A 144,179-nucleotide genomic window follows, 5' to 3' on the forward strand; every position below is an offset into this window, starting at 1 on the left:
CTGCCGGTCTGATAAGTTTGCTGAGGAGGCTGATTCACATTAGAATTTGGCTGACATCAAACCATTACTGCCTGTAGAGAGACAATTCGTTTTTGTTCAACTGTAGCTAGAAACCTGTAGCAGCGCAGACTGTGGCAAGAACCCTTTTGTTTGTGTAGGTAAAAGCCACATCAGCTGCAGCCACTTAGCTCGATTTATTCTGGTTTACGAAACGTATTTAGCCAGCTATCTGTTAGATTATGTGGCATGCAGCTCAGTAAATTAAACCTGATAGAGAGACCAAGGCCTCAGTGCCAACCTGAACCAGCAGCAGCTCTCTGCCGAAGGTCCTCACTTAGTTTTGTTTTGTAACCTGGTGACTCACAGAAATGAATCCCAATTTTTTGTCAGTGTCATTTAATAAGTATAATCAGTCATTCCTAAGTGCATGATGTGTGTGCGCTCGGTGATTACTGAATGACAGTCAGAGAGTTCAAACAGTGGCCTTTAACTGAGACGTATTGTGTGTAAAAACGGATTGCTCATGGTTTTCTATGGGGGGATTTAATGATTATAACTTAATATTAATTAAGCTACGACTATTACTGGGGTTATGGTGACGATTTTTAAAGGGGACATATCATTATAATCTCATTTTGTCAGCGTTTGTGCACATACAGTACCAGTCAAAAGTGTGGACACACCTTCTCATTCAACTACTTTGAAGAATCAAAAATATAAAACATATTCTGGTTTGTTGAGCATTTGTGTGTTAATGTGTTCCTTCATAGTTTGGATGTCTTCAATATTAATCTACAATGTAGAAAAAAAAATTAAGAAAAACCATTGACTGAGAAGGTGTGTCTAAACTTTTGACTGGTACTGTACGTTTGGCTATCTGGAGCGCCTATCAACCCACAAAATGATATAAGACAGATTTTGTGTTTTTGCATAGATCAGAAAAATATGTGATCCAAAAATCCATACAGATTTAGCTCCCCTTATGTCACACACAGGTTCATTATACCACCCACAGCTTGAGAGTTACCTTTGCAAACCAATCAGAGCAGACTGTTTTTTTGTTGTTGTGCTTTTGGGCTTAAAGTGACAGGCACTAAAACGGAGCGTTTCGGACAGAGGGTGAACACAGGCATATTCAGACGGACTGTGTGAGAAGAATAAAGTGTTTTTTTTTAACATTAACGCAGGTAAACCTGTTCTAGTAGAAACCAGAAATAAAAGTATGAACCTGAAAATGAGCATGATATGTCCTCTTTAAAATGTGTATAGTATAATATAGTATAAACATGGTGTGAAAGCGGTTACTGCCGGTAAGCTGGCTCCGTTTTACAGCACAACACACTTTAGTGATTGCTAGCAAGTAGATGTTTGCATGAAGATAACTACCCAATCAATACTCCATTGAAATGCAAATGTGTAGGTGCATTTTTGAAAAATAGTTTTGACTGAAAGCATAAAGGGAGGTATGTTTTGTAAGGGGGTAGGCCTGATCGACATGAGTGTTTGTCAATCATACAAATGTGGTTGCTGCCCACTCGCTCTCTGTGTGAGGAGACGGCTTACAGAAAAAAAATCTATATTGCTTTGTTGTCGATGGGCTGTCTGTTAGTCACCAGGAAAAAGGTTGCCATGTTCAAGTGCTTCCATAGCGTGTTTCTTTATATTAAGGGCTTTAAAATGCATTTTATTCTTGGTGGAAAATGTATATTTATATATTTAATATATATCTCAACAATATAAGACTGAACCCACACACACTGAAAAGAATATGCTTATTGACAGTTTACTATATTCAAGAAACCAACATAAGAATGTAATGTATCCTGGTGACTCGATAGGACTAAGGACACTACCAAAAAAAAATACAATAACTGCAATGTTCTGCAGTTTTCTGACACTGTCTTGTTAGAACTATCTAATGAAGGCAAAATGTCAAAAAAGGACAGAATGTCAGAAAGGAGCGGAATAAGAATGTGAAAATGCAAAAGTGATCTTTTAAATGTTCACCCTGCGATACGTTGGTGAGCTTCAAGGTTTTTTGTTTTTTTGAGAGGATGTGTGACTGCTGGATGAATGGCTCACACACATAAGCGTACCGCGCTTGTGTCTGAACATCAATAATATTAATTTATATCACCATTTGGCCTGTCACAAGGCTTTTACTGAAGCTAAAAATCATAAACACATTTACACTTTAATCAATATCGTAAAAAATATGGTGCAGCAATGAGTGTTCCTTTTCTCCTGAGACATGGGTGCCAAACACGTTAATACAACTTGAACATAATTTACGGGTTGAGAGGCGCCACTACAGCACTTGAACAGTTATACATCCCCCAATTGATTGAAAAGGCTGGAGAAAATAACAGTATTTCTTTTTTTTTTTGCAATGCTCATAATGAGATGCCCTGCACAGCAACTGATAACGTGTCCAAGAAAAGACAGCTAATGGCTGTAGTGATGAAGGAGAAGAGCATCAAAAACAGTGATGTGTTTTCATGTCTGCACAAGCAATATTCTGTGAATAGCATTTAAATATGCATGAACAAACAAGAATTAAAACTGAAATTCAAAGAGGGAGCAAAAGTGTGAAGAAGGCTGTGGAAATGCTTAGCGTCTGTCATGGAGGGTTGTTTGAGTGTTTCATTCATTTTGGATGATATGAAAGTTACTTGTACTGGTCAGTAAACAGTGCATTATGGTATTTTTTTTAACTGTTAGACAAACTGCTCCATCTGTGGCTGTTCACTCCCTCCAGCAACACAATTAGGGATTATTTTGTCTTTGTTTTAATAGATCGTCATCAGTGTTAGATAGATTCTGGAGAACATTGGAAAATGCAGTAACTTCAAATTGTAACTTCACCCTGAGGTTTGAGCCTAAATCCACCATGCATCATTTTAAAAAATGCAAAAGGGGCTGAGAGATGAATCCACACTCACTTCCGTATGACAAAAGACAAATATGACTAAAAAAAACAACCTGAAATGTTGATTAATGTGCACTGTCCCTGGTAAATAAATAAATAGAGCTGATAACAGCTAGCTACACATAAATATAAAGATAAGAGAGAACTTTATCTATTCCAAAGTTTATTTTTGTGCTGATTGTTTGATGATCAAAAAAATACAATAGAATAAAAATATAAACATATATGAACAATAGAGTAATAATTGTGATGTGTAAAATAAGTAATGCTGAAACCAGTGCAAAATAGAGTAAGTAAGTAAAAAAAAAAAAATCAACTGAAATAGAAAATAATAAAAACATTTATTTAGCTACAGTAATTTTAATTTAATTTTTTAATTTAATTTTAATTTAATTTAGTTTAGAAAATAGCGACGTGTCATAGGACACAGAAGTGAATGGATTTAACGGTTATTGTGTATTATTAGACAACAAATGTTCTTTTTCTGTAGCCTGTGTGTAACGTTAGCATGATAACATGGTCGGATTATCAAGCTAACGATAGATAGCTAACTAGCCAGGTGCTAAATGAGCTGTGCTGAAGGGGTCAGAGAGAAACCATATGGAGATGGTGGAGAGGGGAGGGGGTCAGATTTGACGTAGATTAGTCCCAAACGGTGGACTCTGTATTAGGGCTGATTTAAAACAGTAGATGAACCATGAAATTCAGATTTTTATAAATTTGGTAAAACATGTCAACATTAGATTAGATTAGATTAGATTCAACTTTATTGTCATTGCACAGAGTACAAGTACTAGGACAACGAAATGCAGTTTTAGCATCTAACCAGAAGTGCAAAAAGAAGCAGTAAAGGTGCAGTGCAACACGAGCATTAATGTGGTTCACCGAAGGACGGTCATATCATTTATTTCTACCTTAATAACACAGTGTGCAGTTTTTAAATGTGCCCTGTATGATTTTCTAAACACAAAATATTACATTCAGTTCACCAGAATGCATTGCGTGTACCCTCAAGGTCCTATAAACGCATCTCCATACTCGTACTGCAAATTTCCCCGCTGCGGGACTAATAAAGGATTATCTTATCTTATCTTAAAACATTTCCAAAGCTTATTTTTGAAACATTTTAAAATCCATAGCTCAACTCTAAGGGGAACCTACAGTATAATACATCTGCTCCATTTCATGCCACTTTATACTTCTAATCCTCTACATTTCAAAGGCGAATAGCGTACTTTATTTCACTCCACGTATCTGGAAGATTACCAATTATATTTTACATTAAGTTTTAACATAAAAAAACACAAGTTTACCATGTGATTGCTATACATTTAAACAACACAACAGTGTATATATGAAGTGTAGCGGAAGTTCCGTTCTCTGTACACTCCTGTAATTCACAAATCTCTCTCTCTCTCTCTCTATCAGCTGACTATGATAGGTCACTCTAAGGTAAAGCAACCAGATTTTGCAACAATCTCCCTAAACCAATAAAATCGTTGCTGTCAAACCTAAAACTGCTCTCCTCTCTCTGCTGCTGTCAGTCGTCATTTCAGTGGGAACCAAAGCGACCCTCCTCCACCCCCTTCACATCCAGTATTCATCACATCTACTGGGGGGGGGGGGGGGGGGGGATTCCATCACAAGCCCCTTTAATATTCTACGTCACCATCAGGTTTCATCGCCAGAGACTCTTCACTATTAATCTTATTGCGAAACATGTAATAAATTATTGTTCCGGTTTAATAAAGTCTCTCCTAAATGAAATATAATTAGCAGTAATTTGATATATATATATTTATATATATATTTTTTTGCAATACTGTTGCTATTGACGCAACAGCAAAAACATCTAATATATATAACTCAAATGCACAATTTTTTTGCAGAACAATTACTTTTATTTTGATACTTTCAGAACATTTTGCTGACACTACTTCTGTACTTTTAGTTAAGTAGGATTTAGAAGGCTTTTTAGTTTAGTAATATTTTCACAATGTGATACTGGTACTTTTACTCAAGTAAAGTATCTGAATTCTTTTAACAACACTGGGAGGATTTTGTTTAATATATTTGTTTGTTACTCACACACAACTATATATATATATATATTATGCAATCCATGGGTTTTTGCATTTTGTTTCATTCATCATTTTAATACATTTTCATAAATCTGAAACCCCATTGTTTTTTCTATTGAGGTATAAAATGGTACAGCAGTGGGAATGTGAACCTTTGTTCCTTTGCTCTTTTCAAAGTGAACGACTGCACATTACAGCTCTGAGTTCCTCTCACTCAGTCACTTGGTATTTGTAGAAAAGAGTCGTCTTTGACTTCATATTCTATTCCTAATTCGTCCGTTTCTGAACTTTGCTAGCTGACAGGTAATACATATTAATATAAATGCATGATGGCATGAATATTGGAATATATAATGTGCATTAAAGCATTTGGTGTCTGGTGCTGGGGTTTAGTCTGACTTTGACAATGCCTAATACTTTAGGAACAGTTTTTCTTTTTGTCATTTGTTACCTTTTTACCAATCATTCCTCAACAAAAAAAAAAATCAACTAGACCAAAACCTGGGAACTATTGTTGATGTGTTCATGAGGGGAGACAGTGACACTGACATTGTGAAGCTCAGCTTCACGTCATTTTTATGCTATGGGCTGGTTTTCAATTTCTTTTGCAAATGGGTTTACCAGGATTCCTCATTAATCAGAGGATGGGGAATCTTGGCAGCGTTAGCGCAGCTGGAAGGAGTTCTTTTTTTTTTTTTTTTTTTAGATTCAAATAAGCCTGCAGCATATTTGACAGCACACTGTTTTGAAAGAGTACAGTGGTGGAGGCAGGGGATGGTGGCAGCAGAGGGAGCTTGTTAACCGAACAACAATCCTGGCTTTCATGAGAAACGAGAATGCAGACGACTTGAGGCATGCTGTGTTAGGATGTGAGATCCCTGCACCAAATGTTCTCTCCTGGTGAGCCCAGGATGTGCATGACCACGGTCACTGGGGTGCAAAATGTTTATTAAAAGTCAAAAACATAATTTGTTTGTTTTTTGATGTTTATTTGCATGCAAAACATGGCTTTAAAAAAATTCAGAAATTATTTGTAGTTTAAAGAAACATTAGACATCACCCTGTGAGAAAAAGAAATACATGTCCGTTTGTATTTTTATGTTTGTTTGAATGCAAAACATGGCTTTAAAAAAATTCAGAAATGATTTGGAGCTTAAAGAAACATTAGATATCACCCTGTGAGAAAGAAAAGTACATGTTTGTTCTTTAAAATGAAACATTGTTGTACTTTTAAAACTTTATTTTTTGATTTTTTTTTTTAAAAGAAGCTGGTAAACATTGTCATGGAGAGGGGACGTCTGGACTACATTGCTTAGCCTGCTGCCAGAAAATGAGGAAAAGAAACACAAATAATTTATGCGATTTACGATTTGCATTCCATCGTTTTTATATTGATTGAAGCAAAGGCATTTCATCATCATTGCATTCAATTGAGATGCACAAGACCTTGAAAAGGAAAGCGTTTGATCCCGAGGACCTTGATTTGCCAAGCTGCTCATTCAAGACTCGTCCCACTGTGTGGTTTTTTTTTTTTTGTGCGACTTGTCTCCAGATGCTTCTGGATCACAGCCATTCAATCTCCTCCAACCCTGGATCTGCCCTTACCTTCAAATTTCATCAAATTTGAAGCAGGCCGGCGTGAAAGACAAAATGATTACAACACGCTCTCCTGATCGAACGCCACTGACCTTTCTGCAACACATGTCTCTTTTACAAAAAAAAAACCAAACAACCGGTGAATGTCAAACTATTCCGTTTTCTTCTGTTGGGAGGGCAGAAGGGTCCAGTCCGCACTGCTTCATCTGCACAGCCATGTCAAACAGGTAGTCGTAGCATTCACACCTACAAAATGACGCAGAACGTTTTAGTGTTTGGAGGAGAAAAAGACCACATGCCCTCAATACAAATACACCTATCTGTTCTTTGTCATAAACAAGGTAAAAGAGGTCGATAGTGATGAGAGGTAAATGCTCACATGGTCTTGGCTTTTTCCCACGACTCGCCCCAGACATAGACCCCATGTCGGCGGACGAGGACGGCACATGAATCTGGGTATTCCTCCATAGCCCGAGCCATCCGGTCTCTCAAGTTCATCTCCTCTGGTGTGTTTTCAACAATAGGCACCACCAGGCATTCGTCGTATCTGTGTACATTAAATGAGATTTAACTTCTGCCGTCAGAGTTCAGTCAGAACGAGGATGATCGTGCCCTTTCTCAAAGCTTGAATACTGTATCATTTATCATATAATGAATCAAGCACAATGCTGAAACTGGGTCAGTAGTTTATCGAGGCAAAAACAACAAACATTTCCCGAATCCAGCTTCTCAAAATGAGAAGATCTGCTGTTTTTCCCTGCTTTATATCATCAGAGACCTTTTTAACCGTTTCATTAACTGAACGATTATCAAAATAATGACTATAGAAAAAAAAGGATTTGTTACTGCTGTAATCCAACAGGTTACTCACTGCCTCCTTCTTAGCTGGAACCAAAGAAGAAGCATGTAAAACCTTCTGATAAAATATTCCCCTTTTTAAGCCGCCTGCATGGGAGCGAGCACACACTCAAATCCTTGATTTGTTAAAATGTTATTCATACCTGGCTTTTACCAAGTGCTGCAGAGAAAAAGATTCCAGCAACAAGGCTCTTTGATGTGAAAAAAAAAAACTTTGTGGTTGGGACCCACATGTTTCAGCATGTTTTGGTGAAAAGTGAGTCAAGACGGGGCACTTTTCTCCACAAACAGATCCTGGCCAAGAAAGAGGACTTCCAAATTGTACTATTCATGTATCTGACTTAATGTGCAATGGTTATGCTTCCTCAAGCATGTACAAGCATGTATTTTCTAATCATTTGAATTGCGTGTTTTCTATCCAAATAACCACTATAGATAATAATAATAATAATAATAATAATAATAATAATAATAATAATAATAATCAATCCTTTATTAGTCCCACAATGGGGAAATTATTGACAATGACAGCATAAAAGGATGACATTTTGACAGTTTACACTGACTTTGGGATGGTTGAAATTATTTTTCGCATTGGGGTCCAGGACAGTAGTGAAAAAAAAAAGTTAGTCTAAAGACTTGCATTCAATAATAGCATTAGTAAGAAAATCAGAATGGAATTTCAAAATGGCGGATTTGGCCGACACGTGACAGGTTTTGCAGCTGTGATTTCTACCACGAGTGCCAAGACAAATTATAAAGTTCTACTTCAGAGAGAAAAAAAATGCTTCTGGAACTTTCTTTGGACTTCACTAATCCTTGCATCTTGATTACGTACCGATAGTTGGTGCCTGAGGTGCCTTTACGAATCCCCTTGATCATCTCCTGGTGTGTTATCCTGAACTCTTTGCCAGGATACAGCAGTGTTGCCATGACAGCAGCCTTGGAGTGGGTGTGTATAACTGCCTGTGCCCCTGTATTTTAGCAAAAGGAAAAGGCAGATTCTGATATTTTAAGTGTTGCGTACTGGTATTGTACCTCTCGCTCAAAATGATGATTGTAACCAGACAAGACAAAGCATGCAACCACCCACAGACAATGAGACATCAAGGTGCGCTACGCTTTGAAATTATTTGATACAATTGACATTGCTTAAGTATTGGGTCCAAGTTGTGGAGGCCTCACAAGCTGTGACAGATGCAAACTGAATACATTTTCACAATTGCATGATAGAGATGAGATGAGTTTTTTGATACATGAAGTATAATAGTAAAATCAAATTGACCTTTAAATTACAATGTCTTTATTGAACAACTGTATCTTATGAGTGGAAACTCAACTGACTGCCTCTTTATGAAATCAAAAGGTTTTACAGAATTTGGTCAAAAAGCAATCTTTCTAGAAACCACAGCCTTCACATTGACAACCTTCATTTTGTAGAAATAATTGAAACTTATGCCAATGGTAAAAATATTTCAAAAACTACATGTTTATAGAATGAAATGTGTGGAATATAAAGTGGAATCAAAAAAGACCAGGAGGGAAATATTTGGAGTCTATTACTGATTTTTTTTAAATGTATTCTTACATGGCCACTTTCTAATGACGGGCATTTCTTATTCCATTCAGCCTCTCAAATCAGAAACATTTATATTTCATTCAAATCATTTTTAGTTCTCCTATTTACTCCTTTGTGCTGCAGTAAACGATGGATTGATCTCTGACACAGACAAAAAAAAAGGTATATATCAGTGACTTAATTAAAAGGACAATTTCTTGTATGCAGGTTTCTGATTATTTTACTGACTGACTGTAAACTGTGGTTAGCATTGGTGGTAATGACCATGAATATGTTAGTGGCTCACCTCTCATAGTATAGGCGTTCATAAAAAGCGGTGTACACTGGCTCTTCCTCAAGTTCTTCCAGGCAGGTGGACAGCTGATGTCCCTCTCTTCCACGTCACACACAAACATGTCTTCTGGCTGTGTAACAAAAACATCAAAAAATGTATTAAAAACACACAAATCCAATACCGCTAAATGAGATTATATGTGCCGAGGACAACAATATTACGCAATGTGGTTAGAACCTGCTTACCTGTATTCTCTCTTTCTGAACACCGGATGGGGCAATGAAGATCTGCTCCCTGTGAGTCAGACAACAAAACAACAACGGGGGGAAGAACGAGGACAATAAAGTTATTCTTGAAATGGCATTGGTTTGTCGATAACAAAATACTGGCCTACAAATACCAGTACTCTTCTCAGTTTATTGTGTCTTTTCCTGAAGAAAAGCGACATATAAAAGGAACTGAAACTCAACGACTACTACTACATGTTTGAGAAACATTCACAAAAGCTTTTCCAGCCATCCATGAAGAACCCATTTTTCCTTGGAAGTATTTCTTCAGTTTTTATCTAAAAACATTTCGCTCAGTGCCCATTGTTCGAATTACTTGGAATGCCCTTTGAACTGGTGTGTAATTTCATTCCAAGTAACATTCCACACCCTGGACCAAAAAACAAACGAATGAATAACAAAAAGCCTGAGACAAAAAGTTAAATAATCATCATTCATCCCCACTAAATCTTCCATGCTCATATTTCTGCTTAACTGGCGAGAGCCTTGACACTTCCTCATAGAATGTGGAGGAAAAAGCTATTGTGCTCTTCTTTGCCAAGCAACAAACGGCAAATAAAGGAGTATCCCATTGATTTTCTTTGTGTGTGTGTGCAAGGTTTGGCGAGGCCGCCTTAGGCTCCGAGTCTTTTCTGAGTCAATCCAAAAGCAACTGTGAAAAAAAGAAAAAGCTTCAAACCTTAAAAGTTCTGTGTGACCGGCACTCACGGTAAATATAAATACACAGAGTTCTGTAAAATGACACTACTGCCTGTTTAGATTGCATAACTTATTTCCATTTATCCACTCTCTTTTATCCAGAGTCAGTGAATATGTGTTAGAGGCTTTTAGCTGAACAATTAAAGCACCAATTTAGAATCAGTGTTCACATGGCCACATAATGGGTACATCTGAACAGTTCTCATTTAGTCTACCACCTAGACAATGTAAGGGCCGCACATCTTTATAAAAAAAAAGGTGAGGTATGATATTCTGCACAAGTTCAGTTTTGCAGCAGAGCGCATAACTGCTTATTATCTATCGAAATCTAAAAGGTATAATCATTTAGCAATGAAAAGAAATTCTCCTGTCGATCATTTAAGAGTTACGCTGTTTTTCTATCTGAGCGAAACACCGGCATACATGCAGTGGCAGTCAGTAAATCTAATTTGGTTTCCTCTGAGGTTTCATCAAGTTCCCCTGTTGGCTTAAATAAATGACTGCCGTTTCAAACAGGGATTTGCTGATGGGTGGCGCCTCCTTTGTAGCCGCCATCGAAAACAACACAGTTCAAAGATGTTTGTAATAGCCTGTCAAAGCCTTCAGTTTGAATTCTGTCCCTTTATGGTAAAACCGTGGCCTTCTCTCTTCACCCTAGATTTGCACACATATTCAAAACTGATCTCACATCAGCCTCGCAGCACTTTTTAAAAAAGATTACATTTTCTTTTGGGCATGATTGTCACAGAAATGCAAAGAGACAAAACTTTTTTACTTTTTAAGCTAAATGAGGGTGTTACTTTTCTGATCATTCACATATATTCTGTAGAAAGTTTTTATGACGAACCCTCGTCTCAGACTGATCCCTCCGCCGGTCCCGGTCACCCATCCCAGCTGGTAGAAGAGTCGGCACAACTCCGGGATGAGGACACGAGGATGCTCCTTCTCCTGTAACAGACACACAGCTGTCAACTGAGCTCAGGTTTAACAGTATGAATGGACCCTTTTTACAGCAGACGTCATGATTACTTTATGGTGTAAGCTGGCGGCAAAACAAAGGAAAGACAAGAGGAGAAACCACAAAAACAGGCTAACGTTACACAGCAATAATGTCACGTTGCTGTGTTGTTGGGTGCCAGAATCAATATTGCATACATTTGAGATGAAAAGCCGTGATTAGAGTCCCTTGCGAGTTACAATATCGGTGAAGCGATGATGGGCGAAAGCGTTGCTAAAAGTTTAGCTTAGCCTTATGCTAAGCTATCAGAGGTATGGAGAGGAAATTTTGCTAATAGTTTAGCCTTCTGCTAGCCTTCAGCCGTCTGCATGAAGCATGTTGTTCAATTCTACTCATTCAGCAGCTAGCTAGCAAAATCGCTTATTCCACCATGCTTTTATGCTACACTTTTTACAGAAAATGAGGCAGCAACTTCAGGCTGGTGGCCGAAATGAAGGCCCCTCTGCCTCACTCCTCGCTGCTAGGAGGCTTCCTTCACTGAGAGAAGAGCTCTGGGGAAAGACAAGCTAGCTGGCCAACTAGCAAGCTTTAGAGATGTATAAGCTAGCTAGCTAATAAGCAAGCGTTAGAGATGTACAAGCTAGCTAGCTGACTAGCCAGACGTCCTCTTTGGAGCTCCCTTCTGCTCTCCTCCTAGCTTAGTTTGCTAGCAAAGGGGTTCTGCTAATCTGGTCCCGTTGGTTAATGTAAGCTTTCGCAAGTAACATACTGCAACCCGGAGAGTGAGTGACTGTACATTTTGATAGAAACTTGTATTTCCTTTGACATACATTGACAGACAAAAAAACGTCATGTTTACTAACAGAAAAGGGGTCTAAAAAGCTAATTCAACTTAAAATGCAAATGTCTAAATGTAAAAGCACTGTGCTTTTAATGTTGAAGGCATTGCCGTAGCAGTACTGTGTCACTGTAATGAAAACAGCAAGCTGTTATTCAGTTTAACCAATGCAAACATTGTCACTGCTGTTGAACCCAACTGTGAAGTTTGTACAGTACAAGTATGGTGGTATTCAATGGGTTACTTATTGTCAACAAATTCCATGGAAAAGATCATAACCAACAATAAATCCAACCCTTTATTGCCTTTACAGTGTGAGTCGGATTATTCCTCTGTGCCATAAATCCTCATGATTGTCCAAATATAATGGCTACATTGTTCTGGGTGTCAGAACAATCTGGTCATGCTATTCCTTAAATAGCATGAACAAACAGGCTGTAGTAGTTTTGACTCAATCCCACCCTCATGCTGTAAATACTAACTAGAGGACCATATGTGTATTAATCCACAGCTGAATATAGTCCCTTACAAAAATGCATTAGTTACTTATTAATTTGCTTGATGCTGTGTGCCAGAAACAGGGTTAGGAAGTCAGATGTGTGATGGACTAACGCATTGTTGGTGTCGGTCTTTATTGACAATAACAAAAAAATAGAATAACACAAGCCATATACTTAAAACGTGTATTTGGACTGTGCTTTTGAGACTGAAGAGAGTCCACCTGTCTCTTCAGATTGCACCAGATGAGAGCCTTCTTACCAACTGCATCACAGTATGGTATGGCAACTGCTCTGTGTCGGACCAGAGGCTTGTCGAGCACTAGCAATGTCTGCGGAGGACAAACGACATCGTCGGGGACATTTGCCCGTCTCCCCCTCTGGGAGGTGCAACAGGACTCTCTGTTCCCGAAACCAGCAGGCTCAGGAACAGCTTCTTCCCACTCGTCTGTCACCTTTCTGAACTATACATCAATCACAGTGATACTTCTTACTGCCACTCTAGTGTACATACACTTACCTATACTATAAAAGCACTCACATACCAATACATACTTCTACTACTGTCTATACTGTATTATCTAATATGTATAACATATTCATATTATACTTCCCTCTTCTAATTCCGTATATATTTACTCGCCACTTATCTGCACTATATATTTTGCCTACTCTATATATCTTGGCGTATTCATCTCACACTGATCATACTGTATTAGCATAGGCTGTATATATATCGTAGCGTATTCTTATATACTCCCTACTGTGTATTCTACATGTATTCTATATATTACTGTTTATTCTGTATATTCCTATTTACATTACTCTCCCCTTTTACTGCTTTTTGCACTTCTGGTTAGATGCTTATGTGTATTTTGTTGTCTCAGTACTTGTACTCTGTGCCATGACAATAAAGTTGAATCTAATCTACTGTTGTTATTCAATTTAACCAATGCATGTATACGATTACTGCTCCTGAAAACGTGTCTCACTTTGGTAGTTCAGGTGTGTTTCCAAAGCGTCATTTCATACAAATGCATTTTTCAAAGTCATGTCACGGTCACCTGTCTCTCTGCGGCCTCTTGATCTGCATCATGGTAGCTGTTGCTGGGGCCGCACAAAGAGGACATCTCCTGTGAGACAAAAAAAAAAGAAGCATCGACCACATTAACAGACAGATCACAATGTCAAGAGGAGATGTGTGCGAAACGGTTGCATAACATTGATTTTCGAGTCATGTGAGACACACTTGTAGCGGTTAGGACACAATGACAGCATTCTGTCAGCGTCTTACTTCCTCGTTTGGATTAATTCCCCATTGGAATCAAATACCATTGAGATAACTAAGAGAGAACTGATTTACTAATTCCTCCCTCCTTCTCCTCTCACACGTCTGTGAGATCTAAAGGGCAGATATAGGCAGGGCCGCTCAGAAATCTAAGAGGCCACTATTGATTTGAATTTCTAGTTAATGCAAAACATTACACAATGCAAAACCCTTAAAGCTTTTTATTTAAAAAGTTTTATTTAAATACAAGTCTGGATTTGTAAAATGCAAATGAGTTAAAGTCAATGTTCATTCTGTTTTGATTAGGTTGTCACTTTAAACAAGATAGGTACAATTGACAAAGTCAGATTTAAAATGCCTGAATAAAAAAAAAAAAGTAAAGTGAAAATATAAATTTGAAATATAAATACACAATACACTTTTCTTTCTCTGTATGCATAAACCATCATAAATATGGCATTTATTTTTTGTCTCTCGTTTAGTGTTTTTTTTTTGTGACATGAATTATCCATGAGCTTAAATATGCGGACGGCAATGACAGAAAGCGTTTCACATTATGAACAGTTTCCTGTGGGCTAAGTGGCTTCACTGGTAATGTAGAGAGCAGTTATTTTGTTATCATTTCAATGCCATAATTTTGATTATTTGACAGTAATCAGTTTTTTACAGTACAGCAGGTACTGAGAGGCTTCCACACTTCCACCATTGATGCTTCCAGGGGAAGCACCCTAACGTCATTTTACTTTCTTTTCTAAATTCTACTTAAAAACTACTACTACTACTACTACTACTTAAAAACTTATATCAGATTCATTGATAATAAAAATAATTATTTTTTGCCCTAAAAATCTAAGAAAGATAAACTGTTTGATAATAACTCACTTCTCACTTCTGTAGAGAAAAGTTGGCAATTCACCACGAGTATATAATATATAACATTATAGGATACATACAGACCCAGATAACTAGATTTTGGGAGCAAAGTTCTAATGAAAAGTCACTTGTACTTTTGGTCATGACTTGTTGAGGATGTTTATTACCACTGAAGTCTGTTTCCTGCTACACAATATAGTACATGTCGGCACACAAACTGAGATGAGCAATACTGAGTCATTGAACTATGAGAATGCAAATTTTATTGCAACATAACACAATAGGTAATTATATTTAATTAAGTTGCTCTCTGGTTCAAGTTATGCGTTTATCAGTGATCGTACCTGCTGTAGTCTTGCTGATGGGTTAGAATTAAAACGTATCATTTTATAAAAGACTTAGGCCAATAAACTATTCAATAACAGCTACTACATTCACCTCGGTAAACAGGCCACTTCCTGCAACTTTGTCACATTAAAAACCTTTAAAACCAAGAAGTTATTGCTTGTTTGTCTTATGTATTTGTAGAGAAACGCCATAGGGGTCATGTGGCATTCACAATGAGAGAATTGTTTAAGGTTTAAACCAAAAAACTTAAAATTACAGGTGCTCAAGATCTTAACTGGCATGGTACCTTTAAACAAATGGACCCTCACTGTACTGAAATATAGCCAAACCTGTGTAGCGGTCATTGACTTAAGGACAACATATGGCTAGATGCTTTAGTTAGTGATGTTACATTTCAAGCTTGGTTTGTGACTCAAGTCATTAGTTGCAGCCCTTGCTTTAGGGGATTTTACCGTGTCTTGTTGAATACACTACAACCTCTGTTGTGGCTTTTCTGAAATTGTGTACATGTCAACACACATGGTATTGGATGAGCAATGCTGTGACAATAAAGACTGAATTGTGGAAATATGTATTGAAGCAAAAGACAACATCATCAGGTCATGATGTGTCTTTCTGTGGGTTTATCAGTGAAATCAATAGCTGTAGTCTTGGGTGCTGGGTTGGAATGGAAAGTACATAACAATAAACTGGACTGGACTAATCATACAAATGCACTTTATAAAAAGGGTCAGAGAGCACAGAGACTGTGTCTGCTGAGGAGACTGAGGTCCTTTGGAGTGCAGGGAGCACTCCTGAAGACCTTCTTTGACTCTGTGGTGGCATCAGCCATTTTTTATGCAGTGGTCTGCTGGAGCAGCAGCATCTCGACAGCCGACAGGAAGAGACTAAATAAACTTGTCAAGAAAGCCAGCAGTGTGCTGGGGTGTCCACTGGATACGGTGGAGGTGGTGGGAGACAGGAGGATGATGGCCAAGCTGTCATCCCTGATGAACAACACCTCTCACCCCATGCGGGACACCCTGGCAGCTCCTTCACCCCCGGTGTGTGAAGGAGAGGTACCGCAGGTCCATTTAGCAGACGCTTTTATCCAAAGCGACTTACAATTAGTAGTATATTACATATCATTCACCCAGTCACACACTGATGACAGGCTACCATGCAAGGTGCCAGACCTTAACTAACATTCACGCAACATCCAGTCCACACCGATGGCAAGCCTTCGGGAGCAACTTGGGGTTAAGTGTCTTGCCCAAGGACACATCGACTGCCACGACACCACATGACACTAATACACTGTGCAATACAATAGTTATAATAGTTTCTGTCTGTTTATATAATATTTCAGTTACTGTGGATTATTTACTGTTTTTTAATTGCTCATTTGCTTATTTATAATACTTGTTTTTTTCTTTTACTATGTCTCTTGTTTGCACTATCCTCTCTGCTCCTGTAAATTTCCCCACTGCGGGACTAATAAAGGATTATCTTATTTTATCTTATCTTATCTTAACAAAAAACTTACTGTAACAGTACGACCTATATGATGTATGTTTGTTATCCAGCTACTGCCTGTTATAATATCTGTATATGTTTTATTAATTAAACTGTTATAATATCTGTATATGTTTTATTAATTAAACATTTTAAGTCTGTATATGTGTGTATTCAGAGCTACTGACAACAAAAGCATTTTTTGATTACACAGATGTTCATGGTGCAGTCACACCCCACTGTGCAATACAATAGTTATAATAGTTTCTGTCTGCATATATAATATTTCAGTTTATTGCTCATTTGCTTATCTATAACACTTGTTTTTGATCTTGTTTTTTTCTTTTACTATGTCTCTTGTTTGCACTATCCTCTCTGCTCCTGTAACAAAAAAACACCCCACCATAAGACACACTAGGAAAACTCTTGAGTGCATTGATTTAGATGCAACATAAAAAAAAACATGTCTGACTTTCAGTGCATCCTACAATACATATAACCATGTAAGCATTGTCTAGGATGACACTGTTCAGATGTTGCCTCATTAAAGACCATAAAACTAAAACACATGTTGAGTTCTGGTGCTAATGTCTGTAGCATCTTGTGCTAACCTGCCTTTAGCCATCTGACTCACTTTACAAAGAGTTACATCACGTCTGCAAACAGACTGTTACGTGTGCAATAAAGATCATGACTTATTAGCTTACTTACGTTGTGAAATCAGTCCGTGGTTAAAACACTACGATGTCCCAAAAAACAAAAACAGCAGCTAACGTCACAGCTGCTGCTATGATTGCGTCATCAAGGTGCGACAGCCGAACGGGGAAACAGAACCCGGATGTGATGTTTGGTCAAGAAAACTACCTTTTTTTCCCTCAGGATGATATTATTTTATATTATATATATACAGTACCAGTCAAAAGTTTGGACACACCTTCTCATTCAATGGTTTATTTTTATTTTTATTTTATAGATTATTTTTTATTTTATATTTACCAGTCAAAAGTTTGGACACACCTTCTCATTCATCTTTTTTCTTTATTTTTATTTTTATTTTATATATATACAGTACCAGTCAAAAGTTTGGACACACCTTCTCATTCAATCATTTTTCAATTTTATTTATTTTTATTTTACATTATACACTAACAGTTTTGGACACACCTTCTCATTCAATTTTTTTCTTTATTTTTATTTTATATATATACAGTACCAGTCAAAAGTTTGGACACACCTTCTCATTCAATGTTTTTCTTTATTTTTATTTTATATATTTTTTTATTTTACATATATACAGTAACAGTCAAAAGTTTGGACACACCTTCTCATTCAATGGTTTTTCTTTATTTTTATTTTTATTTTATTTTATATATATACAGTACCAGTCAAAAGTTTGGACACACCTTCTCATTCAATGGATTTTTATTTTATATTTTTTTATTTTATATTTAACAGTCAAAAGTTTGGACACACCTTCTCATTCAATTTTTTTTTATTTTTATTTTTATATATATATATACAGTACCAGTCAAAAGTTTGGACACACCTTCTCATTCAATGTTTTTCTTTATTTTTTATTTTATATATATTTTTATTTTATATATATACAGTAACAGTCAAAAGTTTGGACACACCTTCTCATTCAATGTTTTTTCTTTTTTTTTATTTTTATTTTATTTTTTATTTTTATTTTTATTTTATATATTTTATATATATATATACAGTACCAGTCAAAAGTTTGGACACACCTTCTCATTCAATGGTTTTTCTTTATTTTTATTTTTATTTTTTATATATATATATACAGTACCAGTCAAAAGTTTGGACACACCTTCTCATTCAATGGTTTTTTATTTTATTTTTATTTTATATTTATTTTTATTTTATATATATATCTATATACAGTACCAGTCAAAAGTTTGGACACACCTTCTCATTCAATGTTTTTTCTTTATTTTTATTTTTATTTTATTTTATATATATACAGGTTTTTTCTTTATTTTATTATAAATTATTTTCTACATTGTAGATTAATATTGAAGACATCCAAACTATGAAGGAACACATATGGAATTATGTGGTAAACCAACAAATGCTCAACAAACCAGAATATGTTTTATATTTTAGATTCTTCAAAGTAGTTGAATGAGAAGGTGTGTCCAAACTTTTGACTGGTACTGTATATAAAAACTATTTCAAAAAAAAGTTCCACTATTCAAAATAGTAAATAGTCAAATGTTAGCTACTTTAAGAGGACTATTAAAAGTATTGTAGCCCTATAGCCTCATTATGCAGAATGGCCATTGTCAGTGTTACTGTAATATTTGGAATGTAGTACTTAAATGTTGTAGTTTTACATACTTTTGTGTAGTTTAATCTACAACAGACATCATATTTTGTTGTAATGTTTATATTTAAAATTGGAACGTAACAGTATCTATTAAATAAAGAGCCTGGTGGAATAAAAAGTTAACTACAATGTTTTCTTCTAAAATGTAGTGCAGAGTACTGCATAGGCCAATGTAGCACAACATAAAATTCCTCAAGTAGAATACCTCGACATTGTCAAATAAGCTACAGTAGGACTGCTTGTAAATTGTACTTGTGTTTTCCATCACAGCATTTTATGTGTGTGTATATAACATTCCATCATGCTTCGCTACCCCACTGGTTAATTGCTCATTCAGGACATTCATACATCTTTAAACTTGCACTTTGCTACTTTTTACACCATCTGGTTTGATGCTAAACTGCATTTTTGTTGCACTGGTTCTCACTGTATGCACCAGCAATAGCTCTGAATCACTCTTATCTTTTATCTTTAATCATCCTGTGAAAATTTCTCCTGCAGCCCCACCCATGTCATCAAACATGACCCATCGTCTCTCTCTCTGCATATCGAAAGTGTCTTCTGGAAACTGTCCATAGCCTCCTCTGTGTTCCCCATTTAAGCCCTGTTCAAGGCTGTGTTATGACCTATTAAGCCTCCACTGCTCGGTTTGATGGCATGCTGTTTGGGCCTTTTCACATCACCCCCTGCCAGCTGTTTACTTTAAAATCCCAGTTTAAAAACTGGGATCACAGTAATGCTGTCATGTCTAACATAATTTATAATTCTCCTTTCCAAACAACATCACAAGTTTTACCAACATACTGCCTCTATTTCTTCATTGATACTATCATATCTAACTGACTCTTTCCAGTTTACATCACACTGTATTTTTTAGGCCACCTTTCATCATTAAACTTTATGGTAAAAAAAACAACTTACTTTTTGTTCAATTATGTTGACACAAATAAGGACTTTTACTTTTGTTGTCAGTAGCTCTGAATACACACATATACAGACTTAAAATGTTTAATTAATAAAACATATACAGATATTATAACAGGCAGTAGCTGGATAACAAACATACATCATACAGGTCGTACTGTTACGGTAAACTGCATATACAGAGCCAAGAAACAAGTAGTGCGAGAGTGCATTGGAGGGCAAAAAGATAATGGAATTAACATTCATGTGTTTTTTTTATTAGAATGTGTTTATTAAAGAGATCTCTGAATCCAAGTACTTTAAATGACAGAGCCCACGTGTCCCCCTTCTTCTCCTAAGTCCACGTCGATGTTGAACCCGTACAGAAATCAAAAAAATAATCATATGAACATGTACTGCATATCTAACCCAAAAATGCAAATTGAAGAGGTTGATTTCAAAAGAACGTGTGCATCTAGTCTGAACATGCTATCTGTTGTTTGGTTCACAATTGCATCATTCAACCACTCCTCCTCATGGTTTGGCTTTGTTTCCGCTTGAAGAAACTTTCACAAGTCCTTTTGCGTATGGGAACGGGGAACTGTTAGTACTCTTTGGAAATTCCATTCTGGCAGATGTCGGTGAGGATATGCCTCTCGTCAGAGTGCTCGTCAGAGTAAGATTGAAGTGTCATTCTCCATCTGCACCAGCGGCACAAACCCAGACTGAATAAGGGTGATAGAAAAGCAGTTGAAACAGGCCTTCAATCTTTAGTACTACTACTGTATATTTGATCACCTCGCTGAGCTGTTCTGTGTGTACATTTGCTTTTTTTAATGCTTTCTGAGCTTCAGTTTGACTTGAATTGTAAAGCTCTTTTCTATTGGTGTTTTGGTACACAGAGTTAGTACAGCTATTCATTATAATGCCATGAAATGTTGTACACACATGAATTACAAAAGAGTAAATATAAATGCAACAAAAGACACTTTCAAAATGAACAGCAGACATAAAAACAGATGGTCTGCGAAGAATATTAGAACAGAATAAATAAATGGAAAAATCCAGCAAACAAATAATCAAGCATATTAGAATGAAAAATGAAGATGATACGGTATCTGATTGATTTTGCATTTTGTCAACCAGGAGAAGAAAATTACAACTTAATCAACCAGGGAAAGAAAGCTGGAATTACAGTAATCTACATTTCAAAATAAGGTATATTGTACCTTTGTCATATTTCTGATAGAGTAAAACCATTGTGTGTCGGATTGTTTTTGAAGAAGATAAAACCATAACTAGATTTCCCCAAATGCAGTAATTTACATGCATGGTACACAATTTGTAATTCATAATTTTAACCTGTCATGTCTGCAAGTTTCCAGATGTTTAGTGGTTCAATCTGCAACAAATTTGTCATGCTAAATCATATTAAATAGGCCTTGCCCAAGTATCATATTTCCTCAAACCTGTGGGGCATAATTCATCAAAAACTAAAAGGAGTGGCTCCTTTGAAATTAGCTGCCTGTCATGGTTTTCTTTAATGTTTTGCCATGGTGATATCATAAACTGTTGTAAATAAAAAAAGACATAAAATCAAACTCATTTCCAGTAAAGAAGGTGAATTGAATGAATGAATAAGCACAAGATGTCAGCTAGTGTATTTTCTTTACTAAACTTGGTGATCTGTTTAAATTCAGGAAGTTGGGAATTAAGAAAACAAAGTACCACACCGTAGCCTTCAAACATGATTGTAAACAATGGCAGACATATGTGACATGGCTGAACTCAAATTAAAAGAAATCAGTTTTTATGACGAACTGAAACCTTGGTCTTTATGGCTGCACATTGTAATAAAGTGATTGACATTTTACGGTACAAACACTTTCCCTTCTCTGGAACACTAAACTCTTTCCTTTCCCTTGCTGCCATGCAAGATGGGGCAAGCTGGCGGGGTAAAGCGCCATGCATGAAGGCCATCTTACACAATTACTAACAGTTTACTTTGATTTAAGTGACAGTTTGCAAGCCCTGACAGTATTTTCTTCAGGGCTAAAGTACACATGTGCAATGGTTTATTCATTATTTTTCATGATTTTTTACAGTACATTTATATCTAAATTTGTTTAATGTGAAATTATTATTGTGTGCATCCCTGAAATTGTTTTGCAGGTCCTTGACTCACCATTTTCCCAGTGTCCTTTTAATATAAATCTTAATCATTGCCCCAACATTCAATTCATTGTACAACGATTCATAGATGTTGGTTCCTGAATAAAGGTGGCGGGGGGGAGAGGAGAAGCTCTATTTGTGTCACTGATATGAAACTTTCACTCTCATGTTACAATTAAATTGATTTTCTAAGTGTTACGGAGGACTTTGTATCAGCCCTTTGGCTTTTCTACTCCCGTGAACATATCCATTAAGCTCCTTGATTGTATGTTTTCTACCATGATGCTTTAACTGTGTGAATAAATAAAAGTGGATCACTTCATTGACTTGAATTAAAAATATGATTTTATGGTTTTTATTTTGATAATGTGACGCATGAACCTTCCAATCTGTGTCCAAAATGTAATATTTTCCCTGTCAGTTAAAAAAAATGACCTTATCTTCCTCCCTGTTTTATAAATCCTTTTCACACTTCACATAAATGGTCAAAATTGGAAAGTCGACAAACAATACTGTTTTGAGGACGCAGTGAGGTCCGCCATGATGTGATTTTTTTTTAACCTGATGGAAGAATGTGCAGACTGAAGCGGATATTTGTCTGTGGTAGAATAGAGGTGATAAAGGCTGACGAGCTTCTCTTGATTATTCATGGTGGAGATAGTCAGAGAGCTGCAGAGAGACAGAGAGAGAGAGAGAGAGAGAGAGAGAGAGAGAGCTGGGACTTTGGAGACAGGAACAATGGTTGCTGCCATGAAACACGAGATAACAGCGAGGTGGAGGGAGTGAGGGAGGGAGTCTTTTACAATGGCTGCTAATTGGCCTGCACATGCCCAGAGGACCTGCCCTTAAAAGACCATGTGTTCTGCTGCTCTGCAAGTGTTTATCCATTCATGCTTCCCATTGAACACGAACACAGTTATGTTTTAGAGTTTGAAAATCTGCTAATGCTGAGATGGGTTGGTGTGTGTGTGTGTGTGTTTTTTTTTAATCACTTGGGGAAAATATGAACACCAAAATTGATCCCCCTTTGATTTCCCTCAGGTATGAGGCATTTGGCCAGAGTTTTTAGTCAAAGAATCTGTGTTTGTCCATTGGTATGTCCTTTTGCTGTAATTTGAGAACCACTCATTCGATCTACTAAACACTTGGCGGGTGAAGCCTATTGTTAGGCTCAAGTGGGAGCTTTTGTCAGGTTTGTTGCAGGCTCCCGACCCGTTCAATATCAAACTTTGAATAAACCAAAGAACAGCTCTCTGTTCAGCTGAGGGGGCGGGGCTTCAGGGGAGTCCAGCATGTCATATACAGGGGGTAAACGGCCGCTCGATGACTGCGGTTCACATTACAAGTGAACTCTTTTTCACTTTCCTGGATGTCAACATGAAGAGATAGGCAACTGGAAGCAGGACTTTATTTCACAGCTGTATGACTTATATTATCATGATATTTTACTTATAGCAATAACTTTACAGCCTAAAAATAAAAGCCTCTACTAATAAAATCCATGGTCTTATGCATAACTGAGGTGGGTATGTCAAAACAGTGTATTTCACCGATGTTTCTGATTGCTAGTTAACACGACTTTGGTGGGGGGGTTTTCAGGGGTGCATTTGGTGATTTGGGGCCCCAAGAACTCCATCTTGCTTTACTTTTCACCTTTTCTCTAACTGTTAATGTTATTGGCAGTAGTAAATAGAGAAAGCAGGCCTACTCAAAACTTTTTTTCTGAGGTAAAACTAACAACTACTGTTAGTAAAACTATGAATAGTGCACAATAAAAGTGCTTTATTCAACTTTTCTACTTCCAGTGCCGAGTGAAAGAGAGGCATTATTAGCATAATGTGCTTACATTTGCTTAACATCTGTTCAGGGTGGAGCTTTCAATTCTAATTAAATGCTAAATAGTTTAATGAATAATAGTGCATTGTATTTTAATCGTTATATTGTTTGTGAGTCAAAGCTGGAACTTCAACATAATCAGTAACATCTCTCTGTCAAGTGAATGAAGTACTCCAACTGCTTTTTGGGCCTTTTTTAAGGCATAACATAATTCAATATTTTTCGTATCTTAACATCATAATAAATCTATAGCTGTGTGGGGCCCTTTTAGTTGGGGGCCCGAGGAATCACAGCGTCGAGTGTGAAGTTTGTTTGAACAGGTGATTTTCAAGGAAGCTGCAAGCAGCACCACCACAGGCTAAGCAATCAGCCTGTTCTGAAACGGAATACATTGAACAGGCACCACACTAGTGTTTTTTGAAATTCAGGCTGTTTCACTTTTTCAAACATTTAAATGCCCTTGTATTTATGAAGAAAAAAAAAAAAAAAACTTACACCAGGGGCCAAATGTTCACAGCTTCATATGTACGCTTGCTTTTGAAAAATGAAAAAAATGTTCAACCAAAGTGAAATACCGCTCCAAGTCCAAATATCTCAAAAGGTAAAGGAATATTTTTTAAATGAGAATCCAGTCATTATTGAATAACCCTCATGTTGAGTTGAAAAGCCACTGAAGTTTGCAGGATGATGAAACACAGAGCCAGTTACACTTCATAAACCTCAGACCTTTCCCCAAACTACTGTAGTTATTTCACTACCTCATAATCCTGGCTACTTTTTTTACATCAAGAAACACACGTTTAGTTATAACTCAAGTATTCAAAGGGCTATAGTCAATAATAAATAATAATATTACATTACATTACATTACATTACATTACAGTCATTTAGCAGACGCTTTTATCCAAAGCGACTTACAGGAAGTGTATTCAACATAGGTATTCAAGAGAACTACTAGTCACCAGAAGTCATAAGTGCATCTCCTTTCTTAAACAAGCATCTAAAAGCATAAACCAGAGTAAAAGTATAGTGCAGAAGCAGATTACTACGAAAACAATAATTGCAACAGACTAATACGAATACAATAAGTGCTACAAACTACTACGAATAGGATAAGTGCAGTAAACAAATACGAATTCAATAAGTGCTACGAGGATAATATAAAGCTTTGTCTCTCTGGACCTATATTAAAAACATTTGATTACAAACTATTATCAATTAACTATTATGCCAATGAGGGCAGATTATCGTACGCTCGTGGAGTCCCGACTTGTGTTTGAAGCCTCATGATGATCATCATCGCTTCCATATTGTAAAAGTTCAATCGTTACAGTCACAGCAATGAGCAGTGTCTGGGTGTGGAGTGCAAGAATGGACAAGTGCTCGCCCACGCACGCTGAGTGACTCATGACGTCTGTCTCAGATTCATGAACGTACCAGATAGCCCGGGGTGGAAGCTCCGCCGTGACGCATCAACTTCCTTCCAATACCAGCAAATAGCAACAGTCATTATATACTGTATACACACTGCCTGCAGGGGTATGAACAGAGCGTGTGACGGATACTCTCTGGTGGAGTCTGAATTTGCATGCGAAAAGCTTTGAAACAAGGCCAGAAAAATGAAGATCTCATCGAAAACCCATCTCCTTGTACATCGGAATGATGGACGATAGAATGACAAGAAAGAAGTGATAAGACTAAAAAAAGAAAAGGGATGTGTTGTTCTCCAGAACGGAATCATTTATCATCTACTGTTATTGAGGACTTTTCACCAAATGTCAGCCATGCGATGTTAAAGTTCAGTGAATGCTGTATCACAAGTTGTGCTGAGTGGTTTCCCTGCGTTTTCCATAATTAAGCCACTAGTTGAGCTTCATTCATTCACTCCACAATGTGGTGATTGATTGTTTTAAACCCAATGTAAGTCAAGTCCATGTCAATGTGTCCTCGGGAGAGACACTTAACCCCTAACGGCTCCAGAAGGCTGAGCCATCGGCGTGTGAATGGGTGTGAATGGTTAACTGGAACCTGATGGATGGTGGCACCTTTCGTGCCCTCAGTGTATGAATGGCCGTCAATGGGTGAATGACATGTCGTGTTAAAGCGCTTTGAGTGGTCGGAAGACTAGAAAGGCATCAGACAAGTACAAGTCCATTATCATTCATTACCAGTGCCTGGACCTGATTGGGTAATTAGATCTGTTAACATTTAACTTAATTATATTTTAAATAATAACTCAAATTCTGCTTATTAATATATAGTATTAATATATATATAGTTAATATAGGTCATCTTTGTGCATACATCAATTGGGAGGAATGTGTAGTGTTCCTTTTCCTTTTTTTATATTTGACATTTTCTAGTGAGGAACAAAAAATACTGTTTCATAAAAGTTCTGGCTTTATTTTTTCTTAAATTGAATATCCCATTCTTCTGAAATTGTATAAGTTTTCTCCTTTAGGGTGTTTTGTTTATATTCCTTTGTTTATCTGTTTCTTATGTTATGTCTCATATGTATATGTCTCATATATGTCTATGTATGTATATATATATATATATATATGTATGTATGTATGTATTTATATACGTATGTATGTATGTATGTTTGTATGTATGTATGTATGTATGTATGTATGTATGTATGTATGTATGAGTATGTATTTATGTGTGTCATTTTTTGTTTTATTTCTTTATTATACCTGGCTGCCCTGTATTGTTTTATGGTGTCTGTAAAGATTAAGTTGCAGTAAATGTAAGACTATAGTCATTTTATTTTTGATCATTCTGTCTTATTTCTTGAGAAACCAATGTTATCTTTCTGTTGTTCCTCCTCATCGAGCATAAACATCTAAAAACTGAATTTACTTCCCGAACAACTGGATTTCTTTTTTAAATGTCATACCTGTGTTGTGTTTGAGGAAGATAGGGAAAATAAAAGCGTGAGAAAGTGAGGAAGAGGGTGTGTCCACAGGTGTGCCAGCCCTCCTGTGTTTGTGTGTGTTTGTGTGTTGCCAGCCATTGTTGTAGTGACGTGACACAGACCTGCTGCTGCTGTATAAAAAGCGAACGCATGATTCATCTGCTTCATTATTAGTTCAGTGTGGAAAATAGTTCAGACCCGCCAACAGTCAACTTCAGTTCCATGGCTGCGTCCCAAGTTTCGGTTTTGAAGATGAGGACTCTTCTTTTTGGGGTTATTCTTGGACTTCTTGCTGTTGTCCACTCAACACCTCTCAATAGTAAGTAAAAGTCTCTATTTTATATTTGTTTAAAGCAGTGAACCTTTCTTAAACACTTAAATTAACACTTTCTATTTTAGCTGAGTATGTGTGATATTATTAGCCATGTGGTTTTGTTTTATAGGAATAAACTGTAAAAGGAAAAAGATCTAAATCCGGGTAGATTTTTTGATCTACTTATATCCTTATGTAAGATATTTACCGATCATCAATAGGATATTCGTTCTAGATGACACTCTTTCACCTCAGGACAAGGGAGGCCATAGTCAAAATAAAAAAAAGCAGTTGTCAGATAAAAAAATCTTCTATACAGAACCTCTGAAATTTCAATAATTCCCATGGTGTCCTTATTCTAACCCCGTGAGTCAGCATTCTCCTCCCTACCTAAGATGCCCTTTATGTTTCAGGTCTTACTCTTTATGTAAGAATTCCAGAGTAGTGTTTCATTGTTGGTGCACAGGTTTCACTGGCAGCTCCAGATTACACACAGAGATCTTTGTAATAATGTTCCGAGCTGCTCCAGGAGGTGCATTAATGCGAGAGTCTTAAGTAAGGTGAAACCAAAGATCAGCGAAAAGCTGTTACACAAGTTTGGGCGAACGGGTAACCTCATAGGGAACAGCGGAGCGGAACGTGACTGGACAGAAATGGAGAGTGGAGGATGTGTCATTTGATTCTCGGACCTTTTTTAAAAAAAATTAATCTTTCAATTTTCTTTACTTTAATGGGATTTTTCAAGTTTCAAGTTTCAAGTTTGTTGCTAATATGGCCAGAAGTCGGACACGTAACAAGTAACAGTAGCAATAACAAAATGTAAAATACTCCATTGCAAGTAAAAGTTATTAAAGAACAGAAGTACAATCAGCAAAATCAAAAGTACTTGTTCTGCAGAAATGATCCCTGTGACTAATAATATTGAACATTATACAATTAGATAGTTAATATTGTTGTATCGATGAGTAAGTAGCATGTTACTGTCGTAGCTGGTAAAGGTGTAGCTAGTATTATCTACTTTACATATATAATTAGCTTAAGCCAGTGGTTCTGAGGCTTTGTGGAGTCAGGCCCCTTTAAGAGGTCACAAGATTAATCTGAGGTGTCATGGAGTGATTGATGGAGCATTAAGAAAACAAGTACTGCCAAACACAAAAAAACAAAAAAAAAGATAACAGGGTAGTAAATAAAAAATGAATGCAACATTTTTTATTTACTACCCTACTACCCATTTTCCTCTTTTCGGCCCCGAAGAGTTATTCAAATATTTCCATCTGAGAAGTTTTTGAATCTCATAGACACTTGGAAACCACTGGTTTATTCTGTATTGTATTTTGCAAGATGATAAAATATTTTTTACATAAAATTATATTCTGAAAAGCAGGTCTAAGATATAGCTGTCAGGCAAGTGTAGTGCAATAATAATATTTCCTACTTATATGTTGTGTATAAACTAAAGTAGAACCTCAAGACATACATTTCTGGTTATGGTATGGTATGAAGTATAAATAAATGATATTTGCATTAATAATACAGAACATTTCCTATTAAGTCCTCTCGCTTTTGCCTCCCTATTTGCATAATAACCCTGAGATTGGCTTCCTTCCGACGAAAACAGAAAAAAAACAGTCATGATTTACTCAGTTGTTCTGGGTGTGTCACAAGAGTGGTATGATCTTATTAAACCGATGCTTTGATGAGGCTTCCTATCTTTTGTTAGCCCACTCACAGTCGATTAGTCACCCAGGTTAATCATTACTGTTTCCCACCACACCTCATGAAAGAAGAGCGCGACACAAGTTTATACAAGAATTTGGGGCGAAGCACTTAAGCCCTTGTAACTTTCCTTTCCTCCGCTCATGTCGAGGCTGGTACGCAAACACTCAACGTGACCTGTGGATTTTTTTTCTTCTGTCTGTCTCTCCTCTTCCTATAGCTGTGACTCAGATCCCCTCCAAAGCTGAGGATGAAGTCATCAGAGAGGCCGCGACTGAAGGATTCCTCATCGAAAACTTTTTGCTCCCTAAAACGTACACAACCGTTCAGGTGTCCGAGCAGCCGACCTCTGAGAGTGGCATGATTGAGGGCAGCGGAGAGGAGCCCAGCGACCAGTCCACGACCTCCGTGACCCTCCAGTTTGGAACCACAACTGTTTCTCCTGCTCTGAGCTCTGCCTCCACAGCCTTGCCAAGTTACACTGACGACTCCAGTTCAGGTTCATTCACCACCCAAATGCCCGACCTCGGCTCGACCTCGGCGCCAAACAAAGCCCAGTCAAGCGTCACCCCGGACCACATCTTGGCCTCTCAAACCACTGACCAGGGTTCTGGAGAAGGGTCTGGATATGGAGTCTCCACTACTACTACAAGCTCCAGTATGACCTCCAGCTCCAACTCAGAAACTAGCGCCCCATCGTCATCCACAGCGGTGTTTGGAATCAGCAAAGGCTCAAGCGTAGGTGTGGGATCAGGACGGGACCCCAGTGAAGAGCCAACATCTATTAGAAACAAAAAATTGTTTTCTATTGTTTATGGTAAATATCAAATACAGTGCCTGCCCCAATAGTGATGCCAACAATCCACTTTCATTACATCTTTGTTGATTGCCTATGGACAATTTTAAATCTTTTTTTTTTATGTTCTTCGATCCAGAAAAAAACAGACAAGATATTACACCGGCAGCTTCCATAGGAGGCAGTACACCAGGTGAGCCCAGAAATAAATGCATAAATAAACCATATTTTCTGGCTTTTTTGGAGTCCATCTTACTAACTCCTTCTCCCCAATATCTCCAGGCTGGATGATCATCGTTGGTTTTATTGTTGGTCTTGCATCACTGGTAATGCTCTTCGTCGCCATCGCCACAAGAGACAAGTAAGAATTTACAATCAGACAGACATTTTTTGGGGGGGATTTTAACTGTTTTGAACGTAGAATTAAATTCTCACTGTTCTGTTTTTTTTTTTCTGCCCAGGTGGAATGGACCGAGCCAGGTTTCCAAGCTCGTGGCTCAAACTAACAACGTAAACCAGCAGAAGGAGGTGGAGATGGAGACGTTCCTGCCCAAAGACAATCCCAAGGAGAACGGACACACGGCAGAGTACACAGTCATCCCCCTGGAAGAGCTTCCGGAGAATCATTCATCACACTGAAGTTTTGGAAACATGACCCTCTGGAGGTTTTAGACTCATCACAGAACCACAAGACTGAGATTTGATCAGGACAAACCTGTTGGGGCTGTTGAGCAAAAAGGTTTCTGTGGACTTTCGCAAGTCTGAGCCAAGTCCCCAAAACTCTCCAAAAATCATATCTTTGCTTTAAAACAAACATTTCCTGGTTGTTGCTTTTATTTTATTCTTTTAACTGTAAAATACAAAACCGGTCGGGTATGTTGCTCAAATGCCCTTTATTTCAAGTCTTAACTGTGTCTTTTTCTTTTGTAAATATTGTCTTAAACTTAGAGGTCTGTTAATGGATGGACACGAGGAAAAATATGTGTCCATTATGGTGAATTTTTTTATAAAGTATTCTTATTATTAATATTATTTTAAATCCTTTTGCAAAAACGTGATTGACGACTGTGTTGTGGATTGTAACTTATATTAAGCTGTTCTGTTGTTTTCCCTTCATCCATTAAAGAAGCTCTGTGTATTGAACAGTCCTCAGATAACTAACTCGTTAGCTTCTCTCTGACGACCTACACGGCACTTCACATGCACATATTGTACCGTATATCCATAATGCCGCGTGACAAACACCCTCATCTGAGAAATAAACACAACGGCAGCTCATCAATAAACATTTATTTGTTTCCATTAATATTTACACACAAGTATTAAAACATTTACACACGTTCAGTCCTCCTGCCTGACAAATACTGTTTGTGCTCCGTTGTAGTTTATTTAGCGCGAGTGCTTTCAATCCGGCATGCGTTTAGTCAGTCAAAGACGTTTTGCATCACAATGAACGTCAGACACGAGGGAAATGTTGAATACATTCTTGGACCAATATGTGCATAGAATCAAAAAAGAAAGATAGAAAATAAATGTTTATTATCTAACGATTGTACAATTTCACATAGAAAACACTTGCTACACGAGGCCAGTCAAATAAGAAAAACATTCTTATTTGGATCAAGGCCCAATAAGAAATGCAGTAGATGGGAAAATGATGTGATGAATTAATAGATAACAGGGTTGTTGAAATGAATCAGGGTGTGCCGGTAATTACTGAGGACGGCTGTCACAGCGTGTTGACATACTGTAGCAGCCAACGTCAATATTCCAAGCACACAAACCAACCCTAATGTGTTCAGAACCCTTAAATAATCAATAACAACAATCACTAATTAAAGAAGTAAGAAATATTGGGCTTTTCTTTCTCCCTGACAAACATTTGGAGCTCAGTAGTTTCTTTAAAGAACAGATTAATTGAATGCATTGTTTGTAAATAAATAATCCTAAATTCACAACCTATCGGGGCAACTAGTGGCCCATAAAAGAAAAAATTACATACTAACATTGTTGCATATATATATATTTTTAAAGAATCTTTTAGCATAGCAAAAAAACAATCCTGATAGATGACATAAAATGTCAAATTCTATACATTTGATTTATACACTTTATCTAAAGAGAGTATATACACAAAGTGCAGGGAGGCACTTTAAACATGAACATATAAGCTGTCGCTTATATAAAAAAAAAAAAAAAAAAATGGAGAAATAAATAATCCCGTTTTCACCTTGGTTTGAACAGAGTTGCTACACTGAGTTTAACTCAAAAACATGTACATATTCAGCCAACATCCACTGACCTTGTTGTTACGGCCTCGGATTTATGCAAGTGCTGGAGGCAGAATTTAGTGTGCACTTGCTTAACTTGACCACAGCCATTCCTAGCTTGATGTTTGTATTCATATCTGCTGTGTAGAAACTACACTGTGCTCTAAGTGAGATTTAAGGGATACATCTTGAGAGTGAAGCCTAACCGTCTTCGCTCTGAGTGCAGTGAAGCTGGGAGCTGGAGGAACTTGTCTTCTTTTACAACACGCTCTCACTCCCAACTTCTCTGAAAACAGTCTAAAACTCTGGGTCCCAATATTCTATTGAAATGAATAGTTCTGACGTTTATCCAGAAATGTGTTAGTCATCACACTGACTGCACTCTGCAGTTGACATCGTCAAGGCAAGTTTGTCATGTAGCAAAGAAATAAACAAGTTTGACATAAAACACCGAGCAATGCACCGGCCTGCCGAGAGATTGAGAGACGCCATCTTTGTTTCCTCTTGTTAAACCCTCCAACTTTCTTTCCTTGTTAATCCTCCTCTTGCTCTCAGAAACACACATGAATACACGGCACATTGCAGCACAAAGGCATTCCTTTTTGACTACAAACAGAAACCTAGTGCATTGCTCATACAGAACATATATACAAAAACAAGTAATAAATCAATGGATAAATAGCTGTGAGGGCACCCTTCACATACTCTATTTTCTGCTTTAAAGCTCCCTGCGACACATCCTGTGCTGTTTTGTTGCCACTTTTAGAGGTCACCCCCTCTGCTCTTATGGTCTTAGCCCTAAGCTCTGCTTCTTAGGCTTGGCCATGTGTGTGACATCACGGTGTAATCCCATAAGTCAAACAGTCAAAGGTAATGGAGTGTTTAACCATCACATACATCACAATGCCACACAAAGAAACTATATCATTCTGTTCCATCTGTCAGATTCTGATCTGCTGATTTGTAAAAGTAACAGTCATTTACACCAACTTTTACATTTTCTCTCGGTCCTTGCATTAAATGTACCAAGGACATCATCCATGTATCATCCCTGCCCTTTGAGCTACAAAGAAAATGCTTCAATATAAAAGAGAGAAATGAGATGTTGCACGAGGTCGAAGAAGTCTTTTGTTGACAGAACAAGAAGCTTGCAGCAGCACCAAGTAAGGCCCTGAGTGTAGTCAACCGCATGATGTATTCTTCTGTACAAAGCGCTCGAAATGCACCAAGTTCATTACAGTTTGTGTCTAGTGCAAATGCAAGATCTAACACAAGTTCGGTGAGTCATCTGTAGTATGCTCCAGTAGCTCCCCGGATGGGTAACTGAATGAAAAAAAGACCGGCCGACTGTTCGTTCTCGTGGTTCACTCTGTACTGCTCCTTCTTTTCTATGTGATTTTTTTTTTTTTTTTTTTTCTTTTTTTGTTGATTTTTATAGTTGTGTCGGCAGAAAGTTAAAGCTGTCGGAACTCAGGGGTAAGGCGCAGCAGCATCTGGATCTGCTTTACTCGCATTTCCATGGTCCCTCCTCAACAAGGGAGAACCCTGCAGCGTTGCCATTTTGGCCATTGGTGACCTGTAAGCAATTATCAAGAACATCTAACTGTGGGGCCAAGGCACCGTCATTTAGAAAACCGTCAACGGTTGGGAGCAGAGAAGCCATTGCGTCTTTACAATCAGGCCATTGATCTTGGGGCTGAATTATTGTGCAAATCCCCCAGCATTGAAACACATGTCATCTCATACACTGATACAATGATACAGTGATGCTGTTTACATGTCAGTGGGGTTTGTCAGATACAATATTATATGAAAATATGGATAATCAGTGTTTTTTCTAGTTTTGGCCATGTATTTTATGGATTCTCTGCCCAACCGAATTACAATAATCAGTCATCGAGGTAATCAGCATGCAAAAGTTGCATCATACAGACAATGAAAAATCACAAAATTCTACTGTATGAGAGAAATTCTCTAAAAATAACTCATATAGGCATTTCATAAATGTATGCATCACTTTGGATGTAACATGGTGAAACAGCAGTCTTTATGTATACCACTGGCTACAAAAAAAAACTCTTTCAAAAAGATGGCTAATGATTGAAAAATGTAATTTGGTCAGGGCTGCCATAAATACATGTCCAATTAGGTAGACAAAAGAAAAAATAAATAACAGTCTCTTAATAAAATCAAAACATGCAACAACAAAATACAAGTCAAATATAGTTGTGTACAAGACAACGCATTAGGAATGGTTGATGCTTAAAATGAAACACTTACATTTAGGTTTCATGAGAGTCAAACAGAGTTTTTGAAGATGATAAAAAAACAAAACTGTAATATAAAAAAATAATGTACTTTTCTTTTGTTGAACCCAGTACCACAAAAACTGCTTTTTCATATGAGTAACAGGTGAATAAATAAATATAGAAATATTTATTTAGCGTTTTCACCCCTTTTTTAAAACCATTTTTTTAGAAAAAAATAGGACATTTACTATTCACACACACAAATACACCGATACAAGAAGTCACATAGAAAAAGAAACACAAACACAGAGCTGGGGAGGATTCTCTACATACACGTCTCTATGTCCGTTAACGTGAAATGTACCTTGCAGTCGTCTATCAAGATTGAGTTGTGGTGACCGTATACATTCTGGTTGGTGTTGTTTTCAAAGAAGGACTGTGTCTTTGCCATTTCGAACTCCTCCATCCGGGCCTGTTGGTCGAAGGAGTCGAGCTCGTGCTTGGAAAGGTGGTACACGATACCGGCTCCATAGGAGTCCCCAACCACATTGACGGAGGTTCGGAAACGATCCCTAAATGTTGAAGAGGAAAGTGGTTTGAAAGATACAGGAGTATAATTAATGAAACCAAAAAGGAAAAACAATACTGAGCATGAAAAGTGTCTTTTTTCTGTTTTATTTTTGGTTTCAAGCTATGTTATTAGTAATCTTCTGAATTAACATGGAGATGTAAGCAAGTGAATGAGTGGGCATATAGAGAGTAATAGTCTGCAGAAAAGTTATCAAAGCTTGAGTTTCTCTTACACCCGCAACACATATGTTTGAGACTGGTAGAAAATGATCACTTTGCAGTGAGACACATCAGCGAAAACCTGTACATTCAAATCAAAGTCAAGCAGTTGTTTTGATGATACTTTGGCTGCGACGAGGGTTCATCACTGCCAGCCCACTCGCCAGGAAAAAGTAATATCATCGTGCGATTATGCAAACTAGAGATAGGTTGAATGTCAATGTTTTTGCATTTGGTATATAGAGCAACAGTTATTGAAAGTGACGTGAATATAAAGTTAGGTAGTATAATAACGAGGAGCAAGAAAGGATGGTTAGTGGATGGTTTGAACATCCCTGGGTGTCCTGTGAGAAGCCAACGAAAACAAGGGCTCTTTAATTTATTTGTGATAAAATATAGACAATGAAAAATTACTAAAAAAAAAATCAGAATCTGTTTAATTTACAAAATATAATTTTAAAGGGCAAACATTTCCAAAATAATTCAATATTCAGGCGAAGGTTATTTAATTAATGATATTATTATTTAAGCTAGTTTTACTATTTAAGCTTAAAGGCACAAAAACCTTTAGTTTGGTCTTATTCAGGGATTTTTTGAGGGGTAAACAGTCTGAAGATTTGTAAACATGCATATTAAAAGTATTACAAAAATATGGTGATTGGAAATGTCTTTATGTTTCCAACAATAGCATTAGTGTTGATGGGGAACTCACAGCAGCCAGTCGACAGCGACCAGGAGGCTGATGTCCTGGGTGGGCAGCCCCACCGCCGTGAGGATCAGAAGCATGGTCACGAGTCCAGCACTGGGGATACTGGCTGCTCCAACACTGGCCAGGGTGGCTGTCATACTAAAGAGGAAGCAAATTCAACTCTCAGCAGGAGGACAGAAGGTACTGCAGACTGAACCATTTTAACATGCAGACACTGTATTTCACTAGGAAGGGTATGAGTAATACAGTGCCTGACCATTATCAAGAGAATAATCTTAAAAATGAATTTGATTGTGTGGCTGATTGTAAGAAATATATCCACAATGGTACAAAAACCCTAAAACTATAGTTTTATTCAAGTTATGTGAAATAAACAGAAATATCCACTGTTTTTTGTATTTAAAAAACATTTCATTTTGCTGGAGGTTTGACCTCTTTTCTGCACAAATGCTTCACCTGTATCCAGGAGGAAGACTTTCATTTGAAATATTATGTTCATTCTTTGGCTCAGGTGGATTTGGAACGAAGAATTTGGCTAATATACTGCTGAAATGTGACCTTGCAAATCTGTCGTGATGTCCTCATCTGGAGCCGCTTTCTCACCTGACAGTAATAATCTGGCCCCAGTCGAGGTTAATCCCGTTCATCTGAGCAATGAAGATGGCGGCCACGGCCTCATAAAGCGCCGTGCCGTCCATGTTGATGGTGGCGCCGACCGGGAGGACGAAGCGGGTGACCCTCTTGTCGATGCCCAGGTTCTCCTCCAAGCATCGGAAAGTGACGGGCAAGGTACCGGCACTGTGGCAAATGAAACAGGAAGAAATGTTGGTTGTGTTAGTCACGAACAGCATGCAGTCCGTTTATGTTTGCAAACTCTGCACCCAATTTGGCACAAAAAAAAACCTTGCAGAAATAAAGAACTTTACTACAAATCATAGAATGTCTGTTGAGAATTAATCAGACTGGGTCGCACTTGATGTTGCTGCAGTTTTTAAACTTAATTACACTATTATTCTATTCATATGAACATAAATCCCTCTGAACTATGGACTATGATAATGTATTCATTGTTAATTAGTTAAATAAAACAGACTAATATAGGCTAAAAAGTTTCACTTCACCAAAGAAGTAAAAAAAGTTATTTAAGTTTGAGTTCACTTTGAGGCTGAATCTCTTAGAGAAAACAACAGTTGTGGCTCTGCAGTTGTTGTGTATGTTTTCGTCTGTTAATTAACAAGTGACAGGAGCGAGCTCACCTCAGGAGGGGAAAGAGTGCATCTACCCCTTTAATAAAACATCTGGTACAGGGGAAGTTCTCCCACACGGAGGCAAAGTGAGAAGCAAGACTACTTCTTAGTTACCATTTGAAATAAAGCTAACGCGTTGCCATGGAGGAAAAAGAGAAATGTGAGTATTTCTAAAAAACATGCAGCACTCCAGTGTGCTGCATGAGATTCTGAGCTCACTAGGGTCAAGAATAAGAATTCTCAACAGAAACAGAAATTCTTCATACCTGGATGCCGTTCCAAGTGCCGTGACCCAAGCTTGGAATATCCCCATGAAGAACTTGAAGGGGTTTTCTTTTACTATCACAAAATATATCAGTGGTAGGAAGATGCCTCCGTGGATGATGAGGCCCACTATCACAGTGACCATGTACATCCCCAGCTGCCTCGCGACCACCTCCAAGTCCGCAATGGAGATGATCTTTCCACAGATGAGGCAGGCAATACCAAAAGGGGAGTACCTAAAGATGGACACAAGATGTTTGTCATTAGGATTACTCTTTTTATGTTTTATATCTGCAAGTATATTATTAGTATTTTTAATATATGGCTTGCACTTACCACATAATTGCGCCAACAAGCCTCATAACAATCTCATTCAAGACGTTGAAAAACTCCAACATCATCTTGGCCTTTTCTCCCATTTTGCCCATAATTACTCCAAAAGCGACAAAGAATCCAATCAAACCTGTACAAACACAGTAATGTTGTAATAAGGGCATTAATCATTGATGGAGATGTACATTGTTTGGTCTGTGTATGCAGTAATGCAAAAAAATCAAGTTAATATTCTGAAAAGTAATAGAATTTCTGCGCTACAGGTGTTGAAAAGGACAATTCAATTTATTGTTATACCCAAAATAATTAGTTTTTCGATCTGTTTAGGTTGAGGTGGGTCTTATTGTTTTCTTTAGTATTATGTACTTGAAAATAAAAAAAGGACTTGTGGTTTTCTTCAAAAACTTCAGCTCTGCAGTGGGTGTTCTTTCCAACTTTTCACCTACCTAGGACGTTCATCCCACCCTTGAACTGGAGCGACCTTTTAACTGTGAACTGTGGGGGTGCTTTGGTTCTGTTTGTGGGCACTTGTACTTTTGTGATTACTGTTTGGATCTGTTTCGACAAAGAAGCAGAGGAAAGAACAAAGAGTTGGAGCAAGTGACGCATGAATCAGACGTTATGTTGTGGGTGAAATCTTTCTGCGAGACTCCTACCTGCTGAAAGCAGGCCTGCACCAAGTTCTCTGGGAAAAGGTTTCGGATGAGATCGAAGAAAGCGTCCACGCTCGACACCTCGTCGTTCTTCTTTCCCTGCCCGAGATTAGCCTTCAGTTTGGGGTTACCGGGATGGATGACCAGCACCAGGATCACTCCCAGGACGGCCGCGATCACCGTCGTAGACATGTAGTACACCATGGCCCTGGTTCCTAAGCGGCCACTGGATTTGGCATCCAAACCCGCAAGACCTGTTGGCATAGTATGTTTTTACAGGAAAATCAAGTAAGTGTCCAATATTGAAAATGTTTATTTCTTTATCAGATAGTAGAGTAGAGTAAGATTTTGTTTGAGTCTGTCAATTTTCATGTAGTACATATGACCTCTTCTCTAGGTAGCTATGAATGAAATCTGATCAAAACATCATGATTTTTGTACTTTTGTCCCAAAATGGAAAGCAGAAAAATTCAGCATTATTTCTAGATTAAAAACTGATTATATTGAGAATATTGGATGCGACAGGTTTTATTCCCCATTTTCTGTTTACTTTTCCCTTTCTCTCTCTCTGTTTTTTCCTATTTCATTTTGTAAAGAATGTAAAGTAGTTCCTTATTATATACAAATGCCAAATGTATAGCACAAATGCTTAAAAAAATATATTTAAAACTTAACATCACCATTAAATTGATGAGCTGCCTTCGCCCACCAGCTGCTGATGGCCTTCCAGTCAGACCGGCTTGCAGCATTTGAACTGTGAAACCTCCACACATAAGGCTAACCTCATTTAAATAAGTGTTGGTTTTCTGACTGTTCTCGCTGTGAGAACATATTGTGCAAATATATTGGAAAAACTAATTGTGTACCCAAAACATTTCCCATGGCTTGCTTCCAAAGTGAGATGACTCAGTCAGAGACTCTGCTAGAGTACAGAAAAAGAACATGTCTACACTTTAATTTCACATTTGTATGAACAATAAGATTTATCTATTGAATTTCTTTCCCAGTGTGACAGCAACCGATTGTAACACTGTTTCTCGACTTTGTCATTTGTCTCAACTTCTGGAACAGCTCATAATGACTAACTGCAGTTTTTAACACATTCGTTGATTACTGAGGGGAAGGAAATTGAGTTTGTAAGAAAGGCTTTGCTAGAAGTCGTGTGAACTGTCAAGGTTGTGGAGGGGTAATGTTGATAAATGTGTCTGCATACTGTAGATCATTTCTTTTGAATTATCACATGTGCATCATGATTACAAAAAGTAAAAGATTTATATCAAAGTTGTAATTTGACATGTGATTGCAAGGTATTGAAAAAAACATGCAGATGAGTTGGAGAACATAATCAAAAGAACATAAAAATATAATAAACTAAATGTTCAAATGAAGGACAACCATGTGCTCTATAATTTCCATAGATGTGTATTTCAAAGGGAATGTTGCCAAAAAAGTATCTTTATACTGTGTATCAATAGATTTTGTCCACCCAGTCGCCGGAAAATATATTGGCATTGTTAATTCATGCAAACCACGGATATGTTGAATGTCTAAGTTTCTTAAGAAAAAAACAAAAAAACGTTCCATAGTGAACGCACAATGCCATGGGTTTAACATTGTGAAACGACTTGGTTAAGGATAGAATAAAGATCGTGGTTTGTGTTAAAATAATAACATGATAATATAACGAATACAAAAACATAGACATTCAATGTATCCATTTGTACTTTTGTAGAAACATACAATGCCAACATTTTTTCCTGGCGACCGGATTCATTTGGTCCTAGTTTTATATTTTGTAGTACATGTTCCCACTAAATATAGTTTTTAAGTATGGAAATACAAAAGAAAAAACATAGGTATGCCTCTCGACCTCCAAACAGGTCTCGTTTATACACAAAATGCCTGAAGGAAAAAACCCCTGCCTACTCTCTCATCACTCCTGTTGCAGCTCAGCTGTCAGGCAGCAACAAGTTACCCCAATGCAATCCCCATTTCAGCAAATTGAGCAGAACATTTGCAGCAGCGTCTGTAGCACCTCACCCACCTGTGACCAGACTGGAAACAACAAGAGGCAAAATAAGCATCTTCAGCATCCTCATTAGGATCTCCCCAGGGAAGGAGATGATCATAATGACATCAGGAGGGAGAGGCGATATGTGCCGCAGCAGCATTCCAGAGATGGAGCCCAGAAACACACCTGAGCCGGCGAGAAAAACAAAAAATCAATCACTAAGCGTGGTGACTCTGAGCCATGAGATATGTGATACCAAGTCTGGATGCCGAACACAAACATCTGCGTGATAATTACAATCTCACCTTTTGCTAATTAGAGTTTTAAAATAAGAACCCAATCCGTCTTCTGAGAGCCACGTTGCCATGGCGTTACCTCATTAATTACAGCATAATTGTTTACTTGTGTGACGAATAAAACTTTTAACTACATGAGGTCGATTGTGTTTAACTTTATAAAATAATGCCACAAGGAAATATAACATCAATATAAATGTTTTCTATCAACACATGTAGGATTAAAAATTGTTCAAAACAGTAAAGAAATAACAACAAAGACAACACCTTTAACTTGTTTTTATTTAATTCAACTGAAATATTAAAACAGAGTATCAAAGAACAATTTAAATGCAACTCCTTTCCTTTTGAATGCATTTAACAAGAAGCTGTGAGCAATTTTCATATTGGAATGGTATTTAGAAAAATGTGACGGTGGATTGTCTGCTGATCCACAGTTAATTTCCAATAAAACATAGAAATAAAACAGGAGTAGAACGGACATTCTCATTCAAACTGACTTAGCAGGATTGTCACAGCGGCGGCCATTTTATGTGTACTGTTGCCATTGCGACTGTTGTAATGGGATAACTTTTAAGCTGAGGTTTTGCAGTAACGACTAAAACAAGCCGTGGAGTATTAACTTTACAAAGCACAGAGAGAGACAGAGTAAACGAGTACGATTTAACAACGTAATGCTTCATCCACAGTGTAGGAAAGCACATTGCTATCACCAGACGAGTGACAACTTTGTATTGCTTATTTGTTGTAACAAGATTAGCACTGAAGCACGGTGGAATTTACAAGCCAGCTAGCTAACTAGTGGACAGCTGGTTGCTTTGCTAGCTTGATATTTCCACCATGATTTTAATGCTACACTGGTTACGGAAAATACATAAAACAAAATAAGCTGACTAGCTAACTAGCTAGCCAGAGCTACATGCCAATGAGCTGTGACGACACTTTACATGTTGTCACCATAACAACTATCTTTTTGTCAAATAACCATAAAAATATGTTCAAAGTCTGTCCTGCTCTAATTCTATCTCTATTGGTGTTTGTTTTTTGTGTCTAAGTGCAGCGATGGACTGAACAATCTACGTTTTGTTCAATGCATGCTGGGAAAAGGCTCCGGCCCCCATCAGCGGTAGTTGAATATCGATGTATTGTGGGTGGAAGTAGCAGGAACAAAACAACTTACCCAAGATTGTGAGAGTGAGAACCATGTTATTCATGATTTTATCGCACAGACTGCTACATATGCCGGCGGGAGTTTCCACTATGGGCTCAAGGTGGCTCCCGTCCATCTTGACCTCCACTTGCTTCTGCATTTTGTTGGCACTGAAAGAAGCAAAGACGGAAGAAGAGCTGGTATTAATTACAAACAGAATTGTATGCTTAGAGAAGACATAAAGAATATGAAGGAGGCTGAAATAGAGATGGGGTTACATCATAATTATGTAAAGGATCTATCTACTAGTAGAGATTTTCCATTATTGCCGAGTATGGAACAAATAGAAAGATTTATGCACAGCCAGTTGTTGCTGAGACAACCTTTATCATTCACATATATTATTTAGAAAATGCTACAGACTTCCAGCCTGGTTGTGCATTCTGACAATGTTTGTTAGCGGGAAGCCAGTGAGGGATCATATTCTCGTCACTGCAATATCAACTCCTACTGGTTGGTCAGGGCGCCTGTGCAGTTAAGGGTGGGGTCTAGGGGGATAACGTGAATCTCCCACGCATGATACCCTCCTAGTGGTGAGATCATGTGCACTGGTAGAGTTAGCAGTGACAAATCGGCAAAACACAGGGTATTGATGATGGTATTGATGTGCAATATTTCTATAACCAAAGTGTTTACTTGTGTCATTAACTAATCAATTAGGGCACATGCACACATGATTACATTTTGCATATACTCTACATTCTGATTGCATGCAAAGTATGTAAAAAGTTTACAGATGGCCTTTTATAATTAGTGACTGACATTCCCAAACAATTAGCACAGAATCAATAAAGAGCCTGTTTATAATCTGCATTTTAAACAAATTATTCCAGTTTTACTCGATTTGGAATAAACAGAACACCAGCTGTTACTCATATCCCCCTCCTCTGCTTCTGCTGTCTATTGCTGTTTCTGCTGGATTTCTATGCATAGTTATTTATGATAATATGACACATTATGTCCGCGTTAAAGTGTTTTTCCATCACAAGCACATAAAATATATGTGTTTTTTACATGATCAGTGATTTGGCTTCATGCTTTTTGTTTCATTACTCAAAGATGTTCATTTCAGACAGTGAACCCGTCCATCCTTCGATCTTGCTGCTTCATCATCTCACAGAAGCAACAAGTGTCTAAGGTTTGTTATGGTCCGCCGCAAAGCCTCTTTGACTTAAAGATCAGCTTTCCCCTGGGCAGCCGATAAATCCTTTGCACAGACATGCACACTTATGCAACGGCAAATGGCGGGTCATTTGGACACTCGACTTTCGTGACTTTAACACCTGGAATATTAATGCTGGCTGCAAACATTATAGAATAAAAGTTTATCTCAGCGGAGGTGGTGGAGTGAGTGAAAAGTTTCCAACTAGAAAAAAGTAATTCACTTCAGGCCAACACACAGTACAGAAGGGCAAAAAAGCTTTAATTTTAGGCACTAAAGAAACATCATGTACTCTTCTTCCCACATTCAATAACATTCTTGATAATTCAACAAACCCTTGGATAACATTTTGCAGAAGAGAAATGGAACAGAGAACATATGAGGTGAGGGCAAAGCAATTGGCAAGTGAATCACACCTGTCTGATACACTGTGCTCTAGCATTAATGAGACCTAAGCCTTCTAAAGAGGATATAATTAGCACCTCCAGCACCAGTTATGCAACTGAAAAGGGGCTTCCTAGGAAAAGTCAAGGTGTCACCACCACTCAGCCTGACCACTGTTAAGCAGGAGATTACTGATTTGAATAACAAACTTTACTGTTCTTTGTTTAGTTTTACCAAAAGCATTGAACAAATCCTTTAAGACTAACAACAAAGAAATGAAATCGTGAATCAGCAATGTAAGGCAGTTTAGTACCAAACGAAAGGAAATGTTTACGATTTCAACGCAAACTGGTAATTTTACGCGATTCACACAAAATACATTCTATCAACATCTCTGCAATATGGAATGCATGTGCTGTAATGACAAAGAAATCTGAAAAACATCATACTTCAACATATCACTAGCAGGGTTGGACGGATGTTTTCCATTACATCGGCTACTTCTGCACACAAAAGGCCGCAGCTATTATTGCATACATCTTTCAGCTCTCAAGATAAAACTTCACAGGAGTGGCTGAATGCTATTTTGATGCCCCCCTCTTCAGAACCAATGTTTTCATGACTCATAGCATAAACTACTACCACATCACTATGTGCTACCAATAATGCTTACCAGTTGTTTTGTATGTTGTTTTGGATTGAAATTGTATTTTTGGAGAGCTACTGCACAGCCATCCTCGTCAGTGGAAAAAATAACAAAGTCATGTCTCAGTGCATTAGTAAATCCAGTCAGAACCTCCCAAAAAAGTATTATATCACTTCAGAAGGGGATCGTCTCTCCTTTGAAATATCTACAAATCACTTCTTTCTGAGAGTTGGATTTCTATTCCCAAAGCACAGATCATTCAGCCCTCAGGGAGGTGCGTAAAGGTAAACTGACTCCTGGAGGTATGACAGGAGTGTCCCAGACCGGGAGGGTGGAGTCGACCTGCTGAGATTAGCACGGGGGAGAAAATCCTTGTTGATGCCTTTCTTATTTTGCTTGGGTTTATTTGTTTACTTCTGCTTCCAGCGAGAATGATTTACATTTGCTTTGGACTTCCAATGAAATGAAGTCACAGAAGGTCCTGAATAAGTGAAAATAAGTGCTGAGAGTTGTGTTAGGTTCTGACTTTACTGAAAACACAAATCGTGTTGGGATATTTCAGAAAGCTTATTTACTTAGATTTCATAAATTAGAGTCATAAAACAAAACAATGCATATTCATCGGGTCAATCCTTTAAGCATCTACACGCTGCACTTGCAGAACCTAAGTACAGATATTATTAAGTTCATGGCTTGCAGATCTTTTTTTTTTGTAAAGCCCTTTCAAAAAAGGTTGCCAGGAGATTTAAGACCGTGTTTTCCTCGAATGCTGTTATTAACCGGAGTCAGGTAACGCACTTAAAAATGGCTGATCAAATGATTACTGTACGTCTGTGCTGCCTTGTGGAGAACTTAAAATGATTTACTGCGATTTATGGGCAAACAACACGACTAAGCTTCTCGCAAACCAAGTGATTATTTTGTGATCTCATGCTTCATTGATATGTGAGCCATGGAAAACATGGGCACACATTTGTCAGGTTCTCAATTAAAGATCACAGCAATATTGTAACTCATTGGCTACCGGTGTGACAAGGGACTATATTTCTTGGGTTGTGGTGCAGCCAGCTGATATCCAGGTCTGGACTTCCTTTTCCGTGAGCTGCTCGTTGTTTACAGTCCAATTAGCATCTTACGAGACAACAGATGGAATTGTGAGATGATATGTGCGACCAGATTGTTTCTCAAGTAGCCAGTTTAGAAGCTTATTTTAAATAAATAAAAAGTTAAATCATTGTCAGATGAGGTTGCATATTTATCCAAGATTGCATATTGGCCGATGCGTCCTCCATCTTTTGTTCCGACTGTTTACCTGCAGTCAACTCAAACCGGTTAGAACGTGACTGGTCAATACTACTCCGACTGCAGACGGAAAACAGAACGCTTCCGATACCACAATGTGGTTCTGTTCAGATTATGAATATAAATGCAGAATCTGTTCATCGAGATTAAGTTCACTGTAAACAATAACCTACAAATTAAACCGCAAAAAGCCTCAAGGAGAACTCATTGAGCGGAATAAGAGTTGATAATGAGAGCAAAACAGAAAGAACGAACTGATTGCAGCTTTTTCACTCAACGCGTTTTTACGAGTATTTAATCAGACATCGATTACGGCTTATATTTGGGTACGTTTTTGTATTACCGACTGATTTAATGGTTTCGGCATGCGTGTGGCTTGTCAGTTCTATCCCTCGGGCTTAGACCAACATCGGGATGCTTGAGATGAATTGATAATTTGGATAAAGGCAAATAAAAGGGAACTCCAGCCAAATGTATACTTTTCATGATTTTATGAATTGGCTGTTTGTACTCTTCCAATAATATGTTTCGCCAAGCTGCCTGCACTAAATCGTGATTTGATTCGAGGTATTTTAAGTGTTGCTGCTTATTCTTTGAGTGGCCTCAGTATGATTCTGCTCCTCCTGGCTCCTTTTAGTTTCACAGTGTGACACACGGCCATTGGACATGAAGTCATTGTGGTGGTGTTGCCATGGCAGCGTTTAGTCTTTAATGTTACGCTGGGACTCTTTATGTGGACAAGATGATTACTAAAGTGCGTGTGGTCATTGGAGCCATTTTAACATTTTGACAGTTGTCATGCTCCTGTTTGGTCTCTTATTATAGGTCAGTCATGATGACGCGCAGCCTCTTATGAAGGCATTAAGCCTTATAATTCAATCAATTGAAATGGCAGCTTCACCGTGTTACTGCTTTATAGTTTGACGGGGGAATCAACTAATTGCTGTGCGGGAATTGAATGCCAGCTGTCTGATTGCAGAGTGAAAGACTATAAAAAAAATAAAACAAGCTGCTGAGGGAAAGAGACGTAGCATCTCTGCAGTTTTGCTGGGTGAAAGTGTGTAAAAGTACTTCACACTTTCTACCCGTTGTGTTGATATTCCCATTGCTGAGCCGCCCTCAGTGCTTGGACATGGAGTAAAAGAAACATACTAAGAGCACACGGCCGAGCTTTTGTCCATGCAATAATACCAAACCATGTCCGCCTTTTTCCTATCCACAGCGCCGAGCAGACCTCATGCTGCAACACCTGACAACGCACGCCATGCTTAGACAGCAGGTGTCTATAATTAACTAATCTGTCCTGAGCCACCCTAATCCAGCACACATACACACTGAGATGGATCAGACGCACACAGAGAACAAGTGCACAAGCGTGGAACACATTTCCGCAAATCATAAAACAAAGGTCTCAACCTTTATGTGGTGATATTGATAGTGGATTACTTTATGGCAATCAAGGAATACATTGATTTAACGGTGAAAAACAGAAACAAGTCAGCAATAGTTGACTTATTTGTTGCACACATCTTCACTAGAGTAGAGTTTAACTGATACAGTGACACAATGTGGAACAACGTAAGTCAAGGTTTAGTAACAAACAAAACTAAATACAACAACACATATTATTGTTGGTTAAATATTTAAAATGGAGTGTAAAAAGAAACTAAGCTTTTTAATTTTCCTTTAATCAGTTGGTAAACAAAAAAAAAAGAATACAAAGCTGATATATAATCAATAACTTTATAAAGATGTATTACTTATTTAGACATTTTACTACATTTTGCCAGTTCCAGGCCTACATACACTAATAGCCAAGGAGACTGCTCTGATTATCACACAGCTAATGTCAATTAAGTGGAGGGTCAATGCTTTCTTGCTCTATTTAGCAATAATTAGTATATGAGTAAAGGTAAATTAATAAGTTATCGTGATGTGTTCAAGTGTTATTTGTAAAATGTAGTTTTTGTCGAGAAACTCGAATGAATACAGTTGTTTGAAGATGTTTTCATGGCAATATTAAATAAGAATTGAGATGGAACTATGATGTTAAACTTCCCTAAACTAGCTCATAGTAGCCTATGATATATTATTAAAACTTATTAAAAAAAAAAAGTCAATAAAATTCCAATCTTGTATTTCCTAATTATTTCTATTGTGTGTTTTTATCCAAATAACCACTACAGATAACTATGACAAAGTAAATTTGGTGTATTTGAGATGATTTGTTGAGAGGCTGGTGAGAAAGAAAATGTTTACCAGCTGCTAGAACAAAACAAAACAACAGTAAAAAATGTGATCAATAGAATATGATCAGGGTGTTTCTAAAAGTTATATTTGCTCCTATTTTCTTACTGCTGATCCTATCTGTGACTCAAAACCGGGACACAATCTGAATCATAAGTTTTGTTATCTGCTCCACCCCTGTTTTACAACATAATCAATGAGTCCAGACACCTAGTGAACAAGGACATACACATAAAGAATGAGAAGAGCCAAAACTGTTAATAAATAACCAGGACCCAGAAATATTGAATCTGAATATAAAGTTAAGCTTTTTTTTTTTATCACTGGTTTTGTGTTTTCGGTCTCATCAGTTCTGTTTTGTCCTGTTTGAATGATGTCCTGTCCTACATTCTCACATAGCATTCATGTGTAAAGATGGAAATCTAAGAATTTAACCCTTGGATCAGATTTGCATTATTTTGAAAATGTATTATAGTAACTGCTTTGAAATGCAATGAATGAATAAAGGGAAACATGATTGGTTGAATATGAGGTGGACAAAATGAAACACTTTACTACAATAAAACCTTAAAACACAAAGGCCCCACAGTCAATACAAATTTGGTAGAGTTGAATATTCTCCCTTTGTTGAGTCTCTCTGAGGTTTTGATTAATGCAATATTCTTTTTGTGGATATTGTTTGTAGAATCACATATTACAGAGATTTACTAAAGGTCTGATTTCCACTAAGGATCCTCTTTGCCAGTTTTTTTTGCAAACAGTGAACAGTAATGACCATATTTGGACTGCAGAGTTGCGACGCCATGTACGGCTCTGGTAGCCACCTGTTAATCAAAAGGAAGCCCCGCCCTAAATCATTCCCTACATTGTCGTCTATTTACTAAATAAACATCATGCTGTATTGAATAAGACTTGAAACTAGCCATTGAGACCATAAACTCATGTTTACAGTGTTTACTGAGGGAATAAATCAAGAGAGAAGTAATACAATCTGACTTCCTTTTAGGACCAGAGGAGTCGCCCCCTGATGGTCATTAGAAATAATGCAGGTTTAAGCACTCCGTATGACGGCAATCTCTTAATACTGTCTTCTGTGTAACCCCCCACCAATAAGCAGGGTGTCTAGACCAGTCTCATTTCCAGGTGAAACACTACTACATCAGCTGAGCGTGTCACAAGGACGCAATTGTTGTTACGCTGGAGTTAGTTGCAAGCCTGGTGCGTTGCATACAAACCAATTTTCGGTATTTGACATGTGCAGGCCTTTGTCTTTCGCCCTCGACTTACATAGTGCAAGTAGTCAGAGCCACACTATCAGTGGTCTATATGAGGAAAAAATGCAATCCAGAACCTACAGAAAGAAAACCATTTCAATACCAAAAATCTTTCTGACAGCATTGACGTAAAAGGGAAAATTCCTCCAAGCACATTCAGACAGACACTGCAGAAAATACTGTACTGAAGCAAAATCTCTTTCTGCTGCTGGCGGGGAAATAATATAAATAATAAAACTGATCGCTACATAAAAACTACGGCATAAACAGTCACATTCAGCCGCAGTTTCACCGTCAGTATTTATTCATAGGGATAGTGTTTTCAGTGGAATGAATGTAAACAATATATAACAGAACTTGGACAGCCCTCATCCACAGTATCTTGGTTTTAAACCTATAAAAAAAACAATCTCATGGGGGCAAAGCAGTCGGTATGTTTTCTGTTGCCAAGCAACGCCTTTCAGACTCAAAGTGTTGTTATTGTAAGCATCCCATATACAATAAAAGCTATTGTATATATTGTCTGTGAACCTCACAGATGTTTACACCTTCTACATACTGGTATTTCATGCTAAAAAAAGAATGCAACTCCCAGCATGCTCTAATGGCTGTTGCATTAATTGACACATGGTTGCTGTGGATGTGAAAAAGGTCCATTAACTGCAGAGATTTAGTGTAAAGATGTAACCCTGGGGTCAGTGAGTTGGTAAAACATTGACAATTCATGCAGAAACAATGAGGATTAATGGGCTTTTCTGATGGTTCCATGTGTCACTGTCAATGCTTTGAGGGATTTCATGCTTGCAGATCAGTTAAACATTATATGCCTCACTAGGGGTTTATCTCCATATGCTGTAGAGGAAAAACATTTTCTCGAAACTAGACTGTATTATCTCTGGAGAGTCAACATATAGCCAAACTTTGACAGTTCTGAAAGTTGCCATTTATGTTTGGATTGAATACCAATTTCCATCACTATTCTGTGATTTATAGCCAAACAAAGGATTTTGATTTTTTTCCAAAAAGATTTAACATTCATTGTAGCAAGCACACTATGCAACCTACACATAGAAATTACAGTTCAGAAGGTTGTGACATTATTCGCATTATTACAAAAGCAAAAAATGTTCCTTCAGTTTATATTGAAACACTGCAATAATTATTCATGCCGGCCTCTCTTCATAGAACAAGTGAGAGGCTTTCATTTGACACTTAGATCTTAAAAAGTTTTTTTTGCTCTAGCCGTTCCTGTGAAGCTGCTCACTGGCAAGCAGCTCAGACTGTGGTCGTACTGGGCAGCTTCCCAGTGGGAATGTGTGTAACTATTCAAATGTGATCAGGGTGTTCCTGCTAAAAGAGAGGCTTCCTCTCTGTGAAACTTCCCTGAATTCTACAACATATGAACATACTACGACAATCAATACAATGATAGATCAGTGATTCGAAAACACTTTCTGGGATACTCTGAAAGAGGACATCAGTTAATATCAATTGATGAGGAGATAAAATAAAATATTCAACTGTGCTGAATTTCCACTAAACGGCGACAAATTTTTTTGGCTAACATTAGAAAAAATGAATCAAGTTTTAGACGTCGGCTCAGACTTTAAGATCCAACTTTAATTAATGTTAGGATTATAACAAAGATTTGAAATGTTAGACCATCTTGTGCTTAAATTACTCCAGCCACAGGGGGACGTAAAGTGAGGAGGGGCCAATCGCTCCCTACCATTCCCAACCCCACTACTTCCGGCGCCATTGCTCCGACACCACACGTCTTCAATCTCTTGGCCTTCATGTTGATGGAATGTTTCGTGACTGCATCTCGCTGGGTTGCAACCGTGTTCAGAAAATCAGTCCATAGACATATAAACACCAGGTAAAGTACCAAAAACTAGTTCTGTGGTAGTTTCCTGCTACATGGGGTGTCATTTGGGGTCACATTTCACCACGAGGACACACATTTGGACTCGAAACGATACAGTGAGTTTGGTAAAAATGCAGCACAGTGGATGCACATCAGCGAAGGCTACATACAGTGAGTGTTGTCACTCACGAGCTAATAGACACCCTGTTTTGCATCATAGAGGCATGTCGCACGGCTGATGATGCTGTTTCACTGATGATTTTAATTACATCGTCTGCTAAGAGCAGGATTTTCAGTTGGATCCGAGCCAGAGCTCAGCACCAGCTCCTGATTAAGAGAGTTAACTGCTCTTACTTATGCAGGAAATGTACAATTAAAAAAAAAAAGATGGATAAGGAGCTCTTGACTTGCTCTGCCATCATGCCCCTCCACTTGAGAGTGAAGTTGAAAAGGAGACGTTGCTTCCACTCAGACTCTTTTCATAAAACCTTTGAGTCCTTCTTTAAGGCAAATTAAAGCTGGATCCATCTCAGTGCATTTAAAAGAATGTTCCAGAAAGTATGTTGCTTAGCTGGAAGCAGTGGGAACCAGCAGCCATTGACCTGAAATCTTAAAAATCCATATCTTACCAGTAACAAAAATCATGTTTGCATGTTGAATACTGTTAGCTAGCAAGTTAGCTACAAGGATCATACCGATTTGATGATCTATGCTATCACTGTTAGTGTGCCCAGTAAATAAGAATATACACATGAGCATTTAAAAATAAAATGTCCTTATGAAAACAATGCATTTCATAGAAACACGAGTCAACTAAGTAATACAAACACTGAATCCTGTACAGTGTACAGTTACAAAGTTTCACAGAAAAAAACATCGTATCAAACTGATGATAAGACCTTGACATCCTACGTAGCTGAATACTCTCCTTTTTGTCTGCAATTTTGAGTTTTTTGTGGCATTTTTGATCTGAGGAAACAATGACCTTGTACAAATACTGTATAGGAAAGACTCAAAGGAGTTCCTATAATAATGGTGAGACATGCTTTTGATTATTAGTGGAAATCATAGGGACAACATGTCATTTTAGTGGAGGAACATCACTATTTCTGTATGTCTGTATTGTATTTTAGATTTTTTTGGTTATATTTGTTGAAATTCTCACTAAATCCAGATGTTTACATTCATAATGATAACATTGGGAGAGTGGCTCCTGGGGGCCTGGAGGGACAGGATGTCAGTGTTGACGAGTTGGCAACTTTCCTCGCTAGATATAGCGACATTTAGAACTAGTGCTGCTAATATAATTATATCATTAGACAGAGGAAATGCAGCGGGAGTCTGATGACGCAGTGTAGAGGCAGAAAAAAAGACACAGGGAAGGAAGGTGGCTGGGTCAAACAAACCAGGACTATCAACCAGGAGACCAAGTCTAGTTAATATGTTTCACAATTTTGGTTGTTTACATTTCGCCTAGTTTACGTACTTATTTGAAGCCCAACCATGATGTTTTTACTAAAACTAAGCAGGTGTTTTTGTCATAGTTTGATATGCCGGCCTACCCAGTGAAAGTGAGGCCATGGGGTGTCAGAAGAGATCTATATATATATTTATATATTGCAATAAAACTCTGTCTTCTTTTTTTATTTTTATTGAAGGGGTTGGTGTGACGTGAGTGAGTGACAACAGGAAAAAACAGTTTGACGCAACAGGTGTCCACTCTGTTCTCAACTAGGACAGCTTAACCTCTCTGTGAGACTGCACTGCACAGTATACTATGCGACAGATTGAAAATGCACAAAACACATTGTTTTATTTATACTGTGGGGTTGTGGTTATGTCTGTAGTCAGATTCCCTAACAACAAGCATAAAAAAAAGACGAAACTGTCTGTTGTGCAACCCATCTACTCAGGATTTACAGTGTAACCCTCCGGGCTATTCTTTTGAACTTCATCTTCTCGCAGCCTTGTCTCGAGTCGGGAGTGTGGTGGGAGTGGATCTTGCAGAGCGCCGTATCTCTAATGATGCACATGTGGCCCAAGGCCAGCAGTTTTGCATTGCTTTAAGAAACTGTCACTTCCATAAAACGCATGGGTTGACTTGTTCCTGTCCCGAGATGTGAAGCCATTAATCTTTAAATTCACCAACAGTCTGTGTGTTTCTCGTGTTTTCTTTTTTCTTGGTGGATGAGGACCAACTGGGCTTGTTTTTGTGCACTGATGGTTTTCACTCAAGGCATTTTGCCAGTATCCTGAGTTGACCTACAACAAGCTATTCACTCCGGAGTAGGAGTAGAAATACAAGCACAGGCAGCACCAACCGTTACATTGAGGTATTCTTAGAATTGGGTCACAGTGGTAAAAAACATTGTAACAACTCCTCCCTTCAGCTACATATTAATGTCAAACCTAGCAACTATATTAAGTACAAGGAGTGACATTCAGCATCAACATGCATCACACTACAGAGGATGAAGCTTGGGTCACCTTGTGGGAGAATTGCAGGCCGAATTGCTCTACTTTACATTTTATATTACTCGCAATTACCTGTTTTCCAGTCAGACACATTCAGAAAAGTGCAATCATCCGCCTCGAGCATATTTAAATGAAGAGTGCTCACCTGCTGAAGTCTTCTCTTCGTTAAATTTGTTGGCTTCCCTGATTGGAGTGAATGTTAATTTCCTTCAAGTGTGGGTTGAGTTAAAGCAGCACTGAGATTTGCAGAGCTTTTTTGGAGAGAAGTCATACAGGTGTTGCAGCATATTCCCCCCTCTCCTCCTCTAGGCAGAGAAATCCTTGGACCTCCCCCTTTGGCGACGTGAACAAACACCCTGCACATGCACAGTGCAGACAGACAGGTGGGGATTTAAGATGAGAGGTCAGTGCATCCTCTCAGGACTTGGCTGGGGTGTTCTCTCCGTTAAAGAGTAATAGATTAGCAGACTTTTACCCCATTTTAAGCATCATGACATCCTAGCTGGAGACCTATTCTAGTCTAAAACATCAAGGCCCCGAGCCTATAATGTCAACTCAAATGCATCTACTTGTCATTACTATCATTTGTGTTTTCTCATGTGGTTCTCTTTATGGTTTTTTGATATGAAGTAGAGTCAGTAATGTGTTTAAAGTTGCGGCCCTAATGCATTTTACAGTGTTGACTTCAGTATGTGCTCTTGTATTTCAGTTTATAGTAGAAACACAATCTTCAGTTGCCATGTTGCCAACACTTCGCAAGCTGCAGAGGCAGACTCTACTGAGCTACTCATTGTTTAATTGGCCGGGCTTAAACGGTGTCCTGCACAAAGCCACGGAGAGCACAGCGGGCGTCTGCGTCTCAGGAGTAAGAGCTAAGTTTAGCAAATCCTCTCAGTGTGTTTCTAAATGAACGGCACATGTTGTACAGACTGTGGGGGAAACTCACGAACGCACCACCGGCTCACATGCGAAAAAGGGCTGAAGATACTCGGGTGCCGTGCATGCAGTATTTACCGTGGCGGATGAACATATGGACTTCGTGGTGTGCTGCGGTGCACATGCACACAAGCATAGCTTGTAAAATGCATGCAAACAAGCGGAATGATCCACGCTGCACTCTAAATGATGAGCTGTTTGAATGTTATTCATTTTTTAACAGACAATGCATGTGAGATATATGCAAATAATTTATTTTGATATTGAAACTGTGCATGCAAACTGAACAGAAAAATGTCCTTATTTCTTTTCTGCTTATTTCAAGCAGAAAAGAAATGTATGCATGTTTGTATATATGCCCTACTCTGCAGATAATTAGTTATCCCTCTGGAGAAATGTAGTCAGATAGTCAGAGGTCAGATGCCTTGGCTTGCTCAAGGGACCTCCAGCAGTATGGAGAATTGGAACTGTAGAATGGAGACAGAAACTGGCTTTTTAATTTACATTTTTGATCATATATTGTATAAGTTTTTCTTATATAATCTTTTCTTATATATATTTTTTTACATTATATTACCTGTTCATGATAGCAATGCTAACTTATCAGACCATAAGCATGGAATAAAGCCAAAGTAATACAGCAGAAAAATAAATGACAAAATAAAAACAATAAAAATCGGACTGCTGATGACTGATGGTCGACTCTCTTCTGGTTTTAAGTCTAGTTTAAGAATGCTAGAAGCAAACAATACCTGAAAGATGATCAGTAAATTTAAGAAGATTTCAGGTTCTTTCTTGCTACTGATAATAACGTAAACTTGATTTTCTAGCTTGGTGGAGAGCAAGTTCATGAAAGACTCAACGGGGCATCCGGTGGATTTCTTTATTTTTTTATAAGCAGTCTTAATCTTAAAAAATAAGAGTTGGGCAATCATAAGGTGACATTTAAAGATCATGAGTATGTCGGTGTGTTTGTTAACCAGCTCATGTTGAGTTGTTTGAAGGAAAGGTGTCCCAAATACAGAACAAATACATCCACATGTGACAGATGTAAGAGCCAAGAAAACAGCTCTCACCCAAGATGATGTTGACACAGATAGAAGGTACAAAATAATCACAGGAAATATTTAGTTCCAACTGTCCGCCTCATTTCCACGATTTCTACTAATGTTGGAGGACAAAACTGGAAAGAAATATTCAAGATCTAAGTTGCTGGCAAATGACTTAAAATGAGATAGGGAGTAAAAAAAAAGAAAATCTACTTTTTGTTTTTTTCTATCCAGTCTCGAAAGTTGGCTATTCGTGTCTGAACTGTGTAAGTCTGTTGATGGCAGTTCTCCTCCTTATAGCTGAAACCCTCTAAACCAAGAAGCTGCCAGCCTGTGCTGGAGGCCCCCTGAGTGTCCTCGTGGCCCGACAACACACCACTCGTGGACGAAAACACAGCTGGCACGGTTGTGATGCCTGGAATGACACTAGGACAAGGGCTTTGGGGACTGGACGGCTTCCTGAAGACACACAGCGTATTGTCACTGATTACCGCCTGGTGGGCTCCTCCTCGAGCAAATTCTCTTTCGCATTGAGTCACATCAGCCAATGCAACTAGTCTGGTCTGGCTGGTGGGATGTTGGCGGCTTCTGTGATTCGGTAAAGTCCACCTCGCAGCGTAAGCCTCCTGCTCCGTCACCTCTCCACCTTGCACTTTGGGGAGACACACTGGCAGCACACGCTCACTGATCCTGGCCTTGTCTTTGAGCCTGAGCACAGCCACGTTGGAGTCTGGTGTGGAGTAAAAATTTGGATGGACTAAAACGTCTGAAACCTGTTGGGGACAGAGATGGTGAAAGAAAAAAGGATGAAAATTGGAAGGAAGAATACCTGAGAAAGCCTGATGTCACTAGGAAGGTGCCAGCTTCTGTTGTTTTTGTTATATTTGTCAAGATTAGATAGAATGCGTCAAGATGCCCAAAGATTTCAAATCCAAAATCAAATATCCCGGTAAAGCTTTAAGTGCACATCTAAATGCAAAAGGATTTCTCCCTGTTCCGTTCACAAACAAAAACCTACCCCGAAGATTATATTTATTTAATGAAGATTCCTTGCTTAATATTATCATCGCATCTGCCGTTTGGTAGATTCTTTGCAGTCATGGGAAACTTTTGTGAAATCGTTTGACTGGAGAATAACTGCAAGGTCAAAAGAGGTTAAAGCTTCGAGGTTAAAAGTGGAATAAATGTGGCCGAAAGGCGGTTTAGACATCAGTACAACCAGTGTTTCACCACCATTTAAATGAATAATTCAACTGACAGTTAGGACGTTACAGAATGAAATACAGTCATTTACTGTAATTTCTCATGAATAAAAAAATCGAATGCAACCTTTGAAATCTAAGAAATCTTTCAGGTCTTTAAACTAATTTAAAATTGTCGGATCTGATGGATTTTCACACTTTAAGCTAACAAACTAGATGTTTTGCGACTGTGTTGTACCCTGAGGTGGTGCATGCTTCTCTGTCCGTCCTTAGATGTCTTGTCCTGCACGCCTATGACGACCTTCACATGTGTTGGGTGAAGGGTCTGCTGCTTGTCCTTGTCCACCACACACTGAGCTGCCACCAGGACGCCACGCTGGCTGAGCAGAGCCCCGCTGCAGGCGAGGTACCAGAATGTGGACTCCTCTGAGGCCCCCTGCTGGGCGGACATGGTTACTCTGCTGGGCCCTTGGGTGCTGGCAGTACGGTCAGGAGGTGAGCGGATGTAGACGGCTGCGTGCCACGGCCACGCTGTGTCTGCGGGGTTGTGTGGACTGGAAGTGTTGAATTTGCCACAAACTGCGGGAAAGTAACAGTCAGAAGAAAAAGTGTGAGTCGAAAATTTCCTTACAATAACTAGCAGAACAGAGTGCAAAATATTGGTTAAATCTTTTCAAATGAATTCAAGGCAATACTCTGGTAGTATAGTTCTAAAGCCCTGCATTTTGGAAAATCTACTCATTACTTTTTTGCAGAGATAGAAGAGGAGATTACCTTTGGACGGATAAGGAAGTAAATTACTTTCCTCATACGTTTGTGTGTACGCACAACCACTCCAGAAAATTACAAAGCAGACAACGCCCATCCTGAAAACCAGCCTTTGATCAGCAGCCCGAAGCGCAGCTCTTACGTGCACACACACACACACACACACACACACACACACACACACACACACACACACACACACACACACACACACACACACACACACACACACACACACACACACACTTACACACCAGCCTCTGATCAGCCCAACAGACAGCAGCCGAAGCGCCAAACTTATCAATGCAAATTTACAGTCCACCCTGGACTCAAACCACAGTTTGAGTTATGCATCAAATATGGTTTAAGGATCAAGAAAAAAATAAATACATATATTAAAAGGCTATGACTATATAATATATATATATAATATATATATATATATAAATATATATGTTATACACATGGCAGGAAGGTGGTATATATTTGGAAAATGCAAAAATAATCATCTTACACCCTGACAGCTTCTGGGCCCCTGTGCAACTGTATATTTTTCACACTTAAGAGTCTTAAAGTGGCCCTATTATGCTTTTCCACTTTTTCCCTCTCCTTTAGTGTGTTATATATATTTTTGCACATGTAAAAGGTCCGTAGAGTGTAAAACCTGTGGGCGGTTAACCACCTGTGGGGCGGTTAACCACAAGGTCGGTGGTTCGAACCCCTCTACAGTCAACATGCCGAGGTGTCCTTAAGCAAGACACCTAACCTCAAAAGTTGCTCCCCGGGCACTTCTTAGCAGTCCACTGCTCCTCCGGGATGGGTTAAATGCAGAGAATTGTAATGTCCCCATTATGGGACTAATAAAGGCTTAATTATTATTATTATAATAACCTGAAGTCCACGCCTAAAAGGAGTTACCCTCCCCCTCAGAAGAAAAAAATATTCTCTCCTTCACTTCCGTAACTTTATGAGGTCATAATGTAACGTTATGAGGTCATAATGTTACAGAAGTGATGTAAAACTCCTTCCGGCTAGTTCGGCCCGCAAACAACAAAAGAGGGAGACGGAGCTGAAGCTCTGGAGGAAGAGTTTTTGGAAATGTGAAACATTGACCAATCACAACAGAGCGGGCTAGCTGACCAATCAGAGCAGACTTTGCTTTCTGGAGGGAGGAGCAAGCGCTACAACGGAACATTTCAGAGAGAGGGTGAGAAAAACAAGGCGGATTATGAGCATTAATGCATGTAAACATGTTGTAACTGGAACTTGAGATAAAAATATGCATCCCCGGAAAATATCATAATAGGGCCTGTTTAAAATCAGCAATCCAATGTTAGTAAACTTACAGAGAAATATCTCTCTTTTTTTAGCATGCCTGTCTTTCTTGGGTTTCACTTCCCAACCTGGGTCTATAGTGTTGCTGCTCTCACCTGGTGAGCAGGAAACATGGCGGCCAGCCCACCTGCCAGACCTCAGACAGATGCGTCGGGAGCTCCCCTTGTTGCGGTAGAGCGGGGAGGCACACTTATACTCAATGATTGTGTGGAGCGGGTGGAAGCCCCGAGGAAGCTCTGCGAAGGCGTCGTCGTCTTTTTTTGACTGTTTATCTGATGCAAGTGGAATAAATCCAGTTGACAACAAATCGTGCACATTGAACCTGGACGAGAGGTGGATTCTTTGGTCTGGATTCTCTCTGTGGGGAAGAGAAAAGGTTTGTCGAAATAGTTTCTTGCGTGCAAAATACAGCGTTAATTTCCTTGTTCAGTTGTTCACTTTCCTTTATTTATGGATTTAAATTGCTTCCATATTTGTATGTATGTATTGCATAGTATTGCATTTACGATCAGTTTGTAAGAAGATGCTACATTCACATATGGGTGTGAGACCACAACTATGCTAGCAGTGCTTTGAGCTAAATGCTAATGCTAATAATAAGTCTTCTCTGTTTCATAACACTGTACTGATTATAAAAGGTACCAGTCCGAGCTGTCGTTGAATGAATATAATTTTTATCCAATAAATATTTAAACCGCTGCCTCGAAATCTGCCATCGGACAGTCTAACGGCATTTTGGGCGGTTGAGTATGTTCAGTAAGCTCATACTCAGAAATAAACATCTGGGCATTTCTCAATACTCAAAATCCACATAATACGCAGCTGGAAATTCCTAAATATTACATCATATTTAGTATGTTAGTATGTAATAGAGTGGTGGAGAAAAGGATTCCTAAAACCCAGAAATGACTTAGCATTTTTACACTTCTGTCCCTCGTATTGATTTCAATGTTTTTTTTTAATAGTTTTTTGGTTAGATGCCTGTAATGTAAGGTCAGTGGTTATCACAATTTTTACGGGATAAAATACGCCAGTAAATATCGCTCTTGTGGATTTTGGATCTTTTAAGTGTGTTCAAAAAAGGCGGTTGCTATCAAGTGGCTTTATGAGACAACAAAACGTCATCAGGCTTGTTGTGTATACTAACGCTAATGCAACCCAGGTGTAGTTTGTTGATAGAATAACATTAGCTTATAACTTCTGCTGATTGAAGACTTGTCACTTGTTATTTTCTGCAATAATCCAAAATCCAATGGAATGCTTATTTTCTGTCGTGGAACCAGTGGGATGCTAACTTCCGGGGTTAACCTACACTTGATTTCAAACACAGGCCATGTTCGCCAACTTAGTTTAGCACGGTATCATGCTAACATTTGCTAATTAGTACAACAAAAGTACAGCTAAGGCTGATGGGAATGGCATTAGTATTGGGAATTGGAATGCTGACCTGATGATGGCGCTAGATGAAACATCAAGGGATTAGAACTAAACATGAACTAAAATGCTTCTAGCGTGGTTAGAAATATCGTTGACTTAATCATGTCAATACACACAAAAATGTATCTCAGCGGCTACCTTGACATCTGAGGTGGCTTCACAACACTTTGACGAACGAGTTCAGAAACCTTTGGCTCTCGACATGCTGTAGGGGCAAATCAAGCAGGTGACTGTTATTGCACAATAATCCCTTTCTGAGCTCCACATTGCATAAACAATTCGGTTTCAGTAACATTAATAATTGTGAGCAAAGTGAATGGGAACAAGTCTATGCATAAAATATAAGGGACAAACATGTTCATTATCCAGAAAAATTCAAAACCATTACTGCTTAATCTTTTCAAATGAATGGCCTTGTTTACTATACACTCATCATTGTGTTCTTATTTCTAAATTGTCAGGTTGCACAACCAACTCTGCTCCCAGCAGACCACATGACAATAATAACATGACAATAAAAACCTGTGCAATACATTACACATTACACTGTGCAATAATAGTTAAAATAGTTAAAATAGTTGGGTTTTTTTCTGTCTGTAAATATAATATTTCAGTTATTGTTGTTTTTTCTACTGTTTTTTTTATTGCTTATTTATAATACTTGTTTTATTTTATTTTTTATTTTTCATTTTTTATTTTTTATCTTGTCTTCTTCTACTATGTCTCTTGTGTGCACTTTACTCTATGCTGCTGTAAGCCTGCAAATTTCCCCGCTGCGGGACTAATAAAGGATTATCTTATCTTATCTTATCTTATCTTACTTTTTTCAAGTCAGGAGATGTAAATTTCCTGGCAAATCGGATAAACTTATAAGACTAACTGTGTGTTGGAAACATTTTCACACTGTAATGATGTAGAAAATAGTCTACTTTGTGTGTGTAACAGTGTGTTCCCCAACCCTAAAGTGATTTTGGAAACAGCTACCTCTCACACATTTGGGCGGCCTGCTACTCCAGGATCCATTAGAGAGGCAGGTGCTCTGGTGGTTCCCACTCAGAATGTAGGACTTTTTACAGAAAAACCCGACGGCCTGTGCACCTCCAGCTGTGTCCGGAGCAGCTCTGTGGTAGCCGTTGAGCAATTTGGGTGGAGGGGAACACCGGGCTCTGCTTGTTTGGCCTGTAGGTGTTAAAGAGAGAAAAGGAACTCCAAAAATAACAACATCAAATAACATAATGTGACTTTTATACTGTACAAACATCAGAAAAAGAAGTCCAGAAGCTACCTGGTGGAAAAAAAAGTACCTTTTACACATGTTGGAACTGTGCCACTCCACGTGCTATTAGGCAGACAGGTTCTCTGCTGGGAGCCGATCAGTATGAAAGGTGGATGGCACCGGTAGTTTACAGATACAAGCTCCTCCTGTTGTCCATATACAGGCAGTATATATCCATTCACCGGTTTCTCTGGGAGTGCACACATTCGATTCTCGATGGCTGAAACTGTGGAGAAATTATATAGTGATAAATGAAAAGAAAAACCTCCACTGCAATGCAAAAATCAATAAAGATACACGTTTTACTGTTCATTGAATTCACATAAATGGTACAAAAACTGATCATGAAGTTTGAAAATCTCTGCAATTCTTTCAGACATTGTTTTGCTGTTAAAACCTGCTACTTTGGCATGTCTACAGTCTTGAAGAGTAGTGAAATACATAGAATTAAACTACTTTTTTTTTACCATGATTCCAGTAACTAGTTTGTAGTTTATTCATAGTAGTTCACTACATTCATATTTCCGATGTGATTCAAGTAGCTAAATTACTTTTATGCCATTTTTTGTGAAGTAAACTTCTGAAACTCCTATTATTTTGCCAATAGTCCAACTATTTTGGGCCATAAATGAAAAGGAATGAATTTTAATTTTAATTTTACTATTTACTCTTGACTGTGATTGAAGCCTTTTTTATACCTCCGCGCCAACATCCGGTATCGTGAATGCAAATTTCTTCAAATTTGGCATAGACCAACTTGCACTGAAGGATCTCAGACCACACAAAACATGTTTTTTGCCACAACTCAAGAATTTCTTTGATAATTGTGACAAATTTCACACAAATGTCTAATACAATAAAATGGTGAAGTGATGACATTCAAACGAGTAATGCCGACTTTCCCCAGATTTACTAGAACATTAACCTTTTGTAATTTGAGTTAAATTGAGAAAAGGAATTGGACCCATCTGATTGCCCAGCCTCTTTATTACCACCACCTTCAAGTTTGGTCTGTTTTGATATTATCTAGAAGAGGTTAATTGTTTGCCCTCCAGACTTAATTATATGCTAAACTTAACCATTCTTTTATTGAATTAATCTTTTACAGAAAATATTGCTGAGCCAAACAGGCCTTAACAATTGTGGCAGTAATAGTATGATATGTTCAGGTTAGCTAGCAAGAGCAAGACGGGTTCAGATTGGATAAATGGGATGCAAGTTAGATGCATAATTTGCTTCAAAGAGGGCAAATGGAGAGAGATGAGTATGATTAATATGTGTCACTGAATGTCCGTCTCACATCGTTGCCTGTTATGGGAGGCTGCACACACAAGGCAGAATGAAAGGAAAAAGGTCCTGGAGCTATCAAATAGGGGTGATGCGTGCATGGAGAGAGAGCGGAGTATCATCTGTATCACGTATTCATGATGACGGTGATGAAGTAAATACCTGCAGTATATCATGGATTGAGATACATATCAGACATTCCTCATCTATTTTATGTGGGTTCCACAGAGGAGACTACATTACACAATGCATCTTCTGAGCATGTTGACGCAATAAGAGCAAAAAAAAAACAACACATTACAAAGCAATATAGTCAGACAATAGCGCCTAGCAAACACACACCAGGGAGTAGGAGATTGCATTGAGTTGTCTTTTATGTCAGTATCATTCATTCTGTGTTACTAACAATGGTTGTACCTGCCTGAACTCTGCTGAAAAGTAAGAACAAAGCCATCAAAGTTGTTGTAGCCGTCTGAGGTGAACAGGATGTGCAGGATGTTCCCAGAGCTTTTGACCGGAGGAGGCAGCCGATCCCCACAGAAGCGGCCAATCACAGGGGAGCTAAGGTCGACGCCGTCGCGCACCTCGACGTAGTCATAACGACAGCTGGGGTCCGACTCCAGACTGAGCTGTGAAAACCTGCGTCAATACCATAACAGATGTTACGTTTATATTGTTTTTTCAATTCAATAGAACACAGATCAGTTTTCTGTTGTGTGGGCTCTATCCACGCTGATTGTATCATCAGCTGAGTTGTGCTGAAGACGGTCCTACCACTGAAACACTGTTTGCACGTGGAAAATTCTTCTCTTTGTGCATCCAAAGAGCCTCTACTACTTTTCTTTTCGTAGTACGCAATTAACCTATGAGATGGGACCGTTTAGTTTTCCCTACACGCACCAAAACCTTTTCTTGAAAACCCTTTCACAACAGTGTGCTTCAACTTCTGCTGCAGGAGATAACGAGCTAATAATAATGAGCCGGTCCATGATGAGGCCAATTACAAATGGAGTATCCAGCACACATGAATGAAACATATCCATTAACTCGGGGCCTGTTTCAAAAAGCAGGATGTCACATGTCCTCTTTACACTAACCAAGCTAACTTTGTTAGCGCTGCATCCTGAGACCATTGTGATTGGATAAAGAAATACAAAACAAGCATCAGTGTTTGTTTTTTTCCCGCTTTACCAAAAGAAATAATGTTTTAAGCCAGACCTTTCTTTATAGCGCTTGTTGCATAATGGAGACAGGTCTGGAAATGCGAGACTAGCCAAATATAACATATATAACAGTTTCACGGAAAGTAATATGCCAATTGCTTTTTCTCACTATTTATAACCTGAAGTCATTTTAATAAACAAAAAAAACAATATCAAATGGATTTTTTCTTGTGTTATAAAACTGTATTCCATGTTTGATCCATGCGAACCCAAAAAACGTTGACCCTACCTCAGCTCGATGCTGCTGCCGCCCTCCACTCTCACTGTCCACTCACACCGGGCGTTTGTTGGGTAACTCTCCACGGCTATGTGACCCTGAGACCGCTGAATGACGCCTCCACATGCTACAACAAGAGAACTGTGATTACTTTCACTTAGTAAAACGCATGTTCTCATTCAAATGTGCGTTTATCACAGTAGCACTGGGCATTTTTTACTGTGGCAAGCTCAGGATCAGTAATGTGACATGATGTGTGAGGGATGGAAAATTATGAGATGATGGGATGCAACCAGCCACTTCAATAACAATGATTACGAACAGGATGATGGCAAAAAACAACATATTGACATTTCTGAAAATGTATTCCTGTCAGTCCTCGCTACTTAAAAAGGACCACAGGGTGGTTTCAGAATATTTTAGAATTCAAAGACATTTTTGTTTGTTTAATTAAAATGATTTGGCCAAGCATTCAAATTAAATATATTAAATATGAATGCTTGGTCACTTGGACCGATACGGACTCCAAACAGGTTGAGTAGGACCTCAGATGTTGCACAATGGCCCTGTGTCATCCATTGTGTTTGTCAAACTGACAGTACATGACAGAACTGCATCCAAGTGGCAGTTTCCCCCGGGCCATATAACAAAAATAACAACGGAAAATATATCATGAGTTTGAAACACAGGAGTGGCAAGCAGGTAAACTTGTTTCCTTTCTTCTATAAATAGCATCATGTGGCCGTGGGATTTACCAGCACACCTTGACTCATTTGGTAGCTGCTGTAGCACAATGCCGATAATTATGTCGTCAATATTTTAGTGATGCGAAGAAGTACAACTAGATCCAAGCAGTTGACTGTTGACAGTCGATTGGCTGAAACCGAAAAAAAAAAAAAAAAAAAAAGCATTGTCACCACCAAGTGTCCTCATGGTGTATTACAAATGCTTGTGCAGCAACATGAACACTGTGGTGGACCACAGAGATGATTATGATTATGATTACAGACCCAGATCCCGTGTTCCATCAATTAATTGTGTATTTCCTGAAAGCACTAGATGCTCAAGAGGTTTATCTGTCAGTGATAATGATTTCTCAGCTTATTATCAACTTATAATTAAAACATTCCTTAGCAGTATTTGCAAATTTAAACAAAGATTTTAAAGATTTACAAGGACATGAAAGTCATTTTAAGATGTCACATGTTGTCTGTCTTCATATTGTCAGCTCTGTTAATCTGTCTGGAGTGAAGACCTTGCATATGACCCTAAATTAATGATTTCATATGTTCATAAAGAGGTGTGTAGATGGTATATGAGGACACATCAATCATCATCATTTCTGCAATGCATGCAACGTGCGTTCCGTGTTGAGATTCAGAATATTCAGCTAATTCTGTTGCAAGAAAAAGGCCTCACAGCATCACCGCATAAAAGCGATCCAACTCACTCCTGCAGTCCCCTCCACTCCAGCCGTGGCGACACTCGGTGCAGTACTTTCCATTGACGAAGAAGTCGTCATTGGCTTTCCACGTTCCATTGCTGCAGGTCTTACAGTTCTCAAACAGACTGCAGCCTGGCGAGGGACGAAAAAAGTTGAAAGGAGTGCTTCATGTAGCAGATTGTTACAGATAAGAGAATATCTGTTAGTGACAACCAGAGTGTACCTGGGTGAATGGTGCAGGGGTCACACTCGTCCAGAGCGTTGCGGCAGCAGGGGACAGTGTAGCCGACCTTTGACCCTTTGGAGGGACAGCGACACTGGATCAGCTGGTACTCGCAGCATGGACGACACATGACGTTCCACCTGGAGCTCGGGCAGTTGTCCCCTTTAGAACCAAAACAAAAACAAAAAGGACAAGTGGCATCAAAGTTGTTATGGGGCTACTGAAACCTCAGACTTCTAAAAGGCTACTTATGTTTTGCGGACCCATATTGTGGATTTTAATTAGCTCCCAGGTCAATTAAATGGAAATCAATAGGCCTTTACTGGCAAGAGGTTTCAAAAACGATGTTGCCCAACCACTAAAATAAAAAAATAATTGTGTTAATAGGAGTATTAACACAACATTAACATTACATTATGATTGTTATATAATAATATGTATTCAGAATTGCGTTCCGTCCCTGTCAATGTTTAAAAGAAAACAGAAAGAACCCTTTTTTCATCCTTATATTACATCCTAAAACTGGTTGAATTGAATTTCTATTTGAGAGAGAAAAATGGAATGTGTGCTTGGAGTTTGGCAGTCTGGAGTCTTTTTGTTGGTACATGAGCTTTCAGTTTTCAGAACTGTGTGCATTGTGCCATATTTTGTGTGTTCAACGGCGAAACGCTTTGGTATATAACTCCTCCGGGAGTGTCGGATTCTAGTGCTTCGAGTTCATAAATGTGTGATGCATTCATGGACGGGTCACGGGCTCGATTGCCATTGTGTTGCCTCACTCGGTGATGGATGGTTGAAGATCCTGGAGATTGACACTTTAGGGCTTAGTCTGAGGTATTCTTTTTTTTTTGTTGTTTTGTTTTCTTCTTGTGTTAAGTTTCATATTGGTTTTCTTATTTTTGTGTGCATTTTTGTATTTATTTTTATAGGATAATGATTTCCTGCTTGGAAATTTATTATTTTTATCCACAATTGTTATCAGTTAGGTTTGGATTTTTTGAATGTGCAAATCTAAAATTGGGAAAAGCCATTTTTGTCCTCCCTTTCATGTTATATTATTATTTATATTGCTTCTTTAAATGTTCCTTTTTATTTGATGTTAAATAAAAGAAAATAAAGAAAGACAATGAAATGTGAATAATGACAGCGTTACACTTTGATATTATACAAAGAATAAAACTCTGTACAACTGATTTAGCCCCATACAGCATGTTTCAACATGTGGTCATAGACAGAAGGTACAAATATGTCCTTCCAGCACATTTTTTCCTGTTATCTGATGATGCAGATCAGACCTTCTCGTACAACATTTTACGACGTCTGGACGAACTGCCGAGTTGTGAAATCCGTCTTGGCAGCAGATTTAGTGGCAGATGACACTACCGAACTCAAGTTGAACTGTGTTTGTGAACCATATCTCAGACCTTAAGCTGCCATGTGAACTTTGACCCCACAATGATGCACCGTGTTGAGCAGACTCAGGATGCAGAGACTGGTTGAAATATGTCCCAGAAACCCCACTGAAGATGCTCGCTTTTCTTCTTCCGACAACCCCAATCTGAACAAATAACCACTGTCATCATCACAGGTTTAATTCTACCCCTCGGGAATTATGGATTTCTGTGCTAGGTGAAATGTAAAAGCCTCCCAGGTATTGAACCCACACTAATATGCCCAATATCTACTTTCATTGGCAAAGGGAAAGAGCTGTGTGCCAGCTGCACCAGCATTGGTTATGTGTTCTTTCTTATTTCAGTGAGGCTCATAGAGTCAGTGGCATGAACTGAGACAAGTCGTGGCAGCAGAAGTGAGTCATCATCATGAAATAACTCCACAGTTAGTCAGCAGTGAAGTCAACAGCATAACTTTAACAAAGACAATGCCATGTGATATAAAGACGGTCCAAAATCGTGTACAGTTTGAACAAAATTCAATAAGAAAACTGCTAGAAATGCCTTTTACTTACCATGCGGCCAAGCTTCTACACAGAGACAGAGATTTAGGAGGAGGTAGAAGAGTTTGAGGTCCAGAAGAGTTGATATGGGTGCTTTCATTTTTGGGAAAGTGAGCATGTTGGCTGCCAAACTCTCAGCAATAAAACCTCCAAAGACGTCCCTATAGCTCTGTGTTATCTACAGAACTTCTTTTCTGCTCAAAATGGGACTTAGTTATGGATGATGGAGGAGTTGTCCCATCTCAGCTCAACGGACAGGGATCCGTCTTAACCCGTTCCTTCCATGACGCTTTTATTTGTAATTCGCTTTTGAAATTGTTCAGCTCAAATCATTGCCAGGTCTCCCAACCAGCTCCCTGTTTCTCTGCTCTGGTTGTGAGACACCAATGAGGGCTGAGCGCTGAATAGTAAAAGGGGGAAAATAGTTGTTGGCAAAGCATATGGAAAGGGCATTTCAAGGGAATAAAGACATGCTAATGAGGAAAACAGTGAAGAGTGATGAAGGAAGTCCTGAAGAAATCAGTTTAGTGAGAGGTTTCAAGGAAAGGAATCCCGCTTTAACTGCATGTTATATATTCAGAAAGACTCTTTTTTTTCTCCAAAATGATTCGCGAAAAAACAAATATCTGCAGGTGCATCAAGCCAAATGTGTTTGCTGATGCTTCATCATACCCCAGCTGTCGTGCCGGACATGACAATTTCCCAACTGCTTGGAAGACAGATAGCAGATGTCCCCCTCTGTGAAATGTTTATGATGTCAGGCTACATAGATTTGCCAGGAGCAACGAGGCTGACAGGATGGTCACAGCCCATTTCATGGCCAAGGTTGCTTTTCCATTACCTAAGCCTCTACCTAGGAGTTTTCCATGTTATCATATCTGCTCCTCATCTTCTGCGTTACATCAGGTTGTAAGCAGACAGATTGAGGCTGATTATATTACATAAATTCAAATGTTGTTTGCTTTTTATAAAGGCTCTTGGGTTCTGCCTTTTTTGCAAAATCTGATATTATCAGTACCTGATATGTTTTTTCTCATATTAGAGCTGGTTGAGTTTGGTTTTAAAATGTAGATTTGTAAGAACTTGTTTGCTTGCTAAATATTAGCGATGGCTGTTTTTTTGGTTAATTGTTGGTATACAAAAATATAAATAATGATCGACATTATGTAGATCTTACATATCATATACATCGTTAACGGCCGGTGATAACAATGAAACTCCAAATCTGGTGATGTTAATTTATTTCTGAAAATGAATACTTTATGAGTTGTGAAATGTCTCCTAGTGTAGCTCCTAAATAAACAATATAACTATTGGATTATCTATTTTTTTATTTCAGCAAAAGTTATTGATTATGAAATAGGTGTTTTTTACAGGACAGAGATGTCGTTTCTGGTTAATAAGCTCCAGGTGAGATCTTGAGCAATAACCACACTTTCTCTTTTTTTTTGATTCTTTTTTTTTTTTTAAAGCTTCATTTAAAGATTTTGACCACTAGAGGGCAGAATATCTCCATTATAAATTCATGGTTAGGATAGGTGGTAAGGTTCTCTTGACAACATGCAGTGCTGTTTCAATACAGCAGCAAACCATTTGTTATGCAAATATAAAGTGGTAATGTTTTTCTGAGCAGAGAATAGAGTCAAACTAGTTCCTCCACAAACTTGTTCCCCCACAAAGGCCAAATGGATTTTTTCCCATTGGATTGTTGGATTATTGCAGAAAATAAACTCTGTGGCAGACAAATACTATGATACTTACATTTATTTGTTCAGCAAGATAATCTTCAAAAAATAGCACCACTTTTGTCATTTATAAAAGTGTAAATGCAACCGTCAGATGTTGTTAGCAACCGCCTTCTTTAGAGTAAAAAAGCTTCAAAATAAAAGAGCAGGATATTTACTGGTGTAATTTATGTTCTATAACATGCCGTTAAAATGGAGACTTATTACTGCAGCACTCCATGAAGTCATGGCCTCTCTGTCTTTGTTGCAGCTGCTCTTTGCTTCCAGCCGGCCATGTGACATTTACAGCCAATAACGCCGGCCTGTTTGACTTCCCTTTACAAGCTTTCTTTATCTTCATCTGTATGCCGTTTGATGCTTGGCAGCATGGGTGGAAATATGTCCTGCAAACATGCAGGAGGACTGGAATAAAACGTGAAAATTACAGACGTGTCAAAGAAAATGAAAGCCGTAATTACTGCTGCAGGTGCTTGTACAAAGTCGAGGCTTAAAGTAGATATTACATCATTCAATCGGAATTAATTGAGAAATAATTATCATGTCATGCTTTTATGTTGACAGTCTAGCATACACATCATATTTATGCTTAAGATGAATGCAAATACACAGAGGCCTACCCTTTCAAGTCCACAATTCAACATATTTTATTATTTACCCTGAACATACACACCAGTTTGGCTACACACTAAGAATGCATGTTTAGGCAAACTATTGTGGATACCCAACTTTGGCTTATGGCTTGCTTAAAGGGAAATGTGTCAGGTTCATAGACCTCCAACAGCTCCTTTAATTTAACAAACTAGTAAACATTGTGGAGCATTTAGCAGCTAAAGAAACAGACACTTTGGAGACCAAAACAGAGCTAAAATAGGGGTGAACATTGGACTTTTGGGTCATCTGGTGGCCAGAAACAAGACTACAAATGAATGTTAATGTTGTCAACTTTAAGTGTGATTTTGTATCATGGTGGTGTTTTCATCATGGTTATGCTGCTCTTAAGCAGCCAAAAAAACCTAATGAATACTAGTTTAAGATGCATTTAATAACATGGTTGAAGATATTATCTTACATGAAAAAAGTTTACTAAACAGGGGTCTTTAGAAACATAAAGTATGCAACTCTTATTAGAATGTGTCACAATTCTTAACCGAAAATGTGACAGTGGTAATTAACTCCGGCGTCAACAAAGTGACAACCACATTTTGACCACCACTTTGAGCTGACACATATAAAGGAACATGACAAGACTGCGTATGATGCTTGCTGCCTTTGAACTGTCAATCATTATTGAAGATTTCGCCTCGTCGTGTCATGTTGAACCTGACACGACCAGACATGAGAGGGAAAGATGAGAAGTGGGGTGGGGGGGGGATTATGTATTCCACATTATGACACAGTAATAAAACTTTCACTGGAGCCACAAGGCCACACTCACTGTTGAAATGAGTTCTTGACATCAGAGACCAGTGGGGTTTTTTTTTTGGGGACATGTAATTGCCCCATGGTGCTCTGTCAGCTATTTTTAGCGCCCCTGCTGCTCAAAGAAAAATATATTCCATTCGGAGCCCAGAGACTCTCATCAAACCGTGCTCCAACATCCACTAACCTTCATCACCTCCATCCAGTGTTGACAATAATCAACAACTCACACTGTCAATTGTGACACATAGAGGGGACATCTCACTGAAACACATCTACTGTACATTTTTATTTTTTATTCCTGTTCTATCTTTATTTTTGTTGTATAGTATGTGTATTTATTGTCTGTGTCTGTGTAGTTGAGCTGCTGCAACACTCGAATTTCCCCCATGGGGATCAATAAAGGAATATAATAATCTCATCATCTTAAATGAAGCCACAGAAGTAGTGAGTGTTATGAGGGGTAGATAGATATTAAACAGGCCCTATTATGCTATTTTCCGGGTGCATATTTTTATCTCAAGTTACTGTTACAACATGTTGACATGCGTTAATGCTCATAATCCTCCTTGTTTTTCTCATCCTGGCTGTCCTGCAGCACCTCTTCTCACCCTCTCTCTGAAACACTCTGTTGTAGCGCTTGCTCCTCCCTCCAGAAAGCAAAGTCTGCCCTGATTGGTCAGTTAGCCTGCTCTGTTGTGATTGGTCAACATTTTACATTTAAAAAAACTCTTCCTCCGGAGCTTCAGCTCCATCTCTCTCTTTTGTTGTTTGAGGAGTTTTACGTCACTTCCGTAACATTGTGACCTCATAAAGTTACGGAAGTGAAGGAGAGAATTCAATGGAGCAGTTTAAGGAGCTCAGGAGCTTCTGAGGGGGAGGGTAACTCCTTTTAGGCGTGGACTTCAGGTTTTACACTCTACGGACCTTTTACATGTAAAAAAAATATATAGCACACTAAAGAAGAGGGAAAAAGTGGAAAAGCATAACAGGGCCACTTTAAACTCTGCAGCAGTTACATGCACTTATCTATGAGTGTCTTTGACAGCAGACAAGGCTAGGACTGTGTACAGTAGCTGCTTTAAACAATATAACAAAAATGTTGATTGCAAATCTACATTAGGTGTTTTCTCTAGATGGGCAATGATCAAATGTAAATTGTATGTTTAAATGTGGCTGCTGTTGCATCTTACTGAATCTAATCTTTGTCCTAAACGAGCAATTAAAAAGTAATGACAGAAATCTGAAGAACATGGTCGACATTCTGGAGCTTTCAGCTGTATTTTTTACATTTCCAGTGAGTGGAGTAAGCGCTAAGATTTTTCTGTCAAGGACAGACATAAACTTTCATGCTCACTTTACAATAACAGAGATTAGAGAGAGAGAGAGAGAGAGAGAGATGCAAGACATTTTTGATAAGATGGCCAAAACAAAAAGATGTAATTAACTAAGTGATTGATAGAAATTAAAACATTTCATTTGAACATATCATTTCATTTTACATATTTTGTCATCTGTTATCGTGCTGCTTTAAGAAAATGATATCTGGTCTATTCATATTAATTTGTTTTGATACTTTTATTTATCAGTTAAATGAACACATCTCAATAGCACACTGGCAAAACTCCTCTTTGGATTGCAATACAAAAATATGCATTACATACCAAAATATGTATGTAAAGTATTCATATTCTATTAGACGAGAATGCCAAAATATCCCTTTTAAATGTGTCTTTAAATATAAATATTCATATTGCTTTGATACTTTTATTTATCATTTAATTGAACACATTTCAATATCAAACTAGTAACACTCCTCTTTGGATTGCAATACAAAAATATGCATTACATACCAAAATATGTATGTAAAGTATTCATATTTTATTAGACAAGAATGCCAAAAAAAACTTTTAAATGTATCTTTAAATATAATAATAATAATTGAATTGTTTAACCCTGAATCCACAATGATTCCTTATGAATAAGAAAACTTGAAACAGTTGAATTGTAAACCACCTTTAATGTTTTCCTTTAAGGGAGTTCCTTTGTTTAAAAGACATTTTCAAAAGCTGCTTTTGCAGACAGACAATGGCATCTTTTCAGGCTCGTAGGGAGGTTCCTGGAATGCAACACCACAAGTTGAATGACGTGCAAACAAAGACGTCTCAGTTTTGGTGCAGTGACCAACGGAAAGATATGCAAATATATTTTCATACACCCGATGCCACGGTCTGGGTTTACAATTTAAAATGACACCAGCTCAGAAACACCATGATGTGCTGTAGAAAAATAATGAACAAGTGTCCAACTGCCACAGTTGATAATGCAGGAGGAGTTTTTTCTTTGGAGAAAAAATACCTATCGTATGTCAGGTTTTAATTACCTAGATTAGGTTACCTAGGTTACTGTACTGCAGGATATTACAGATCCTTTAGTCCTGGCTCTTTTCACAGTCGAAAAAGCAGTCGGAACCAGAGGCTACCATAACATCTCACATGATATTCACATACACTTGTATGTTTCACAAAAACTGCTATTTCAATTTTAAGAATCATAATCAAAACAGGTGTAAAAAAACAAAAAAAATGCATTTTTGCGACAATTCCATTTACCCCAATATGAGTAAATATACATGATAAAAACATGATTTTTCTTTTTCTACACTTTGGACTATATCAGTCACATTATATCATTTTCTCAGTCAAAATGAAACAATTGTAAAAATGCCCCAAATGCATGTGACTAGCTTTGGATAAAATATATATACAAAATCCTTCACGCCTCACGTCAAGCTGTATAAAACTACACGACTATTAAAACCCCAAAAAAATCATTAAATTCCATGTGTCCAACACTTCAATTGCTTATCAGCAGTTCTCACACCACGTTGATAAAAGTTGTTTTTAGTTACACTCCACTGTCGCCTTTCTCCCCCGGCAGCAGTTTCTCCTTGGCGGAGTCCTGAATGTCTCTGTGTGGAGCCTTCTTCATTTCTCGACTTTTGACCCAGGTGTAGGCCGACGAGCCGCAGAGGACCATCATGTTACTGGTCCACCACAGCAGGCTCTTACTGGAGGAGTTGTACACCACCGCGATGACGGTCTGCACGCAGGCCTTCGCTGTCCCCGACACGTTGTGCGTGAGCGGACTGGTAAACTTGATCTGCAGGCCCGTGACGTAGCCGATGGCGAAACCGAACACCCCTCCGAGCGTCATCATGCCCCAGAACCCGAGATCGCTGAGGCGGGTGATGCTGGCGATGTGGCTCAGCTCTCCGGACACCAGGAGTAGCGGCAGGAAGAGGACGCAGGCGTTGACGTTGTTGTAATAGGACAGTTTCCAGATGTTTCCGTCCACTGCTGGCATCACCTTCTTGGTGTAGATGGCGTTCAGAGAGACACAAGCGCTGGCCACCACGCCGAAAAAGACCCCCGTCCAGGAGAGGGACCCTGCCAAGCCTTCCTGGTCCACACCGAGCCAGAATCCGCCTGAGGAGCAAGGACACATACAGGACTGTCAGATCACATTACATACAGAAGCATATTTAGGAATGTAGCAGTTCAGCAGCTGTAATCTGAAACTCAGCACTGAAACATTTAAATATCTGTCTGAGTCATGAAAGTAGTAATGAAAGTGATGCAAGGGAATAAAAGCTATATTTCTCTGATTTATTCAACACTTTTGCAGCCAGGAATTGAATTATTGTTTGAAAATGTTTTTTTTGGAAACCACTTACAGCATGTTGCCAAAATAAAGTGAACAACTCAAAATGCTGGGTTCATTCAGTTTAGGGCTATATTTCATGTTTGGGCCCCTAGCTCCAATTAAGGGACATTTTAATGCTACATCATACAATGACAGTTACTGGATTAGTTTTCGCCCAATTCAAGGATCCCGATTATGTTATTTGATTCGATAGACACTCTACAATTGAGCCAAGATTGCCTAATATTGCCTATAAAAAGTCTATCCAAAGGCATTTATTAGTTCTGACTCTGGGAAAACTTAGAACTTTGTTTCAAGAGTTTGGGGAAGAGCTTTTTCTATTTCAGCATGACAATGACCCAGTGCACAAAGCCTGATCCACTAAAAGGAGCCCTGACCTACATCCAGGTTACAAACTATTTCTGAAAGCTTTCCCAGAAGAGGGAAAGGCTTTTATAGCACCCTATAAATGAGGTGGGACCAAGTCACAAGTACCCTTCTAGTCTTTGCATTTAAGTCCCGAGACTCACTTAGTTTTAATTGTTGGTCTTTATCCATTTAAATGATTCCAACTGACTCTCAGTAAGGTAACATTAGTTATTCATGGTCAAGTGGATCCAGCGATCCGCTGGGAATGAATGTTGTTAACGTTAATAAAGTCAGGAAATGAAGGGACATTAATTAATGCGTGGCACACTTTTTAAATAACGTCGTTTTTCATTTAGGGGGCTTAGTGGAAGGTATTAAGTATTTTTAAGCCAAAAAGCTCAAGTCCAACTGAAGTCACGAGTCATCGGTGTTAGTCTTATAATTTCAGTCATATAATTATGGACTCCAGTCTGGCTCAAGTCCTAGTCATGTGACTCGAGTCCACACCTCTGTTTTGAAATGAGGCCTTAAACTATCATACAATGTCAACATGATTGTGTGCAGGAGGATACATTACAGGATCTACTAATTGCACATATTTATTTTTAGCCACTGACCTATTTCAGCAAAATTCAAGAATAATTCCAGATGCAAAATGACAAATATTTCACCATTTACAGTACCAGTCAAAACTTTGGACACACCTTCTCATTCAATGTTTTTTCTTTATTTTTATTTGTTTCTACATTGTAGATTAATATTGAAGACATCCAAACTATGAAGGAACACATATGGAATAATGTGGTAAACAAACAAATGCTCAACAAACCAGAATATGTTTTATATTTTAGATTCTTCAAAGTAGTTGAATGAGAAGGTGTGTCCAAACTTTTGACTGGTACTGTATATATATATGGTGACTAGAATTTAGCTTTTTAGCATGCAAATATTTTGTAAATAGCATTGAAACATAAGGAACAATAGCCCAAACCCTGAAAATAATAAATAAATGGTTCTAGATAAAAAATATAGGCATTACCAAAATCTGAGCCAGAATATATTTTAGATTTTAGATTCTTCAAAGTAGTTGAATGAGAAGGTGTATCCAAACTTTTGACTGGTACTGTACATAAGAGTAATTCCTGTGTTTACAACTCGCATAGAGGAATAAATACAGTAAACACATATTACCTAGGATGATGCCACAGCACAGTACGGCTCTCAGTGACGTGGTCTGCTTCAGGATGACACCTTCTCATTCAATGTTTTTTTTCTTTATTTTTTTCTACATTGTAGATTAATATTGAAGACATCCAAACTATGAAGGAACACATATGGAATTATGTGGTAAACAAACAAATGCTCAACAAACCAGAATGGAAGTAGTTGAATGAGAAGGTGTGTCCAATGACTTTTGACTGGTACTGTATATATATAAAAAAAAATAAATATAAAAATAATATATAAAAAAACCATTAAAAATAAAGAAAAAACATTGAATGAGAAGGTGTGTCCAAACTTTTGACTGGTACTGTATATATATAAAAAATATATATATATATAAAATAAAAATAAAGAAAAACCATTGAATGAGAAGGTGTGTCCAAACTTTTGACTGGTACTGTATATATATATATAATAAAATAAATATATATATAAAATAAAAATAAAGAAAAACCATTGAATGAGAAGGTGTGTCCAAACTTTTGACTGGTACTGTATATATATAAAATAAAAAAAATATATAAAAATAAAAATAAAGAAAAACCATTGAATGAGAAGGTGTGTCCAAACTTTTGACTGGTACTGTATATATATATATAAAAATAAAAAAATGTATTAAATAAAAATAAAAATAAAGAAAAAAGATTGAATGAGAAGGTGTGTCCAAACTTTTGACTGGTACTGTATATATATATATATATATAAAAAAACTAAAATATATTAAATAAAAAAATAAAAATAAAAATAAAGAAAAACCATTGAATGAGAAGGTGTGTCCAAACTTTTGACTGGTACTGTATATATATAAAAAATAAAAAAATATATAAAATAAAAATAAAGAAAAACCATTGAATGAGAAGGTGTGTCCAAACTTTTGACTGGTACTGTATATATATAAAATAAAAAAAAAATAAAAATAAAAAAGATTGAATGAATGAAAGGTGTGTCCAAACTTTTGACTGGTACTGTATATATATAAAATAAAAAAAATATTAAAAAATAAAAATAAAGAAAAACCATTGAATGAGAAGGTGTGTCCAAACTTTTGACTGGTACTGTATATATATATAAATAAAATAATATATTAAATAAAAATAAAAATAAAAATAAAGAAAAACCATTGAATGAGAAGGTGTGTCCAAACTTTTGACTGGTACTGTATATATATATATATAATAAAAAATGTATAAATAAAAAAAAATAAAAAAAAACATTGAATGAGAAGGTGTGTCCAAACTTTTGACTGGTACTGTGCATAATAAGAGTAACCCCTGTGTTTACAGCCCACACAGAGGAATAAACACAGTAAACACACATTACCTAGGATGATGCCACAGCACAGCACGGCTCTCAGTGACGTGGTCTGCTTCAGGATGACGTAGGACAGCATCACGTTGAACACGGTGCTCAGCGAGCGGCCGACGGTGTAGAAAGCCACCCCGACGTACTTCAGACACAGGTTATTGAAGGTGATCATGCTGATGAACACCACGGAGAGAGGCAGCACCTCCCTGGACGTCTTCAGGTCGAACTTCACCAAAGGGAAGTCAATGAGTCCAGGACAACATCTGGACAACATCTGCATGAGCCAGCAGAGCACCACTGTCACCACACACTGGTAGAAGGTGACAAACAGAGGTGCGTTCAGGTCCCTGTTGTCCAGAAGGTAGTTATTGAGGAACACCATGGTTATGGAGATGAACCAGTAGAGTGCAACCACAGCTCCTATCTTCACAGCCCGGTATAGGAAGGTCTCTGCGTTGTTTCCAGTGGTCTCTGAGCCGGATAAGGCCATTCTGAGGATGCTGGAGCGCTTCGGCTGCGTCCTGTTCATGGTGACAGAGAGCAGAGCTGCAGCATTGATGATGCGCTACAATGTAGCTAAACGATGCAAAACATGACGACCCTCTTCCGCAAGAATGCAACATGAAAGAGAAGTGCCGATGGTTTCAGAATAAAAGCTGCAGATGTACGAATGGCATTTAAAAGGGTTTCATGAAACACGTTTGGCCACTTTGGAAAAGTTGTGTTACAGCTACAGTACCAGGCAAAAGTTTTGGACACGCCTTCTCATTCAATGGTTTTTTTTTATTTTTATTTTATATTTTTTTTATTTTATATATATATTTTATATATATAAAGTTCCAGTCAAAAGTTTGGACACACCTTCTCATTCAATGGTTTTTCTTTATTTTTATTTTATATTTTTTTAATTTTTATTTTATATACATTGCACATTGCATTTAATGGTTATTTAGTTGAAATAGTTGTTGTTTTTTTCTCTGTCTGTATATATTGTTGTTTTTTCTATATTGCTTATTTATAATACTTGTTTTTATTTATTTTTATTTTTTTTTTTTATTTTATTATTTTTTATTTTATTTTTATTTTTAGCTTTCAATGTTTTTTGTGCACTTTACTCTTTTGTAAATTGCAATTTTTTATTTTATCTTATATTATCTTATCTTATCTCTTATCTTAAGTACCAGTCAAAAGTTTGGACACACCTTCTCATTCAATCTTTTTTCATTTATTTTTATATGTTTATTTTGTTTTATATTATATAAAGTACCAGTCAAAAGTTTGGACACACCTTCTTTCAATGGTTTTTTTTATTTTTATTTTTTTTTTATTTTATATATACAGTACCAGTCAAAAGTTTGGACACACCTTCTCATTCAATGGTTTTTCTTTATTTTTATATTTTTTTTATTTTATATATATAAAGTACCAGTCAAAAGTTTGGACACACCTTCTCATTCAATGGTTTTTCTTTTTTTTATTTTCATTTTATATTTTTTTTATTTTATATATATAAAGTACCAGTCAAAAGTTTGGACACACCTTCTCATTCAATGGTTTTTCTTTATTTTTATTTTATTTTATTTTATTTTATATATATACAGTACCAGTCAAAAGTTTGGACACACCTTCTCATTCAATGGTTTTTCTTTATTTTTATTTTTATTTTATATTTTATTTTATTTTATATATATAAAGTACCAGTCAAAAGTTTGGACACACCTTCTCATTCAATCTTTTTTCTTTATTTTTATATAAATGGTAAAAATTCACATCTTGTAGATCAATGTTTGCCCTACTGACTGTCAGTATCTCAGTTTCAACTTTTATAACAGGACACATATTTCAATATAATGTCATCATCATTCTGACAGCAATCATTTTAAATCGTTCCTTCACATCATATACAACAAAAACAGTTTGTTTACATTCAGTTTAAACTCCTCTCTTTTATTTTGAAGGCGTACGCTCAAGCCGGCGTCTCCTTGGTCGTGACTACTTCCTTCTTTGAGCCAACTTTTTTATTTAAAGAGACAGTGTCCTTCACTATATATGTTCAACGATTAAAATGTTGTCAATTTATTATTTAGGCATATGTCAATACACAGTTCCTCATCAGTCAAACGAGTTAGTGTAAATGTTTCAGCCTGCATTTCCCCCTTTTTTCATCTAGTATCTAATCCAATTTTCCTTTTTTTATGATCACCTGCCAAATCAATATATATTTTTGCATTAACCTGCTTTTTTTCCATGATTGGGTATATGATGCATTATTAAAAATATTGTTTCTGCACAGAGAAACATGTCTATCGGGACTTGTGTCTTGTCTTTTAATGTAAATACTTCCCCTCCCATTAAGCACCAGCACAGGTAAGCTGATGCACGGTGCATCATTTCCTGGTTTACACAATGTTGTCCTGTCAGAAGGCAGTGCATGGGACAAAAAATAGAAGGATATTATCAAATAATATAATCAATAATCCAATACAATGCAAGACCATGTTTATCCCGTTTATTTTTAAGATTTCAGATTTACCTGTCAGGAGGGAGAAGGCCTACCTGAGGGTCTCAGACTGCACTGACTAAGATAGGAAAATGCTCTAGGCGTTGGTTTGCTCTAAACTTAAACCAAATAAGATCCAGAAACTCATGTATAAAACTCAAAAGGCAGCCAACGTAAAGCAAAGAAAATACGTCTTACCTCTTGTCACTCACACCGAGCAATACATGTTTCAAAATTTGCCTCGCCTTGATAACCAGAGTAGGTGTTGACAAAACCACATTGTCATGTTTGAAGGTGGTTAATGTGTTAATATGTTATGCCAGTTTTTCAGGTCCAGTAGGTTCACCCATGGCACACTTTCAGATTTGAATCAGAATTGCGAGGCGGCTCCACTTTCGTCCAGCCTCGTTCAACAAAACTCAACAATATTTCCCCATTTATCAATCTGTAGAACATATTATTTACATTACAATACATGGCTGCAAAAAATAGGCCTATTTATAACAGCAAATATTTTGAATTACGAAATAAAATAATATATATATATATTTCTTTTTAAATAGGGTGCCTTATAACATTTTAAAGTCTAGGAGGGTAAGGCATACTTAAAATACATAAATGCATGTATAAATGCTTAAAAAACAGAGTACCTTTTGGGTTAATAATATTTTGTTTGTATAATTGATTTTTTTTTACAAGATGTTATATACATTTTAGTATAGTATTTGTGGACATACATCCTCATTCTCAAACATGGCCTAATGTGATATACTATATTATACTTTTAGCACTAATATTGTTAGTTATTAACTTAAAGATAAGCATTTAATATCCAGGAATTCACATCATAGACACTATATTGAATATTGCTGCAACATTTGGCCACAATTTATCAAATAGACCTACACAGTCCAAGAAGGTAGCCTACATGTGCATGTGTGTGCACATGATCAGGTTGGTAGCACATCATCGTCATTTTAAGAAAATATACATTAATTTATTTTGTTTGGATCCGTTATTTGGGTTAAGACTCTATCTGCTCACACAGTCATATTTTAAAGTTCAGTATGGAAGCAGTCTTTGTGTTTGGACATATGCTCTTCAGGTTTTGCCTTCATTTAAAGTACTGATTTTCAAAATATGTCTTTATGTCCATATCATGGATCATGGATTTATAGTCTGTGTAGTATAATAATCCAAACCCCTGCAATAAAGACAACGTTTTTAAAGTTATACGTGTCACAGGGTTTTATTTTAAAGGACTGAAGATGTTTGAAGAAGAGATTATATGCATTGTTGCATTTTTAATGAATCTGATATTAAACTCAAATAATAATAAAATATTCACCTTGATAAACCTCAAAAAGAAAAAAAATATCTTCTTATTTTTGCTGTAAATAAACTGTTTTTCTTTTTAATTATTATATGGTTCACTAATACTTAACTGTAAATAAAGCCTCATGACAGTAGGTGGCAGCAGATTATCAATGTTGATTATGTGGCTGCAGGATTATGAACAGCCAACTGCTGCAAAGACAGTGTTGTTGAATAGTGACAATGAGCATAATTTGTTGTTTTTGTAGTGAATGAAAAAAATACAGAGTGGGATATATTATCGTAAAAGCAAATGAACACTTCAAAAACCACCACAACCACAAAAACAACAACAACAGTTACCTGTATGACATGAAATGTTTTTTTTTAAATAAATTCATACACCAATCTTTTCTCAGTTAGACTACTGGATTGCCCTCTTCACTTGCCTCAGCGAAGCAGTCCTTGATCACCTACAACACGGTCAAAATGCTATTAGTTAAACCTAATACTAAGTCATAAATACCATTCATTGGATCCGTTCAATGACTGCTTTTGCATTGTTTTTTATTACAGTGAAGACAGACAGGAAATGTGTTGAGAGAGGTGCCTGGCATGCAATGAAAGAACCAGGACTTTGGGATTAATGGCATCTTAAACCAGTAATCCTCGAAGACACCCACATTTATGACATTTCCTTAGCTCTTACACTACAGAACTAAGTCCACCCATCTGCTGACATCCTTAAGCACTGCCTCAAAACTAATTCTTATCGTTTTTTAGTTGCCTTTTTTGCTCGAAAAAGTGCCCTGATTATCTATGCGAGTGCTTTGTGTTTTATTCTTTGTGTGCATATTTCTTTGCACTTGCATTTTTATTTCCCATTTGTGTTTAAAAGAAGTTTAACTTGCACTTCACTTTCCTTTTTTAGACCTTGTATGAAACCCCGTCTTCCTGCTGTCATCGTTCAGTTGCTTTCTCAGTTGCTGGGCAATTGCTGTAAGTGAATGTTGTCTGTTGCCGTTATATTTTCTGCTACGGTACACAGCATGTCACTTTGCTGTTAGCCGCTGAGTTGGTAAGCAATGCCCATGGACTTTTATAGGGTATGCTCTCAGCAAGGATGTAAAAATCCATCCTCCAAGAACACAGAGGCAGTATTTGTGCAGTGTGACTCAGCCGGTACCGCACATCCATCAGGAGGTGTCTGACCCCTCAATGTTTTCCTTTTTGCTTAGGCAAGAGGACCAGGATCTGATTGACTTGTTGAATCTCATGTTTTCTGATCCAGGCAACCCACGTAAACTTACTGGGTTGTCTTATTCACAGTTTCTGGGTTGTTAGTGACTCCAGATACCTAAATGTATGTGCAAAGGCACTAAAGAAATTAGTTTTTCATGACATTTGGCATATACATTTTATTGTACATGCATTCTACATCAAGGATATTAGAATATACCTATAAAGACTGAATGCAACAAGGCGTTTGTAACAGTAGGACTTCCAATTAACCTTTGACCCTCAGTATTTCACATATTCTTCTGATGGTACCTTCAACTACAGTAAGTGATCTATCCTTGCATTAGTCTTCCATATACAGAGCATTTCTTGTGAAAACAATAATGTTTAGTCTGTGTCCTATTATGACAAAGAGATATGAAGTCCCATATCGCCATAACGGAAAAAAGGCCTCTTTGTAAAGATCAAACTATTGCATTTTTAAAACGTACTGTATCAGTCAGCTAACTACTGGATGATGCAGTTACACAAAAGCAAGATAAATACCACCACAGAGCTCTGTATGTACCAACATCAAGGGTATCATTTTTAGGCTTTTCTCTAAAACCTTCTATTTATGTGAATTGTTTCATTCAACAAACATCTGCGATGATGGCTACTTGATAATCCAAATGACAAATACCCCACATCCTCCTCTGATGCATTTTGCCCCCGTCACAGAGCACAAGGCATGGTTAATGTCAAGTCAAATCACGTCAGTTTCATTCAAATAGCTTATAACACAAATTTTCCGTCACGAGGCTCAACAATCTGTACAGTGTGTGACACCATCTATCCTTAGACCAGTGGCGGCTGGTGCTAAAAAAATCTGGGGGGGCGCACTGGCGGGCGGGGATTACAACACAACAATAAACTACTTGAACATAAATTTTGCTCTCCTCTCCTTCAGGCCAGCAAATTTTTCAATGACTTTCTGATTGAAATCTGTCATTTCACAAACAAGTCTCTTTTCCATGGAGAGCATGGCCAGTGCATTCAGCCTCTCCTGGGTCATGGTGTTTCTGAGGAAGGTTTTCACTCTTTTCAAGGTTGAGAAGCACCTCTCTGCTTCAGCTGTGGTCATGGGTGTGGTGATGAGGATCTTTAAGAGAGTGACAGTTTCTGAAAAGACATCTTCAAGATTGTTTTCCATGAACAGCTGGAACAGGTCCACTGCACCACAACAGGCTCTGAACTCTACTTTGCTGTAGATGAGACTGAGCTCTGTCTTCAGTTTGCTTCCATTCAGCATTTTGTAGGCCTTCAGCGTGCTTTGTAGTGTCTCTTCAGGAAATGCCCCCTGATGGTCCTCAAACCTGTCCCCCTGCAGCAAGGTTGCACAGACAAGATGGTCGGTGAAGGAGAAGCGCTCCCTGGTGTGTCCCAGAATGGTGTTGCAGATCTACAGAGAGAAGAATATCCACATCCAGCTAGCCAACTGTGTTTGGTGTAACACAAACGGGAGAAGCCTCTAGTGTAACTCCTTCCCCTGTCACTTGCCTGCTGCTGGATTTGTATAATAATAATAATAATAATAATCAATCCTTTATTAGTCCCACAATGGGGAAATTATTTCTCTGCATTTAACCCATCCCGGAGGAGCAGTGGGCTGCAATGAAGCGCCCGGGGAGCAACTTGGGGTTAGGTGTCTTGCTCAAGGACACCTCGGCATGTTGCTGGTAGAGGGGTTTGAACCACCAACCTTGTGGTTACGGGACAAGCGCTCTACCTCATGTGCCACAGCCGCCCCAAATATCAGGCTGCTCCGGTCCAAGCTCCTTTATTCTTTTTTTTTCCTCCACCGAACGCCTCGAGAAAGGATTACTGCGTAACGAAACAACCGAATTTTCGTTTGCTGTCGCCATGTCTCCTCCTGTCTTCTCGTTGTTGTTTTTTTCTGTCTGCTCCGTGTGCGCGTGGGCGTGTCTGTCGCTCTTTGAGTGACAGGCACGGCTCCGTTGCCAGGGGAGTGACTTTGACTGACAGGTATCATGAATCAATCAGACTGGATGAAAAATGAGCCCAAGCACGCTGATTGGCCAGGGGCGCAGAGAGCTGCGCCCGGAGGAGAATCTTGAAGTGACCAATTAGAGACCAGCATGAAGTCACATGGAAGCCAAAAGTTTAAGAGGCCACATACACACTCATTTGGCCGGCGCCCCTCGCTATTGAAATGCATGAAACAACCCAGAATAAACCCAATATTGAATGGAAAGGCATAAAAATTTAAAAGTAAAACCCATTGTATGAGTGAACACTGAACAGACGTGGTAATTACTTTTTATTATGTAATTTCTGTTTACTGTGTCTATACTTTTTTCCTGAAATTTTGATGGGGGCGGCGCCCTAGCGCCCCCTATTGACCGGCCGCCACTGCCTTAGACCCTCCATCTATTTCAACAACTGGAAATGCTGCCACCATTTTCTCCTTCTACAGACCAACGACTGGCATTTGTACCTTTTATGTCTCACCTAAAATGGAACATACCATCTGTTCAGGATACAGGGGTAAAATTAAAACGGTGTTTACCAGGAGGAAACCTCCAGTTCTGAAAATTGAAGCCAATGGGTAAGTTCTTTGAATTTGCATTCTCTCAAATGGCCATCAGGGGGCGACACCTCTGGTTGCAAAAAGAAGTCAGATTGTATAGAAGTCTTTTTTTTTTTTACCTCAATAAACATTGTAAACTTGAGTTTATGGTCTCAATTGCTTGTTTCAAGTCTTCTTCAATACAGAATGATCATCATTTATTTAATTATGTTCACATTTAGAGTAAAATAGACCAGAAAGCAGGGTATGCTTTTGGTTGTGGCTACCTTGTGATTGACAGGTTACTACCAGATCTGTATACAGTGGGTACATCGCAAGTCTCTTATTTGTCATTTCCTCACTCCAACCGATCTGACTGATCTGATATATCCCATCAAAACTGATGTTTTATACCAGAGTGAAGACAGATCACAGAATAAACTCAAGTTTATCACTCTGTATCACTCTCAAGTTTTATATTTGATTTGGTTTCTGATTCACCGTCTGGTTCAAATATATGTTAATTGTAGGTCTGAACAACAAAAGGACCACAGACAACTTTATTTATTTATGAGGAAGATTTGTCTTTTTATGATCTGTTACTTAACTTTTATTATGGATACAGTTAAAGTCAGAGAGAGCAGGAGAGTCTTTGTGTCTGTTGGCAGAAACACTTTTTACATCATTTAGCATCATTTCCATTCAGTCACGTGAGGCTGATAATTGCTGAATGTCGGGTTTGATATGAGTTACATCTTTTCCCCAGAAACATTTAGCCTAATAAATACTTCCCAGGTTCGAAAGAAATCATAATCAAAATCTGGGTCTTCATAATGACATCACCATCAGGATATCTGTAAATACAGACACAGAAGGAATAAATAAGACAAACGCAATCTGCCAGTAGATATCCATCCTCCGCTTATAAGCAGGACACAGACCACAATACAAATACAGAATGCAGTTTGTTAAACAGGTAACAGGCTGCAGAGAGAAAACACTGCTGCTCTGACATTAATGATAACTGTGTGCAGACACATGCTCGATCAAAAGTCTCGACAGCTGTTCAAGCCCACTGATCCAGCTGTGATCGGCAGCCATCATCATCAGAAAATTGACGTCGCTTCACATGACGCTACAGAGGAAATGAAGTCTCAGTTCTCTAAAAACATATTTCCTCGTGTCATCTTCGTCTCGCCATGCATCCCCGGCGGGAGGGACTAAGACACAAGAAAAATACGCAAGTGAGGGAAACGTGGATGCAATTAAGAGCCTTGGGATGTGCCCCTTGACGCTACTACGGTTTCTCTCCTCTGCAGTCTAAATATGGTCTCTTCCATTCACTTGTTGCAAAAAAACAAGATGACGAAGTCCAAAATCCAAGTTGGCGACGGCCAAAATGCAGAACTTAAGGCTTCAAAAACACAGTCCACAAACTAATGCTGGACGTCACAACGACTATGTTTACTTCTTATATACAGTTTAAGGTGTAAACATGCCTTTAAAAAGCTATTTAAGCTATATATCTATATATATATAGATATATGAGCACACATGACACTAACTGGAAGAGAATGTGCTCTGCTGTGAAATACATTTACCCTCCTTCAACGAGTTAACAATGCCAAGTCTACAATGAAGCCCACCTGTTCCCACTATCACCGTATTAGATGATATGCAACATCATAACAAGTAGAACAAAAAGGCCTCCAATCATCCCCAGTTATGTTGACCTTTTAACAGATCACCACTCTGTAGGACAGCAGAAAAACTACAACAGGCTTGTATCGGCTGATACATTATTAATTGGTACAGGGCCTGGTAAAGTCAGGGAAGCAGGCTTTTTCCAGACCAAAGACAGCAGAGCTCCTTCTTTACTAGAACCACTGGTTTTTATTATTAATGACACCAGTATCATTAAATGAGGCCGTTGTGACTACAGTCGCACTAACACTGCATGGCTAACCCGATGCCAGTGTTGTGCTGGGCTATAGGTAATTGCTGTTCGCGATGAATCATCCAGCAAAGTGGGGTGAATGGATATTAGGTCGTGAGGGTGAGGCTGTGCGGTACAGTCCACGGGGCAGCTTAATTTCAAACACATATAATCCTCCCTCGTGGACCAAAGTTGGTTTCGAGGCCGTTTTTACTACTTTGATCTCCCTATGGTTGTAACAAGCCCCTATTTCCTGCTGTCTAGGGAAAAGAAAGAGAAGGAGGCCCTCCTTATGAATGCTTTTTACTACAATTGGAGTGTTAAAGTAGGCTGGAAGGAAAAAAGATCAGATGGACAAAACATATAAAAACCTCACACTGAGTTATACACTGCCCTGTTATGTGTGTTTATTGAATCCAGGGTCGACGGTGCATGCCGGTAGCTCCCATGAATCTGGCTACATTTTTGTCTTAAACAGGCCCTATTATGCTATTTTCTGGGTGGATATTTTTTTTATCTCAAGTCACAGTTACAACATGTTTACATGCGTTAATGCTCATAATCCTCCTTGTTTTTCTCATTCTGGATGTCCTGCAGCACCTCTTCTCACCCTCTCTCTGAAACGCTCCGTTGTAGCGCTTGCTCCTCCCTCCAGAAAGCAAAGTCTGCTCTGATTGGTCAGCTAGCCCGATCTGTTGTGATTGGTCAACGTTTCACATTTCAAAAAAACTCTCCCTCCGGAGCATAACAAATGAATGACAGGTCACAACAGGGTTCAAACCCGGGCTGCCTGGCTGAGAGACTGCATTCATAACCACTCTACCATAGGAAAGAAGAGATTCAGCTCCATCTCTCTGTTTTGTTGTTTGAGGACCAAACTAGCTAGTGAGTTTTACGTGATTATCGTAACATTGTGACCTCATAAAGTTACGGAAGTGAAGGAGATAATTCAATCGAGCCATTTCAGGCAGCTCAGGAGCTTCTGAGGGGGAGGGTAACTCCTTTTAGGCATGGACTTCAGGTTTTACACTCTACAGACCTTTTACATTTAAAAATATATATAACACACTAAAGGAAAGTTTTACACTCTACAGACCTTTTACATTTAAAAATATATATAACACACTAAAGGAAAGGGGAAAAGTGGAAAAGCATAATAGGGCCACTTTAACTTTTTAGTATTTGTTACCAGAGAAATCATGGCATATGATCAAAAATCACTCATTAACATTGGTTAAGGATGCGTCGGGATCAATTTGTGGGGATGTGAACGTTCAGAAAAAAAATGCACTGGAATACACTGTGTTGATTAGTTGTTTGTCATATTCTTCTTGTATAGCCAATAGGCTATAATTGCATTAGGTAATGCAACCCTTTGTTGCATATTGACAATAAATTATCCTTGAAGCCTTGAATGGCTGCAGTTAGTACACAGCTGTTCATTTGGGCCATGGATTTCATGAACAATGGACCCTTTGCACAACAGACATTTGACAAGTCATTGCAGTGTAAGTACTAACATTAATTATGCCGCATACAAGTTAGGAGTACAAGAGCCCTTGTATGTGCATGCTGGCTTAAATTTCCTTTTTTTTTTTTTAGGTCCAATATCCTCCTCCTCCCCTACCTCTTTGGTAGGAATATCCTTTCTCTTGATGGCCACTGGAATGCCTGTGACACACTAACTTGAATGGGAGCATAATTCATTGTATCTATTACACATGTGATTGACCTGCTGTGGCATGTCAGAATGGTGGCTGTGAGGGCCTATAGATAACATCTCTAAAACAGTAGGCTACAATTGTGCCAACATTTATATATTTCATGGGCTGATCGGGATATTATAAAGCATAGATTTATCTGATGTTTTATCATTGAAAACAGAAACTCATTGCTAGGGAACAACAATGTTTTTTCTCTGTCAGCTGATGTCATTCACATTTACAAGGAACCTATACACAAAAGAGAAATAAACAGGATTTGCGTATAAAATTCCATTCTTACATGCTATTTAGTACGCTAAAACAGTTTGTAAGATCTTTAGTATGTCTGAATATCCCACAATGCAATGCGTTAGGAAGACATTAAAAACTGATAATGGTGGACAGTTCTGTAAATTCAAATTATGCTTCAAAATTTAAGATTCCTCTTTGCTAGGCGTTATGTATTTTCAAAATATTTGTTCAGACTTTGTGATTCTCACAAATCATCGTTTGGTCACAAGAGGTTTGAACGTGTTACCATGGTTACGCGTCTACAACCGGCAAGGAGGCTTCCAGGAAGGAATTACGTGGCAATTACAATTCACTGCGTCCGAAAAGAAACATACTGCTGTTTATTGATACAAGTTTATGTTGAACGCTGATAATCAATATAACAATTTCAAAAGAGAATGGAAACTTGTACAATAGGTTAATTAAAGCCATTCATTTTTGTTTCTATGACACTGACTAAATATCAAAGCTCCATTTGATGTTTAGCCAGTGTCATTTTCAAACAATAAATCAACATATTCGTAACAAATTATCCAAGTTACAATTTACTAATGCATGTTTGAGTTATTTAAGTGCTTATGCTGCTAGAGTTGGCCCGTGATCGCTTCACTGTGATTGTGTCTTTCCAGTGAAAGCCCCTCCCTTTAGTGACAACTGATTTAATTGAGGGGACACTTCTCTGGCCATCGCGCACATAAAACATCCCATCCTTGTAAGACTTTTAGAGCCAAGAAAGGCGGACATCCTCCTAAAGAACCAAAGGCCATAAAACATGAATGAGCTGTCCTCTCAGAATTAAATAGCACGGTAGAGCTATTAAGGATTCCTCTAAGTATTCAGCTGGTCATCCTCCTCTCAGCCCCGCAACATGAAATACAGCTGCAGTATATGTATATGCAGATGTACTATTCGTCACTGTCGGACTGACATGTTGGCTTTGTTCACTGGCAGACTCCGAGCCCCCGTCATCAGCAGACGCGACGAGTGCGATGACTCATCCTCCAGTGAGGAGCAGCAGTCGTAACTGTGGAGCAGCACAATGGCAACGGTGCTGCCATTTTGTTCAGCAAGGTTTCCACATACATCCATTCCCTCATGTACTCCTTTTCATTCATGTGCAGGTCAAAAGTCTGCCCCAGCGTGCATTGATGGCGGATAATCGCTCCCGATAGGTCACCAGTCAAACAACATGACACAGACGCAGACAGCACTGGACTGAATGTCCTGGGAGCGTGGGAGGAAAAGTGATGCAAAGCCATATGAACAAAGGCGAGAAATCCACACAGAGAAAGACAAAGCAAGTTTCTTTATATAGAACATTTCAGCGGCAAGGCAGTTCAAAAGGGCCTTAAATAAAACATCAAAAGCCGAAAAGACAAAAGTGCAAAAGAGATTATAAAAAAGGAAATGCAATGAGGAACACTCATTAGAGACTGAGTGATTAAATAAAGATTAAATAAAGAAAAAAACAAGCTAAAATAGAATGAGACAAGAATACATGTTCCCAATGCAGTGTAAGAAATTATTTAATAAAAAACAGTGGCAAACAGAAGTTTTTAGTCATAAATGTAAAGTCTGGGGACAGAAAGTAGACCTGAGAGGTCTGGGTATTTCATAATGTAGCAAAAGATCTGAAAGAAACAGATTCATTTTGACATGAAATATTGGACAGGCAGTAAAGACCTCAGAACTAAAGTGACCTGATCTACTTTCTTGGTCTTAGCAATTTTCCACCTCTCTTAAAGAAAAAAAAGAAGAAAGGGGCGTCGTCACACACTGATTGGCCGTGAGGGGAAAGGCGCCAAGCTGCTCTCAATTCTTAATTAGGAGCAGGTCTCTCACGCTCGGCGCAACAGGTGATCTGAATAACCCTCCAATCAACTCAGGGGAAATGTGACGTTCAGCTAAAATGAATTGGAGAAAGGAAAATGAAGGCAAGTACCAAAGAACGAGGGACTGAGTGTGTTTTTCAGAGTACAAAAAAAAATTGCTTCTCCCAGATTTTGAAAGTCACCATGATTTGGAGTTTTTAAATCATGCTGCAACACAATGTGATATTTTACATTTGTAGAAATAGAAGAAAGAAGAAGAAAACTGTTATCTCCCTGGACTGAAAATATTTAGATTTTGTGGAAAACATGAATCCCACGTCAATATGTGGATTAAGAGCTATTCATCTCAGCGACAACTGAGCGCAAATGTATTCCTTTAAAAAAATGTATGATTCCAGTGTTTAGGTGTTTAAACATCAGTGGGCTTTCATTTTGCGATAATTCCGCACGTCAATGTATTTTTTCTGGAACTGTTGTTTTTGTAATTACTACGTTAACACAGTATATAAATGTTACTTGGCGAAAAAACTCTTTTTTTATCAAGGTTGATTTTTCTGAGCTTTTAAACCGCAAATAAAAGCATAAATCAATTACGTTGTGCGGAACAGGGCGAGATATATTTGTGTTATAAACAACAACAACAACAACAACAACAACAACAACAACACTCAACACTGTAGTTAAAAATAAGATGGCCAACTTTATTACTACTTTCAATCTTGACAAAGCAGCACAGTTCAGATCCAATCCTTCTGTTCTTACTTTTCACAATAAAAGATCTAGACGTATAATTTCTAACATGTAATAAACATTTCCGTGTTGTTTATTCACCGGTATGTTAAAGCTTTTGAAATGGACATGAAAAAAAAAATGAATTAACTATATACAGTTATTTTTTAATTCTCTTTCTGCTCTGGTCAATCATTTCTGAGTTAAGTTAAACTAGCTCATCCCGTACCATTGAACGTGGCACATAATGTGCACATGAGTGCACTACAAAGGTCGCCAGCAGCCTACCTCTCTGAGTGACTCACTGGTTCCAGCGCTGTTAATGAAGCTAAAGTGGCTGTGTGCTCCACGCCTGTGTTTTCCGTTCCCCTGCACCGCTGCCCCAAGGGCTTGGTTAATTATCTCCTTTGTTTAAAATGGTTCTCACACCGGCTTTGAATGTGCTGTTAGTGGGGTGAGTGAGTGGTTTGTGCCTGATCAATAACAGGACTCCTGTGTAGCAGGAAGAAAATCCCACTTGTCCTCTTCTTGTGTGTGTTTTTCTCTGATTCAATCCTCCCTTTTTTTGCTGTTTATCTCCTCTGTTCTTTTTTTCCCTCTGACTCTCTCCTGCTTCATTTCCATGTTTTCCTGTCTGAGACTCTCTCTTCTCTAAAGCAGTGAGGTTATCCTCTGCATAAAACATAAATGATCCCAAAGTCCAAGTGATAGCAAATAACACAGTTGTTAGGTTTAACTTGTCACAAAAAGAATGGAAACTATCATTTGATAGATTTAGATCAGTTGATTGCTTAACACTTTAATCAATCAATAACAAATGGTAAATTGTTTGTTATTTAAAATGTAGTTAATATTTATTTTCCTTTTATAATGAACTGATCAATAATAATGTTTACTAAATATTAGTAATGCTATAATTTACGTTATCTTAACAACTATCTATCAACACTACATAGATAGATGGTCTATCTGTGTCTGTCTGTCTGAACTAAATATGAACTATTAACAAAGTATTTCTAAATAATATAAAAATAATGTTTATATATACTTAGATGGTCTCTAAAGTTGCTATTAACAATTTAACAAAGTGCTAATATTGTTTAAAAAAGTGATTATAGATGCTTTACAAAGTTTTTAATAACCAATTACCAAAGTGTTAACTTTTGTTTTAAATAATGTCTAAAGATGCGTTACAAAGTATGTAATAACCATTTTGCAAAGTAAGATAATCATCAGTTGCAACTACATAATAGCAATCCAAATAATGTTTGTAGACAGTTAACAGACTAACAATTAACCATTTACAAAGTGTAACAAAAAAGTTGTCCAACTACATATGTAATGTTTGTGAAGTTCCATATTGGGAGGTTTGTAATATTGCTCTCATAACTAGATCCACGAGGAGAGAGTGGATGATGAGTAGACAGCATGCAATGTATGTTCAAGGCCATCTTAGAGTACTATAACATACCATAAACATTACATTTGGTACAATTTTTTTTTGTAAAAATATACCGCCACGTCAAAATGAATACACGTGCAGTTTTATTAAAAATAGAAAAGGCATACACAAAACTTGTATAATACAAATATGTTTTCTCAGTTCTTGCAAACAACTGGCTCCAATTACCTTTTGTGGTTGACAAGGCATCAAAACATAACTTCAGCTACGGGATAAAATAAGTTTTTTCCTCATTACCAAACTTCTGTTTAATAGCCTTTCTGACTTTAGCCTCCTCCTTTCTGGTTTTGTAAGCCTGTAAAAAGAGCTAATAAAACAAAAGTTTTACTTGCCAATAAAGTTCTCGCGCAGACAGAGCCGTGATTAACAGGTCACTGAACACACCCCTGCTATATTGTCACTATCAAAGACTCATGCACAGACACATTTTAAACCTGAAATCCTTCGTGCAATGAACATTGACAAGACAGTGGAGGGTTTATTGTGCCATTTGTGAAGATTTTTCACCTCATGCTGAATAATACGGAGCCACTCTGGCCTAATTCTATCGTAAAAAATTTGAAAATGTGTTTAAATGGATAAAAAAATAAATAGGGTGGCTTAAACCAACAGTTACAATCAGAACATGAACAGCAAAACCAATTGAATATCAAGTTTGTTCTTTTTTCTGCCTCCTAGAGATCAAAAATTCCCTCTGATTGAATATTTTATGACCACAAGTGGACAGAAAAACTCCAAAATAAACCCTAGAAATACCTAATAAATGCATTTATGCATCTTTAAAACAAGTCAAAGGTAGTGCCACACACAGTAAATTCCTCCTTAATTTCAACTGTCACTTGAAATAAGTCTTAAATAAACCCAAGCATCAGCTTTACCCTACAAAGTATTTTTTTCTAAAATAGCATAAGCCAAAACTCATTAAGGTTTTATTTTGTGGGCCTCTGAGGAATAACAGCTAGTGGAACGAGTCTCAGAAACATAAAATGAGGACTTTTTTTTTTTAATCAATTCCTGTGTTCTTAACACATGTAAATAACCTTTCATCATCCAGCAGGTTTTGTTCAGACACAATAGAATAAAAGAAAATAAAGTCATCTTGATCAGTCAATCTGTAAAATGGCAACGATTTCATCCTCTAAGCAATTCTTATTTTGAAATCTAAGGGATGTTAGCTTATTCACAGCTTTAATTATGAATCAAAATATTCTTAATTTGATGTTGGCAGTCACTCAGAAGATGTATCTAAATTTGGAGGCTCCTCATTTACAGTTCAGGATTTAAATACTTCAACTTTTGACTTCTCATCTCTTGCATCACCGCATCCCTCAAAGTCTGTCACCAGGGAAAAATAACTCATCAGTGTGAAAAGACAAATGATTAAATAAGTGGGCCGAGCGTGCGTGTGTGTGCACTCACATTTATAGTGCGTGCATGTGTGTGTGTGTGTGTGTGTGTGTATACAGTGTGATGGGGCACTTGGATGAAGGCGGGCTGCTAAAAAGAAGCTGTATCCTCTATTATCTCGCGGCCAAGGCGGCATTTCTGCTGACACAGTGAAATATTGATGTGGAATAAATTCCCGTCTAATTAGAGTGGCTGAATTAATCGGGAAGCGTTTAATTAGCAGAGTTTTCTTTTCAGTCGAGGGGAGGTTTTGATCTGAGCCATATGGCTGCTCCCTCTGATGTGCCGTGGTTCGCAGGCTTTTAAATATGAATTACTTTTGTGAGAAGCTTCAATGAAATTGAGCTTTTTGGTGTCAGAAGGTAAACTGTAATAGACCCGAGTAGTGTGAGATACTTATATATAATTCTATATCCAGTTATCCATGTCTTACTGGACAACTGACAGATGCTGATTTGTGGAAAAATGTAATTAAGTTATTGGTCCTGGGAACTTTTTGTGTTTGCTGTGTTTTTGAAAATGAAAAATTCACCCTAGGTCATTTGATAATCATTTTACAGTCAGTCTTGTAGATTGCAGAAGTTGAATCCACTCCACAGTGGCCTCAATTTCAGATTTATTTCCAATTTAGTTTATCCAACATAAAAAAATAAGACTCTAAAACCCATACTATATATATAGATGGACAATGAGTCTGCAACTCCCACTGTACAACTGCAATCTTGCACTTTTAAAGCACCGTTTGGCTAAAAAGACACAACAACTGACCATAATATCTATTTTAATACAATTATGATCAAATGTTCAATGACAAAGACTCATGATTCATATTTCAACACTTCACCTGCATGTCTGATGTGAACACTCACATTTGTTGCTCAGGTAGCTATTGCTACAAGGTCAGTGACAGTACCATAGACTTTATATAAAGAGCTTTACAATAGTCTGTAAATCAGAAAAATGAACACTTGAACATGAATAGAACTACCTGAAATGAAAGAAACCTTCTCAGGAAAAAATATTTTACTGGATTTTTTTAGTTTCGCCCATGTTCCATCTACTACTATGGAAGGTGCGGCCTCTATGGCCTATTCTGCAACCAGCCACCAGGGGGCGATCAATACAGCTTGGCTTCACTTTTGGGGAGCTGTCATGTCGTCCGCTTTTCATAACAATCCATTCAATTGTTGTTGAAAAATGTCACTCAAAACCACAAATGTAATCCTCACAGTGGTGCTAGAGGGAAAGCCAGAGGATCACCAAAGTCATAAGGATACATCTTCTGGGAACCATGAATGTATAAATGTGATAATAAGATAAGATAAGATAAGATAATGCAACCATGAATGTATAAATGTGATAATGTGCATCAATCCATCTATATAGAGATATTTCACTGGATAAGTGAAAACTGACCGGCCGGTGGTGCTAAATGAAAAGTCTGGAGGTCAGAAAAGTGATTAGGATTCTTCCCTTGACCACTTTGTGTATGTGAACCAAATATCATGGCAATCCATCCAATTGTTGTCTAGGCTAATCACAAAAAAAAGTTAAATATCAATCTCATGGTGGCTCTGTAGAGTTTCATAGCAATCCATTGTTATTCCTAGAGCCCCAATGGCACATCTATTCATTTTAAATAAACATAATACAAAAAGAGTTATTCTGCTTGCCAAGGCTCAAGGATACCTCTGCAAGAGAACTCAAGTGACGTCCAAAAACAAAAAAAAGCATATTGTTTACATGACATATTCTTATGCTACAATGAATATGTCAAGTGTAGGTAATTCACTCCATCCATTAAATGTTCCTGAGTATACTAATGACGTCTGGCTGACATAAAGATACTCTCTAGATAATCAAAAACAGCTGCAAACAGCTGTAAACTTATTTTAGAATTAACCAGAGGTGTCAATCGAAAACCAGTTCATCAAAGCCTTTTGCCTAATAAAACACCTGTTGTGCCTCGGGGTGCACGATATCTGCACAATATCAGAAGCATAACCAGTGATAGCCCATATGGATAATTAAACAAAGCCAACGTGTCACTCAACATGAATCATTATGTTGATTTTATGGTAGGATAAAATATGAATAAAAACACCTGTGAATTTAGATGTACTCACTTGGCAGGCTCATCGCACAAACAGCACAGCATTACATTTAAAGTTATCTTGGAAAAATCTGGGAAATGCATCAATGTGTCAAGCAATAATCTTAGATAACGACAGCAACTTGTGAATTATATTGCACATTAACATTATCCGAGCATGTGTGTAGCCCTTAATGTGCAAACTCACAGTGTCGTTGGGCGTTTGATCGATGAGATGGTCAAAAAACAATCTGCCCTCCTGTCATCAGCCTATCAGCGAGGAGTAGGAGGAAGGAAATAAAGATGGCAGAGCAGTCAGTGGTGCGATTGATGAGTTTGGACTTAAGTATTGTTGAAGAAGTAGATGCATACAGATGACTGTCACACATACCAAGCAACAGATGCATGTACGCCCTTTAACAGTTTGCAAGAAATTGGAGATTTGTGAATTCAAAAACTTGTCAAGCTTTGCAAGGGCATTTATTAGATCACATTCCAACCTAAACAAATTTACCCTCCAGGACTGTGCACTATTAGTGAGTGAGGACAATACATTTGCAAGTTGCCCAATATTCAGCAGCCACATATATATATATATATATATATACATGTATTTGTAGGAGAAACCTATCGTGTAAGGATACACCAGCCAGAAATTACAAGCATACAAGTCACAGTCCAGTGGTAGCCAACACGTTCAATTGCAGCCGAAGATGTGGTGGTATTCTGTAAAACTTGAACCTGCTATTGGAAATATCGATTCTGACAACCGTACATGCAACAATCAGACATTTTGATTCTGTTGACAATTTGAATTCAGTGATTAAAGCTTCCTAACTTGCTAGCTTGCTAACTAAACGCCACTTTTGTTGCCAACATTCTAATATTTCTTAATGACTACTGGCTGTAAAAGTCTCTATAGTAAGACCTTGATGAAATGTGAATTTTTCCCGAACACATGAAAACACATCTTATCAGGTTGCAAAGGTTATTAACACAATACATAAATATAATATGTATTTATATTGCGTGATATCTAGGACATGACTGGTGCATTTTTAAATGGGGACTTGTGCAGTTGGTTTGACATATTTTGCCATTGAAATCTTTTAACATCACAATAGGCCATATCTACGACAGCTGATGTTGACTGACATCCACCTTACAAATGTACCTCTTGTACTTTCAGTGATTGCTGGATTTTTCTGTAAGTATAGTTTGCAGTTACATTTAGTTTCAGTTTTAACAATTAAATGCTGCTGACAGAGGAGGAGCATAAGAAGAACACGATACGAGACTCTTTTTCACTTTTGTGTACTTTTCTATTGCCAAGTGATGAACGAGGAAAAGATCAGCAGAGTGAGTGTGAAGAGAACACCAGGGTGGGATGATTTCTGGTAAGGATGCATAATAACAACTCCAAGACTGTGGCCATTTATTCCAATGAACGTTGCTCACAGAGTACATATGCCCAAAGAAGTTTTTCCGCTTGGTTTGCTTCCATGTTTCGCGTCCCACTGTACAAGTTTTCTTGGCTCTGGGAAAGATTTATAAATAGTAAAAAGTGCATAATACTAAGAGTAAGAAATAAGAGCTTACTCGCTTCACTGCATCCAGCTCTCTTTATACAGCCATGACCTCTAGACAGTTAATGACTCTCAACTCTTCTTTTCGCAAGAGATCCTGATAGCTCTCTGACAAAGTCTTTCATGTCTGAGAGCAAAACTGAAACTACTGCTAGTTAGTGCAATTGAGCCTTGTTCTGTTTTTTTTTATTTAACACTACGACCTCCCCACTGCAGTAAGATAAATGCTAACATTACCCGATGTGGCTAACATGTCCACCGTAGTAACAACGATACACGATCCAAGAAGGACGGTTTGAGTAATAAGAGTCATGAGAGAGCTTTTTAGACACCAGAACACGATGTTATATCATGCAAGGTGGCAAGAATTCACCACTTATTATGCAGTTCTGAAACATATCAGAATCAGAAGCAGTTTCATTGGCAACAAGGTTTACACCGTGCTTCATTTGTAAACCAACGGCAACACAAAGAGGCTGCTGGGGGAGTGGGGGGTGAGGGTTCAGGGGGAGGAAAAAGTCACAGAACTCATCAAAACAACCACAGTGCACACAGACAACACATGGTGTGGCATAAATAACATCATCACCCTATAAATAAAACAAGATCTTGTGTTATTATGATTATATCATTGTGATTATGGTGCTGTTAAGATTGCTGCTAGACCGCCATGGTGATACAGAGCGAAAACATAAAAAATAAAATGACCAAGAAATATGGTTTGGAGGAGAATATTTAGTTAAATAACAACATTCTTTTCTCAATGAAATTGGACTTTTAGACTGAGACAATTACAGAGAGGGACTTAGCTATTCATTGCTATTCTGTTTCCAGGGCAACAGCTTGGATCCATGTTTACTTTGTATCAGGTACCACGTTATCTTCTATTGTGCGCAATGTTTGTATGTAATTAATAACAAGGATTTGAATGTCAAATTGTCGGTACCAAGTTGCGCTGTCAATTTGGGCGTCACTGTTTGATCTGAGTGATTTGCATCTTGCTTTCTTTAAAAAGAAATCTGATTTAAAATGCATCCAAAATAAGCCAACACGCGATTTGAGTGTAACTTCATTGGGAAATAGAAGAACGACGATAAGATAAATTGAATGTTACACAAAATGTATTTAAAGATTTTGATATTGACAAAGGAGATGCTGGTCCCAGATCATTCTCTGCCTTGTTCCGGCACAAATGAAGCCCTCACAAGGATTTTGTTTTGGTGCATAATAATAAATACAGTCCAAAAGTCAAGAGACATATTAAAATGCTAACGCAGTGTGTTGCCAGATGAAGCCCCGTTGGTTCCACATTCAAGGGTCACTTTAAGTACCTGATTTTCTTTTTTTTTTTGGACCCGCTTACACACTGGTCCCATCAAAATGATTGAGGATGCATCGTTTCCAATGTGCTACTAATGTCAGTCTGAACATGGATTTACAGCTAATCTGAAAAATGCCTCCATCCATCGTCTTCTTTGCTGTGGTGTAGTAAACTCGGGTGCTATTTAAGTCAAGAGAGCATATAAATAAATATGCCAACTTATATTAGTTAGATAGCCAACATTAGCATACCGGCCTCTTAACCGCCTGAAGCTGACCTCTGACTTTACTGAGGGCAGACAAAAGGCAGAACATCCTCCACTACAGGCAGAAATCATTTATCACATTACATTACATTACATTACATTACAGTCATTTAGCAGACGCTTTTATCCAAAGCGACTTACAATAAGTGTATTCAACATAGGTATTCAAGAGAACTACTAGTCACCAGAAGTCATAAGTGCATCTCCTTTCTTAAACAAGCATCTCCTTTCTTAAACAAGCGTCTAAGAGCATAAACCAGAGCAAAAGTATAGTGCAGAGGCAAATTACTACGAATACAATAATTGCAACAGACTAATACGAATATAATAAGTGCTACAAACTACTACGAATAGGATAAGTGCAGTAAACAAATACGAATTCAATAAGTGCAGCGAACTATTTAAATAAGTGCTACGATATCACACTGCTATTATCGTACTGGCATCGACCAAACACTATGGAGTTGTAAACTTGTATATGTATGCATATGCAGTCACTTTTTTAGATAACAAGCCGAAAGAGGAAAATTATCACAGCTGCTCAGCTTGCAGGGCAAACATGGCAGTGTTTGTTTGTCTTGTGGATCTGTCTGTTTGTTTGCTGTGCTAGGTCATTACTTTGGGAGTTCAAAAATGTAATTGAATGACCCTTTTACAAAGTTTCCACTGCGGCAGTGTGTACTCCAAGGCCAACATTGCTTCAGTTATTCACGTTGATTAGAAAAGGTTTTAGCCTCTTGTTTAATATTTAGTCTGAAGGATGAGTGAATATTGGCTTTAGCAGCTAACATTTACCAGCTGATTATGTTTGTTTCCATGACTGTATTTGGGGAGTAGATGATTACATAGCCTGTTGTTTTTATTTCTTTAAATATTCAGAAGCCTGCAGCAGAGTCAGGGTTCGTTTAAATCATTGAGATTGGAAAGGTGTACAAATATTTCCATGATTAGAATTTGATGTTGAATAGCTGGTCAGAGGTCTGCACCGACTTATTTAGCTGAGCAGTGAGATTAACAGTCAGGTTGAGGCTGTCAGTGCCGTGATGGTTTTTTAAAAAAGGGCTAACAAAGCAAAAACATCTCACAAGGAAAACTGTTTAAGCTGTTAGTAGATTCAGGTTTGTGGCAGAATTTCTCTCAAGAAAAGAGAGGAATATACGACTGTTAAATAGACTAGAATATTTCCCACATCATTATATGAGAGTGAGTAGACATGTGGATACTGATATCAGCTTTGATATGTAACATGGAAACACAATCTGGCATCCTAACTGTTCAATCCAAGGTGTAAACAGAGGCTCTGTCTTTAAGCATCAACTCCAAGCCACAATGATGTGAACTAAAGACGAATCAAACATGCCACTCAGACACCCGCCTCAGACCAAATGGCCAGTTTACTCTTCTCTTTGTTATCATCGACGAGCACAGAGAGCCGAGGTGCTAGCTCAAGTGAACTGCCAGGGATCCCTTTTATTGCCTGGTGAAATGTGACACTGATGACTGAGCAGGGAGAGCGATATCACAGTCTCCTCTTTTATCCGGTTTTCCACTACTTCAACATTCAGGAAGTGTCAAGATTGGTGGACATATCGGCCATCTCGTCACACCGAAAGGAACAGCGGGTGAGGGGAGTGGAATTTAGCGGCAGTAATGGAATGTAATTATTCATAACTTTGTTTTAATTAAGGTTTAATAACCTTAAAAATAAGAACGGTGTTTTCGTGAGCTTAGAATAGAATGACCCGTGGCCCAGACTGATATGTTTGTATTGTTTTCACCTTGTGAGTCTGTATGTGAGTCGCCAGGTCTTTCTTTCGGTCTGTGGACAGATTTTTTTTATCAGGATAGCATCGAAACTGTGCAATATGCAATCATAACACTTTACATGTGTGTAGTTGAAAGGGGTATTGGTTGGAAATGGGGTAAGGCCCCCACACACTTTATAACCATGAGCTTTGCGTCGTGGCTGTTGTGATCCTGAGACACTGAGGCCGGGTTGGAAATCATATTACCGTACTGCATACTACATACAAAATCAGTATTTACTGCATGCTGCCCACTAAATTAACAGTTAAAGGTACATTGTGTAAGATCTGGCGCCATCTAGCGGTGAGGTTGCAGATTGCAACCAACTGAAATTCTCCCGTGTGCCAAGCGTGTAGCAGAACTACGGTGGCAGATGCAAAAACATGAATGGCCCTATCTATAGCTAGTGTTTGGTTTGTCCCTTCTGGGCTACTGTAGAGACATGACGACAGTCCTGCTTTGTATGTAGATATTAACGGTTCATTTCTAAGGTAAAGAAAGCACAATGATTCCTTTTTGCAGGTGATAATACACTTATAAAAACATACTTATTAATATTATATTACATTTAGAAAACTGCTATCAGACCAGCAGTCTTAGAATATACATTCAGCTCTAGTGATAATTGGTCACTGTAGCTTACACTGAGGCCTGATACTCTAGTGGTATTATGTCATGTACAGATGCAGGCTTTTTATTTTTATTTCTATAAATCAGCTTAATTTTTTATAAATCAGCTTAAATGATTTTACATTTAAGCTGACTCAAATGTAAAATCATACATTTAAGTATGATTTTACTAGCAGACTGTCCACACTGAAGAATGCTCAAGGTACCCTGACAGCAGATCCGTCACGTCTCCGGTAACGTATTTTTCGGATAACCTGACTAAATATTGGGAATCAAAACAGTTACTTCATCACATTAAAACTTATTACAACTCAATAAGACATATAAGCAGCTTTTAGTAAGGCTCAAAATCTAACGAGACTGACAGCCAGACTCAAGGTACCCTGATGAAATGCATTGTGGGGCAGTGGAGCATGTGCAGTAGGCTCACGTCTCATATTTGGTAATTCTTGCAAATGAAGTATACATTTGGTCATTTCTCGCATACACAATATCCACATATGATGCAGTGTGAATGCACTACTTTCTCATCTTCATGTCACACGCGATTTCAAACGCTGCCTGAGAGAATATGGATTTGTATCAAAGCGTGTTAAGGCTTGACAAATGCATTTCAGATTTATAGATGAGTTCATATGACAAGTATAGTCATATTTATAGAATATTAATATCATTTTTTTTTCTAAATCCACCATTTTTTTTCTAAGTGATTAAACTACTGCATATAATTTCCATGAATAATCACCTTATCTTACACACATTGAAATGTCATCTTTTTGTATTTTCTGTGCCGCGTTATTCTCAAGAGGTGATAAAACGCCCTCTCATCTGGAGTTCCTCACATTTGAGTCACACTTTCACATACATAATTAACCCCAAATAACAGCGTGTCACTCAAGCCCTGAGGGGATTTTTAATGGTGTCACGAGGGGTAGAGTATTGATCAAAAACACTGTCAGCTCCTCGCAGCTGTATAGTGGTCACACTATGCTATATGGGGCACAGAATGATGCCTTTGATGTCCTCTTAAACTGTAGGTAGAAAATGCATGGAGCCAATCCATTTTGATGGGTTTTCTCAGAGGATCCTCTCACAGTCGGTGCTAATGATGAGAAAAGTGACCCAGAAATCAATCCAGGAGCAGATACTTGGATAAGTAACTTGACTAAAGAGGTTGCTTCTTGGACACACAAAAGAGAAATGGTGAGCAGCGATGTAATCAAACAAGGTCAGTGAAGGGGCCATATATTTCTGGAACAGAATGGAGCCTGTCTCTGGTTTACTAATGGGCTCTTGACTGAGAGCTGAGGGGGTGGGGATTCTGGACTGCAAGACTAATTTCATTTAAACCAGCAGCCAGCGGCTCTGTGTACATCAGAACAAATCTGCAATCAATTTCGTCATTCAGATTGTATTGAATTCTGTATGTCAGGAGAACTTGTTCTGGTATCACTCACAACGCTGTGTATAATATTATTTTTTGTTCAGTACTTAGCCAAGTAAAGGAACAAGCATGTATATGGGTGGCCTTGTTGTAGAGATAAGAAAAACAGACTCCAAAACACATTGTGCATTGAAGTAGGGACATTAAAGATTAGATTTGATCTTCAGAGCATTAATACAGCCGCACAAACAACTATTCGCTTTGTAACAATGTGAGGAATAATGTCTAACTGAGCAGATAATCAAGTCGCGTTGTAGCTTCTCTTTGCTTTGTTTGCATAGTGCTTGTTAGCGTGCCCCACTGGCTAGTTCTTGGCTGACATCTCGAAGTGGATGGCGACACACCACCTGAAGCTCAACCTGGACAAAACCGAGCTACTGTTCCTCCCGGGGAAGGGCTGCCCGCACCGAGACCTGTCCATCACCATTGATGATGCCGTGGTGACGCCAACTCGGACTGTGAGGAATCTGGGTGTGACCCTGGACGACCAACTGTCGTTCTCAGCAAACATTGCATCGGTCACACGCTCCTGCAGATTCCTCCTCTACAACATCAGGAGGATTCGCCCCTTCCTCACTGAGGAGACGGCGCAGGAGCTCATCCAGGCTCTGGTCATCTCCCGCCTGGACTACTGCAACTCAAGACCTCTGGAGCTCGTCCAGAAAGCTGCAGCTCGCCTGGTGTTCAATCGCCCCAAGTTCTCCCACACAACTTCCCTTCTCCGTTCTCTACACTGGCTCCCTGTAAGAGCTCGCATCCAGTTTAAGATTCTGGTGCTAGCCTACAGGGCAGTGAAAGGAACAGCTCCTTCCTATCTCCGACCACTTCGCTCTGCTGCCTCGTCGCTCAGAGGTCCCTGCGGCCGATCCACCCGGTCACAGCTTTTCTCTGTCCTGGCCCCTCAGTGGTGGAATGAACTCCCCACTGACGTCAGGACAGCAGAGTCGCTGCCCATCTTTAGGCGCAGGCTGAAAACTCACCTCTTCAAGAAGTACTACCCTGAGCCTTCCTCGTAGCACTTATTGCACTCGTATTAGTTGCTGCACTTACTGTATTCGTATCAGTTCGCTGCACTTATTGAATTCGTATTCGTTTACTGCACTTATCCTATTCGTAGTAGTTTGTAGCACTTATTATATTCGTATTAGTCTGTTGCAATTATTGTTTTCGTAGTAATTTGCCTCTGCACTATACTTTTGCTCTGGTTTATGCTTTAAGATGCTTGTTTAAGAAAGGAGATGCACTTATGACTTCTGGTGACTAGTAGTTCTCTTGAATACCTATGTTGAATACACTTATTGTAAGTCGCTTTGGATAAAAGCGTCTGCTAAATGACTGTAATGTAATGTAATGTAATAACGGCGTCCCAATCAACACCACGCCGAAGCGTAGCGCTCAAACCTCTGGTTCCCCTTCACAACACTGTTAGCTCTGTCAGCACTGTTGGTGTTATTAGTGCTGTTAGCACCTTTAGCACCTTTAACTGTGAGCCACCAGCTCCAGCAGTCACCATGTTGAGGCAATAGATATGCCTCTGAACCTTTGAGTTCATAAAAAGATCTTTATCATTATCCTAAAATACACAAAGGCTAAAGTCATTGATTAAATATGGAATAATACTTAATTGAGTTCACTCTGCCAGCGTTTTGTTTTGAGCTTTAGACATGGCTTCAGTAAAAACCCATAGCTTTGGTAGGCCACTTGTAGATTATTTTTTCTGTGGACATGAAGTCAAAAGCAAGGGCTGATTTTAAAAGCCTGTCGTCATTGTGTGTTCCTTCCTTTTGACAAAAAATCCTTCTTGCTTAAAGTATGTCCTGTACGCTTGATAAGAAGTACAACCATGATGTGCGAATTCAATATTTTTCAGCAGCTTTGCCAGAGATGTCGAGGCTTTTCACTGACACTTTGAATGCACCAAAGTCAATTTCCCGTCTTCTTAAAGATGAGAAAATTAAAATTCATTCAGATCTAATGAGTCGAAAACGTCAATGAGAAATTTTGAAAAGTGGAAAGAACTAAATATATTTAAATGATAGTGAATGAGCTAAATAATTAGTTTTTATTAATGGAGGTTATTAAACCTATCCAGGTCCAGGTCTTATCCAGTAATACTTTATCATAATACAGAATGAGGAGCTTGAGAACAGTTGAAAGTAAAATGAGCACCTTTGCAGTGGAGGTTTTTTCTCAGTATATTACTCTGGTTAAAATGAATCCAGCACACTGCAGAAGCGTTAATCACTTTCTCCCCTCTTTCCCTTAGGTATGAAGTCGATATGAATTAATAAATTTCCTTTTCACTATTATAAATCACTCGGTTCAGGACTATCAGAGCCTTTTGCCGTTGTGAGCAGATATATATTTGTCGATTTTATGTATCATGCTATTCACATTAAGCATCTCTAATTGTTTGCAGAGTAAAAGCTTGCAGTATTGCTATCAATCATTAGCAGGATTGCTGATAAACTAAAATATAATGGCTGCAGTTTGTGATTTATAATCTGACCTGGGATGGACCCGGTGTAGAAGGTTGTCAGCGAGCTTCTGTGCATAAAGCGATGTCAAGCTGAGCAGGTCGTGAAATCAGGCTCGATATCCCCCTGTGTGAGTGCTAGAAGCATATTCAACATGCAGTATGCAAACAAGCGACACCCGTACCATGCATATTTTTTATGACACATTCTTGGCAGGCGGAGGCACGGAGCACGTCAAACTCTGGCCCCGGCCCAGTGCCGAGTACCGGGAGGAATTCCAACAGAGCCAGAATCTATCTATTGCCAGCTGCAGCTGATCTGTGGCCCAGTACGAGGTTCATTCAAAAGGATAGGATTTCTTTTCCTTTACATGTCAGACTGTAAAAATGTTGTAGACCCTTTAATGTTTTTTAGAATGCAGTGGACATGATCTGTAAGTATATCTAGAGGTCTGAACTATAGAGCTTTGAACTATTAACCATCCTATAATGGACAGCCTATATATTAGATGACATAAGGGGATGCAGTTACAAAGTATTTGTCATTCTGTATGTACACATTCTCTCATAGCATATCCAGTGGCATTAGATAGTTATGGGCTCATATGTAGTAAAACTTTGTGTATAAAAACAATGAACCCTGCCCCTTTAAAAAAAAAATACACTTAAAGAGGTAGACGCTTATTATTTATTGGCTTATAGACTGAAAACTGACCAGCCCTCACATGCAGGAAGCCGTCTTTTTAGTGTAAGTAACTTCTATTGCTTAGTAGCTACTAAGAGGAACTTGAATTTTGTGTTGATTTTGGCAGTGCATGTGTTTCCAAACACCATTTAGGTCATATGCAGTGCTGGAGGAATCCCTGCAGTCCCAAAACCTGAAAATGAGTCAGCATTTCTGTACTTTGAGCTCCCTCGTCTCAAAGTCAGAGGTTTATTTAATGGGTTTTTGGTTAGATGCCTGAAATAAGGTCTGTGGTTAACACAAGCTTAAGAGATTTCAACTTTTTGTTATACAATATTAAATACATCAGAAAATCCCCTCTTGTGAAATGTTAAGCTTTTACTTGTCATTAAAAAGGTGCTCATGCATGTTAGATTTTCACTTCCGCTGATTGCATTTATGCTTCAAAAATCATAACAGCGGTGTTTATAATCTTTCTGAACAAATGGTTAAGTAACGTGTTTTCGCAATAATCCAAAATCAAATGGAAAAATCCTGCTGGAAAGGGAACCAGTGGATGATGAAATCCGGGGTTGGCATGAGAATTATATTCAAGACGGTTTCATAACCAGTTAAACTTTCGTCTCTGTAACTTTAAATTTAATCCACAATTCAATTAAATGATTTGGTTATTATTCATGCAGGAATAAGGAATTAGACATCAACAGGGTTTTTTTTTCTCTTGTTCTTTCAAAAGACACTCAGAAAGCGAGTCTGGGGAGAAACTGCACCTCTGAAGTTCAGCTGAGAGAAACCCGGTCACAGAATGAAGTTCTGACCACTGAAGCCCAAAATTAAAGCACATGGTGGAACAGTGTGGGAGCAGCTTATTTCATGGGCTGGCAGCAGACAGTTTCAAGACTTCCTACCGAGTACACTGTGCGTGTGTGCGTGTGTGTGTGTGTGTGTGTGTGTGTGTGTGTGTGTGTGTGTGTGAGAGAGAGAAAGAGTGAGGAAGAGAATGTGTGAGTGTATGGCAGCAAGCTGTTCCATCCCTCTTTTCCCCTACATTTCCATCTGGCACACTCTGCTTGGCTTCTGTGGAAAAGGTACATATCACTCAACAGCAGTTGCAGAGGATCCAATTGTTATCGGGTTCACACCTGTCCAACAAAAAACCCTCTAAGTGGAAAGCGACCAAAGAAAGATCCGCTCAGTAAATTCCTTCCATTGCTCTTCAGTGATGTTGTAAATCTCTAGATCAATTTGCATTACGTTATAAATGTTCTATTTTCTTTTCAGCAGCAAAGGAAAAGGGAACAACAATTAATGACCATGCACCGTTGGCTCTGCTGCATTTATTAGAAATGTTTACTAGAGGTAATCCCCCCGGCCCTGAACGGATTCCCAAAACATCCACTGAAAGAATTCTGTTAGAGAAAGCTGACTGTGCACCATTTCCAATTATTCTGTGAGACAAAAACACTTTGTTCATTCAGCGATCGCTTCACTCATAGTTGTTGACCTTGCAATGCACATGGAGCAGTCATTTTCCGCCTTTCACTTTTACTTTATGATTTCACGTCCAATTTTTCATAATTCCTGCCCACAGTTTGCCCTTAATACACTAGAAACCTTTTAATGGAAAGTGAATGTTGGTCTTAGCTGTTGAACTCTGGCGAATGTAAGAGAGCGGCGGAAGATAAATCAAATGCATTACCTTTTATTGACGTCACATACAGACAGGGAAGGTCTGATCTTATGCAAAATAAAAAAATACAGATTGGAAAAAGATGACTGCTGTTAAAGGAACACGAAGTAGGGAAATAATGAACATAAATTTATGCCTAAAACATTAATGTGTTCTTATAGTTTTTTATAGTAAAGCTCTTGAAAAGACAGTCAAGGTTTAGTGAACTCTATTCAGATGGTCAGAGTCGAGTTTTTCTTCCAGATTTGATCATTAGTTTTTTCACCGTCCTGTTTTTTTAGCATAGCAATGGAGGAGCTAAATCGGTGGGATGTAAGTCCACTTTTTTTAGCAGGCATTCTTGGAAGGAGGTTGTGTGGCACTGCTGGGACAAATTAAACTTCAACCTCAAAAATTAGGTAAAAATATCCAATGGAATTGTATCCTTTTTTAGCCTAATGGGAAATCAGACTGCAGTTTACCTGGCCTCTCTCTTAATCGACTATCTCCATCTTCTCCATAGATTCAATGTTGTAAGAGCTTGGTGCTTGGGTTTATGCCACGATGAACATTTATAACTGTGAGATGAGAGGAACGTTTGTTCTATTCTGAAATGTGACAGTATGCAGCAGCTTTTAAATGATTTGGAAACAACCCAATCTCCCTGTAGAAATAGAAATGACTCAGGCTTTCTGAATATGCTGTCTAGTCTATTGGTGCTGTCACAATGCTGTTCATGTCACTTTTATTGTAATGTTCAGAGATACTGACCTACTGTACAAGTCAAATAGGGACTCTGGATCTGAAAAAAAAACTGGCTTTTGTTGCGGATTCTGAAGCGCCAGCACAACGTGAAGGTCTTGTTTCTCCCAGATCAGCGTGTGTTCTCTCATGCAATGACACAGTCATCTAAGCTTGATTTGTAACAGCTCAGTAGACATGAAAAGGATGTTGGCATTGTACGTTCTTGTTAACGAAGGACACGTTCAATGTCAGAGCAAGTGACGTAATACACCAAGTAAAGGCCTGACGTGCGAACACACCATTACGTGTATTTTGTTTTTCTTTTTAAATATCAGAGGAAAATGAGAGTCTCTTTTAAATGTCTAAATAAAATCTAAAAATATTGAAAAATGCCCATAAATACTGTTCAAAAATGGTAAAAGTTGTGCGTATGAACTTGGTTAGTTGAACATTCTCTAAAAACAAACCACACTGTCCAAAGCAAACATAAATCCATCTGCCATTCCGTTGGATTGTATTACACAAAGTGATATGTAGAGGAGGAATGAGCAAAAACAAGAATCAATGGAAAGTTGCCAGGGGAGACAAACTGCAATTTTGAGATGAAGAGATGTCTGCTCGCATTGAGAGTAGAAAATCTATAGTTGCATGACTTCTTGAATGTTGAGACAGAAGAGGAGAGGGTCTGGAGGAATATAACTGGAGTTTCTAGTAAATTTGGAAGTCAGTCTATTTGAACTGTCACACTGAGTTGCTGCTCGATGTCTGCTGTGGAACCATCTATTGAGTGCTTCTGGCCAAAAGACTGAAAGACTACTCCAGCAGCCAAACTGAGCCAAACATGCACTTCTTATTGTTGTGTTTCAGTGGAAGAGAACACAGTTGACCCCACTGAATTAGTCACATAGCTAGTTGATAAGTCCACAATGCTTATTGTTTCATTTTTGTACAGAAAAATATAGTGTTTGTCATTTTGTTACACCTCACAGCACTGCATTTTCTTCTTCAGATGATCACATCTTCAGATGCAGACTTGGCTGCCTCTCACCAATGAGCTCTGAGCAGGCATCTAATTAGAGTTGCCTCATTTAGACTCCAAAATCCATCTTTGTATCTTTTGGCAGGGACATAGAAATGCTAATGTTAATAGAGTAGGGCATAATACACACAAACAATGCTCTGTGCAAACTACTGAAGAGCAGTGTCGGACTCGAAACTGCGTTTCCAATCTCGGAAATGAGTTTTAATAAAAAATCTTTTCATGCGGGCTAAAAGCTTGGCCTTTTCCTTCAGTTTCAACTAACAGTTTCCTCCTCTCCATTGTGCCCTTATCTCTCCCCACTGAGGTGGCAGAGAAATTAAATTACTTATCTCCAACTTCATTAACTCTCTTATCTTTGCTGAGGCACATATCAAACAGAATTTCTCTTAAACATCCCCCCCCCCTATTCCCAGCCTTTTTTATGCATGGGATATTTCAGCGAGACACAAGCGAGCTGAGTGTATCAGATGTAGTCCAATATGGGAAATAATTAAATTGTTGAACATGTCCTGCTTTCAAGTCTACTAGTTTTTGATTAGCTGTTTCATATTATGTGGCCTGTCTGGAGCTCCATTAAGGAAATGCATTGTGAGCAGCAAACAATCAGGCAGAAACCACCGGGTCTGAAAAGTGAAGCCAATGCCAAAGTGCCTTAAACTTGCATTATTTCTAATGACCATCAGGGGGCGACTACTCTGATTGTATAGAAGTCTATGGGAAAATGACTCTACTTCTCACTTGATTTATTACCTTAGTTAACATTGTAAACATGAGTTTATGGTCTCAATCTCTAGTTTCAAGTCTTCTTCAATACAGCATGATGTTCATTTAGTAAATTATGTTCCCATCTAGAGTGAAATAGACCATAAAGCAGAATATGCGGTAGGAAGTGGTTACCTTGTGATTGACTGGTTGCTACTACGCCATATTCGTTTTATGAAAGTTAATTGTAACATTTTGGTCACCAAAACTTGTGTTACTTCTGGTTCCAAAAAAACAAGATGGCGACGGCCATTACGGCGAACTCAAGGCTTAAAAAAAGGTGGTTCACAACACATTGGGTGACTTCACGGTGACTAAGTCCACTTCTTATATACAGTCTATGCTAACAGCAAATTCTTCAAAGATTTAATTGGTATTTAATCTCGGAAATACTACTATGGTGAATATTACTGGGTGAATATTTCCTCATGGAAGTTCAGATTTTATTCAGACAGATAAAGGTCCATCAAACGCCTTCCCTGAGTGAGCCAGGTAAGGAAACTCACAAACAGTACAGCGTCTGATGAGCAAAATCCTGCGCTGCCACTTTTGCCATGGGACATTTTAAACTTAATATGAACTTCTATCTGCTTACATAAAATGTCTCAGAGCAGTTCAAGTTTTCAAGGACGAACCAAACCTGAATTGGTAAGTGCAATATACATATTTATATGCAGTAAACAAAATATATCCAAAGGGAAATTACAAAGTGGATATTTTCCTTTCGTTGAATCCCTTTCACTTTCTATTTTAAAAATGTAGAGCCGTATAAAAAATGAATTAGGTTTTATTTAATTTACGAGGTTTATCAACAGTCACATTGGAGGCAAGTCACATTGATTAAGCTTGATATGACCACACAGTTTGTGCTTCCAGCTGTTCATTTTATTTTATTTATCTGATTTATCAGCTGTTTTTTTGAGGGTGTATTCACTTTGGTTACTTCAGCAAGCTCTCGGCATGGCCCCCACTTCAACCCAATCAGCCAGAATAAGTGAAAACACCTGTGTGGAAGTGTGTGACCTTTCAGGAGTGGGGTTTTATACGTAGCTTCTTGAGTTTGTACGTAGGTTCAGAACCATGCTAGATAAAACATGCATAATCACATGTTGTCAGCCAGGCTTTGAAATTTAGTAAGACATTTGACTTTTTTGTCGAATATCATGCCAAATGTATCATGTGACTAGCTTTTACAAGCCACAGTTAATATATATTGCATATATCTGACGAGAAATTATCAGTTAGCCTTACAATAGTACCTCAGTCAGTAAAAAGCCAGTACTGTACTGTATGTTCATACAAAGCAAATACTGAAGTATGCAATGCATCGTTTTAGTTAATTACTGTTTCATCAATGACTATAATTAGCTTTGCCAGTGTTTTTCCCCTAAATGACAAATCTCAGACACTACAATAAGAACATTAAAAGTTATAAAAAGAACATATCCACTAAGGAATGTTCAGTAAGATTGTTTCTATGGAAACGGCCCAAAAGGCATTATGGTAATGTGGCTGCTGTCCAGAGGGGAAAAGAAAACTTCAAAAATAAATTTCTCTGAAATGTATGCATCTGGCAGATCAATTTAATTCGACAAAAACATTCACATCTAAGTGAAAATCAAGAAGAAGGAGGAACAGAGAAACACTGCCAATTTGTTCTACACAAGTCATCATCTCTTATTTCTGCTGCATTTCTGCAGATATCATACAGGATCTGAAGGTCTATCTCGTCACAACTTTACAGAGTAAGAAAAAATAGTTTCTCTCCTGGATGTTATGAATCAAATTGATGATGATACCAAATTGTATAAACCAAGGATTTAAGGAATTGATTTAACTATCAATGGAGGCATCTCTCTCCGTCTGTCTGTCTATTGGTATGTCCTTCACATACCTCGGGAACCGTTCATCCAATCTTCTTTACACTTGGTGGGTGTATTGCTGGGGCCCCAAGGGAGTGCCATGTGGAATTTCATCCAATTTGGACATGTTACACGTTCCCCATGTTAATAAACTGTGGATACTTCTTCTGGTTACTAAAGTAACTTGGGTGCTAAATATATTAACTGAGTCGACAAACATGAGCGGATAGCCTACAGGAACAGCACCGGAGGAATCTGCCATTGCAACTCAAACTTTGAAAGTTTTCGAGAGCCAAAACATTACCGCCGGCAAAATGACTCATAAAGAAATGTTCATGTCAAAGCAAGCAACTAATATGCCTACCATAAAATGAATGAAATGAACTGGTGTTTCTTATAGTGTGTATAATTTGGGTGTGTTTTTTCCCTTTTGTTTTCAACAGAGTTTCTGATTGCGAGTAGCCGGACTTGGATGGGTATTTTCCCGCGGTCCACACTGTATTTCACCAATGTTTCTGATCATGAGTAGCATGACTTGGATTTGTTTTTCCTGTGAACCATACTGTATTTCACAAGTGATGAGTGTGACATTTTTTCTTTTATGAGCAGTTCTCGAGAGATCTGCAAGCATCAATACGGGGCACTCACCAGCCTTACTAATAATTTAGCAATTTATGTTAAATGAAAAAGAGAAATGTAACATTACTACTTTCCATTTGGGTACATTTGCAAATTGCAAACACAATGGAAATATCAATGAGCCTAGTTATTCAACAATTTACTTAGTCTCTTCAATAAAGACTTAGTCTTTTGTCAGAAAAAAGAAACTACCAGACTTCTTTAATATCTTATCAAATGTAGCAGTCACACAACTCATACTGTATATGACTCATAAACAGTGAATAAATGCATCATATTTTTCTTAGCCTGTTACTTTTGTATGAAGGACTTCATGTTTATCCCCAAATGCCCTTGATTTACTACTCTACTTCCTCTTTGGAAATCTAGAGAAGTGCAACTCTACCTCCAGGACAGACTTCACTCACACTGACAGGAAATTGGTTTTTGCCTTGTTTAGTATAAATGCCAAATGGATTTAAAGAGGAAAGTAGCAACCAGTTTACGTTCAATCCACTTTATGCTACTTACAGATTCCTTGGCTTTTGTTTTCTTGTTCTTCTTTTCCAAGAATCTGTTTAATGGGATCTTTGCTTCTTGGCCTGCTACTACAGGGCTGCATGTGCATGTTATCATATCATAAACACACAAAACTATATATACATGAGCTTTGGCCTCAGATCTTGAATTAATGATATTTCTCTCTTGATTTAATTTAATTTTGATTTATTTTTTAAATCCCATAAAGACCATTGTGGGAAATAACATTTTTTAAACCCTGAGCAAATTTGTTTGAGTTATGGATACATTGCTATGTTTGAACATATTTGCACTTTAAAATGTTTGTTTAAATGAATGATTACATATGCATGAATCCATGTACAAACAGTGTAGCCATGACATAAAAGTGGGGTGTACAGAATCAGCGTTAAGTACATGAATAATCAACATCGCACTATTAATGTATTATGTATTTAACAAATCACATACTGTACCAATAAAAGTACCCCTCATCATCCATGAGTTTTTTGTCCATGCAGTTTGGAGGAAATAGTAAATTAGTAAATTCAATTTACTTCATTTCAGACCACACGTCCATAAATGTACACAGAATATGAAAGAAATCCACATATTCCCCATTATTATCTCAATCTCCTATCAGCAATTATGGTTTAATGAAATTCCCTTCAATTTACAGTTAATCTACAGTATAAGATTACAATTACATCACAAGACAGTTTTAAATTTAAGTGGTAGATTCAGATTTAATTACTGCATGCAATGTCCATACACATAGGTCACAGAATGGGAGAAATATATTTATTTATTTATAGTAATAAGAAATTTGTAAATTCATACATACATACATTTTCTTAGCATATGATAAATAGCTGTCATTGATTATTCTTAAATATTATTTTGTATTTATAATACAAAAGAATATTTAAACTATGTTATAACTATGTTCTAAAATAACTATGTTATTTATTGGATTATTGGACAGAGAAGGAAAGCCTTTGGCCCAGTGATAAACTGACTGTGTGATGCAGATGCTGAACTAAACCTCAGGTATTCCCGAACGCACATATCTGTTCCTTACTGACCTTGCACATTAAATTAATTTGATTGTCAGTTCATATTATTCAGAGAGCGCAGTTATTAAGTGCCTCCATTCTGATTTGTTGAATTATGCTAAAATTGCATTTCTGCTGGCAACTTGATAGATGATTTAAATCGCATCCACCACTCGGCATTTTCTCGGAGCTTGAATGCATTCCCTGATAATAAGATTTATTTAAATCAATTTCATGTTTATTTCTCTTGAGGTTTACTGTTTTGTTCGCCTAATAAATCCACTCCTACAGCCTCCTAGATGCACTCGTGGGAGAGGATTATCGCTTGAAAGTGGGACTTCCTGAGATTACAAAAGAGAGGAAGATGGTCATAAGATCAAAAAACATGCACAATAATGCCGTCAATATTTTTTGTCAGAAAGTAACCTAAATTTCCATCTATCTATCTATCTATCTATCTATCTATCTATCTATCTATCTATCTATCTATCTATCTATCTATCTATCTATCTCCATCCATCCATCCATCCATCCATCCATCCATCCATCCATCCATCCATCTATCTATGTGCGCAGCTATGCAGCAAGCTAAAGACACTTACAATAAAGATTAAAGACAACAAATTTCATAATACTCTCATGAGAGAACAAATTTAGGCTTAAAAAATAATGGAAATCCTGACCAGTAGCTGATGTTAAAGCAGCTTTTTTTCGATGAGCTCTTTCAGGGTCTTGTTCTTCTGATGGTTTTATTTTTTTTCTGTCATCATATTTGGTAAATAGGCCTCCATGTCTGGCATTTTTCCATCTATTAGATTAGCAAAACTATTTTGACAATTTTCCCAGATAAGTACAATTTCACAGTAAGATTATAAAAGAAGCTCTTTATACGAGAAACAATTTAGAGATTGTTAATGAAATTTAAAAAAAAGACATCGTGAGCTATGGACAAATCAGTCATGCCTTTATAACTCTTTTAGATGACATTTCCTGTTATATATATATATATATATATATATATATATATATATATATATATATATATTATATATATATATTGGGCACCTATTTAACAATATATGCAAGCATTTTTGTACAAGAAATGTTGTATTTTATATTAAAATCCAATCATCTTTTTTGCCCTGTAAAAAAAAATATGCTAGTAAACTACTACTTACCAATTAAAACCAATAAGATCATGACATCCATAAATAAATCTATTTGTATTTCACCTGGAGATTACCATGCCTACTTATTATGTTATGTTCACAGTCATTTTCTCCAGTTTATTATGAGAAAAATGATTGATGCCTGTTGGAGTGGTTGGTTTGAGCTAAGAGATACAGTCCAACTGCAGTCCACTGATACAAAGTAATATATGTGAACCTTTCAACAAGTTGAACACACAAATGCCATCCAATACTGAGCGAATAGATGTTCTCCCTTTCTTTGATGTCCTCTGATATGATGTGCACATGGCATAAGCACACAGAAGATACCCTACGCTGTTACCCACAGGCCATGTTGTGACTAAGCAGCATGCATTTCCATACAGATTGCGTTTGTTTCCGCTCAGCTGCCGCGGAGTAATGAGCGGCGCTCTGCTATGTAGAAGATAAGAGGATGGAGCTCATTTCCACGTACCTGAACACAGTTTCTGAGCAATCATACATCAAGTCTCTGTGATACAACACTCATTTGACAACCCAAAGCAGCGATCTGCCTTTGTTCATGAGCAGCCGGTGTCACATGTGAGAGTGTGAGACTTAAGCTGCTGGAGCAAAACATTCTCACTCCCAACTCGTCAAATACGGCAGTTTGGTCAGTGGCCCTACTTTTCAAACAATGAAGCTCTACATACCACTAGCATGTATCAATTTGCAAACGCTGTCTTTTCAATATAGCAGGAAAAACTTGGTTATCCAACAAAACATTTGATTACGTAACGTAATGTTGTGTAATCTTACGTAATTTAAACATTGCCATAAAAGTGAACATTGTCTTTAAACTGGTCTCCTGGGTGAAGGTACTTCGCTGTTTTACCCACCCATCCTTCCACCCAAACCTCCTCCATATGCAGACTTTATCGCTCTTCAATACTACGTCACCTGACCTCCCACTCCTGCAATAACTACAGTCACGTACAGCTGGCTGGAGCCCAGTTTAAAGCAGTCAGTAATTTGACTGGTTAATCATGTTCTGACAATTTAACAATCTTGCCATGTCTATTCTTTTACTGGTGAATACTAATGTACTCAATACATTGTACTACCCCAAGTGAGATAAAGGAATTATAACATGCTTAATATGACAAAGTAAAGATTTTTGGCATGTTAGCATGCTCCCGTTAGCATTAAACTCAAAGTACAACAACAGTCAACAACATAACCTTTCTTTTGGCCAAATTCTACAAGTTTTTAGTGTTAACACTAGTCAAAAGATTAAAAGCATTTGTCATTGAAATCATTGGGATTTCTAAAATCCCTACGCTTTCTGTCAGTCAAAATCATGTTTAATTTATGAATTTATTCTATTCAGTCTCGTACATTTTAGTGAAGAGCTACTTTGTCAGGGTTATGCAGTCATGGTTAAAATAAAACTATATTGACGCTCTGTATGGAGAGGTATTCCATGTCAAAGTTACATGCTTTGTTGGCCCCTCGATCTACCACAACACTACTTTTGTATTTCAACAGGAATAAACCATCTAAAGGATCTTTAAGATTTTGGAATTTCTAGAACTTTCTAATTAGAAAGATATGGGACTGAAGACTATTATCACTGTTGATTAGCATGTATGATTTGTTACGTAGTGCATTCAGATTTGACTTGCAGTCTACATTGCCTTGAGGAAGTGAAATCAAAATGACTCAATTTGTATCAGTTAGCAGTAAATTAAGAAAAACCCATATGTTGCAGGATGAATCATATTGAGAAAGTAAGAATTGTTACTGTGCATCATACTTTCTAAGAAGGTCCTTGAAATCCTTCTCTAGCCGATTATCCTCAATCTGTGTTCATATCAAAAAGAAACATTTATATGTTTTTATGTCTATCCATCTATCTGACTGCCTGTCTGTCAATGCAAACAAAAAAGTCTGAACTTAAGACAGAATAGTGAAGAAACAGAGATCTGAGGAATTTTAAAACAATTTCTGGAATGGTATATGCTTCACTGCCTTTCATGGATGACTCACATTTTTAATATCCGATTCTGCCACTTTCTTTTTCTCCTAAGGCAAGTCAACTAATCTAGTCTCTCCATGCAGCCACTCCAATTTACTTTACACCATTGCGGTGATACAGATAACTAAGACTCATTCTCCATATCCAAGTTTTTTAAAAAGGCACATCAGTCCCTGACCTGTAAAAAAAACTGGATAAGTGATCCATAATAAGAACTGATCTCTGTTGTGATGGTTCATTTCCCCAACTCTCTTCCACACATTCATTCTAATTATGGCCAAGCTGTTTCACTTTCTCCTCTATAAGGATTTTGGGTGTCAGACTTTGTGTCTGAGCTGCCTCCCCATGATAAAACAGGGAGAGCAGCCAACATTCCTCACTGCCAGGGAGGCAGCAGATTTATCAGATGACACATGCAGAGCCAAACATCTGCAAACACACTGCCAAGTTAGTGCTAACAAGTACGTGTCGACACATTAGCTGTATCACAGCATTTGGAGCTTTGATGCTATGACACAGTATGTGATATCAGTCTATATAATCAATCTTCAATGTATCTATCCCTGAGCAAAATATACATATATGGGGGAATTAAGGGCAGACAGTTTACGGTAGAGATTTCATATGTTACTACTAGAAAGTTTAAAGGCAGCTTTTAAATGCTTGGTTTGGATGCAGATGGTTTCAGTACACAATGGCTCTGGAGGTATGAAAAACCAGGTTTTAGCCCCTTGACAACCTTTGGTTAAAGGGAATTATGGAAATACTTTGAGTGTACTTGAACTAGTCATCAGATGGGTAACATGAAACCAGACAGTTAGTCAGTTAGTTAGTTAGTTAGTTAGTTTAGTTAATCTGGAAAGCATGGTAATTCTGCAATATCTCTTCAAGTGTAATACAGATTAGCATTTTCAGCAGCTGGAGCAAACAGATCTTTTGCCTAAAACCCCAAGAGAGGATTTAAAAGTAGAGATGTGTTTTAATAGCCCTGTTTAAAAAAAAAAAAAATGTTTAATGAGCCAAATGTTGTTTGGCTATTTTGTATTGCCACCTGATGTCATCCTTTTTGTAATGATACCAATCATCATTATGAACATGTTTTTCAGGTGATTTTTTTTAAGAATGAATAATCAAAACATTTTGTTAGCTGCATTTGTTCAGCAAAGCATGCACCACAGAAGCTTGTGATTACGATTTTAAGATCTTGATCTGGCTAGTGACGGCATTTGTTAAGGAAGCGAGGGAAAAGTGAAAGTGAAATTGAAAAGCGATGAGGTAATGTTTCTATTTGTGGCTATGTAAGATCAAGCTAATGCTAGCTAAAGCCTAGCCTCACAGTGCTAACGTTACCTCAAGTGTATCTTGACAAACAAAACTTTCCTTACATACTGGAAGGAGAAAAAAACGTGGTTATGAAAAGTTTTTTTTCACTCCAGTGGTCCAGCCTCTTAACTTTATACAAATTACATCCTCATTCCAGGAAACACTACCGCTTAGGTCCATAGGGGTCGCCAAAATCAACACATTTAAATTTCCTTGTAATTACTTTAACTGTCTGCTGCTTGAAAATTTAAATAAAAGGAGCTAATTGAAGGTACATTATTGAAGCTCCCAAACCCCAAAAGCTTTCATAATAACATTATGTGTAGCATGTTAAATGTATACTATGCAGGCCAAGTCTGAATAGTAACGTTTTTTCCTGTTCGCACACTGCTCACTTTATCTCAAGATCATGCAGCTAACTCTCAGTCAAACATGTACGAGTTGGCCTTCATCAAAACACCAAATAAGTGAAATAATAATTAGAACTCCTTTCTAATATATACTGGGTACTATACGGTGTGTTTTTCAGTGGGTATGTAACATCCTGTTTTCTTTATTTATCTCTTAACACAGCGTTTCCTATTCCAGTGCCAAATTTGAGACCATATCGCAGTGAGGCAGCTAAACAAATTGAGTTTCTTTCCGACAGGAGTGCTTGTTTTCTATCCTTGCAGGTTGAACATTGACCCTAACGCCCGCCTAGTAGGTGGAATTGAATTGTTACTCTCCTTTTTTCTCAGCACACAATCTTCTTCCTGCATGTTATAATTTGCAAAAGCTTTCACTCACCTTCCACAGGGGTCAAAGAGTTATTTTCTGCTCTAAGGAAGCTGTTTCCCAGATGACTATTTTTGTGCTAACAAACAATTCCTGCCACCTCACCACACATGAAAAGAATGTCTGTTTCACTTACCATATTTTAAACCACTTAGAATTCTACCTTGGACCACACTTACCTTATAAAATAATAAACAGTACCAGCATAGCAGTGATATTGCTTACATTCATACTTGTTTTTAAGCTAATTCTTAACTATAACCAACATTTTAGGGCAATCCCTGCACTACATGTGTAATGTTCACAAAGCTGTCTTTACCATTTAGGCAGGTTCTGGCATCAACACGTCTACATGTGGTTAATTTACGCTCTGGAAATTGGATTGGCATTTCTATTCTCCCCTCATAATTTTGTTGAAACCTTTTATGCTGACAGTTAGTCAATGGCACTTTTTTGTTTAAATCTGGAGATGTGTAAATGACAAATGCACACAAATCCACAAAAGGGTTTTAGTCGTCAAACAAACAAAAACCCACAAAAACGTATATTTATATGAAGTAAAATATACTATTTAATCAATTTGTCATAGAAATGCACTTTAAATGTATTGATCTGTCAGCTCCAATTTACCTTAAATAAAACATATGGGGGCAGCTATGGCGTAGTGGAGAGCAAGGTAGTTCTCCAATCAGAGGGTCGGTGGTTCGATACCCGGCTTCGGCAGTCGATGTGTCCTTGGGCAAGACACTTAACCCCAAGTTGCTCCTGAAGGCTTGCCATCGGTGTGGACTGGATGATGCATGAATGTTAGTTAGAGTCTGATGGTGGCACCTTGCATGGTAGCCTGTCATCAGTGTGTGAATGGGTGAATGATATGTAATATACTACTGATTGTAAGTCGCTTTGGATAAAAGCGTCTGCTAAATGACTGTAATGTAATGTAATGTAACATATGGACCACTGGGGGCTCTAAACATAGCTTGAGCTGATACCCTGTCACCAAATGGCGTCCAAATGACTCGTCAAGTGATTTTGTAATCATTTCACCCCATATAGTCTGTGAGGAGGAAACAAAAAGTGAAATGCCATTTTTAAGCCTTCCCATGCGATCACGTTGGTCATAAAGGCAACAGAGGGAGAGGAACTGGTTCAGCCGTTTACAGCGCAGCCAAGCTAACTGAGGGCTGAGATAGTTCATTGCATCCCATTGCTTTATTTAAAAAGATTATAACGCTGAGCTCATGATCACTTTTTGTGTTCAGTGTTACATGATGTGTGCATGTGTTAGCTGTTATCTGTTGTTTAAGTCACACTTCAAATTTAATCCGATGTGTAATTAAACCGACACATTCATAATAAGTCACCAAATAGAAACGTCTTCACTGGTCTTTGATTTTGTGCGTCAGTTTTTGCTTTAATCCTTTCTCTGTGTAAAAAGAAAAGGATATTTTAACGGGCACTACATAATTGATGCCGATGTGAGCATAGCCACTTAAAAAATGATGATACGCCACCATCATCATAATTACCTAGGAATTCCACTGGGAAGTGGGGCCGGTGTAAAAAGAGTCAACTCACTTTTAATGTGGTGTCTCATTACTTTTGTATTTTTAAAACATTTTCTCATTAATATCACAACACCGTGAAAAATGAATAGGTGTTGTTTTTAATATGTTCCGATAAAACAGGCTGTTCAAAGCGGGCACCCTTGGGACAGCACTTTCTCCAGTTTCACAAAGCCTCAAGATTAATACAAGTCATATTTCGGTGGTACACTGGAAGAAACAAACACCAGAACAACACTTAGAATAATCGCTTCATTTAGTGGAATGCATTGTTTATAAGTGGTGTTTATTTATCTAGAAATTATCCCAAAAATTGCACTATAAACATTTAAGATACGGATAAGTTTATTTATTAGGTTTTTATTATAGAAATAGGTTTATGTTGCTTTCCTCTTTCTAGTATCTCTCTCAGGTGCACAACATGTACACTGTACACTCTCTTTGTGGAGAAAATAGTTATATTTTTGGTGTCTTGAGGAATAAACTGAATAAGTATTGATGCTTATTATACAAAGTGCATAGTTTCACCTAAAATACATTTTTAGAATGTCAGGAAAGAGCATTAAGAGCAGCACAGCATTTATGACAGACAGTTAAGTGTACTGTATAATGGTGGGGATTTTTTCAGTTGCATCAGGTCCATGTCAAGTGACTATCAAGGGGATGTAAAATCAACACCAACTGCAGTTAGGTTTACAAAAAAAAACATAAACTTTGACATAAAACAAATGAAAGTGCCAAACTTTGATGAATCAGTAGAATTTTTCATTCTGTTGAATAAGGCAAAACACTTTCTCTCCAGTCAAATGATGAGTGATAAGAAACAAAATAATGGAACTTATTGGGTGTCAGAGTTTCATGAAGACAGTTTGATATCGCCCGGTTTACATCAATTCCCCAGACGATCCCAGACACAAGCACATGCATCATCCTCCAATCCAACAGTTGTCAGAGAAGAAATTTGAAAAAACACAGAATGCGCTTACAAAAGAAATCCAATGCGCTGGAGTTAATAAGTGAGATGATGTGTCATTTCAAGACATTTTACTCTTTGAGTGAATTTCCAACTGGGGTCCCCCCCTACATAACCATTGTGTCAGTCAAAAAAAAATCATCATTTTATCTTATTAAACTTTTGTGTGTAATTGTCATAATTAGCATATCAAATCTTGGGTTATGGCCAAAAATGTGTTTTGTGATGTCATGGTGACCTTTGATCACCAAAATCTAATCAGGTCATTCTGATCAGATGCATTTGCATACATGGAATTTGACAGAAACAGACAAATAAACAAAAAATCAAGGCGGTCCATGAAGAAAAAAGGATAAACATTTACTATTTTGTACACAGAAATATAAAATAAAAATAAAAACACAAAAACAACGACAGTGAAATGTAGATAAAATGCAAATATGCACAGTGCAAGACTGCTTGAATAAATATGGAAACAACTTGAATTTAAAGTTACCAGGTTATTGCACATGGATTTGTACCATACAGAGGATGAATGATGAGCAAGTCAACCTTGAGTTAAGGTGGACACATAAGGTGCCAAATTTGAAGAAAGAGAGTTATTGCATTCACCAGAATGGAACCCACCCCGAAACATAATGCCTTTGGACACAGCTGTAGTCGGCAAGAAGGAATAATGAATGTATTTTTTAAAGATTTCAAATGGCATCAAGATAAAACACTAGGTAGTGGAGTGGGAGATCAGCAAAATCAGCAGAATAGGAGGACATCAATATCAGGAAGCTTTATGAGCTTCAAGATACGGTTCTGCAAATCCATCATGGCAGCCAGAGACACCAAAGGCTGCCATCATCCTGATCCGTATCAGGGTGCTAAGGTGGGGGGAGGGCTCGTAAGGGGTTAACTGACAGAAAAGAGAGCATGATGAAAATGTGGGGTATATTTGTTTTATCAAGCCTCCCACTTAGCTTTGATCATTTACGTAGGCTGATGAAACTGATTGACATTTAAACGTGCATAACGGTCAGAGCTTATCAATTAATTGATTCAAGGAGTCAAATTCAATCAAGATAGCCTGAAACGTCCAAGCGTGAGACTTTGTGAATGGGAATCTGGAGTGTGCGAGCATCGGCGCAAGTGCTTCTAAAGTATCTTATCTGCGAATTACTTCACTATACTTTGAACTGCTGCCGTGTATTTCCAATGTGCCCAAGAGTCTATTAGCACTCAGTTTCAATTACCAGCAGTCTAATGGATGTTGACACTGAATCTACCCCACTTGCAAATCCAGGAAGCTCACTTCTTCAGATGAGCGGGAACTTCTCGTCCGTGGCTGCGGCAGATGCTTTTGAGATTCGGTGTGACAGCACCAAACCAGATGGCCAGTAGAGTCTGACCCACATCGCAGGAAGTACGAGGAGATGGTTAGAGTCTTGAAGTCGTGACGGAACTTGCAAAGGACCCATTCAGATTCAAAGCAGGCGTCACAGCAGGCTGACCCTCAAGACGGACTTTATTGCCTTTCCAATTACCTGCCTGGTACTGGAAGTGCAAATGGACATTTAGTCCCTGATTGAAAGAGAGTATTGTCTCAACTTGTCCAATCTAGTCGTAAAAAAAGTTTTGTTTCAGAAGGTAGGCAAACACTCTGAATACTTAACAATACACGTAGGAAAAAAGGTTGTAGCAAACATAAAGCTGTCGCATACATACACAGTTTGTTTCCTTTTTTTTTTTGTTTAAAAAATATCAAATTAAAGTTGACTTTTATTTGATATTTGATGTTGGGCTTGACACAATGTTGTTTGCTTATACAAATAACCTTGGGTCTCGAAACACTGGACACAAAAGCGCATTGAAGCATTTCAGACTATGCTGCATGCAACTGAATGAATATATAGATTTTTCAGAGATTTTAAGATACAATCTTATGGTTTCAAAGCTGGCAAAGGCACTCTAAATGAGAATACATTGCTGTCCCAGTACATCAGTTATTTACGAACAATAGTTTGTCATGCACTTTAATGCCCTCAAGGAAAATAAAATATGGGTATCTTGTTAGCTTGTGGTAGAGATCTATGCCAGTTGAAAAACAAAAGCATTATTCATAGTTTGATACAAGCCGCGAGGATGAAAAAAGAGACCTTTATTAAAGAAATAAATTGATAATAACATATTTTTTATGTATTCTTATGTTATCATTGCAGTTATGTAAGAATGAGACAAATGCAATGAAAGAAATATCAAAACTTGGATGAAACATCGTCTATAATGCCCTGATCTACCACTTGATGATACAGTATTATTCACCATGCAAATAAGTCTCCTAAATGTAGACTCCAGACATTTCTGCTGAACCTAACTTGCCCCTCATTAACAAACATTATCGTCTGTGCTTTCTCTTTTCAACAGACGGTAAAACTGTGAGCGATGCAGGCAGTGAATCTAACAAGCGTTAAAGCAATCAGTCAGACTGAACACAGAGGATTTGTATTCACCCTGCATGATCTTTTTTTTTAGAATAACCACTTTTTGCCAGACAAAGAAAAAAAAAAAGAATCTGCAAAATAACTCTCCATTTGCTGTTTCGCTAAAGGTGCTTTAAAATACTTTCTTTTCCTTTGATTATGTAGTAGATTTTGAGAAAGAAATGCACTGCCCTTCAACTGTTTGTTTTTTTCATTTTAAGAAAAGACCAGCTGGAAAAAAGGCCACACGAATAGAAATGCAACATTTGTCTTTTCACAGAATGGACAAAAATCTACTAAATTCATCAGCTAACTTTTTTTATCTCTTATATTCTGAAATGCCAGTGTAATGTTTTGATAGTTACAATGAAACATGTTGTATTGTTCCCATAACTAAAATATAATAAACTGGGTTTAAAGCTTTAAATCCACCCACTGGATTGATTGTGTCGTCTGGCATCATGACACAAAACAGTGGTTTATGGTTACAAAACAATCAAGCCAATGAGCGTCGCAGGAGGACTAACGGTTAGCCGATGAAAACGTATTTTATGCTCGCCTTAGTGAACTTGCCTGTAACATTCGCACTGAGCATTAACGCCTCCTCGCACGCTCGAAGCTCCATGCCATCTGCAGAGGAAAAAAAATTGAATATATTTTGGAAATAAATACATTTTGAAACCAAACATTTTGTGGTTTCCTCCACCTAACTACAGCAGCTCACTTTAGCACTGACAACTAACATTAATGTTTTGTTTTAAGACTGAGTTACATGAATGCAAATCCATTTCCTTAACATGGCTGGAGAACTCTGTGCAGTGCACTTCACAGGAAACGTATAGGCTATTGGAATGCTGCTACAGTGACATCCCTCATTTACCCATGTAAGTCTCACCCACACTGAAGTTTGTATATAAGGAAATCTCATTAACATAAGGCATTCCCTTACTGCCTATTAGGCCTGACCTTAAAGTGTGTAAAACAACTAAATAGCGTTGAGTTGAGTTTGAAAGATGTAGGCATGTTGAGTTTGAAAGATGTAGGCATTAACGAGGTAGTGGGGTCTAATGAAAGACGCTATCAAGACACAGCATTATGGGAAGTGTAAGAGCTGTTTGGGCCATAATACAGATTAAAAGGCATATGCAAATTCATTTTTTCATTCATTCATTTAATTAGAATTTTGAATAATAAAAGATGCTATCGGGACAAGCACATGAGGTAGAGCGCTTGTCCCGTAACCACAAGGTCGGTGGTTCAAACCCCTCTACCGGCAACATGCCGAGGTGTCCTTGAGCAAGACACCTAACCCCAAGTTGCTCCCCGGGCGCTTCATTGCAGCCCACTGCTCCTCCGGGATGGGTTAAATGCAGAGAAATAATTTCCCCATTGTGGGACTAATAAAGGATTGATTATTATTATTATAGGAAGTGGAGGAGGTGTTTTGGCCGTGACCAATACGGACTAAAAGTCACGACAGCTCAGTGTGTGCTGCTCCAATTTTGACAATCTTTTGGTGAAATGTCTCTCACAAACCCCCCAATTTAACGGAATTGTAAACAAATTGTTATCGTAAATTGCAATCTAACCAGAAGCCCAAAAGCCAATTCTAAAACCTCAAATAGGCCTTTTGAAGAAGGAACAAACACATTTGTTCTACGTTCCATATGTCCTAAATTTCCAAGTAGTCTTCACAAAGATAGAAGTAAAGGAGGACACACACACACACACACACACACACACACACACACACACACACACACACACACACACACACACACACACACACACACACACACACACACACACACACACACACACACACGTTTGCTTTAAGTAAAACGAGGCTAAACGTTTCACACTTACTTGCAGCAGTAAGATTTTTACATGTGGATTTGAAGCTGTGATCTACTTTTAATAATACATCTTGAGCTCTAATGACAGAACGAATGAGAGTGTAGCTACATACTTCAGTGAGGCCCTTGTTACTGTGGGCACAAAGTGACTGCAAACTAGTCAATTAAGGACATTCAATGCAAATGTGGGAGGACACTGAAACATATTACTTCAGTTGATCTTGTATGTCAAGGAGTTGCTTTTGCATTTTTCATTCGATATCATTTCGTTTAAAGGTTATTCGGAGAAACGACTTGGAGGCTGTGTCGCGTGATTGACCACAGTCGAAAAAAATGTGTTTCTATCCACCCAGAGCCTGTTCGGTTTATTCACAGGGCAGAATTTGACTGTCAAATCAGTGATGTTTAGACTGAGCAATTTGCAAAGTGAGTGCATTATGATGAACATCAAATACAGTCGCACTCCATGCTTAGAAGGTTTCTCTCTTTTTCTCTCGACACCAGAACAGGTCATTGTTTGTTTCCATATTCATACGTCTTCAGAACGAACTGCGTCCACAAGCTGTAGCCATGCGAACTGTTAGACAATCTCTGGCACTGATTTGTTATTTCGAAACCTCACGTAGCCACAACAAATGAACCCTTAACTCCGGGTCAACTCAATCACTATGACTGACGGAGCGTCTACTGCTCCGAAATAATCGATACCCCTGCTAAATGAGGGAAACTGTGGTTGTTGTAGAATGTTACAGGATCTCACAACTGTACAGTTGGCTGTTTGCATTTTTTCGCAAAAATGTCAGCATAAATCATGAGTTTGTTTCTGCTCTTCCCTCTAATCATTCTGCACTGTAGGCCCAAGCTGCAGGGGGCTGATGTTTGTCTGGGATCCCGTGTGCACCTCTGTTGCATTTCCTGGCTGTCAGTCAACCAATCACGGACCGAGATGTGCATTTGTACACTCACACTGCAAACATTTCTCTCATGCCCAATTCCTCAGTGGCATGATGTGCTGTGCAATGCATATACTGTACTTCAGGCAATTCATATTAGCATATTAGTACGATTTACAGCACTGTTTATCATTCCTCATTTGCATATCTAATTCCTCTCACATTTAAAATATTCTTTCCCCTTGGTAGGGCTCTATGCATACAACATGGCATCATTTCCTATAACTGTATCACACGCAGAGACTTATACTGGTATCATGTACCTCAGGGAAAGTCATGGCATCTGTCCTGAAGTCAATAACACTGTGATTTTTTAGGTCATTAATTAACTAGAGATTAAAATTTGAATTAACGCTTTTAACCACTCAGACTAGATTTCTATTAACTACGTAAGCCAATCCTCAAAGGCGCCCACCATGAACTATGGGCTTGCATCACTTCAGTGGTGCATGTAGATTTAAACATAGATAGATAGATAGATAGATAGATAGATAGATAGATAGATAGATAGATAGATAGATAGATAGATAGATAGATAGATAGATAGATAGATAGATAGATAGATAGATAGATAGATATTCCTTTATTGATCCCCATGGGGGAAATCTGGGTGTTGCAGCAGCCCAAGTACAGAGTAAACAGATTAAGATAATAAATAAAAGATATTATACTTTAGTAATTCAAGGTAAAGACAAAAAAAACAGATATGGCAGTCTATTTCTAAATATACCAATATTACCATGATGCTGATGTTTTTTAGTTCTCTATTTTTTATTTCTCAATTCGCTATAAATACTGATGAACCACACAAATAGAGTAAATCTAAAAAGTATGTATCAAGCTTGAGGGAGCCTGAAGTAATAGATATAGAGGATATAAATGTTTCATGTGCTCATACATGCTGTATGGGACAGTGCATTATCAACCTGCACTGTAACACAACATTGTGAGTGTTTGCCTCACGTAAAAGTTTAATGGGAAAAAAGAAAAAACACAACCTGTCAATCACGCCTCTGCCAGTGACATAAACAGATGCAAATGTCCCCGCTGCGGGACTAATAAAGGATTATCTTAAACAGGACTGCATGCATTTCTGTTTTATATTTATTCCTGAATATAAATCACTTTAATATAGGGTCTGTGGTTAGCACAAGCTTGAGAGCCTTTAAGGTGTTCTACCTCATAACATATATGTCTGTAAATATCCCACTCTTGAATTATGTGGAGTTTACACATCTTAACCTGGAATTACTGCCTTGCCAATATATGCCTCAGCCATGTTGTCCTTTAAATCCATGTCCATCCAAAATGTCATCACTTCATCATTTGATCCATGATCAATTTGAATCCATGTGGCCACATTTGAAAACATTTGCTCAGGGCGTTCCAAAACATATAACAAGAATGTGAGGTCACTATCACCTTGGCCTTTGACCGCAAAAATCTAATCAGGACATCATTAAGTCTTAAGTGTGCATTTGTGCCTAATTCGAAGGAGTCCAACCAGGTGTTCCTGTGATATGGGAGGGATGTGCAAACCTTAAAACATTATTAGTCTGGCCACAGCAGTTGCAGGTGGTTTCTAACAATTGGCTAAATGAGACTTCTAAATGTGGTGTGTCGTGAAGTCATGCAACCATGGTAACCACTTGTAGCCTTACGTTAGCTGTTTAGCTCTGGCGACTACATTTACACTTCCACAAATCCAACAGATGGCTTACAGTAATATGTCATGTCATGGAAATTGACAAAATGAAAGAGATGGAAGTAATATTGTTGAATGTAATGTCAGTATAAAGACCTTAAAAGGTATGAACACGAACAGAGAAACCTCGCTCCTCTGCGGAAAGATGTCTATTCTTTCAGCTACACTCTACACTCACATTTGTTTTTGAAGACTGTATTAAAAAAATAAACAGGACTCCAAGGATTAAAAATGGAAAATAAGTTATTTTAGTTTTATTAATGTTTCATGATAAAAGGTTGAACTTCTTTAAAAAAAACACTGGGGAATGCACAGCAGGAGAGCTACTTCTATTTGCATGGCTTATATGCTTTATGGAATCATCGTGGAACTAAACACCCAAATGTAATTGCACAAAAGAAAAAGAAAACACGGCCATTTCAATTGATGGTTTGACCTCACTGTCAGGGAGCAGACTCTTGAGAAATCATGAATTATCTTCATTTGTGCTTCTGAGGGATAGAATATCATATCTTTAAAATAATGATTTTAATGCAATGTCTTTGACTGACCTTTAACCAGTACAAATAGCTTATTTTTTCATATTCTCTTACACGGCTTGGACCCTAAGGACTATTATGTCCTCTTTAAGCAGAGCGGCAAACTCACACAGCACAGCCATGTTTGGTTTTAAAGCTCTGCATGCAGCCATTGACATTAATAAAAAGAAGCCTAATTGTTAGAATAGTGACCTTATGACTTAATAGTTGCTGCATCCAATTAGTGGAACGTCTGGAAAAATTCCGGCTGAGGTTGGCAAGCAGGTTTTTCCTTCTCCAAATGATCCATTAAGTTCAGACCAGCTCAAAACAGCATGTTCATACGTTCAAACCCTGTTGCTTTTTATTATGTCTTCGCAAGAAAAAAAAGATTTTCTGCAAAATCAAATTGAAGCCGCTCTCAGAGGCGCTTTGCAATCCAATTCAAATCAAATTTCAAGCTCTCAGTCTGGTTGCTCAAATTGAACTTTAATCTTTCCACAACTGCAGAACGACACATGGTGCTTTCACATCCAGAGCATGGTTAACTAACCGAGATTGCTGCAAATATCAATATCTGCCCTTGACCTGACTGACTGGAAACATTGTGGATTCATTTTAGGTTAGCTGGTTAAACCAGAGTTATACCTCCTTTGCCAAGTTTTGGATGCAAAGAGCATCAGGAGTTATCTAACAATGCTAAAAAATACTCTTAGTATTCTAAGCTCAGAGGCCTGCCTCGCTAGTTTGCTGGCTATGTAGGTGCTCTAGCATTAGCATTAGCAGTGTTCATGAGTTTAAGTTGTAATGTGGAAACAACATGGACAACGCCACAAAAAAGACGTCCTGTATTTCATTGCTCGGACTGTTTTTACAACAGGTTGACAGCTGTTTCCAGTATTTGCAGGTCAAAAAACTTGAGTAACATAAATGGATCTGAATATTTTATATATTTTAATTATGATGACTGGTTATGCACCGAAGAGAACTTTTGTTGGGGTGGCAGTAACAGCTGTCAATTATGCATGGAGTGTCACAGATAAACTGCAGTAAGTATCAAAACTGGAAAGGTTTGATACTTTCACATGTACCAACTCGAGGGAAGGATTCTGTGAAAAGTGTCTGCAGATCACTACAACCTTTAGGTAAGATACATTATGAAATTAAAGTTGACATGAAATATTAGTGTCACTGGGAGAATTTCATTATGAAACAGGCTTTTGTAAAAGTTAATTTGAAATAAATTTGCCTATAATGAAATGTTATCCAATAAAACCCCATTATGTAATAACCTTTCATAACAATGAGTTGAGTTTAATGAATTCACAAATGATTAGAGTACAGATAGAAGATTAATTTTCATTTCACCATCTTCAATAACTTGTTGTAATAAAACCTTTAGTTCTTAAAGGAAAAAAAATGGTAGAACATTTTGTTCATGAAATATCTAGTGATCACAAAATATAAGTTTGCATGTTTCTTCTTCTACTCTTTAGAAGTTATGAAGTGATCCCTTCACAGCTATTATGAGGTATTGTGAATAAGAGCTTTAATTCCAGATGTAATGTGTTAGAACATTCTACTTTATTTTAAAAGACCTGCAGATTCATAAATCAGCCTTCCTTTGCTCTCTATGTCCCACATCAGGCCCCAAAGTGAAGTTTTATGTTGACCGGTAGGTTTAAAGCTCTTGTTGGAGTGGGATGACAGAAATGCCCTCGAGAAAGTTGCTGAGCAAGACATTGGTGTGGTTGCTGTAAATTTAAAAGTTCTTAAAATTATACTCCCAGACAAGACAAAAGCCCTTCAGTGTCCTCTGTTCTCACCTCTTTAAAAAACAGGGGAATAAGTACCTCATTGTTACAACCTCAGAATTATTTTTGCACCATCCCAAAATATCCAGCTTTTTTCTCTGACGGCATTGCATTGCTAAGCAACAGCGTGGGTCCATGTTTACTTCCTGTCAGGTTATATCATTGACTTACACTGCAACAGGAAATAAACTGGGACACATTCGGAATGTTTACATTTTGAACTGTGAAATGGTCTATGAATAAATCCACCCATGATGTATCATCATATGTGTATGAATGTGTGTGTGTGTGTGTGTGGGCACATCCTTTTTTTCCCATATCATTGTGCAACGTTATCTACACTAAAACACAAGCTTTTTTACATTAACATTTAAAAAAAACAAGTGACATGAAGCCTTGTTTTGTATGTTAAATAACTTCACACATACAAATCACACTTTTCCCTTTTTTTTTTTTAACTAATTAGGGAAACATAGCAGCAGCTGATTGGTTGGACTTGGACTGCAGGACTGGCAGTGCTGCTGTCAGCTTTGTTTAGCTGTCGGACAGGATATGTTAGCATTCAGCCTGCTCTACATGTAAAACATGTAAAAAGATGTAAACACATTTTCAGCCACAGGTTTATTACCATTCTCTTTCCATGTCTGTATGCACTTATGACTTCTGGTGACTAGTAGTTCTCTTGAATACCTATGTTGAATACACTTACTGTAAGTCGCTTTGGATAAAAGCGTCTGCTAACTGACTGTAATGTAATGTAATGTAATGTAATTTGTTCAACTCTGCACAGCCACATCCAGAAGGGTTTTATCCCCTGGTAAAATCAAAGATCCAGAACCCAGCTTCATGCCTCACCCATCGCTTTGTAATCAAAAGCCACGTCGAGTAAATGTGCGGGAGAAAGCAAACCAATCTGCATGTCCTTGTTGAATGTTCTCTAAGCCTTTTTCTTTATTTTCGACCGGTTTTCACATCGCAATGAAAAACACCAGCAGCAGTCCAGTTCCCAGTGTGCTCACTTCCTCTGAGAAAATGATCGTCACTGGTGGCACCACTTATAAACCTTACTGCAGGTACAAGCCAGAAGCTCCAAAATCACTTCAGGTCTTTTAATTTTTTTAAGTACAATTACAAAAAAATCAACTTCATGAGGCATTTGAATAGGCATGATGTTTAGACACAATATGAGATTTTTTTGCTCACAATTGATGCATGCATGCATTGTCTGATCTGACATTTAGTTTTCTTTAATCTCAGTGAGGCCTGCTGTAGTATTGTGTTCTAAATAGCTGAAAACTAAGCTTTACAACAATGAGACAATGACAAAATTGTTTAACAAAAGGAAAAGCAATCAGCAGGATTCTTAGCTGTTGTGAACGGTCAACATTTTTTTCCTATAGAATATAATAAACAAGAATCCATCCAGCGAGTAATTGGATTCTAGTGGAGGTGAACATAATAAAGATACTCCCATCTAGATTGAAATCTGATATGTGTGTGTATAGTTTACTGAGTGTGTGTGTGTGTGTGTGTGTGTGTGTGTGTGTGTGTGTGTGTGTGTGTGTGTGTGTGTGTGTGTGTGTGTGTGTGTGTGTGTGTGTGTGTGTGTGCAAAGAGGTCCATGCATGATGAATCATTTTATAATGCCCTCTTTACTGTCTTGGTGTGTGATATCTTAAGTGGAGACAAAAAAATAAAAGTCACGAGGAGATAGTAATATTAATCTGTTGAGCCAATTGGATTTGAAAGTCATTTGCTTCTGTTTATGACAGGAGGAGGGGGTAATTGGATGGGATGTGGAGAATATGTAATTTCGCAGCCTCACATCCAATTTAGCAGATCTACTTTGTTCAAATACCTTACCTCACTTAGGCTTTAACCTTATCTCTCACTATACGGCACCGGTGGAGTTTGTGAATCTATTACTTTCTCAATCTGATCTTCTTGTAATGTGATAAAAGTTGAATATGTGGATATCAGAAACATTTTCAGCTTTTGTAGACATCTTGGCTTAACATGGTTAAAGACTCAGACTGGATTGGAGTAATCTGGTTTTGTGAAGGAAGACTGCAGCTACAGCAGGACTAAAGGAAGAGTAGAGGAAGTGAAATCTCTGAAGAACCAGGTTTAACGGAGGACCGGATTTCTATGGAAGGATGGCTTAAATCTACACAAAATCCAACTGCCCTTCATTTGAAGTTGTACTACAAGTTAGAAAGTCTTCAATATATTCATACAATAAACGTATAGAAAATATGTAGACTCCCCAAAATGCATAAAAACACATATTTTGAACATATAATGCTAAAACCATGGTCATTAACAAGCTGGTATGAAAGCCTCCCCTTTTCTGGGAAGGCTTTCTGCAAGATTTTGGAACCTGGCTGCAGGGATTTTCTCCCCTTCAGCCACAAGAGCATTAGAGAGGTCAGCCAATGGGTGATAAGATGGAGCCTTAAGTCGGCGTTCCAGTTCATCCCAAAGCTGTTGGATGGGGTGGATGTTCTTCAACACCAAAGTGGGCAAACCATTTCCTTAAGGACCTCGTTTTGAGAATGTGAGGCATTGTCATGTTGAAAGACTAACTGATGGGCCTAGCTCAATAATGAAAAACAGCCACAGAGAAAAAGTACTGTGAATATTTTTTCTCTATTGTCACAGCTCGACTCAGAGGCTGGAACAAGAAGGGGAGACGGGCGAGCCGGCTGCCAAGAAAAGCATTTTTATTTTCTTGCTTAACACAAATGAACAATATAAAGTGTAGTTATCAGTTGTCAGTCCTGAGGTGCATGTATGGGTGTGTGTGACAAAGTACATCAGTAAACAGAATGAAGAACGCTGTAATGCAAAGAGGCAGGAAGGATGTCTTCCCCCAGCCCAGAGAGGCTGCCAAATGACGGTATTTGTATTTATATATATGTTACAGCACACTTATATTCCCATTATCCAAAGCACCTTGTGTAAAAAAAATATATATATATTTGCTGCGGATGAATGGAAACACATGACTTCAAATCTTTTTTGAAGTGGAAATACACTGGCAAAGCTGAAACTAGATAAAAGAACAGAGGCGATGGGAATGATTGACATGATGATTAAAATGAAAATAAAATAAACATCTTGCATCTTACAGGCCTGTTGTCATTTACTCAGACTGCCTGAAAAGCAGCATCTGAGGCATCGTGAATGATATTACTTTTCTAAAATGACTGTCAAATCTGAAGCTTCCTATCCATCATTTCAGAAACAAGAAAACACTTTCGACTGTAGAGGTTTATTCAAGCAGCTGAGTGTGATGTATGACTGCCTACTAATACCGCCATAACTATTCCCTATTGGCACATTAACTCATTTTTATGGTTTCTTATCCAAAGCCACTGTCTTCTATTTCTCTGTCTTCAGACGTTGCTTTTGTGGCCCGATTTGATTTATTAGCCTAAATCTTTAAGGACGCTGGTAGTTAATAGTGGCTGCAAATCTACTGCAGCAGCTACAGGGTGTAGCTGCAACTAAGCTTATTTCTTTCTTTCCCGTGGTCGCAGTATGGTGTAAAAAAAACTCACCAGACCGCTGAATAATGAACCTCAGTCACAGGTCACATATCATAAGGCTGGTGGGAGTATAAATTGCTTTTCTAAATCAACATCTTCCCCCCTTGCTGCCTTACAGTTATACCTACTTAGAAATAATTACTTTTCATATGCACACGGTACACTGCCTATTTGATGTATTGCGTCCTTTCTCATAGAAGTTAATGAATTAATTTTGGCTTGTTTACGCCCATTTGCTGAGACCAGGGACTTCAAGATTTGTTTTAAACTTCATGAATTGACCTTGGGACCTTATGCCATGATGGGATATATGAAAGCATTGCTGATTTTCCTGTTTTTACTTTGCCATTATGGGGAACTGCGGTGCTGGCATGTTGTCATACATTAAAAAAAAAGATTAAAACCTTTATTAAATGAACTACCATAATTAACAGAATGTGAAGAGTTTGCAATGTTGACGTTATGTCATAGACAATCTTTGTGTTGCAGATATATATCTACTTAAAGTAGCATGCTAACCATCTAGCCCCGGCCCGTCCTTTCTTGTAATACTTAGTTATACCTCGAGAGGCGATAGGGAGTCACTATATTGTCCAGTGTGACCTCAGTCCAATATGAGAGGAAGAAGAAGTAGAGCTGCCCAGATTGGGGCTCTTTAATTACGTTGAAGCTTCAGGGTACATGTACGCATTGATAGTTTGTTTATTGGATTAAATCCAAAGTGGCGGAAACGAGAAAACTATTGAGCGAATAGTGGATGTGAATTGATGCTCCTTATTTATTTGGAGCATGTGTCCACACATTTCACATTGCCCATTCAGGACACTCTCCTTGTTCATTCACTGACCCCTTTTAGTCTCTTTGGCCCATGTTGCCACTTCCTCCAGGCTAAATGTTTCCTGCACTAGCAATTTCCTCTTTTCTAATGCCGTTACCTTGTTCATTTCGGACAATAGCACTTTACGTAAACTCAGATTATACTTTTATAAATTGCCTCTTTAGAAATGTATAGTCGCTCGATAAGGGTGTGAACTTTATTCTTTTGTGTTAGTAATAGTTGTTTTTTTTCCTACCAGGATACCAAACTGAAATGTAGAAATTACAATTTTACTATTACTGCCATTATTGAGTTATCTATTTACCTTCAGAGCTGACTCTGTCTTTGTGTTCACATGTTGAATTGAACCATCTTCCAAAAACCCTCTCTCAGCTTCCTCTCTGTGATGGTTTCCCTTTACACCAGACAGCCCTGTTGATGTGCATGGTTTAATTTTAGTTTTGTAGCACTCTAGTAATCCCCAAAGGACAAATTCTGCTACAGTACAGTGCCACTGGGGGTTCAGTGTTATTTTCAAGGACACTTCAGTCGAGTGAATGTTTGCCGTCACAGGGATTATTTGGGTTTAGACCTTCACGATGAAGGACAATCGCTCTGCTCATTGCACCATCATGACGCACTACTTTCATCCTAATGCTTTTTTGTTGCTCATTTCACTGGGCAAGCAGCCTTTTTGGACATGCTGTTGTGGTCATAGATGTGATACTATCCATACAAAACTAAGTGGTCGACGGGGAACCCTGAGATTATCTACTCATCCAATCCAATTTTGATGATCTCCATCACTTCTGTGGGCAGATTTCTGAAGGCAAGGATGTCCAGCATGAGTAAAGCGTCTGAATAGTTTCAGTTACCGTAGCAAATTACATTTCTGACACATTTTTATCAGTGCTGCTGGCTGAGTGGTGAAGAGGGGAGCTGCTTTCTTTCTTTGTAGTTTCTAAACCTTCCACTGTCACGCTAAATATCTCTAGAAATAGAGGAAAGTAAGGCTGTAAGTAACTCTTTTCTTCATCTTTTTATAGAATGCTATTTTCTGCTGCTCTTCTCCAAAATGGGGATTAATTCCTTCTGCCATGCAACATTTATAATGTTCCGGAAAAATCACAAGATGGCCATGTAGTGCTCTTTTGTTTACCCTACTGGGACAGCTCTTGTGCTTACCATTTTGCTTTTTACAACGCTTTTTTTTTTCTTCTCAATGTGCTACGATCCAATATACTCCGTCGTTCTCTCGGTTAGCTCTAACTTTTTTTTTTTTTTTTTTTTTTTTTTTGGGGGGGGGATTTTAAATTTGCAACTAGCTGTCGTTTAAAAAAATGACAGTGATTTCAACTATTTCATGGTTGCTTAGTTGGCTTGAATGGATTGTAAAATGGAAGATTTCAGTTCAGCCTTTTAATTAATCTAACTCCATTTTTTAAACATTTATTTCCTGGACTGTCTTACCTCTTTTCCCTCCTCATACTGAGTTTCAAGGTAAACAGCTGCGTCCTTACTGCTCAAAAAGCCGTCATGTCTACATGACAACAAGTTTAGAAATTTGCCAGTGCATTCAAGAACAGCCAATATCAGTTTGACCTTTTTTCACAGCTGGCGTTTTGACATTTCATATCAGGAAAAGCACAGGTGGAGTAAATAACATGAATGAAGGCTGAGTTCCATTCCATTCCAAGCTTGTACGCACAACACCATGACCTCTCCTAAGTGGATTGCTGCCATCGGTATTGTCATTATTCCACCTGTGCTTCTCTTGCTATGACATGTCAAAGTGCCTGCCATGAATAAGGTCTATTGGCAGGACTTTCATTGTAATGGCAGCTTGTGACTCACTTTGTAGAATGATGGTTCAGTATACTGTGCAGTTTGACTTCTTAATATTTTCTCTAAACATCAAGGATCAGATAAAAACAAATGCATTTCCCTCTATGACGGAAAAGGCCATATTTTAATGTTATCTATGTTTTCATTTTCTGTCTTTTTCTTTGAATGGAAAAATGCAATAATGGTTGAATACACTATATTTTCTGCTTAGCTTTTACTTGCAGGTAAAGGGCTTGTTCCTTGTTCATTTCAATCTTCAATCTGGCATAACTATATTTTGAATGAACACATAATGCTACAACAAGTTTGACGAACTGTTTGTTTAATCAATATGCATTACATCTTTAATATTAATATTTATATTTATCTGTACCAATGAATGCTCTGTTTTTGGCTGCTCCAACAGGTGGCACATTCAAAGCTGAGAGACCAGCCAGATAACTTGTCTTTCTCTGGTTAAAGGGTATTTTTTCAACCAATATCCAATTTTCACATGTTCTGCTGTCTTAACTGACAACAATTTTTTAAATTGATCAAGTAAGGACTGAAAACGCTGCACACGGCTGCAGCTTAACAGGCTGTGATGTACTTGCTCTGCGCAATTTCGGAATTGTTTTTAAAAGTGTCAACACGTGGACAACATTATGGTAATAACCCTACAGAGAAATACAAATAATCTTTACCTTTGACTTGATTGTTGTCTGTTTGTGTCACGTGACTTTTTGCGAGAAAACAAAGACGGTAACTGAGAGTAGAGGTGTGCTGGTGTTGTCAGAGTTTGTTGTGTTGGCGTACAGAAAGTGTAGCTCAGACTTTCTAATGTCATAGCTGATTCCGACAAGGTGGATGGGACACAAAAACATGGGAATTTATGGCCCAGGTTGAAGATTAAGAGGTAAACGTTCAAGGGCAAATCATCACTCAATAGACAGAAAACTGCTCCTGTACTTTGGTGTGCCTGTTGGACACATCGGTGCTTTTTGTACCTCTGGCTTTACAACAATTAGTCAGCGCTGGCATTTTGTATTTGACAGCTGATGAAAAAAAAATAAACATCTTCTTTAAGTACGCGAAAACAATGACCTTATTTAGTGCCAAATGGTCATAATATGGAGTGATGTGCCACACTGCACACTGACTGTGCCAAGCCATTAATGATCTATGCCGGGCTTTGTGGGAATCTAATTTGTTGCTGCTGTTTTGTGAGTCGGCCTGTATGGGAACGTTATTGATGAGGCAGAGCAGGACGATCCCAGAGGACAGCTGAGCTCAGTGCTATTAGAGGTGCACTGCTGGGAGAGCCTGCAAAACACATTTTTATAACAGATTTTTATTATTATTGTTGTGAAGTCTCAAAGTAATGCAAGCAGAAGGTTATCAACAATCCTGCAATGTTTTAAAAATAAAGATCTCAAGAGTGAGATTGGATAGTCTTAAAGGATAGTTGTGTTTTTTTTCACTGGGGGCCTTATTAACTTATATTTTTCCCATCATGAGGATCGACTGTTTTCAGAATGTCCTCTCTTTACTGTAGAGCTTGTTGTTCCTGCAGTTTAGCAAGAAAGGCTGCTCTCAAACACACTCTCACTACTCACCACCCACACAGAGCTAAAGCAGGCTCCCACAGTGAAACCTAAAAGAGCAAATAATAACAGACGCTCAGCAGTTCTCCCGTACGTGTCCTTAAATACCTCTGATTTAATAATTGCCATGCCATTGTCAGTGCATTAGTGTTGTTATAGATTGGATATAATCAATAGTTTTGACTTAGCCAACACTGGTGGATGTGCTGTAGAATGAGCTCACCAACATCACCCTCCCATGAACCCTATATTTAGTTACCATGTTGATGTCACTTGGTTTCCCCCTGTCAGCAGTTTGACATCAGGCTTAAAGAATGCTAAATGCATACACATCAGGGCTGGATAGTGGTACCCAATACTTTTAAGGTATCAACAGAGACAACCCACCAAGTAGTATTGAAGATTCTCCAGTGAATAAAAACCAGCAAATTATCTTTTTTGTTCCCAGATCTACTAAGAAAGTACCATTTGTATGGTTTTGTTAGCAGCCAATCAGCGCAAGCCTTCCTCAATTTTAGTTTGTAGCACTTATTGTATTCGTATTAGTCTGTTGCAATTATTGTTTTCGCAGTAATTTGCCTCTGCACTATACTTTTGCTCTGGTTTATGCTTTAAGATGCTTGTTTAAGAAAGGAGATGCACTTATGACTTCTGGTGACTAGTAGTTCTCTTGAATACCTATGTTGAATACACTTCCTGTAAGTCGCTTTGGATAAAAGCGTCTGCTAAATGACTGTAATGTAATGTAATGTAATGTGATATGTGATTAGCCCGCTACTACAGCAGCTTTGACCCAGACAGACAGCCGGGATTGCCTGCCCCTCGAACGCCTCTGAACACAGCAATGTAATGAGCCGGCGGCTAGCGGCTAGCAGCTAACAGCGCTAATGGTTTGAACTTGGCAGGGAACCAGAGGTTGGCAGTTACCCCTCTGCGATAATTGGGCCCCGCCACTGTGGGTTGCCGTTATCAGCTGTAACAACTGTATAAGCTCTGTGCAGCAGCAAGTAGCTTCATATTCACACGACGGGTATCTAATGTACTCTTTTGGTATCAGAAACACTTTAAGGTTATACTGGTATTGGTACTGGCATCGTGAGTCTTTAAACGACGCCCTATTACACACAGACTAAAACCAGCACACCATCACCCACTTGAGGTGTTGGCAGTGAGCTGGTCCGCTCCATGAAACTCCTGGGCCTAAAATAAACCGCGAACCAACCCTGTGAGGAAATGAATCTCCTCTCTTACCATGTGTCAATGTCACCGCCGCACACAGCGAAGGAGGCTGCCCTACATAGTCAATCTCCATAAAGAACTGCTCACCAAGTATGTGTACATGCATGCTCTTGTGTGCATGCGTGTGTGTTTGTGTGTGTCTGTTTACCGGCATGCACGTCTGCACATTGAGAGTGACAGTGTGGTAATGAGCGGGGACGTCGGAGAAGAGGCTGGTACTGATGCGCTGTCACTGTGGATCTTCCAAAGGTCCGATCAGCCTCCTCAGACTCATGTCTCTTCGGGCCAACTGACGAGACCTTCAAGGACAACAGGACAACGGCATGTCACACAGAAGCGCCTGTGTATTTGTTTGTGCGAGTCATTGAGTGTGTTTGTAGAGGAGAAGTCCCGCAGAGGTCATCGATCTATCCTCCCAGGGTGACCTATCCGAGAAAGCAACATCCAGGACAGAAGAGGAGTTGATTAATGAATAACAGAGAGCAATGCAGCCAATTACAATCAAAGTCACATGGGAGAGAAGGAGAGCTGAGCAAACATGTCATGTGACACTTGTACCATTCCCCCTCCCTCTACCTCTGTTACTCCCTCTCCATTTGTGTCCAATTACATTCCGATCGTTATTACCTTTACACAATGCAGGCGTTTTTTTGGTGTGATTAATTCTCACACCAAAAATGTTTTAGAAATCGTATTTCTGTCCTGAGCAATTTGTCATAGAACGTGAATATTACTGGGCATAAAACAAAGTTAATTACATTTTTGTAAATAATTTAAAAAGGAAGTATTTCAAGAGCTTTCGCACTGGAAAAATATGCATCAAACAATCACGTTGTGCAGAACAGACATATTCAAAACGTACACTGCAGAGTACAATGAATGGGACGGCAACTTTCATCACGCCATTCAATTTTGACAAAGGAGGCTCACACCAGATCCATTCCTTCCGTTGCAACCTTTTCACAATAAAAGCCCTACACATTTACTATGTAACTGTTTCCCAGAGTGAATATGGTTTAGATTTTTCTTAGTATATAATAGTGAATAGATTTTGATGAATAACAAAATGTTAGATTTAGGGTGTCACTCATAGGATGTGCATGCATTTGCTCCATCTGTGGATATATAAGGTTTGTTTCCTGACAGCACAATACAGTTCAACTGTATTATGTACTATTTTGCCTAATTTTGTAAGGGAGGATTCAAATAAAATCTGTTTGGAAAAAATCTTTGTATTGCAAAAGTTTGAGGCATACTTCTCCCAAATCTGGACTAAATTACTGGTATGAATTCCATTCTTTAAGTTCTACATATGAGCGTAGAATAACAATCACACCTTTCTTGATGTCACACAATATGTTTTCCTATGATATCAGCGAATAATAGTGGTTTATGACTTATTTTTGGCCTTTATGGGTTGTGTTCTCCTTTTAGTGGTGCTCATGTGTCCTCACCTCCCTGTACATTGGCTTCCATTTTTCTCTGCTTTAATCCAAATGGGTGGCAATCTAATTTCCTGGTTATGGTAACAATAAATGTTAAAGTAATCCTGATTAAACCAGTGTGAAATTAAACTCCATTAAAAAAGCTAAATGTACTTCTTATTCACAGCAGGTTGTAAATGTTTTATCTAAGAGGCTTGTTAGTTCCAGACCAACCATTGTTAATGTAAGTGCACAATGATTCTGTTGGATTATTAAAAACTCCTTCAACAGTAATGTAAATTAACATGTCACTGATTGTGTGGGAAGCCATTATTTAAATCACGTCATGTTAGAAAAGTGGGGTTTAGAAATCACACTTGACATTGGCTTGTAACTCAAACCTGAAGCATTTAATGGTATCCTAAGTCCTACATGGAAATCTGGAGTTCCAGTTTATGAGTGAATGCATAATCAAATTGAGTCCAAGGCGAGTCACAGATACCTTTATTGAAGACTGAGGAATGAGTCAAGCTCTGGAGGCCTTCTGGTAACAACAGCGGCTGACCTTTTTTCGGGACTATTTGTTCCTTTGATTTGACCCTGCAGTCTCAGGCAGTCCAGCTGTTCTCTTACAGTCATTTAGAAGACTCATTATTAGAAGTTTGTACCCTGTGGTCAATCAATCATGCCATACTCTGGAGGACTCAGATGGAGGATGATTAGAGCAACTCATCCAGCACTTTGCAATGACGCTTAAACAATTAACAATAAAGTCAAATGAACAAACCAGATCTCCTGGGAACAATCCGACACCAGGCGTGACTCTGGCCCGTCAGCTCCATCTCTCTTTCTCCGCTGGGGGTCAACGCATCGCAATTTCATAAAAACTCCCATAATTCATTGACTGTGACACCTCCTATCTCAGCAAATTACCCAGGTTCTTGCATCCCACATGTAAACAGATCCATAGTAGATCTACACTTGTACTCCAACCTGCAGGGAGTGTAGAAAGAGGTGCTCTTTATTCAGCAACACAGTGAGTCATATTATAAATGTCTATCTTGAAGACTCCGGGCTGTATTTGTTTGTTTAGGTAGAATGTTGCCTCATTTAGTATTTATTTATTTTTATTTTCTTCTCACCATCATTTTAAAAGCCACGGCACCAGCCGGAGAAAAAGGCAGTAATTGAAACAGCTTTTCAGGTCTAATTTGCTCGAGTTGAAAACCCATCAAACAAGAAATTAATTTTTCTCAGAAACAAAACCGAAGGCATAATGCGTGAAAATAAATAAAGAAGAGAAAACAGAATAAAGGCTTTTGTCACACAAAGATTTAGAGAGTGAGGATTCATAAGTGTTGTCTAAGCTGCTAACAAGGTACAGAATACAATTATTCATATTCAACCATCATTGTATGATCTTGGTCTGTGAAATAAATACTAAAACAAGACTATTCACCAGATATCTACACCATTTGTTCAAAACCCTTTATGTTTACTGACAGGTGACCTCTTGTGGTAATGTGAATAATGAGCTTCTGCTAGAAACAATAATGAATATGATGTAGTTTGATGGTGTTATAGCATCACAAAGCCTCTTAGAGAGGAAGTGAGGGTGTTTGGTTGGGCGTAAAAAGTGTCTAACTTTGCAGCTTGCATCCCTTCTCTTGCCAACAGTTAAGAGTTGGTTTCTTTTATATCCACAATCTTTTCCTAACCAGTTATTATGGTTTTCTAAACCTGATTCAACCTTAACAATAGAGGCAAAAGATCAGATATATTAATAATTTGTGTAGCCGTCAAATGGGTTGTTCTGATAAGAAACTGACTTATCAAAAAACACTCATATGGTTCATTTTGGAAGACATGTTCCATTCAGAGTCAAGATAATTTTAAGCTAACTTTTGAGATGT

General features: G+C 38.1%; 5 protein-coding genes across 6 annotated transcripts; 1 reads left to right on the forward strand and 4 right to left on the reverse strand.

The window, feature by feature from the left end:
* Positions 1-5,993: 5,993 nt before the first annotated feature.
* Positions 5,994-17,409, reverse strand: apip (APAF1 interacting protein). Its single transcript, XM_054614595.1, has 8 exons — positions 17,311-17,409; positions 13,661-13,729; positions 11,151-11,251; positions 9,563-9,611; positions 9,330-9,447; positions 8,303-8,438; positions 6,986-7,153; positions 5,994-6,852 (listed from the first exon to the last, which is right to left on the reverse strand). The coding sequence occupies exons 2-8, from the start codon at positions 13,724-13,726 to the stop codon at positions 6,753-6,755; spliced, it is 738 nt and encodes a 245-aa protein (XP_054470570.1). The 5' UTR covers positions 13,727-13,729; positions 17,311-17,409; the 3' UTR covers positions 5,994-6,752.
* Positions 17,410-26,992: 9,583 nt separating this feature from the next.
* On the forward strand, positions 26,993-30,744 carry cd44a (CD44 molecule (Indian blood group) a). Its single transcript, XM_054620017.1, has 5 exons — positions 26,993-27,099; positions 29,030-29,626; positions 29,745-29,798; positions 29,888-29,966; positions 30,067-30,744. Exons 1-5 carry the CDS (start codon positions 27,003-27,005, stop codon positions 30,242-30,244), a joined length of 1,005 nt encoding a protein of 334 aa, XP_054475992.1. The 5' UTR covers positions 26,993-27,002; the 3' UTR covers positions 30,245-30,744.
* Positions 30,745-33,379: 2,635 nt separating this feature from the next.
* Positions 33,380-41,742, reverse strand: LOC129102983 (excitatory amino acid transporter 2-like). Its single transcript, XM_054613226.1, has 10 exons — positions 41,607-41,742; positions 40,164-40,316; positions 38,123-38,373; positions 37,913-38,021; positions 37,470-37,596; positions 37,136-37,369; positions 36,226-36,420; positions 35,626-35,760; positions 34,489-34,696; positions 33,380-33,451 (listed from the first exon to the last, which is right to left on the reverse strand). The coding sequence occupies exons 1-10, from the start codon at positions 41,734-41,736 to the stop codon at positions 33,380-33,382; spliced, it is 1,614 nt and encodes a 537-aa protein (XP_054469201.1). The 5' UTR covers positions 41,737-41,742.
* Positions 41,743-55,187: 13,445 nt separating this feature from the next.
* pamr1a (peptidase domain containing associated with muscle regeneration 1a) lies at positions 55,188-67,462 on the reverse strand. The gene is made up of 11 exons (XM_054620029.1): positions 67,357-67,462; positions 65,391-65,552; positions 65,174-65,299; positions 63,736-63,850; positions 62,705-62,922; positions 61,025-61,216; positions 60,705-60,899; positions 59,859-59,925; positions 58,379-58,641; positions 56,419-56,759; positions 55,188-55,751 (listed from the first exon to the last, which is right to left on the reverse strand). Exons 1-11 carry the CDS (start codon positions 67,460-67,462, stop codon positions 55,188-55,190), a joined length of 2,349 nt encoding a protein of 782 aa, XP_054476004.1.
* A 4,664-nt stretch (positions 67,463-72,126) lies between these two features.
* On the reverse strand, positions 72,127-79,880 carry slc35c1 (solute carrier family 35 member C1). 2 transcript variants are annotated; one of them, XM_054617950.1, is made up of 3 exons: positions 79,810-79,880; positions 77,127-77,632; positions 72,127-73,996 (listed from the first exon to the last, which is right to left on the reverse strand). In XM_054617950.1, exons 2-3 carry the CDS (start codon positions 77,599-77,601, stop codon positions 73,416-73,418), a joined length of 1,056 nt encoding a protein of 351 aa, XP_054473925.1. In that variant the 5' UTR covers positions 77,602-77,632; positions 79,810-79,880; the 3' UTR covers positions 72,127-73,415. The 2 variants fall into 2 exon arrangements, with proteins under 2 accessions (XP_054473925.1, XP_054473924.1); XM_054617949.1 differs by lacking the exon at positions 79,810-79,880 and having other exon boundaries at positions 77,127-77,719.
* Positions 79,881-144,179: the final 64,299 nt, after the last annotated feature.

The sequence above is a fragment of the Anoplopoma fimbria genome, chromosome 2 (genome assembly GCF_027596085.1).
Source record: "Anoplopoma fimbria isolate UVic2021 breed Golden Eagle Sablefish chromosome 2, Afim_UVic_2022, whole genome shotgun sequence".
Lineage (NCBI taxonomy): Eukaryota > Metazoa > Chordata > Actinopteri > Perciformes > Anoplopomatidae > Anoplopoma > Anoplopoma fimbria.

Excerpts from the sequence above, each read along its gene's own strand:
- pamr1a (XM_054620029.1), bottom strand. The coding sequence starts at position 67,462 with ATGCTCACTTTCCCAAAAATGAAAGCACCCATATCAACTCTTCTGGAC. Across the intron at positions 65,300-65,390 it reads CCCCTGCACCATTCACCCAG|GCTGCAGTCTGTTTGAGAAC; the intron begins GTACACTCTGGT and ends GTCCCTCGCCAG. Across the intron at positions 58,642-59,858 it reads AAGCCACCTCAGATGTCAAG|AGAGAATCCAGACCAAAGAA; the intron begins GTAGCCGCTGAG and ends TCTTCCCCACAG.
- slc35c1 (XM_054617949.1), bottom strand. The coding sequence starts at position 77,640 with ATGAACAGGACGCAGCCGAAGCGCTCCAGCATCCTCAGAATGGCCTTA. Across the intron at positions 73,997-77,126 it reads GTGCTGTGGCATCATCCTAG|GCGGATTCTGGCTCGGTGTG; the intron begins GTAATGTGTGTT and ends CTTGCTCCTCAG.
- LOC129102983 (XM_054613226.1), bottom strand. The coding sequence starts at position 41,736 with ATGCAGAAGCAAGTGGAGGTCAAGATGGACGGGAGCCACCTTGAGCCC. Across the intron at positions 36,421-37,135 it reads GCACTTGGAACGGCATCCAG|TGCCGGTACCTTGCCCGTCA; the intron begins GTATGAAGAATT and ends CATTTGCCACAG. Across the intron at positions 35,761-36,225 it reads GGCCAGATTATTACTGTCAG|TATGACAGCCACCCTGGCCA; the intron begins GTGAGAAAGCGG and ends CTTCCTCTTTAG.
- cd44a (XM_054620017.1), top strand. The coding sequence starts at position 27,003 with ATGGCTGCGTCCCAAGTTTCGGTTTTGAAGATGAGGACTCTTCTTTTT. Across the intron at positions 27,100-29,029 it reads CCACTCAACACCTCTCAATA|CTGTGACTCAGATCCCCTCC; the intron begins GTAAGTAAAAGT and ends CTCTTCCTATAG. Across the intron at positions 29,627-29,744 it reads ATTGTTTTCTATTGTTTATG|AAAAAAACAGACAAGATATT; the intron begins GTAAATATCAAA and ends TCTTCGATCCAG.
- apip (XM_054614595.1), bottom strand. The coding sequence starts at position 13,726 with ATGTCCTCTTTGTGCGGCCCCAGCAACAGCTACCATGATGCAGATCAA. Across the intron at positions 8,439-9,329 it reads GAACGCCTATACTATGAGAG|GGGCACAGGCAGTTATACAC; the intron begins GTGAGCCACTAA and ends GCTAAAATACAG. Across the intron at positions 7,154-8,302 it reads ACCTCAGGCACCAACTATCG|ATACGACGAATGCCTGGTGG; the intron begins GTACGTAATCAA and ends TAATGTACACAG.